General features: G+C 46.4%; 7 protein-coding genes and 2 pseudogenes across 8 annotated transcripts; 3 read left to right on the top strand and 6 right to left on the bottom strand.

The window, feature by feature from the left end:
- Positions 1–5,577: 5,577 nt before the first annotated feature.
- LOC121270493 (gastrula zinc finger protein XlCGF57.1-like) lies at positions 5,578–8,087 on the bottom strand. Its single transcript, XM_041175821.1, has 2 exons — positions 7,920–8,087; positions 5,578–7,642 (listed from the first exon to the last, which is right to left on the bottom strand). The coding sequence occupies exon 2, from the start codon at positions 7,515–7,517 to the stop codon at positions 5,751–5,753; it is 1,767 nt and encodes a 588-aa protein (XP_041031755.1). The 5' UTR covers positions 7,518–7,642; positions 7,920–8,087; the 3' UTR covers positions 5,578–5,750.
- A 15,110-nt stretch (positions 8,088–23,197) lies between these two features.
- On the bottom strand, positions 23,198–25,367 carry LOC121270513 (annotated as a pseudogene).
- A 5,289-nt stretch (positions 25,368–30,656) lies between these two features.
- On the bottom strand, positions 30,657–51,926 carry LOC121270498 (gastrula zinc finger protein XlCGF8.2DB-like). Its single transcript, XM_041175827.1, has 2 exons — positions 51,868–51,926; positions 30,657–32,368 (listed from the first exon to the last, which is right to left on the bottom strand). The coding sequence occupies exon 2, from the start codon at positions 31,990–31,992 to the stop codon at positions 30,826–30,828; it is 1,167 nt and encodes a 388-aa protein (XP_041031761.1). The 5' UTR covers positions 31,993–32,368; positions 51,868–51,926; the 3' UTR covers positions 30,657–30,825.
- On the bottom strand, positions 39,601–66,545 carry LOC121270346 (gastrula zinc finger protein XlCGF26.1-like). The gene is made up of 4 exons (XM_041175639.1): positions 66,174–66,545; positions 63,876–65,253; positions 62,387–62,500; positions 39,601–41,517 (listed from the first exon to the last, which is right to left on the bottom strand). The coding sequence occupies exons 2-4, from the start codon at positions 64,931–64,933 to the stop codon at positions 40,971–40,973; spliced, it is 1,719 nt and encodes a 572-aa protein (XP_041031573.1). The 5' UTR covers positions 64,934–65,253; positions 66,174–66,545; the 3' UTR covers positions 39,601–40,970.
- A 202-nt stretch (positions 66,546–66,747) lies between these two features.
- On the top strand, positions 66,748–69,359 carry LOC121270517 (zinc finger protein 239-like). Its single transcript, XM_041175878.1, has 2 exons — positions 66,748–66,836; positions 67,674–69,359. The coding sequence occupies exon 2, from the start codon at positions 68,025–68,027 to the stop codon at positions 68,865–68,867; it is 843 nt and encodes a 280-aa protein (XP_041031812.1). The 5' UTR covers positions 66,748–66,836; positions 67,674–68,024; the 3' UTR covers positions 68,868–69,359.
- A 3,466-nt stretch (positions 69,360–72,825) lies between these two features.
- Positions 72,826–104,384, bottom strand: LOC121270535 (annotated as a pseudogene).
- LOC121270509 (zinc finger protein 239-like) lies at positions 78,245–81,654 on the top strand. Of its 2 annotated transcripts, none has more exons than XM_041175854.1 (2): positions 78,245–78,320; positions 79,576–81,654. In XM_041175854.1, exon 2 carries the CDS (start codon positions 79,909–79,911, stop codon positions 80,944–80,946), a length of 1,038 nt encoding a protein of 345 aa, XP_041031788.1. In that variant the 5' UTR covers positions 78,245–78,320; positions 79,576–79,908; the 3' UTR covers positions 80,947–81,654. The 2 variants fall into 2 exon arrangements, with proteins under 2 accessions (XP_041031788.1, XP_041031787.1); XM_041175853.1 differs by lacking the exon at positions 78,245–78,320 and adding an exon at positions 78,331–78,640.
- A 306-nt stretch (positions 104,385–104,690) lies between the features above and the next one.
- Positions 104,691–142,592, top strand: LOC121270345 (zinc finger protein 271-like). Its single transcript, XM_041175637.1, has 6 exons — positions 104,691–104,972; positions 105,774–106,706; positions 107,986–108,061; positions 133,808–134,105; positions 135,683–135,890; positions 141,171–142,592. Exons 2-6 carry the CDS (start codon positions 106,134–106,136, stop codon positions 142,590–142,592), a joined length of 2,577 nt encoding a protein of 858 aa, XP_041031571.1. The 5' UTR covers positions 104,691–104,972; positions 105,774–106,133.
- LOC121270528 (gastrula zinc finger protein XlCGF7.1-like) lies at positions 125,648–128,507 on the bottom strand. Its single transcript, XM_041175895.1, has 2 exons — positions 128,413–128,507; positions 125,648–127,618 (listed from the first exon to the last, which is right to left on the bottom strand). The coding sequence occupies exon 2, from the start codon at positions 127,307–127,309 to the stop codon at positions 126,653–126,655; it is 657 nt and encodes a 218-aa protein (XP_041031829.1). The 5' UTR covers positions 127,310–127,618; positions 128,413–128,507; the 3' UTR covers positions 125,648–126,652.
- Positions 142,593–143,057: the final 465 nt, after the last annotated feature.

Below are 143,057 nucleotides of genomic sequence, written 5' to 3'. Positions count from 1 at the left end.
AATGTCTCTGTGAAGCATGTCGAAATGCTGCTTTGCATTAAAAGTGCGATACAAATACAAATTGCTGTTGCTGACTTGGACCTATGTCACTGTCCCCTTCGTCAATGCTGGCCGAATAACCTGTAACTCCTAGTCTAACAGCATCGCGGGAGCACCTTCACCACACAGACTGCAGCGGTTCAAGAAGGTCAGACGTCTTCTTCTCCACAGGTAACTGGGGACGGGAAATATCTGCTGCTGGTCTTGTTCGTGAAAGGGCAGGGGAGCGGGACTAGCTGATTTGCTCCGGCAGAGAGCCAGCACGGGCAGGACAGGCTGAATGGTCTCCGTCGGTATTGTGACCATTCTATAACTCATTGACTCCATGAGAAAAGACCTGCACTGGAGGCCAGGGGCGAATTTCTGTCGCCAATGCCCACCCTGCTACAAACCGGCTCTCAATTGGACCGTCTTGGTGTTTCCGGACTCGGTTCCACGATCGACGCCCGCAATGAAACAAAAGCAAAACGCTGCAGCTGCTGCAAGTTCGAAATAAAAAGAGGAAATGCTGGAAACACTCAGCGGGTCAGGCGCTATCTGTGGAGAGAGAAACAGGGTTCACGTTTCAGGGCGTGCAGAATGAATAACGGGGAATAAAAACGGAGCAGGATTTCATGGTCAATATAAACTCAGAAGCGGGAGAGAAATGGGCCGCAGCGCAGGAAAATCAATTCCTGGCTCTGAAAGGTTCTGCGGGAAGATAAAGCTGGGAAACCAGGAGCACAAGGGGAAGGGCAGCGGTGGGAATCTCATTTCGACCCGGTCAGCAGAAGTAACAGTAAAACCCTGGAGAGGGTCCAGAGAAGGTTCACGAGAACGATCCCAGGAATGAAAGGCTTGACACACGAGGAACGTTTGAGGACTCTGGGTCTATACTCAATGCAGTTTAGAAGGATGAGGGGGGATCTGATTGAAACTTACAGAATACTGAAAGGCCTGGATAGAGTGGACGTGGGGAAGATGTTTCCATTAGTAGGAGAGATGAGGACCCAAGGGCACAGCCTCAGAGTAAAGGGAAGACCTTTTAGAACAGAGATGAGGAGAAACTTCTTTAGCCAGAGAGTGGTGAATCTATGGAACTCATTGCCACAGAAGGCTGTGGAGACCAGGTCATTGAGTGTATTTAAGAGCGAGATAGATAGGTTCTTGATTGGTAAGGGGATCAAAGGTTACAGGGAGAAGGCGGGAGAATGGGGTTGAGAAACTTATCAGCCGTGATTGAATGGCGGAGCAGACTCGATGGGCCGAATGGCCTAATTTCTGCTCCTGTGTCTTATGGTCTTAAAACACTAAACACAGCTAAAACGCACCCATTCTTAGAGACAGAAGATGTTAGACAATGAACGGCAGAAAGGTGATCGGCGGGGGGCAGAGGTGAAACAGAGCAATGGGTGGACGTGGATTCAGATCCACAGTAAAGGAGCCGCAACAGGCATGGAACCAGAGCACAGTTAACAGAGAATGGGGGTAAAAGCTCCAAAATAAACGGTCACAAATATTCACCTCTGAAACAATTCCACCCTCTCCAAATGAAAGCCTCCTGCTAGAGTTAGAACGAGTGAATAAAGAGAAACTGTTCCCAATGTGAAAGATCAATAGCCAGAGAGCACGGAGCCAAAGGCAGTACAAGAAAAAACATTTTCACACATCTCGTGGTAAGAACGCACTGCCTGATGGACTGGTGGATAAACACTCGAATGGAAAAAAACCTTGCCGAGCCCACTGCAGAATTTGGTTCGCTTCAGTGAGTGGGCGAAAATTTGGCAGATGGAAGTATAACGTGGGAAAGCGTGAACTTGTCCACTTTGGCTGGAAGGGTTGAAAAGTAGAATGTGATTTAAAAGCAGAGGGGCTGCAGAACTCTTGATGTGCGGAGGGATCTGATGGCCTGGGCGCACAAATCGCAAAAGGTCACTGTGCCGGGACAGCAAGTGATTGGGGAGGCAAATGTAACGTTGGCGTTTGTTCCAAGGGGAATGGAATATACAAGCAGGGAAGTGTTGCTGCAGCTGCACAGGGCCTTGGTGGGACCGCATCCGGAGTATCGCGTACAGGTCTGGTCTCCTCACTTAAGAAAGGACAGAGTTGCAGAACAGTTCAGAGGAGGCTCACCTGACTGATTCCTGAGGTGGAGGGGATAATCTTAGGAGGAAAGGTTGAGCACGGGAATTTAGAAGAATGAGAGATGATCTTATTGAAATGTGTAAGGTTCTGAGGGGAGTTGGCAGGGTGGATGCTGCGAGGATGTTTCCCCATGTGTGACGGAGTCCAGGACTAGGGGGCACATTTTAAAAGTTAGGGCTTTCCCCTTCAAGACTGAGATAAGGGGAGTTTTTTTTTAACATCTCCGAGGGTCTTAAAGTCTGTGGGATTCTCTTCCCTGGAGAGCGGTTAGAGGGCGGATCACTGAATATATACGAGGCTGAGTTAGGCGGATTTTTTGTCAACAAATGAGTCAAGGGTGATGGGGCGGGGGGGGAGGCAGGAAGGAAGGTGGAGTTAAGGCCATAATCGTGATCTTACTGAAAGGCAAGCAGGCTCGAGGGGCCGAATGGCCTGCTCCTACTTGCAATTTTTGCGTTCTTGTGGTTAGGTAGAAAAAGGGGCGGAGCGGAACAAACTGGATTGCTCCTGCAAAGAGCTGGCACCGATCTGATGGGCCGAGTGGCTTCCTCCTGTGCTGTCCAGTTCTATGACTCAACGATTCTTTCCAGACATTCCCTACTCATCGGTACTTCCCCTTTTCCTCTTTTAAGCGCTCCACGTTCGGTTGCATCATTTTGCTTCATTTGCACTCATTTCCTGACAATCGCCATTTTTAGAGACGCTCCTTGACTTTTATCATTTTCCCTGCATTTACAGACACTCCCTGAATGAGTTGACACTGCGCATGCGCATCACCGCCACCACGCCCCCCCTGCCAAAGACCCGAGCGACACGGAAGAAACTGGAAAGTCGGGGATAACGTTCTCGGTTCTCTAGTCGCGTCTTAGGGAGAAGATGTTGCCGCTTTTATTTTGGGCTCTGAATCCGCACTCGATCTTCATAAAACCTCCATTTTAAACCCGCTCGCTCGAGCTCTCTTACCGTCCGTCGTCAGGGACTGCGCATGCTCAGCTCGCAATGCCCCCCCCCCCCCACCCAGGGGGGCGTGGGGTTGGGGAGTTATTGACGGCAGCTCCGGACCAATAGGAAGAGAGGGCGGGACCGGAGGACCGAGATGGAGCAGCTGGTCCTCCAACCAATCGGAGTGAATGAGGGGGGCGGTGCTGAGCCCGGATCTCCCTCATTGGCTGAAACTCTGAATCATTTTTGGAAGCTGATTTGTCTCAAACTCCAGGAGAAAATTGGACCTTTCTGTTTGTGGCTTTAAATAGATGAAACCCTGTGGGTGTGGAGCAAACATTTCAACGTTTGTCACTGAAATGGATTCATTCAGGACAGACAGCAGGGATTATTTCAGGAAGTTACAGTGTAGTGATTGTTTCTCTTTGAACTCATCCCTTGGAGAACAGTGTGAATTAGTGGAAGAATTCACAGGCTGTTTAACGCTTCTTCTATGTCTGGGACTATTTAATTCCAGCCGATCATTTGGTCCAGCTTCAACCTGGAGGGTTTGAAGAGCTCCCACAACTCACACAATGGGAGTGGACAGCCAGACCCACCGGACACACCTATCCTGCCTGACATCAATCCAGAACGAGCCGGAGATGAAAACAGAAAATGCGGGAAAAACTCGGCAGGTGTGACGGTGTCTGTGGAGAGAGAAATAGAGAAACAGAAACACAAGTAGAGGTTAATGGGAATGATATTTATAGCCATTATGGAGACGTGGTTACAAGGAGGTCAAAGCTAGGAACTAAATATTCAGGGTTTTTTTTTTTCGAAAGGACAGGCAGGATGGAAAGGGTGGTGGGGTAGCTTTGTTAGTACAAGATGGAATAAGTCCGATAGCAAGAAATGATCTTGGCTCGGAAGATGTAGAATCCATATGGGTGGAGGTAAGAAATAACAATGGGAAGGAGACACTGGTGGGAGTAGTCTATAGGCCTCTCTGACAGTAGCTATACTGTAGGACAGAGAATAAATCAGGAGATAATGAGGGCATGTAAGAAAGGCAGTACATTAATCATGGGTGACTTTAATCTTCGTGTTGATTCTGAAAATCAAATTGGCAGATGTTGACACGAGCAAGAATTCATTGAGTGTATGCGGGACAGTTTCCTGGAACAATTTGTTGTAGATCCAACCAGGGATCAGGCTATTTTAGATCTGGTAATGTGTAATGAGGCAGGTTTAATAAATGATCTGAGAGTAAAGGATCCCCTAGGAAACAGTGACCATAACATGGTAGAATTTAGCATTCAGTTTGAGAGTGAGAAACTTGGGTCGGAAACAACTGTGCTAAACTTAAATAAGGGTAATTACAATGGGATGAGGGCAGAGCTGGCTGGAGTGGACTAGGAAAGCAGTTTGGTAAAAAAGATGGTTGATGAACAATGGCAGACATTTAAGAAAATAGTTCATGACTCTCAACAAAGATATATCCCAGTGAGGAAGAAGGATTCAAAGAAGGGGATAAACCAACCATAGTTAACCAAGGGAGTTAAGGATCGTATCAGATTGAAAGAAAAAACGTACAGCGTGGCAAAGATTAGTGGTAAACCAAAGGATTGGGAAAGTTTTAAAAACCAACAAAAGACAGCCAGAAAAATAACTGAGGGAGAACATAAACTTTGAGGGTAAATTAGCAAGTAATATAAAAATGGACAGGAAGAGCTACTTTAAATATATAAAAGAGAGGCCAAAGTGAACACAGGCCCCTTACAGAATGAGGCTGGGAAAATAATAATGGGGAACCAGGAAATGGCAGAGGAGTTGAATAAATACTTTGCTTCAGTCTTCATGGTAGAAGACACTAATAGCATTCCAAAAGTACTAAATAATCAAGAGGTAAAAGGGGGTGGGGGGGAGGAAATAAATACAATAACTATCACTAGAGAAAAAGTACTAGGGAAACTAATGGAGCTAAAGGCCAATAAGTCCCTGGTCCTGATGGGTTGTATCCTAAGATATTAAAGGAAGTAGCTACAGAGATAGTGGATGCACCGGTAGTAATCTTTCAAGAATCCTTAGATTCTGAAACAGTCCCAGAGTTTTGGAGAACGGCCAATGTAACACCCTTATTCAAAAAGCTGGGGATCGATAGATTCTTGTTAAATAAAAAGTTATCAAAGAAAGTGGATCAAGGATGGGGAAAATGGAGTTGAAGCTAGAGGTCAGCCAAGATCTCATTGAATGGTGGAGCAGGCACATAGGGCTGAATGGCCTCCTCTTGTTCCTATGCGCTGGCTGCTGTTCCTCCAGCCAGCGGTAACCCCAGAAACAGGTCAGTTTGTGATCTCGCCGTGGGGTGCCGTGTGCTCAGAACTGGCCTCCACCACCCAGCTCGGACCCCTCATGTCTGTGCCCCCTATTTCATACTGTAATCCAAACACAATGTCCAGCTGCGAACGCCACATTTATTTTTCAATCATTTTACAGGGATTCGTGGTCGTTTACCTTACTGGAAGGAAGCCTTTTAAAAAGGGTCCCCCTCCTGCTTTACTTTCCATGACGCGTATATTAAAATATACTTGAATATTAACCCCAGTCCAGTCATATGGTTACTGATATCAGCAGCAGCAACAAACTGTCAGAGTAAACGTGGTTCAATCCTGGATGTGATTGACAGCAGCAGCAACAAGGGCAGAATCCAACCCGCGCTGTCGCTTGTGAACTCGCTGGTGGTTCAGCAGGGTGGATGAACGAGTGAACCCCTTCCCGCACATGGAGCATGTGAAAGGCCTCTCCCCAGTGTGAATACGCTGGTGCTTCAGCAGACTGGATGAGTCAATGAATCCCATCCCACAAGCAGCGCAGGTGAACGGCCTCTCCCCAGTGTGGGTGCGCCGGTGCCTCAGCAGCTCCCTTTTGCATTTGAAGCTCTTGTCACAGTCGGAACACTTAAAGGGTCTCTTATCGGTGTGAACGAGTTGGTGCGAAAGGAGGTTGTTTGAGCGGACGAACCCCTTCCCGCACACGGAGCAGGTGAACGGCCTCTCCCCGGTGTGAACTCGCCGGTGTTCCGAGAGGTGCGACGAGTTAATGAAGCCCTTCCCGCACTCGGAACAGGTGAACGGTCTCTCCCTGGTGTGCACCCACTGGTGTTCAGAGAGGTGGTGTAAATTAATGAATCGCTTCCCGCACTCGGAGCAGCTGAACGGCCTCTCCCCGGTGTGGATGCGCTGGTGCGTCAGCAGGTTCCCGGTGCTTTTGAAGCTCTTCCCGCAGTCAGAGCATTTGAATGGCCTCGCAGTCGTGTGAACAAGCCGATGTTTATTGAGCTGGGATGACTGGGTGAACCCCTTCCCGCACACGGAGCAGACCAAGGGCCACTCCCCAGTGTGAGCGCACCAGTGTTTCAGCAGGTCGCAGGAGTCAATGAATCCCGTCCCACAAGCAGAGCAGGTGAACGGCCTCTTCCTAGTGTGGGTGCGCCGGTGCCTCAGCAGCTCCCTCTTGCATTTGAAGCTCTTGGCACAGTCGGAACACTTGAAGGGTCTCTCGTCGGTGTGAACGAGTTGGTGCGAGAGGAGGTTGCTTGCCCGGATGAATCCCTTCCCGCACACGGAGCAGGTGAATGGCCTCTCCCCGGTGTGAAGCCGCCGGTGTTCAGAGAGGTGGGATAGATTAATGAAGCCCTTCCCGCACTCGGAGCAGGTGAACGGCCTCTCCCCAGTGTGCACCCACTGGTGTTCAGAGAGGTGGGATAAATTAACGAATCGCTTCGCACACACTGAGCAGCTGAACGGCCTCTCCCCGGTGTGGATGCGCTGGTGTGTCAGCAGGTTACTCGTGCTTTTAAAGCTCTTCCCGCAGTCAGAGCATTTGAACGGTCTCTTACTGGTGTGAACAAGCTGATGTTTATTGAGCTGGGACGACTGACTGAACCCCTTCCCGCACACGGGGCAGACGAACGGCCTCTCCCCAGTGTGGGTGCGCTGGTGTTTCAGCAGGTTGGATGAGTCAGCGAACCCCTTCCCGCACTCGGAGCAGGTGAATGGCCTCTCCCCAGTGTGGGTGCGCTGGTGCCTCAGCAGTTCCCTTTTGCATTTGAAGCTCTTCTCGCAGTCAGCGCATTTAAACGGTCTCTTATCAGTGTGAGCCAGTTGGTGTGAAATGAGGCTGTTTGACCGGACAAATCCCTTCCCGCATACAGAGCAGTTGAATGGCCTCACCCCAGTGTGAATGCGCCGATGGATGTCCAAGTCCGAGGGGTAATTAAATCCCCTTCCGCAGTCCCCGCACTTCCAAGGCTTCTCCCCAGTGTGACTGTGCATGTGTTTCGAAAGGTCAGGCGTTTGGCTAAAGCCTCGTCCACACTCAGAACAAGTGAACCGTTTCTCCTCGCCTTGAACAGGGCTCTTTGCTTCCATGTTCAAAGGACGATGATGGTGTTCGGGTCCCGATGGATCGAGCGGCACCGTCCGATGTCGATATGGTGCTTGGTTTGAGTTTCCCGTCTGCAAATCCTTCCAATGTAATATCCTGTAAAAAAGGACTGTACAAAAGCAATCGCTGTCAGTCCGGACAGAACTGAAAAAGAGACAAAATTTCTCTTGGTCTGAGTTTGTTGTGTGTAAATCCTCCCCTTCTAACCCCCTGTAAAAGGAGTTTCCAAAATCCCATCCCTGTCAGTCCAGGATAGAAATGCACAACATTCTCTCCTCCTGCTGACAGGGAGAGGGATGACCGCGCATGCGCACCGCTGCATATTGACCCGCTCAAGATGGCGGCCGTGAGCCCTGGCCTGTGGCGGGCCGAAGCCGAAACTTTACCGCTTTCTGCAAACACGGTACCGGTACTTTCCCCGTCCGAGTCCTGAGGTCTACACGAGCTGTGTTTAAAGCCTCCCGTCCACCAGACCGATTCCCCTGCTGCTTTTGTGTTGTTGCACGTCCGGTGCCGATCCGCCACTATTTCCTGGGTCCATCTACAGTATCCGAGTGCGCATGCTCCAGCCACTGCCCCGCCCATTCGCTCCAATTGGTTGGAGGAACCAGCACGCAGCTCCCGCTCGGTCCTCCAGCCCCGCCACCCGCCCCTCTCCCCCAACTCCTCCTATTGTTCCGGAGCTGCCGTCAATCAGCCGGGCATTGTGAGCTGTCAGGTGAGAGGTCACTGTCGGGGAGGGCGGGCTGAGCTTTGGAGCCTCCGAGCACGCGCGATCCTCCTGGCCGACCCGCAGGAGATCGAGCACTTTGTGAAGGGCAGAATCAGGGATTGATGACAGCACAAGGTGGGGGGGGGGGGGGCATTCGGCCCATCGTGTCTGCACTGGCTCTCAGCAATGAGCTCCTCACCTCGGGTACCATTCCCCTGCCTTCTCCCTGTAACCCTGCCCCTTCCTTTTCGGACAACTGTCTGATTCCCCGCCCTCCCCCCCCCCATGGAACCCGCCTCGGCCACACCCTCGGGCAGCGCTTTCCAAACCCGAACCGTTCGCTGCATCGAAACGCTCTTCCTCCTGGGGCTTTTGCTTCTCTAACCAACAACTTTGAGCCTGTGCCCTCCCTCTCCATCCTCGATCCTTTCACGAGGCCAAGGGAACATCTACGGGGGATATCCCTTCGGGACCTAAGTGGCAATTTGTGCGTGGAGCCGGGAGAACGTAGGTGAGGTTTTTAAATGACTACTTTTCACCCGTGTTCACTCTGGAGAAGGCCGACGTAGGTGTAGAAATCAGGGGACGGGGCTACGATGCACTTGGAACAAATTGAGCACGAAAAGGCAGGAGGCATTAGCAGTTTTAACGGGTTTAAAAGTGGATAAATCCCCAGGCCCAGATGAGATGTATCCCAGGCTGCTATGTGAGGCAAGGGAGGAGATTGCAGGGGCTCTGATGCTAATTTTCAAACCCTCTCTGGCCACAGGAGAGGTGCCAGAGGACCGGAGGACAGCAAATGTGGTACCATTATTCAAGTGTAGTCGGGATAAACTAGGTAATTGCAGGCCAGTGAGCCTAACATCAATGGTAGGGAAACAGCTGGAAAAAATTCTGAGGGACAGGATTAATCTCCACTTGGAGAGGCAGGGATTAATCAGGGACAGTCAGCATGGTTTTGTCAGGGGGAGATCATGTCTAATAAATTTGGCTGAATTTTTCAAGGTGGTGACGAGTTGTGTAGATGAGGGTAGTGCAGCTGATGTAGTCCACATGGACTTCAGTAAGGCTTTTGACAAGGTCCTGCATGGGAGAATAGTCAAGGAGGTAAGAAAGAGCCCATGTGATCCAGGGCAATTTGACAAATTGGTTCCTAAATTGGATTCATGGCAGGAGGCAGACGGTGATGGTCGAAGGTTGTTTTTGCGATTGGAAGCCTGTGGCGAGTGGTGTACCGCAGGGATCGGTGCTGGGTCTCTTGCTGTTTGTAGTGTACGTTAATGAATTAGGCATGAATATAGGATCAGTAAGTTCGCAGATGACACAAAAATTGGTGGTGTTGTAAATGAGGAGGAAAGCCTTAGATTACAGGACGATATAGATGGGCTGGTAAAATGGACAGAGCAGTGGCAAATGGAATTTAATCCTGAGAAGTGTGAAGTGATGCATTTTGGGAGAACTAACACGTCAAGGGAATACACAATGAATAGTCGGATCCTAAGAAGTACAGAGGATCATAGGGACATTGGTGTACTTGTCTGTAGATCCCTGAAGGCAGCAGCATAAGTAGATAAGGTCGTTAAAAAGGCATATGGGATACTTGCCTTTATTAGCCAAAGCATAGAATATAAGAGCAGGGAGGTTATGTTGGAGCTGTATAAAATGCTAGTTAGGCCACAGCTGGAGTGCTGTGTGCAGTTCTGGTCACCACACTATAGGAAGGATGTGATTGCATTGGAGAGGGTGCTGAGGAGATTCACCAGGATGTTGCCTGGGATGAAACATTGCGGCTATGAAGAAAGACTGGCTAGGCTGGGGTTGTTTTCCTTAGAGCAGAGAAGGCTGAGGGTGTACAAAATTATGAGGGGCATAGATAGGAAGAAACTTTTCCTTTTAGCAGAGGTTTCAATAACCAGGGGGCATAGATTTAAGGTAAGGGGCAGGAGGTTTGGAAGGGATTTGAGAGAAAAATTTTTTCACCCAGAAGGGGTGGTAGAAGCAGGAACCCTCACAACATTTAAGAAGTAATTAGATGAGCACTTGAAACACCATAAGATACAGGGCTGTAGGCCAAGGGCTGGAAAATGGGATTAGAATAGATAGGTGCTTGATGGATGGCACGGACACGATGGGCCGAAGGGCCTGTTTCTGTGCTGTATAACTCTATGACTCTGTCCCTATCTACTCCATACAGATCCCTCATGATTTTCAATATCCTTATCAAATCTCCTCCCAACCTTCCTTTCTCTAAGGAAAACAGTCCCGACTTCTCCAGGATATTTGCCTAGGCCTCAGGACTTGTCCAGTGACATGACCAGTCCGCTACCAACTCCCCTTGGACAATAACCTTGTCAAGTCTTTTCTGGTCGATCTTGTACAGAAGATCTGGAGAAGATAGAATGACTCAGTCTGCAAGCTACAATCTGTATGAGTGTGATTGCAATATTCTTGTATCATAGTCTAGGTAAGACCAAGTCACTAACTGAATAATGAATATGTATAAACGGAATGCAGATAGACACAGCTTGTGTCATGGTTCAGTGAGATCTGATTATTTGACCAGCAGCGCCAAACATACTAGAAAATTGAGGTGTCAACCTGGTGAAGCTACAACACAGGACTACATGTGTGCCAAACAGCATAAGCAGCAAGTGACAGACAGAGCCAAGCAATCGCACAACCAATAGATCAGATCCAAGCTCTGCAGTCCTTCCATATCCAGTCATGAATAGGAGTGGACAATTAAACAACTCACTGGAGGAGCAGCCTCCACAAATATCCCCATCCTCAACGATGTGGGAACCCAGCACATCAGTGCAAAAGATAAGACTGAAGCATTTGCAACGATCTTCAGCTAGAAGTGCTGAGTGGATGATCCATCTCGGCCTCCTCCGGAGGTCCCCAACATCACAGATACCAGTCTTCAGCCAATTTGATTCACTCCACGTGATATCAAGAAACAGCTGAAGGCACTGGATACTGCAAAAGGCTGTGGGCACTGACAACATTCTGGCAACAGTACTGAGGACTTGTGCTCCAGAACTTTCTGCACCTCTAACCAAGCCGCAACACTGGCATCCACCCGGCTATGTGGAAAATTGCCCAGATATGTCCTGTACACAAAAAGCAGGACAAATCCAACCTGGCCAATTACTGCCCCATCAATCTGCTCTCCATCATCAGTGAAGTAATGGAGGGGGTCATCGACAGTGCTATCAAGCGGCATTTGCTTGGCAATTACCTGCTCATTGATGCCTCGTTTGGGTTCCTGCAGGGCCACTCAGCTCCTGACCTCATTGCAGCCTTGGCTCAAACATGGACAAAAGAGCTGAACTCCTGAGGCAACTGAGAGTGACTGCCCTTGACATCAAGGCAGCATTTAAACTAAACAAGAGGGGTGAGGAATCAAGCTTGGGTAGAGGTAGCAATTCAAGGTGTAAAGTCAAGACAAGAGAAGCAAAATGGTAATATGAGAAATGAGGGGCAGAGAATGGCAGGAAGAGACAGAGAGAAAAAAACCTAAATACATAAACAGTCAAGACTAGATGTTACAAAGGTAACAAAAAAACAAAACTCAAGGCTCTCTATCTGAATGTGCGTAACATTCATAACAATGTAAATGAATTGATGGCCCACATTGAAGTAAATAAATATGATCTGATAGCAATTACAGAGACGTGGCTGCAGGACAACAGCGATTGCATCCTTAATATTGAAAGGACATTCAAGAAGAATAGGAAGCTAAGTGAAGGTGGAGGGGTAGCACTGTTAATCAAAGAAGGCATTGGTGCAATAGTTAGAGATGATCTTCGTTCAGGAGATCAGGATGTAGAATCAGTTTGGGTGGAGGTGAGGAATAGTAGGGGGAAAAAGTCATTATTCGGGAATAGTCTCCAGCCCCATGACAGTAGCCACAGTGTAGGATAAAGAATTCAAGAGAAAATATTGCGTGCTTGTGATAAAGGGATGGCAATAAACATGGGTGATTTTAATCGACATATAAACTGGAAAAAAGCAGATTGGCAGTAGTAGCCTGGATGAGGATTTCTTATAATGCTTTTGAGATAGTTTCTTACAGCAGCACATTCTGAAACGAACCAGAGAGCAGGTTATATTAGACTTGGTATTGTGTAATGTGGCAGGATTAATTAATGACCTCAGAGTAAAGGCGCCCCTAGGTAGCAGTGACCACAATATGATTGAATTTTACATCCAGTTTGAAAGGAGAAGAGTGGGTCTAAGACTAGTATCTTAAACTTAAATAAGGGCAACTATGTGGAGCTGAAAGCTGAGCTATAACATAAGAACATAAGATATAGGAGCAGGAGTAGGCCATTTGGTACCTCAAGCCTGCCCTGCCATTCAATAAGATCATGATTGATCTGCCCAGGCCTCAACTCCTCTTTCGTGCCAGCTCCTCATAGCCCTCAACTCCCCGATATTTCAAAAATCTAGCTACCTCCTCTTTAAATACTTTCAATGATCTAGCCTTCACGACTCTCTGGGGAAGACAACTCCAAACCCTCACTACCCTCTGACATAAGAAATTCCTTTGCTTCTCAGTTTTAAATGAGTGTCCCCCTATTCTGTAACTATGTCTCCCTAGTTCGAGATTCCCCCACTAATGGAAACATCTTCTCAAGATCCACCCTGTCAAGCCCCCTCAGAATCTTGTCCATTTCAATAAGATCACCCCTCATTCTTCTAAACTCTAATTAATAAAGGCCTAACCTGTTTAGCCGTTCTTGATAAGTCAACCAACAGGAGAGAATCCAACCATTGCCGCTTGACGTTCAATGGGCATGACCATCACTGAATCCCCCACTATCAACATCCTGGGGGTTACCATTGACCAGAAACTGAACTGGACCAGCCATATAAATACTGTGGCTACAAGAGCAGGTCAGAGGCTGGGAATCATGTGATGAGTCACTCACCTCCTGACTCCCCCAATGCCTGTCCACCATCGACAAGGCACAAGTCAGAAGTGTGATGGAATACTCTGCACTTGCCTGGATGAGTGCAGCTCCCACAACACTCAAGAAGCTGGACATGGTCCAGGACATAGCAATTCGCTTAATCGGCACCCCATCCACAAACATTCACTCCCTCCACCACCGACGCACAGTGGCAGCAGTGTGTGTACCATCTACAAGATGCACTGCAGAGATTCACCAAGGCACTTTAGACAGCACCTTCCAAACCCATGACCACTACCATCTAGAAGGACAAGGTCAGCAGACACATGGGGGAACTTCCACCTGGAAGTTCCGCTCTGAACCACTCACCTGACTTGGAAATATATCGGCCGATCCTTCACTTATCACTGGGTCAAAATCCTGGAACTCCCTTCCTAACAGCACTGTGGGTATACCTACACTGCATGGACTGCAGCGGTTCAAGAAGGCAGCTCACCACCACCTTCTCAAAGGCAACTAGGAATGGGCAATAAATGCTGGCCCAGCCAACAAAGCCCACATCCCGTGAATGAATTTTTTAAAAAAAACCCTTCATCCCAGGAACCAGCCTAGTGAATCTGCCTCCAATGCCAACATATCGTTTCTTAAATATGGGGACCAAGGCTGTACACAGTACTCCAGATACGGCCTCACCAACACCCTATACAGTTGTAACAAGACCTCCCTATTTTTAAACTCCAATCCCCTAATTCCATTTGCCTTCTTCCCTACATTAAACTTCATCTGCCAAGTTTTTTGCCCACTCACTCAACCTATATACATCCCCTTGCAGATTCCTAATGTCCTCATCACAACATGCCTTCCCACCTATTTCTGTATTGTTAGCAAATTTGGATACATTACCATTCTTCTTCAATATAGATAGTAAATAATTGAGGTTCAAGGACTGATCCATCTGGCAGTCCACCATTAAGTCTTTCCTAGCTGAATAGAATCGATTAATCCCGACTCTCTGTCTTGTGTGTGTTAACCGACACTCAATCTATGCTAACATTACTGCCAATACCGTGAGCTCCTATTTTGTGCAATAAACTTTTCTGTGGCACCTTATCGAAAGCCTTCTGGAAATCCTAATACACCACATCTACCAGTTCCCCTTTATCAACTCTGCTTGTTATGTCCTCTAAGAACTCCAGCAAATTTGTCAAACAGGATTTCCCTTTCACAAAACCATGTTGACTCTGTTTGATTGCGTTAAGCTTTTCTAAATGTCCTGCTCTTTCTTCCTTAATAATGGACTCTAGCATTTTCCCAACGACAGGCTGACTAGCCCATAACTTCCTGCTTTTTGTCTCCCTCCCTCCCTTCTCGAACATTAGCGGTTTTCCAAACCGCTGGGACCCTCCTGGAATCCAGTGAATTCTGGAATATTTCGACCAAAGCCTCCACTGTCTCTGCAGCCGCTGCCATTAAAACCCTTGGATGCAGGCCATTAGGTTCTGGTGACTTGTCTGCCTTTAGTCCCATTAGTTTGTCAAATACTTTGTCCCTCGTGATAGAGACTGTTACAAGATCTTTCCTCCCATTAGCTCCTTGCTTATCTGATATCTTTGGGATGTTTATAGTGTCCTCCATTTTAAATTATCTATTTCCCTGTTCCCCATTATCAGTTCTCCAGTCGCATCCTCCAAGGGTCCCAGGCTCACTTTAGCTACTCTCTTTCTTTTTATATACCCATAGAAGCTCTTGCTGTTTGTTTTTATATTTCTTGCCAATTTACTTTCATCATCAATTTTCTCCCTCTTTCTTAGCTTTTTAGTCATCACTGCTGGTTCCTAAAAAATTCCCAATCCTCTGGCCTACCACTAGTTTTTGCCGCTTTGTTTGCTTTAGTTTTTGATTGGATAGTCCCCTTGACCACCTTTGTTAACCACGGGTGGTTCATCCTCCTCATCAAGTCCTTCTTTTTGACCAGGATAAATTTTTGCTGAGCGTTATGAAATATCTGCTTAAATGTCTGCCAATTCTCATCCACTGACATTCCCCTTGGTCTATTTTCCCAGCCCGTTTTGGACAACTCTTTTCTGGTAGCTCTGTAATTGCCCTTATTTAAGTTGAGGACACTGGTTTGAGACCCATGTGGCTCACTCTCACACTGAATTTGAAATTCTACCATGTTGTGATCCTCTACTCCCCAGAGGATCCTTAACTACGATATCTCTTATCAATCCCACCTTATTACACATTACTAGATCTAAAATAGCCTGTTCCCGGGTAGGTTCTGCAACGTATTGCTCTAAGAAACAATCCCTGATATACTCTACAAATTCAACTTCTGTGTTACCCCTGCCAATCTGAATTTTCCAGTCAATATGCAGATTAAAATCACCCATAACAATTGTAGCGCCCTTCTTACACACCTCCATTATTTCCTGATTTATACTTTGTCCTACAGTGAGGCAACCCTTCGGGGCCCTATAGACAACTCCCATCCATGACTTCTTGCCCTTGCTATTCCTTATTTCCACCCAAACTGATTCCACATCACAATCTATTGCACCTATATCCCTACTCCCACCACCACACTGATACCTTCCTTTATTAACCAAGCTACCCCATCTCCTTTTCCTTTTTGCCTATTTTTCTGGAGCATCGAATACCCTTGAATATTGAGTTCCCGGTCTTGGTCACCCTGTAACCACATCTCTGTAATAGCTATCAAGTCATATTCATTTATTTCTATTTGTGCTGTCAACTTATCTACCTTGTTAGAAATGCCGCGTGCATTCAGATAAAGAGCCTTAAGCTTTGACTTTTTACCATTATTACTCATTCTGGTTCTGATTTCTGCTGCACTCTTCTGCTTATATTTTCTACCCCTTCCTGTCACACTTTGATTATCGTTCACTTCTTCACTACCCTGCACCTCTGCTCTCTCGCTTCTTTTTGATTTTTTTAAACTTCCCTTCAATTGAACCCTCTCCACCCCCCTTCCACCCACTCATTAGTTTAAAATCCTATCTACAACCCTAGTCTTATGATTCGCCAGGGCCCTGGTCCCAGCATGGTTCAAATGGAGCCCGTCCCAATGGAACAGCTCTCTCCTTCCCCAGTACTGGTGCCAGTGCCCCATGAATCAGAATCACAGAATTACAGAGTCACACGGTGCAGAAGAGGCCCTTGAGCCCATCGAGTCTGCACCGACACGTGAGAAACACCTGACCTACCTACCTAATCCCATTTACCAGCACTCGGCCCCATAGCCTTGAATGTTATGACGTGCCAAGTGCTCATCCAGGTACTTTTTAAAGGATGTGAGGCAACCTGCCTCCACCACCCTCCCAGGCAGCGCATTCCAGACTGTCACCACCCTCTGGGTAAAAAGGTTTTTCCTCACATTCCCCCGAAACCTCCTGCCCCTCACCTTGAACTTGTGTCCCCTCGTGACTGACCCTTCAACCAAGGGGAGCAGCTGCTCCCTGTCCACCCTGTCCATGCCCCTCATAATCTTGTACACCTCGATCAAGTCGCCCCTCAGCCTTCTCTGCGCCAACGAAAACAACCCAAGTCTATCCAACCTCTCTTCATAACTTAAATGTTTCATCCCAGGCAACATCCTGGTGAATCTCCTCTGCACCCCCTCCAGTGCAATCACATTCTTCATCCATGGTTCTTTGTGCTTGTTACTCCTTCCTATCACCCTAGAGGAAACATGTTGAGCCTGTACCCTCCCCATTTCCTTTTTGAATGCCCCCCACTGCTCCTCTGTAGATTTACCCACAAGTAGCTGCTCCCAGTCTACCTTGGCCTTATTTTACTAAAATCCGTTCTCCCCCAATCCAAAACGTTTTTTTGCAACCTGTCTATTTCTTTGTCCATAACAAGCTTAAATTGTACCATGTTGTGGTCACTATCACTAAAATGCTCCCCCACCACCACCTCAGCCACCTGTCTGGGGGAATCTACAGAGTGGGGGGCGTTCAAAAAGGAAATGGGGAGGGTACAGGCTCAACACGTTCCCTCTAGGGTGATAGGAAGGAGTAACAAGCCCAGAGAACCATGGATGACCAGAGATATTCAGAATACAATGAGAAGAAAAAAAGAGACTTTTAGCAGGTACAAGGGGAGCAAATCAGCGGAGGCATTAATGGAGTACAGAAAGTGCAGGGTGGAGCTTAAGGAAGCAAATAGGAGAGCAAAGAGGGGATATGAGAAAGCTCTGGCTGGTAAAAGTAGGGAAAATCCCAAGATATTCTATAAGTATATCAGTGAGAAGAGGATAACCAGGGAAAGAGTAGGGTCTATAAGGGACCAAGGCGGAACCAGAGGACATCGGTGGAGTGTTGAATGAATACTTGACATCCATCTTCACCCAAGAGAATGAGGATGAAGGTATGGAACTTGGGGAGAGGGGCTGCGAGGTTCTTGACCAAATTGATATAGGGAGTGACAAGGTATTGGAGGTGTTGGCAGGCTTAAAAGTGGACAAATCTCCAGGTCCAGATGATTTATGTCCCAGACTGCTGAGGGAGACAAGGGAGGAGATTGCAGGCGCTCTGACCCAAATTTTTCATTCCTCTCTGGCCATGGGGGTGGTGCCAGAGGACTGGAGAACAACTTATGTGGTTCCACTATTTAAGAAGGGTTGTAGAGATAAGCCAGGGAACTATAGACCTGTGAGTCTCATGTTAGTGGTATGGAAACTATTGGAGAAAACTCTGAAAGAGGGAATCTATCTCCACTTGGAGAGGCAAGGTTTGATCAGGGATAGTCAGCATGGCTTTGTCAGAGGGAGTCGTGCTTAACAAATTTGATTGAATTTTTTGAGGAGGTGACCAGGTGTGTAGATGAGGGTAGTGCAGTTGATGTAGTTTATATGGATTTCAGCAAAGCCTTTGACAAGGTCCCACATGGGAGACTTTTAAAGGAGGCAAATGCACATGGGATACAGGGTAATTTGATAAGGTGGATTCAAAATTGACTTTGTTGTAGGAGACAGAAGGTGATGACAGAAGGCTGCTTTAGTGACTGGAAGCCACTGTCCAGTGGCGTACCACAGGGATCTGTGCTGGGTCCCCTATTATTCATCATTTATATAAATAACATAGATGACTATGTGGGGGGTAGGATTAATAAGTTTGCGGATGACATAAAGATTGACTGGGTGGTTAACAGTGAGGTTGAATGTCTTGGGCTACAAGAAGATATAGACAGGATGGTCAAATGGGCAGATAAGTGGCAGATGGAATTTAACCCTGAAAAATGTGAGGTGATACACTTTGGAAGGAGTAATTTGACAAGGAAGTATTCAATGAATGGCATGACACTAGGAAGTTCTGAGGAACAAATGGACCTTGGCGTGTGTCCATAGATCTCTGAAGGCAGAGGGGCATGTTTGTGGGGTGGTGAAAAAGGCGTAAGGGACACTTGTCTTTATCAATCGAAGTATAGATTACAGAAGTAGGGAGATCATGTTGGAGTTGTATAGAACCTTGGTGAGGCAGTTCTGGTCACCACATTATAGGAAGGATGTGATTGCACTGGAGGGGGTGCAGAGGAGATTTACCAGGATGTTGCCTGGGATGAAACATTTAAGTAATGAAGAGAGGTTGGATAGACTTGGGTTGTTTTCGTTGGAGCAGAGAAGACTGAGGGGTGACCTGAGCTGAGGTGTACAAGATTATGAGGGGCACGGACAGGGTGGATAGGGAGCAGCTGTTCCCCTTAGTTGAAGAGTCAGTCACGGGAGTACACAACTTCAAGGTGAGGGGCAGGAGGTTTAGTGGGGATGTGAGGAAAAACTTTTTCACCCAGAGGGTGGTGACGGTCTGGAATGCGCTGCCTGGGAGGGTGATGGAGGCGGGTTGCCTCACATCCTTTAAAAAGTACCTGGATGAGCACTGGGCACATCATAACATTCAAGACTATGGGCCAAATGCTGGTAAATGGGATTAGGTAGGTATGTAGGTCAGGTGTTTCTCACGTGTTGGTGCAGACTCAATGGGCCGAAGGGCCTCTTCTGCGCTGTGTGATTCTGTCCAGCTTCATTCCCCAGAATTAGGTCCAGCTCTGCGCCGTCCCTTGTTGGACCCTCTACATATTGACCAAAAAAGTTCTCCTGTACACATTTCAAGGAATCTACTTCATCCAAGCCCTTAACACTATGCCCATCCCAAGTAATGTTGGGAAAGTTGAAATCACCTCATATAATTACCTTATTTTTATTGTTTTTACACACCTCCGCAAATTGTGCACGTATTTGCTTCACAATTTCCCGCTGACTATCTGGGGGTCTATAATAAACATCTAACAATGTGGCTGTCCCTTTTTTATTCCTAAGCTCGACCAACATCATTCGATGCCCCCTCCAAGATGTCATCTCTCCTTACTGCAGTAACTGACTCCTTAACTAATAATGCAATGCCCCCTCCTCTTTTACCCCTCCCCATCTGGCCTGAAGATTCTATATCCCAGAATGTTGAGCTGCCAATCCTGCCCTTCCCTCAACCACATCTCAGTGATGGCTGCTACATCACAATTCCACGTGTCAATCCTCACCCTTAACTCATCCGTTTTACCTGTAATACTCCTGGCATTAAAGTAGAGGCCATCAGCCTTGCCTTAGTCCCTTGAAACTTAATATAGCTGTACTCCCTCTGACTTGATTTCACTGTATTATGATGCATCCCTATTCTGCTAACATTCTGTGTCACCTGCCCCTGCTGAATTAGTATAAACTCCTCCCAACATCACTAGCAAACCCACCCGCAAGCATGTTAGTCTTCTGGCTCAGATGTAGACTGTCCCGCTTGTACAGGTCCCACCTTCCCCAGAAACGGTCCCAGTGATCCAGGAATCTAAAACCCTCCCTCCTCCACCAACTCTTAAGCCATGTATTCATCTGCGCTATTCTCCTATTTCTGTGCACACTAGCACATGGCACTGGGAGTAATCCAGAGATTACAACCCAAGTGGTCCTGCTTTTCAGTCCACCGCCTAACTCCCTGAATTCTTGATGCAAGACCTCATCCCTCTTTCTACATATGTCATTGGTGCCAAAATGTATCATGACCTCTGCCTTATCACCCTCCCCCTTCAGGATGCCCTGCAGCTGTTCAGTGACATCTGGGACCCTGGCACCAGGGAGGCAACATACCATCCTGGAGTCATGTTGACGGCCACAGTAGTGCCTATCTGTTCCCCTACTATAGAATCCCCTATTACTATTGCTCTACCTCTCTTCCTCCCCTCCTGTACAAACAGGCTGCTTGTGGTGCCAGAAGCTTGGCTCTGTCTGCACTCCCTGGAGGAACCAGCGTCCTCATCAGCCTCCAAAATGGAATACTGATTAGCGAGCGGGACACCAGGGGTCTCCTGAACTACCTGCCTGTTTCTCTTGGGCTGCCTGGTGGTCACCCATTCCCTTCCTTCCTCAAGTCCCTTCAGCTGTGGTGTGAACATCTCTCTAAACATGCTATCCATGAAGTTCTCAGACTCGCGGATGCTCCACAGTGTCCCCAGCCGCCAGTGTTCTAGCTCTGAAACCCAAGCTTCCAGGAGCTGCAGCTGGACACACTTCCTGCACACATGCTGGTCCCAGGCACTGGAAATGTTCCCAGCTTCCCACATGGAGCACACCACAGCTTTGAGCTCTCCTGCCATGATTTATCCCTTCAAATTAAATCTTTTAAATCAATTACTCTAGGGCCCTTCTTTCCTGATCCTCGGTATTAGAGAATATACAAACTATAAACCACAAAAAGACCTGCTTACCCGACCTTACCCACTACTTACCAGTCATTCCTTTCCCTTGTAGCCTCTACTGCTGCAGCAGGGCAAGGCCACTCTCTGATGATTTAAGAAGTTGGATAGCAAAGAAAAAATGCAAAGAGCATCTCTTCCCCTCTGCACCGAATTCCCACTGTGCACCAAATTGCCAATACCCACACTCACTCTGGCTGTGTCTCACTCAGGATGAGGTCTCTCCCCTGCTCGTGCTTCTAATAGTCCCTTTGTTAAATAGAGCTGAGGTGAGCTGAGATGACTCATAATAGTTAAGCTTCAATTCATAATCAATTGACAGTTAACTGTCACACAGTCAGCTCCCTTACCAACCTTTTGACTAGACTACTGAACTTACAAAAATTAAAGAGAAAGACTTACCAGTTCAATTTCCGCTGTGCAGCAAATTGCCAAGACCCGCATTCACTCTGGCTGTGTCTCACTCAGAATGAGCTCTCTCCCCTACTCATGGAATCAGAACTCATTTCTCCCACATCAATCTTCGAGCCACACATACACCTCTCTAATCTTACCTACCCTATACCAATTTGCACATGGCTCAGGTAGTAATTCAGAGATTATTACTTTTGTGGTTCTGCTTTTTAATTTAGCCCCGAGCTGCTCGTAGTCCCTCAGCAGAGCCTGTTTCCTAGTCCTACCTGCTGTTGGCACCTACGTGGACCACGACAACTGGATCCTGCCCCTCCCACTCTTAAGTCCCTCTCCAGCCCAAAGGAAATGTCCTTAACCTTGGTACCAGGTAGGCAACACAGCCTTCAGGGTTCTCTGTCTTTGCTGCAGAGAACAGTATCTATTCCTCCAACTATGCTATCCCTTACGTCTAAATTTTTCTTTCCCCCCCCCCCCACCGCTTAAATGGCGCTCTGTACCACGGTGCTGTGGCCAGTTCGCTCATCCTCCCTGCAGTCTGTGCCCTTGTCCACACTGGGAGCAAGAACCTCGTACCTATTGGACAAGGGCACTGGCTGAGGCTCCTCCAAAGCTAAGTTTTGGATCCCCATACCTGCCTCACTTGCAGTCACACCCTCCTGTCCCTGTCCATGATCCAAATTCAACGTAATTAATCTAAGGGGTGCGACTGTCTCCTGAAACTCAGCGTCCAGGTAACTCTCCCCCTCCCTGATGTGTCGCAGTGTCCGCAGCTCGGACTCCAGCTCATCAACTCTGAGCCGAAGTTCCTCGAGCAGCCAACACTTGCTGCAGACATGGTCACCGTGGATCGTACCGGTGTCCACCAGCTCCCACATACTGCAGCTGCAACAGATCACCTGCCCAGCCATCTCTATTCTATTTAATTAATTAATTTGGATGTTAACTATTTTAAAAGTGAATTTCTTAACTATACTGTTCAGCTGTAATAACATCTCCTGATTTAAACCACCTGGCCAATCAAGAGACACAGAAGAGATATCCACCAATCACCTGTTTTCAGTTGATGTCACACCGGCTCTGACAGATAGAAACAGGTCCTCCTCTCGAACTCTCCTCTAGATGCTGCTGACTGCCTATCCCAGGGTCCTCCTCTCACACTCTCCTCTAGGTGCTGCTGACTGCCTGTACCAGGGTCCTCCTCTCGCACTCTCCTCTAGGTGCTGCTGACTGCCTGTCCCAGGGTCCTCCTCTCGCACTCTCCTCTAGGTGCTGCTGACTGCCTGTCCCAGGGTCCTCCTCTCGCACTCTCCTCTAGGTGCTGCTGACTGCCTGTCCCAGGGTCCGCCTCTCGAACTCTCCTCTAGGTGCTGATGACTGCTTGTCCCAGAGTCCTCCTCTCGCACCCACCTCTAGGTGCTACTGACTGCCTGTCCCAGAGTCCTCCTCTCGCACTCTCCTCTAGGTGCTGCTGACTGCTTGTCCCAGGGTCCTCCTCTCGCACTCTCCTCTAGGTGCTGCTGACTGCCTGTCCCAGAGTCCTCCTCTCGCACTCTCCTCTAGGTGCTGCTGACTGCCTGTCCCAGGGTCCTCCTCTCGCACTCTCCTCAAGCTAACTGAAGTGAACTGGGAAACTAGGCTGGAGGATTTCCTTTGGTTAGGAAGTGACAATGCCAAGGCCGTACCTTGTTTCCTCCTGGGCAGGGACATAACCCGTGTCCACATCTCCACTTTGTTCTTCCACTGGTCGTGTGGCTCAGACTCCGAGAACATTGACGGGTAATCAGACCCTGACGCTTCCCACTTTCTTTCAGCCATTTCTCATAAAAGCTACTCAGGTATTAAGCTTCTGTCTGACAATTTATTTTCCCATAGTTTCCAAACTTCACCCTTAAGTAAGCATTCTCTGTTACCATGTTATATTCCTGACAGCCTTATGGTGAAGGGAGAAACTGGAGCCAATCTTTAGATTTATTCACATAGTGAAACTTTAGTTATATACCTCCTAACCCTAATCCACACTGTGTCAGTAAGCGTCTCTTTATGCACTCAAGTAATCATCCAATCGATGCCCTCCTTCTGTACATTCCTAAACTCAATTGGTACAATGAACACTCACAGTCAGAGCATCCAAAAGGTCTCTAATCGGTGTGAACTCGCTGTTGTGTCTGTAGGTTGGATGACTGATTGTAACCTTTCCCACATTCAGAGCAGGTGAACGACTTCTCCCCAGTATGAACTCGCCGGTGTCTCAGCAAGTTGGATGAATCGGCGAATCCCTTCCCACACTCAGAGCAGGTGAACGGCCTCTCTCCAGTGTGAACCCGCTGGTGGGTCAGCAGGTGGGATAACTGAGCGAATCTTTTCCCACATTCAGAGCAGATGAACGGCCTCTCCCCAGTGTGAGCACGTCGTTGTTTCAGCAGACTGGATGACTCAGTGAATCCTTTCCCACACACGGAGCAGGTGAACGGCCTCTCTCCAGTGTGAACCCGCTGGTGTGCCAGTAGGGTTGATAATTGAATGAATCCCTTCCCACACTCAGAGCAGGTAAATGGCCTCTCCCCACTGTGGGCTCGGTGATGGGTCAGCAGGTTAGATAACTGAGTGAATCTCTTCCCACATTCAGAGCAGGTGAATGGTCTCTCCCCAGTGTGAACTCGCTGGTGTGCCAGGAGGTGTGATGACTGAGTGAATCCCTTCCCACATTCAGAGCAGGTGAACGGTCTCTCCCCAGTGTGAACTCGCTGGTGTGTCAGCAGGGTAGATGAATCTTTGAATCCCTTCCCACACTCAGAGCAAGAGAATGGCCTCTCCGTGCTGTGGCTGCGCCGATGGGTCAGCAGACTTGAAGTGTCAGCGAATCCTTTCCCACACGCGGAGCAGGTGAACGGCCTCTCCCCGGTGTGAACCCGCTGGTGCGTCAGGTGGGATGACTGAGTGAATCCCTTCCCACACTCAAAGCAGGTGAATGGGCCTCTCCCTGGTGTGGCTGCGTCGGTGAATCTCCAGCTCAGATGGGGCTTTGAATCCCTTCCCGCAGTCCCCGCACTTCCAGTTTTTCTGCATGGTGGTGCGGGCGTCCTTGTGTTCCTCCAGGTTGGGGACGATCAGTTGAAGCCTCGTCCTCACCCAGGACACGTGTACAGTCCCTCCGCGCCGTGAATGGTGCGTTGTTTTGTTCAGGCTGTGTAACTGGTTAAGGTTCTTTCCACAGTCCGTGCACTGAAACACTCTCACTCGGGTGTGTGTGTGTGAGTCTCGGTGCTTTTCCAGTCACGCTGATGTTTAGAGCCTTTTGAAGCAGACAGAACAGACACACAGCTCTCTCCCTACATTCAAAAGCCGATGATGTTCGGGTCCCATTGAATCGAGCGGCGCTGTCCGATTTCGATATGGTGCTTGGTTTGTGTTCCCCGTCTGCAAATCCTTCCAGTGTAATATCCTGTCAAAAGCAGTGTACAAAAGCAATCGCTGTCAGGCCAGATAGAACTTAAAAAGAGACAAACACCTCTCTTGGTTTGAGTTTGCTGTGTGGAAATCCCCTCCCTCCTCCTCCTCTTCTCCTCCCGCTAACCCCCCTGTAAAAGGAGTTTCCAAAATCCCATCCTGTCAGACACGGATAGAACTTCACAATATTCTCTCTTCCTGCTGACAGGGACAGGGATGTCCGCGCAAGCGCACCGCTGCACATTGACACCCCCCCCCCCCCCCCGGCTCAAGATGGCGGCCGTGACCCCGGGCCTGTGGCGGGCCGAAGCCGAACCCTGACGGGCCGCTTCCTGCAAACACGGGACCGGTACCTTCACCCCCCCTCCCCTCCGAGCCTTGAGGCCGACACGAGCTGCGCTCAAAGCCTCCCGTCCACCGGACCGATTCCTCTGCTGCTCCTGTCCTGTTGCACGTCCGCTGCCGACTCGCCACCATTTTCCTGGGTCCACCTACGGGATCCGAGTGCGCATGCTCCATCCGCTGCCAGCTTCCCCGCCCCTCCACCGATGGCACCAGCACAGCTGCCGCTCGGTCCTCCAGCCCTGCCCACGCGTCTCCCCGCCGCCCCCGTACGCTCCGATTTGTTGGAGGACCAGCCCCGCCCCCCCTCCCGTCCCGCTTATTCTGATTGGTTGGAGGAACCAGCACAGCTCCTGCTCGGTCCTCCAGCCCTGCTCTCGCCCCGCCCCCCCATTCACTCCGATTGGTTGGAGGAACCAGCACAGCTCCCACTCGGTCCTCCAGCCCTGCACTCGCCCTGCCCCCCATTCACTCCGATTGGCTGGAGGACCAGCCCTGCCCCGCCCATCCATTCACTCAGATTGGTTGGAGGACCAACACAGCTCTCTTCCCACAGTTCCCTTGCCGCACTCCATTCTCTCAAGTCCAACCCTGACTTTATCAAAGCAGCTGACAAGGGTGGTGCTGTTGTTGTTGTTGTCTGGCGCACTGACCGCTACCTAGCACAGCGCCAACTCTCAAGACACTTCCTCCTGTCTCCCCCTGGGCCATGACCCCCACCACCGAACATCAAGCCACTGTGTCCAGGACTGTCACTGACCTCATCTCCTCTGGAGATCTTCTGTCCTCCGTTTCCAACCTCATAGTCTCCCACCCCTGGACTTCCCAAAGTCCACAAACAGGACTGTCCCGGCAGACCGATCGTGTCAGCCTGTTGCTGCCCCACGGAACTCATATCTTCCTGTCTTGGCTCCGTTTTCTCTCCCCCTTTTGCCCAGTCTCTTCCCACGTACATCCGCGATTCCTCCAATGCCCTGCGTCATTATCCACAATTTCCAGTTCCCTGGCCCAAACCACCTCCTCTTCAATACAGATGTCCCATCCAATCCCTCTGCACCTCCATCCCCCACCAGGGTGGGTCTGAGTGCTCTCCACTTCTTCCTTGAACAGAGGCCCGAACAATCCCCATCCACCACTACTCTCCTCTGTCTGGCTGAACTTGTCCTCTCACTGAACAATTTCTCCTTTAACTTTTTTGACATCTTTTGATTATCTGCTCCTATCACTGCTTGCTTGTCTCTACAACCAAACCACCACCCCCCCTTCTCTTCCCCCAGCCCCCTCCCCCCACCCCCACCTTAAACCAGCTTATAATTCACCCCTTTCCTAAGATTCACTCAGTTCTGTTGAAGGGTCATGAGGTCTCAAAACGTCAACTCTTTTCTTCTCCGCCGATGCTGCTTTACCTGCTGAGTTTTTCCAGGTAATTCTGTTTTTGTTTTAGATTTCCAGCATCCGCAGTTTTTTGTTTTTATATTTTTTCTCCTTTAACTTGTCACACATCCTCCAAATAAGAGGTACCCGCATGGGCCCCAGCTATGCCTGTCTCTTTATGGTGTATGTGGGACATTCCTTGTTCCAGTCCTACTCCGGCCCCCTTCCACAACTCTTTCTCCAGTACATCGATGATTACTTCGGTGCTGCTTCATGCTCTCGTCTGGACCTGGAAAAAATTATCAATTTTGTTTCCAATTTCCACCCCTCCATCATTTTTACATGGTCCATCTCTGACACTTCCCTTCTCTTCCATGACCTCTCTGTCTCAATTTCTGGTGATGGTCTGTCCACTAATATTCATTACAAGCCCACCGACTCCCACAGCTACCTCGACTACAGCTCCTCACACCCTGCTTCCTGTAAGGACTCCATCCCATTCTCTCGATTCCTTCGCCTCCATCGCAGCTGTTCCAATTATGCCACTTTCCAAAACGGCACTTCTGACATGTCTTCCTTCTTCCTTAACTGAGGTTTTGCACCCACTGTTGTTGACAGGGCCCTCAACTGTGTCCGACCCATCTCCCGCGCCTCTGCTCGCACACCTTCCTCTCCCTCTCAGAACCATGATAGGGTCCCCCTTGTCCTCACTTTTCACCCCACCAGCCACCGCATTCAAAGGATCATCCTCCGCCATTTCCGCCAACTCCAGTATGATGCCACCACCAAACACATCTTCCCTCCACCAGCCACCCCCCCCCCACCCCCGGCGGCATTCCGCAAGGATCGTTCCCTCTAGGACACCCTGGTCCATGCTTCCATTAACCCCAACACCTCATCTCCCTCCCACAGTACCTTCCCATGCAACCACAGAAGGTACAACACCTGCCCCTTTACCTCCTCCATCCTCACCGTCCAAGGGCCTCCTTTCAGGTGAAGCAGCGCTTCACTTGCACTTCCCTCAATTTGGTCTACTGCATTTGCTGCTCCCAATGCTGTCTCCTCGACATTGGAGAGACCAAACGCAGACTAGGTGACCGCTTTGTGGAACACCTTCGGTCTGTCTGCAAGCATGACCCACTTAGTTTAATTTTATTCATTGTTTTATCCCCACCTTTTATCCTATTTTCAATCTTTTGTCGCACCACCATCCCTCCCCCACCCCACCCCCACAAGGACCATCTGTCACATGTTCATGTTGTTCTTTCCAGAGAGCTTATCCTTGAGCTGCCATTATCGCATTCTGCTTTCTGATCTTAATGCCAGCATCAGCACTTCCTTTAGCCAGTATCACTATCATTAACACCCCTTTGTCCTTTTGTCCATGACATCTCTGGCAATCTCTCCTCTGCCTCCACCTATCACTCGCTTTCTATTCACAGAATCATTGATTGATGACAGCGCAGGAAGCCCATTCGGCCCATCGCATTTCCACCGGCTCTCTGCAATGAGCACCTCACCTAGGGTACCATTCCCCTGCCTTCTCCCCGTAACCCTGCCCCTTCTTCCTTTTCAGACAACTGTCTAATTCCCTGTGGAACCTGCCTCCGCCACACTCTCGGGCAGCGCTTTCCAAACCTGAACCACTCACTGTGTTGAAACCCTTTTCCTTGTGGCGCTTTTGCTTCTTTAACCAACAACTTTAAATCTGTGCCCTCCCATTCTTGATCCTTTCAGAAGTGGGAACTCTTTCTCCCTGTCTACTCCATACAGACCCCACGTGATCTTCAATACCCCTGTCAAACCTCCTCCCAACCTTCCTTTCCCTAAGGAAAACAGTCCCGACTTCTCCAAATTATTTTCACGACTAAAGTTCCTCATCCCAGAAACCATTCCCATGAATCCTTCTTGCACCCTGTCTAATGCCTTCACGTCCTTCCTAAGGTGCGGCGCCCAGAACTGGACACAATGCTCCAGCTGAGGCCGAACTAGTGTTTTATACAAAGTGCAACATAACCTCCTCGCTCTCGTCCTCTGTGTCCCGATTAATAAATCCTCGGAAACTGACGGGACACTGGGATTGTGGATCATTCCACCACCATTCGGGCCCAAGTCCCGGTTTATCTTCGAATCTGGGGAAGTGAGTTGAGACTCTGCTAACGTTGAGACTGCAAAATACGATTGATCAAGTTTCAACTCCTATCATCTGCATCATGTGATAATTGTTAGTTCAACCTGACAATTCTCAGTTTGTCACAGATCAATAATACGATTCAGCAGATGCGTGTAGCCCCTGCGAGCTTGCTTTTTTAAATTCTTTCATGCTGGCAAGGCCAGCATTTATCGCCCACCCCTAATTGCACTTTAAACCGAGAGGCTCACTAGACCAATTCAGAGGGCAGTTAGAAACATAGAAACTAGGAGCAGAAGTAGGCCATTCGGCCCTTCGAGCCTGCTCCACCATTCAGTGTGATCATGGCTGATCATCCAACTCAATAGCCTGCTCCTGCTTTCTCCCCATACCCTTTGATCCCTTTTGCCCCAACAGCTATATCTAACTTCTTGAAAACATACAATGTTTTGGTCTCAACTACTTTCTGTGGTGGTGAATTTCACAAGCTCACCATTCTCTAGGTGAAGAAATTGCTCCTCATCTCAGTCCTAAATGATCTACCCCATGTCCTCAGACTGTGACCCCCTGGTTCTGGACTCCCCTACCATTGGGAACATGCTTCCTGCATCTACCCTATCTCGTCCTCTTAGAATTTTATAGGTTTGTTAGAATTTAATAGGTTTTATAGTTAAGAATCAATCACATTGCTGTGGGCCTGGAGTCATTTGCAGGCCAGACCAGGTAAGGAGGCAGATTTCCTTCCCTAAAGGACATCAGTGTTGGGCTTTTACACCAATTGATGATAGCTTCATGTGCACCAATACTGAGATTAGCTTTCAATTCCAGAGTTTGTTAATTGAATTTAAATTCCATCAGCTTTCGCGGTGCCCAGCATATTTGCCTGGGCCTCAGGACTAATCCAGTGACATGACCACTTCACTACCGACTCCCCTTGGACAATAACCTTGTCAAGTCTTTTCTGTCAATCTTGTGCAGAAGATCTAGTGCAGATAGAAGGACTTGGTCTGCAAGCTAGAACCCATAGGAAAGAGATTGGAATATTTTTGTGTCACAGGACGACAAAGGTTGCATCCTTAATATTGAAGGGTACATGACATTCAAGAAGAATCGGGAGCTAGGTGAAGGTGGAGGTGTAGCACTGTTAATCAAAGAGGGCATTGGTGCAATAGTTAGAGATGACCTTGGTTCAGGAGATCAGGATGTAGAATCGGTCTGGGTGGAGATGAGGAATAGTAGGGGGAAATAGTCATTGGTGGGAGTGGTCAACAGGCCCCCTAACAGTAGCCACAGAGTAAGACAAAGTATTCTAGAGCAAATATTGTGTGTTTGTGATAAAGGGATGGCAATAAACATGGGTGATTTTAATCTACATATTAACTAAGAAAATTAGATTGGCAGGACTAGTCTGGATGAGTTCTTTCTTACAGCAGCATGTTCTGCCACCAACCAGAGAGCAGGTTATATTAGACTTGGTATTGTGTAATGTGACAGGATTAATTAATGACCTCCAAGTAAAGGCACCCCTAGGTAGCAGCGACCACAATATAATTGAATTTTACATCCAGTTTGAAAGCAAGAAGAATGGGTCTAAGACTAGTATCTTAAACTTAAATAAGGACAACTATGTGGGGATGAAAGCCAAGCTAGCTGAAGTGAACTGGGAACCTAGGCTAGAGGATTTATTTTTGTTAGAAAGTGACAATGCCAAGGCCGTACCTTGTTTCTTCCTTGGTAGGGACGTAACCCGTGTCCACATATCCACTTCATTCTTCCACTGGTTGTATGGCTCAAGCTCCGAGAACATTGACGGGTAATCAGACCCTGATGTTTCCCAATTTCTTCCAGCCATTTCTCACAAAAGCTACTCAGGTTGTAAGTTGCTGTCTGAAATTTTATATTCCTTTAGTTTTCAACTTCACCATGAAGCAAGCGTTTTCTGTTACCATGTTATATTCTTGACAGCCTTATGGTGAAGGGAGAAACTGGAGCCAATCTTTACTTGGTATAGATTTATTCACATAGTGAAACTTTGCAGGTATATACCTCCTAACCCTATCCACATAATATCAGTAAGCTTCTCTTTGTACACTCAAGTAATCATCCAATCAATGCCCTCCATCTGTATATGCATAAATTCAATTGGTACAATGAACACCCACAGTGAGAGCGTCTAAAAGGTCAGTATGAACTCACTGGTGTGTCTGTAGGTTAGATGACTGATTGAAACCTTTCCCACATTCAGAGCTGGTGAATGGCCTCGCCTCAGTGTGAACTCGCCGGTGTCTCAGCAGGTTGGATGAATCGGCAAATCCCTTCCCACACACGGGGCAGGTGAACGGCCTCTCCCCAGTGTGAACTCGCTGGTGTGTCAGCAAGTGGGATAACTGAGCGAATCCTTTCCCACACTCAGAGCAGGCGAACGGCCTCTCCCCAGTGTGACTGCGTCGGTGTGTCAGCAGACCTGATGTGTCACTGAATCCCTTCCCGCATTCGGGGCAGGTGAACGGACTCTCTCCAGTGTGAACCCGCTGGTGTCTCAGCAGGTGGTATAACTGAGCGAATCTTTTCCCACACTCAGAGCAGGCGAACGGCCTCTCCCCAGTGTGAGCACGTCGGTGTTTCAGCAGACTGGATGAGTCAGTGAATCCTTTCCCACACACGGAGCAGGTGAACGGCCTCTCTCCGGTGTGAGCTCGCTGGTGGGCCAGCAGGGTGGATAAATGCATGAACCCCTTCCCACACTCAGAGCAGGTAAACGATCTCTCTCCAGTGTGAAATCGCTGATGTGTCAGCAGGTTAGACAACTGAGTGAATCTCTTCCCACACGTGGAGCAGGTGAACGGCCTCTCCCCAGTGTGAACTCGCTGGTGTCTCAGCAGGTGGGATGACTGAGTGAATCCCTTCCCGCACTCGGAGCAGGTGAACGGCCTCTCCCCAGTGTGAGTGCGTCTGTGTCTCAGCAGACCGGATGACTCAGTGAATCCCTTCCCGCACACGGAGCAGGTGAATGGCCTCTCCCCGGTGTGAACCCGCTGGTGCGCCAGCAGGTTGGATGACTGGGTGAATCCCTTCCCACATTCAGAGCAGGTGAACGGCCTCTCCCCGGTGTGAGCGCATTGGTGTCTCAGCAGACTGGATGACTCGGTGAATCCCTTCCCACACGCAGAGCAGGTGAACGGCCTCTCCCCGGTGTGAACCCGCTGGTGTGTCAGCAGCGTGGATGAATCTTTGAATCCCTTCCCGCACTCAAAGCAGGCGAACGGCCTCTCCCCGGTGTGGCTGCGTCGGTGAATCTCCAGCTCAGATGGGGCTTTGAATCCCTTCCCGCAGTCCCCGCACTTCCAGTTTTTCTGCATGGTGGTGCGGGCGTCCTTGTGTTCCTCCAGGTTGGGGACGATCAGTTGAAGCCTCGTCCTCGCACAGGACACGTGTACGGTCCCTCCCCGCCGTGAAGGGTGCGTTGTTTTGTTCAGGCTGTGTAACTGGTTAAGGTTCTTTCCACAGTCCGTGCACTGAAACACTCTCACTCGGGTGTGTGTGTGTGAGTCTCGGTGCTTTTCCAGTCACGCTGATGTTTAGAGCCTTTTGAAGCAGACAGAACAGACACACAGCTCTCTCCCTACATTCAAAGGCCGATGATGTTCGGGTCCCGATGAATCGAGCGGCGCTGTCCGATTTCGATATGGTGCTTGGTTTGTGTTTCCTGTCTGCAAATCCTTCCAGTGTAATATCCTGTCAAAAGGATTGTACGAAAGCAATCACTGTCAGGCCAGATGGAACTTAAAAAGAGACCAACACCTCTCCTGGTTTGAGTTTGCTATGTGGAAATCCACCCCCCCCTCCCCACCCCACCTTCTAACCCCCTGTAAAAGAAGTTTCCAAAACCCACCCGTCAGTCCAGGACAGAAATTCACAACATTCTCTCCTCCTGCTGACAAGGACAGGGATAACCGCGCATGCGCTCTGATGCACTTTGACCCCACTCAAGATGGCGGCCGTTAGCCCGGGCCTGTCACTGGATGAAGCCGAACCGTCACAGCTGAAGGCCCGCTTTGTGCACACACAGGAGCCGGTGCCTTCCCCGTTCCGAGTCTTGAGGCCTACACAAGCTGTGATTGAAGCCTCCCATCCACCGGCCACCTGGAAGTTCCCCTCCCAGCCACTCATCATCCTGACTTGGAAATATATCGGCCGTTCCTTCACTGTCGCTGGGGCAAAATCCTGGGAACTCCCTCCCTAACAGCGCGGTGGGTGCACCTACACCACAGGGACTGCAACGGTTCAAGAAGGCAGCTCATCACCACCTTCTCTAGGGATTGTCAATAAATGCCGGCCCATACAGTGAAGGTCACATACCGTGAATTAATTAAATAAAACTTACTGAGTGAATGTGTATCAATGTAACACAGATAGACACAGCTGGTGTCATAGTTCAGTGAGATCTGATCACTTACTGAGTGAGTGAGTCTGTATCATTGTAACTCAGATAGACAAGGCTTGTGTCAAAGTTCAGTGAGATCTGATCACTTACTGAGTGAGTGAGTCTGTATCATTGTAACTCAGATAGACAAGGCTTGTGTCAAAGTTCAGTGAGATCTGATCACTGAAATGGAAAATAATGAAATTTTTGAAACTTTTTTTTCCAAAAATGAAATTCCATACATCACTGACATCACCATACATATCGGAGCCACACATTTATTGATCTGTGATCACAGAATCATACCTTACAGATAATGTCCCAGACAGCACCATCACCATCCCTGGGTGTGTCCTGTCCCACCGGCAGGACATGCCCAGCAGACGTGGTGGCACAGTGGTCTACAGTCGGGAGGGAGATGCCCTGGGAGTCCTCAACATCAACTCTGGACCCCATGAGGTCTCATGGCATCGGGTCAAACCATGGGCAAGCAAACCTCCTGCTGGTTACCTCGTACCGCCCTCCCTCAGCTGATGAATCAGTGCTCCTCCATGTTCAACACCACTTGGAGGAAGCACTGAAGGTGGCAAGGGCGCAGAATGTGCTCTGGGTAGGGGACTTCAATGAGCATCACCGAGAGTGGCTCGGCGGCACCACCACTGACCAAGCTGGCCGAATCCTAAAGGACGTAGCTGCTGGACTGGGTCTACGGCAGGTAGTGAGGGAACCAACAAGGGGGGAAAAACCATACTTGACCTCGTCCTCACTGACCTGCCTGCCGCAGATGCATCTGTCCAAGGCATTATCGGTAGGAGTGACCACTGCACAGTCGTTGTGGCAATGCGGGATGGGCTATAGATGCTGGCCCAGCCAGCGAAGCCCACATCCCATGAAAGAATATTTTAAAAAAAAGCTCACAGCACAGAAGGAGACTATTAGGCCCATCGTGCCTGTGCTAGCTTTTTGAATGAGCTACTTCATTAGTCCCGCTGTCCTGCCCTGTCCCCGCGAGTCCTGCAAACTAATCCCCTTCCAGTATTTCCCCAGTTCCCTTTGTTGAATCTGCTTCCACCAGCCTTTCAGGCAGTGCATTCCGGATCACAACACCTCACTGTGTAAAGATTTCTCTTCCTGATTTCCCCTCTGGCATTTATGTCAATCACTTTCGATCTGTGTCCTCTGGTTAACAACCCCATCGTCAATGGAAACAGTTCCTCTTCATTTCCTCGATGTAAACTGCTCATGATCTTGTCTAGGCTCAGGTGAAGGAAAGATCCTGAACAGTCCCATTGTTCTGCTCTGTGGAACCATGTACGGAAATGCTTAAATCCAATAAAATTAACCCGGTAACAACAATGACCAGCTGCCTAATGACAACAGGCCTGATTCGAAATGAGATCATGCTCATTCGAGGGTTAGAAGTGGGTTTCAAGAACCACCCTGCACTTGCAAGTCGGCCTCTACTTGAGTAGAGGAGGTACTGAGTGATCCCTGGGGCAGGATTTTGCAAAATCTCTTGTCGATTCAGGAACCTGAGCAAGATTCACACTTCTACCTGGGATAGACGCCCAACTTAGGTGGTGAAAGTCACTGGTGTATTTCGTAAGTTTTTCTTTTAAGTAAACATTGATGCTATTTGCCATTTCAGAATCCTGTCTTGCCTGATGGTTAAGTCTCTTTCGAACAAAAGCATTTTCGGGGATAATTTGGAACTAAGTGATTAGCCGCGTGCAACCAAATTAAACTGAGTCTAAATTTTAATTATCACAGAATCACACAGTGCAGAAGAGGCCCTTCGGCCCATCGAGTCTGCACCGACACGTGAGAAACACTTGACCTACCTACCTAACCCCATTTACCAGCACTCGGCCCGTAGCCTTGAATGTTATGACGTGCCGAGTGCTCATCCAGGTGCTTTTTAAAGGATGTGAGGCAACCCACCTCCACCACCCTCCCAGGCAGCGCATTCCAGACCGTCACCACCCTCTGCGTAAAAACATATTTCCTCACATCCTCCCTAAACCTTCTGCCCCTCACCTTGAACTTGTGTCCCCTTTGTGACTGACCCCTCAACGAAGGGGAACAGCTGCTCCCTATCCACCCTATCCATGCCCCTCATAATCTTGTACACCTCGATCAGGTCGCCCCTCAGTCTTCTCTGCTCCAATGAAAACAACCCAAGTCTATCCAACCTGTCTTCATAACTTAAATGTTTCATCCCAGGCAACATCCTGGTGAATCTCCTCTGCACCCTCTCCAGTGCAATCACATCCTTCCTATAATGTGGCGACCAGAACTGCACACAGTACTCCAGCTGTGGCCTCACCAAGGTTCAATACAGCTCCAACATGACCTCCCTACTTTTGTAATCTATGCCTCGATTGATAAAAGCGAGTGTCCCATATGTCTTTTTCACCAACCCACGAACATGCCCCTCTGCCTTCAGAGATCTATGGACACACACACCAAGGTCCCTTTGTTCCTCAGAACTTCCTAGTGTCATGCCGTTCATTGAATACTCCCTTGTCAAATTACTCCTTCCAAAGTGTATCACCTCACTTTTCAGGATTAAATTCCATCTGCCACTTATCTGCCCATTTGACCAACCTGCCTATATCTTCCTGTAGCCTACGACACTCAACCTCACTGTTAACCACCCGGCCAATCTTTGTGTCATCCGCAAACTTACTAACTCTACCTCCCACATAGTCATCTATGTTGTTTATATAAATGACAAATAATAGGGGACCAAGCACAGGTCCCTGTGGTATGCCCTTGGACACTGGCTTCCAGTGATGTGTGTGTATATCTATATATATATATATATATATATATAGTTGCTTATATAGATAGTACACACTTGAGAATTGCTGAAAAAAGACATCTTGTCAAAGTTTTTCATCTTGCACTCATCAGAACAATTGCAAGAATACCAATATCAGGGGAAGCAACAACTTTATACTGTATGACAAGAGAGTACTGATTAGTTGGCAAGTGGACCCTGATTGGTAAAGACGTTGCCATGGAGAATGCACGAGTTAATGGTGACTGGCAGTTAACTGCCGAGCATTGTTTGAAATTCAAACCAGGCAGCATGACTTTGATTGGTCAAGAGGAGTGAACCAGCGAATGGCTATCACTTATTTTGTTTAGCTGAAGCAGGCGCAATGTGTGTACATGTTCTTTCTATCTGCAAAGAACAGGGCCCCGTGTATTAATATATGTAGCCTCCAGTACACAGAAATGTGCCACACTGTACGCCTGACAACCTTAAACTGGTTGTCAGCGAAATTTCTAGCATGCCGAGGATCATTTAGCAAATGTTGTCCAATCGCGGAATCGCATCTAATGTTGGACAATTATGTTTTGAGTTTTGCAACGTAGGACCTTGAAGGCGCAAGAAAGATGGTACCAGAACTGAGCGTCTTAAAGCGAAAAGAGAGATTGAACAGGCTGAGGATACTTTCTCCAGAAAAGCCAAGACTGAGGGCTGACCTGATAGAGGACTCTAGGATTACGAATGGGTGGTACAGCCGGTACAGGATAGAAATTCGGACAACTCTAGTTGCCATCTAGTTGCCTCTTCCTCTCAAACTATAAATCTCTGACCCCTACGCACTCCCCCTCCCTATTGATTGTCACACTCATTTATCCTGCTCTCCTCCTCCTCCAGTTTTCCCCCAATTCTCCTCCCCTGAAGGTGCTGACTCTCAGGTTCAGTTTCACACTCAACTCTTTCCCTCCCCAATATGTCGCCCAGATGTCTAAGTCTTTACACTCGAAGTTGACAAAGTGTTTCGCCAAGGGGGAGGTGCGGGGGTGGGGGGGGGTTCACTATTGAACCCTTGATGGTCAATAAAGCTAAGCAGCTTTTGAGAATGCTGAGGTTAGGGCACAAGTACAGAAAAGGCCGACTGCCCACTGCTTTGTAACCAAGAAAACGAGGTCGGCACACTGTTCCCCACCCCTAAACACACACATACTCTCTCTGAGAGAGAGAGAGAGAGAGAGAGAGAGAGAGACAGAGAGAGGCCTTCAGGCCAAGGGTGCACGACAGTCTTAAAGGGAGCTCTCGCCAGTCATTGCCTACAGGGAGTCTGGGGTTACTGGGGGAGAGAGAGAGAGAGCGAGAAAAAAAAGCTTGTCCAGGACAGGCCCGAGCTGGACGTTGACAGTGGACAGTGCTCCAGACCGGGAACTCTGCTCACTCGAGCTCAGAGACGCTGAACCCCAGCTGACATCGTAGAGTTGAGTCGACTCCATAGGGTGAGGCTGAGATTCTTCTGATTGTCAGAATCGGCTCAGAGAAATGCTGGGCCATTGAGGTTTTATTTACTGGAGCACTGCTTTAAGATTCTTGAACGGACTTGTTAATCCAAACTGAAATGTTTTGGGCTTTGGAAGAGGAGAATCTTCCGAATAACATTTTAATTGAAGAGTCAAAGAAGCAGAAAAAACAGTTTTATGGTTAAGTTATGGTGTGTTATTGTTGAATACGTCATTAAAGATATGTTAGGGGGAAATTAGAAATACTAAAAGAGAATACAGTAAGAATTTACTGAAAAACCCCTAAAATCTCCAGGCAGACATGGTTGCTAAGCATATTAAGAGCTTAAGATTACCAGATGAGCATTGCACCGTCTTGAGAGTCAGACTGGAGATAAAAGTATGACATAAATTAGATTAAATGTACTCCCCTCTCACAGGGAAGGGGCAGATGGTTTTAGCTTAGATGTGGGAAGATGAACAATGGGAAAAGAAGGGGCTTTGATGAATCACAGAATCACACCGTGCAGAAGAGGCCCTTCGGCCCATCGAGTCTGCACCGACACGTGAGAAACACCTGACCTACCTACCTAATCCCACTTACCAGCACTCGGCCCATAGCCTTGAATGTTATGACCTGCCAAGTGCTCATCCAGGTACTTTTTAAAAGGATGCGAGGCAACCTGCCTTCATCACCCTCCCAGGCAGTGCATTCCAGACCATCACCACCCTCTGGGTAAAAAGGTTTTTCCTCACATCCCCCTAAACCTCCTGCCCCTCACCTTGAACTTATGTGCCCTCGTGACTGACCCTTCAACTAAGGGGAGCGGCTGCTCCCTATCCACCCTGTCCATGCCCCTCATAATCTTGTACACCTCGATCAGGTCGCCCCTCAGTCTTCTCTGCTCCAATGAAAACAACCCAAGTCTATCCAACCTCTATTCATAAATTAAATGTTTCATCCCAGGCAACATCCTGGTGAATCTCCTCTGCACCCCCTCCAGTGTAATCACATCCTTCCTATAATGTGGCGAACAGAACTGCACACAGTGCTCCAGCTGTGGCCTCACCAAGGTTCTATACAACTCCAACATGACCTCCCTACTTTTGTAATCTATGCCTCGACTGATAAAGGCAAGTGTCCCATATGCCTTTTTCACCACCCCACTAACATGCCCCTCCGCCTTCAGAGATCTATGGACACACATGCCAAGGACACTTTGTTCCTCAGACATTCCTAGTGTCATGCCGTTCATTGAATACTTCCTTGTCAAATTACTCCTTCAATGAAATAGTCTTGAGTGGTAAGAACCAAGGGCTTTGTTGTACGTGTTTTAATTTTGATTGGATAATATAATTATGTATACAACCTTTAGAATAATTGGTTAGCAAAATCACATGTTTATATATTCAATAGGATAGAGTTAGTATGGGACCGGTGTGTCGGTTACCGATTGGATGTATTCAAGTGTACTCAAATGTATTATGATAAGAAAAAGTACAAAAGTAATGAAATGTAATCAATCTAGGAGCTGGGTCTTCATTCTTAGGAATGATTGCAGCTCCCTTGCATATGCTTGAATAAAACCGGTTATCAGGAAGCCTGAGTCTCTGTGGTCGTTGCGGGATCGGAGAGCGTAACATCTCCTCTTCAGATATCTTAATGGCCTGAATTTTTCGGGCGGTGGGCAGGCTCGGCGGGAGCAGTCGCGGAGCTGATCACCGCCCTCAATCGGCTCCGTGCCGCCATTTTACGCAGGATGGTACTCAGGGGTCCCACGTGGATAGGCACTTAGCAGGTCATAACATTCAAGGCTATGGGCCGAGCGCTGGTCAATGGGATTAGGTAGGTAGGTAGGTCAGGTGTTTCTCACCTGTTGGTGCAGACTCGATGGGCCGAAGGGCCTCTTCTGCACCCTGTGATTCTGTGAAGGCCCACCCAGTGTAATATGCGAGCAGTAGCGCTCAGTGCGACCTGTGCTGGTGGGAGACAGGGGATGGGGGGGGTGTGTGGAGGAGAGAGAGTCGGGGCCAGCGTGAAAGAGCACTTCAATCTCCCTGAGGCATGGGAGATTGAATCGAAAGTGAAATAATTAAATAAATGGTGTTAACAATTTATTTAAACATGTCCCCTCATGCAGCTGTGTCTCGTGAGAGGGGACATGTTTTGATATTTAGGAAACCTCGTCCCGCTCGTGGATGAAGTTTCCTAAAAAAAAAACACCAAGTCCTTCAGGTTGGACGGGCAGCGTTAACGATGACTTTGATTGCTTTCTTAACGGCCTCAATAGGCTGTTGACATATCCGCAGGCACCCGCCAAACAAAATATCGCGGGATTGGCGCGATAACGTGGGGATGCAGGCCCGACATCGTCGCGCGTGATTTCCTCCCAGTCCGCAGCCAGGCTCGGGGATGTCCCGCCCGCCTTCACATGCCACATTCGATTCCCTCCCTCCTGACCCGGCAGCTTGCGGCCCAGCACCGCGTTTTGACACACAACAGGCTATACATCGCGCGGTTTAAAAACCGCGATTACATTTCGAACCCACCTCCGAGGAGGCAAAGTTCAGGGGTTGTGGGGGGGGGTAAATTAAAAGGGCGGGATTCCATCATCCTAAAGTCGGAGTTCTGCCAAACGCCGGGAATTTCTCGTCCCTGCATTGTACTAGTGCCTGCGTCGCAGTGTCTGGAGCATCTTGGGACGCAGCAATCACAGGATCCTCTGTTCTTTGCGATGCTGCGGAATGTCCCATTCGTCCCACCGAGGCTGCCGGAAGTGGCTGCTTCCCGGGAACTTTACTGAAGGCAGCGCACGTCTCACATCTCCAAGAAGTGAATAGCAGTTAGAGCCAAAAGCCTAGACACGTGTGACCCCTGATACCATCCAGGGATCTGAGATGCTAACGCCGAGCCAGGGGTGTGTAAATTGAATTCCTTCAATCTTTGGTGCAATCTGTTAAAGTCCGCAACCTGTTCTTCCATGGAACGACCATTTCAAAATCTATCAAACTCCGACCTTCAAGGGCATCCAATCGATCATCCTCCCTGTAAATCTCATCGACGAACCCGAACAGAAGACCCAGACCTTCATCAGTATCCAACTGACAGGCATCCAGCTCACAAAATATTTTGCTTCTGATTTTGCTCTGGTGAGGAAGTGACAACACCAAGGCCATACCTTGTTTCCTCCTTGGGGTAGGCACGTGACCCGTGTCCACATCTCCACTTCGTTCTTCCACTGGTCGTGCGGCTCAGGTTCTGAGAACATCGGCGAGTAATCAGACCCTGACACATCCCAATTTCTTTCAGCCATTTCTCATAAAAGCTACTCAGGTTGCAAGCTTCTGTCCGAAATTTTATTTTCCTCTCATTTCCACACTTCACCATTCGGCAGGCGTTCTGTGTTAGCCTGTTATATTCCTGACAGCCCTCTGGTGAAGGGAGAAACTGGAACCAATCTTTACTTGGTATAGATTTATTCACAGAGTGAAACCTTACAGGCATATACCTCCTAACCCTGCTCCACATAATGTCAGTAAGCATCTCTTTATGCACTCAAGTAATCATCCAATCAATGCCCTCCATCTGTACATGCCTAAACTCAGTTGGTACAATGAACACCCACAGTGAGAGCGTCTAAAAGGTCTCTAATCGGTGTGAACTCGTTGGTGTGTCTGTAGGTTGGACGACTGACTGAAACCTTTCCCACATTCAGAGCAGGTGAACGGCCTCGCCCCTGTGTGAACTCGCCGGTGTCTCAGCAGGTTGGATGAATCGGCGAATCCCTTCCCACACACGGGGCAGATGAACGGCCTCTCTCCAGTGTGAACGCGCTGGTGTGTTCGCAAGTGGGATAACTGAGCGAATCCTTTCCCACACTCAGAGCAGGGGAACGGCCTCTCCCCAGTGTGACTCCGCCAGTGTATCAGCAGAGTTGAAGTGTCAGTGAATCCCTTCCCACACTCGGGGCAAGCGAACGGCCTCTCCCCGGCGTGAGCTCGCTGGTGTGTCAGCAGGTGGGACGACTGAGTGAATCCCTTCCCGCACTCAAAGCAGGTGAACGGCCTCTCCCCGGTGTGATTGCGTCGATGAACCTCCAGCGCAGATGGGACTTTGAAGCCCTTCCCGCAGTCCCCGCATTTCCAGGGTTTCTCCATTGTGCGGGCGTGCTTGTGTTCCTCCAGGTTGGACGATCAGTTGAAGCCTCGTCCTCACGTGTACGGTCTCTCCCTGCCGTGAATGGTGCGATGTTTTTTTCAGGCTGTGTAACTGGGTTCAGGTTCTTTCCACAGTCCGTGCACTGAAACACTCTCACTCGGGGGTGTATGTGTGTGTGTGTGAGTGTGTGTAAGTGTAAGTCGGTGCTTTTCCAGTCACGCTGATGTTTAAAACCTTTTGAAGCAGACAGAACAGACACGCATTTCTCTTTCTAGATTCAAAGGCTGATGATATTCAGGTCCCAGTGAATCGAGAGACTCTGTCAGATCTTGATGTGATGTTTGGTTTGAACTTTCTGTCTGCAAGTCCTCCCCTTCTAATATCCTGTAAAAGGAGTTTACAAAAGTCATCACTGTCGGCACAGGATAGAAATTCAGAACAGACAATTCTAGTTTCGATGGAACGTCCTTTCCTCTCTTGTTCTGCAAAAGCTGTAAATATCTGTCCCACAGACTCTCCCTCCATTCTCACTCTTCTGTACCTGATGTACACCCTCCCAATTCTCCTGAAGGTGCCGATTCCTGCTGGTTGACAGACCCATGCTCATCTCTTACTGTCCAGGACACAAGGACCTGAAAGCCTTGATGCAGGCTGCTGGACCAAATGCATACACCTATGCATAGATACTGGAGGAAAAAATGTGTTTCATGTACAGTGCTGGATTACTTGATCAAAGATTCATGAGCCATGTCAGTAAGAACATTATTCAGGTACTGAGCGGTCATGAACACGGACTCTCTGTCCACGAGAGTGCTGGAAATGGAGATGGGCAATTATTTCAAGATGAAATTGGATGGGTACTTGAAGGGAATAAACCTGCAGGGGAAGGGGGATATAGAGAGGGAATTGGGCTGACTGGAATGTTCTAGAAAGTCGGCATGGACTCGAGTTGCCGAATGGACTTCTTCTATGCTGTAATGACCCTATGACTGGAAATATACAACGTAGCGACAGTACTATGTTATAAGCCTAGAAATGATAAATTAAATTTATTACAGAACCATAAATAATATATCTAATATAGAACCATGAAACAACGTGAGTCACATCTCTGTCCTGTATAAATTTACTGTTCCCTTAAATGTCACCCATCTCCTGGGGAAACCACCACTTTAATTGTAAACATTAGGAAAGAGACCATCCTTTTAGCCAGACAAATAACTGTGTCAAACTGAGAGAGCTTAAGAAAGAGAGAGAAAGAGAGAAAGAGAGTGAGAGAAAGACCTGGGTGAACCTTTCCAGAGTTTGCACCCTCCCTGGATTCACTTCCTTTCCCTTCAGTTCCTGCAAGCCAACAATTTAAACCCAGAATGGGAAAAGAAATGGAAAGGGGGAGAAAATAAAGTGTTTTACTCACAGATGTTGGACACAGGAGGAAGTTTTATGTGTGTGAAGCTAAATCTTCGTTGACATTAAACCTGCGCTCTGATTGGCTGGAGCACCAGGGTCCTTCCGGTCCTCAGACTCTTCCCATTGGTTAACACTTTAGCACATGCGCAGCTTCCCCTTCCCCTTGGACATGCACAGTGAGGGGGCTTATGGGAGCTGTGGCCACCATCACACATCCGGAGCCCCGTCTCCAAACTCTTGGGGCTGGGATGAAAATTGGAGATGGATTGGGGGAGGGAAGGGGGGGGTGGCGGTGCAGGTGGTGCACAGAGACCCCATCCTGACACAAAATACCATGTGGGTAGTCACGGGGTTTGTGATGCCCCCTTAGCCAAACAATTTGTTAACTTCAGGCGTAAAGGTTTAGACGCCTGGGTGACATATCGGGGTGGGCAATAGGTGAGTGTCAAACTGAACCCGAGAGTCAGCACCTTCAAGGGAGGAGAATTGTAAAATGAATTGGGGCTCCCTCTAGGGAGGAGGGAGTGTGTGGGGGGATACAGATTTAAACTTTGAGAGGGAGAAGAATATTTTATGACATCTAGAATTGCCAGTTCTGAATTTCTATCCTGTAGAAGTGGGTGGGACAGGAGAACTTGATAGGGGGCCAGTGATAGGTGGAGGCCAAGAAGAGATTGCCAAAGATGTCATAGACAAAAGGACAAAGGGTTGTTGACGGTGGTGATATTATCTAAGGAATTTGCTAATGGTGACATTAAGGGAAGCAAGCAAGACAAGCTAGTGGCAGATGGCCCTAGTGGGGATGGGGTGGGGAAAAGGGATCGAAATGGGCTAAAAGGTGGAGATGAAACAATGGATCGAAATAAATTTAAAAATAGGAGGGAAAAGAAAAAAATATAGTGTAAAAAAAATTATAAATTATTGGGAAAAGGGGGATCGGAAAAGGGGGTGGAGGTGGAGGAAAGAGTTCATGATCTGAAATTGTTGAACTCAATATTCAGTCCAGAAGGCTGTAAAGTGCCTAGTCGGAAGATGAGGTGCTGTTCCTCCAGTTTGCGTTGAGCTTCACTGGAACAAAGCAGCAAGCCAAGGACGGACATGTGGGCATGAGAGCAGGGTGGGGTGTTGGAATGGCAAGCGACAGGGAGGTCTGGATCACGCTTGCGGAATGTTACGCTGCCCGTCCAACCTAACGGTTGGGGGGGGGGAGAAAAGGCCAAGCGGCCTTTACGTTTTTTAGAAAACCTCATTCCACGAGCGGGTCGATGTTTCCTAAAGCTTTTGCGAATTAAATAAAAACTTTTTCTGGAAAAATAAAAACATGTCCCATCTCACGTGACACAAGTCACATGAGGTGGGATATGTTTCATTACATTTTATTGTATTTATTTATTTTTTTTAAAAAAAGCGCTTCAATCATCTCTGAGGCACAGAGCCGCCTCAGGGAGATTGATGCGCTCTTTCGTGCGCATGTGCGAACTGTGCGCTAGGCCTGACTCCCCCTCCTCCCCACCTGCACAGGTGGCCACCGCTCGCGTATTACACTGGGCAGGCCTTAACTGGCCTGCCTGTGCAAAATGGCGGCGTTCAGCTCCGCGACTGCCCCCACCCACTCCCGCCGAGCCCGGCCGATGCGGGAAAAATTCAGGCCGAGACTGGGAACTGAATGTTCAAGGAAGTTCGGCATTTGGGAAGGACAAGCAGAAAGGAAAAGGAGGTGGCCTGGCGCTGATGTTAAGGGGTGGGATCAGCGCATTAGCAAGAGAGGGTTTCAGATCGTAAGAACAAAAGGTGGAATCTGTTCGGACGGAGCTAAGGAACAGCAAGGGACTGCAAACATAGGTATGGGTTGTTTACAGGCCACCAAACAGCGGAGGTGGTGCTGGGCATGGTATTAATCAGGAAGTTAGAGAAGCGTGTAGCAGGGCTGATACAGTAATCACGGGTGACTTCGATCTGCATGCAGACCGGGTAAGCCTAATGCTGTGGAAGACAAGTTTCTGGAGTGCGTTGGGGATGGTTTTCTGGAGCAATATGTTGAGGAACCAATGGGGGAATAGGCTATTTTAGATCTAGTATTACATAACAAAAAAAAAAGGGCTAATTAATAAACTTGTTATAAAATAACCTTTAGGGATGAGTGACCATAACGTGATAGAATTTTACATTATGTTGGAAAGTGAGGTTGTTCAATCTGAAGCAAGGGTGTTAAAGTTGAACAAAGGAAATTATGAAGGTACGAGGGCAAATTGGATGAAGCAGATTGGGAAAATATATTAAAAGGTATGACAATGGACAGTCTTTAAAGAATTATTACATAGCTTACAGCAATCATAACATTCCTTTGAGGCACAAAAACCCAAAGTCAGTCAACAGTGGCGAACAAAGGAAGTGAAGGATTGTATAAGATTAAACGAAAAGGCCTATAAAGTTGCCAGGAATAGTAGTAAACCTGAGGATTGGGAGGATTTTAGAATACAGCAAAGGAGGACCAGGATAAAAGCAAAATACTGCAGATGCTAGAAATCTGAAATAAAACAGAAAACGCTGAAAAAACTCTGCAGGTCTGACAGCATCTGTGGAGAGAGAGACAGAGTTAACGTTTCCAGTCTGTAGGACCCTTCTTCAGAGCTGTTATTAAAGGAGGACCAAGAAATTGACACAGAAAGGGAGAATAGAATATGAACATAAACTAGCAAAAAATATGAAAATGGATTGTAAAAGCTCCTTTAGGTATGTAAAAAGGAAATATTTGGCTAAGACAAATGTAGGTCTATTACAGGCAGAGTCAGGAGAATTCACAATGGGGAACAGGGAAACTGCAGAGAAGCTAAATGATTACTTTGTGTTGTCTTCACTGAGGAAGATACAAGAAATCTCCCAGAATTAGAGATCCAAAGGATGAAGGAGAATGAGGAATTGAAGGAAATTTGCATTAGTAACAAGATTGTATTGGAGAAATTAATGGAACTGAAGGTTGATAAGTCCCGGGGGCCTGATGATCTACATCCCAGAGTGGTTAAAGCGGTAGCTATGGAGATAATGGATGTATTGATGATCCTCTTCTAAACTTCTATAGATTCTGGAATGGTTCCTACACATTGGAAGGTAGAAAATGTCACTCCACTACAGACCTGTTAGCCTTATGCCAGTAGTAGGGAAAATGCTAGAAACTAATATAAAGGATGCACACTTGGATAATAATGATCTGATTCGGCACAGTCAACATGGATTTATGAATGGGAAATCACGTTTGACAAACTTGTTGGAGTTTTTGAAGATGTCACTAACAGGATTGATAAAGGTGAACGGTGGATGTAGTATACATGGATTTTCAGAAGGCTTTTGATAAAGTTCCCCACAGGAGGTTAATTAGCAAAATCAAAGCACATGGAACAGGCAGAAAACAGAGAGTAGGAATAAACAGGTCGTTCTCACGTGGCAGGCTGTGTCTAGTGCGGTACCACAGGGATCAGTACTCGGTCCCCAGCTGTTCAAAATTGTCAGGAAGGTATGATAATTTTCATAATGTTATTAGAATTTATTGTAAAGTAGAGTAATAGTGGGGTCTGTGTCTATGGGCCTGTGTGTGTGTGTGTGTGTGTGTGTGTGTGTGTGTGTGGGACTTAAGTGAATTAAAGGCAGCTGGTCTGAAGGCTTTGATGTATCAGAAGATAAGCTAGGTTTCAAACTAAGTAGGTAAACGTGGATGAAGTTTTACAATGTGAGGTGTAATGGGAACATTTGCATTTTTAAATAAACCAGACTAGCTTGAATTGAAAAGAGGGGATGGAATGTTTCACTTAGCTAGGAGAAGTTAAGAAAGTGTGTTTATTTTTCCCAAAGATTACTGGTAAAATTGGTACTACAATAGATTTTTATTATTAGAGAGGTAAAGTCCAAAAACATAGTGAAACAATGGGAATTTGCATCCAAAGGGGAAAACCTGTATAATGGAGAGAAGGCTGTGTGTAAAGGCAAACATTCTAAGATTTAACAAGTGTGAAAAGCCTCCAGCCTCTGTGCCCAAACCGCTGTCTGCAAGAACTGAAGTTAAGAAAACTCACTTTGAATTCGACTATTTAGGGTATCTATTACTTTGCCCAGGTCTTTTAAAATACATGTGTTTTTATTGTTGCCTTAATGAAGGTGTAACTGGGAGTTAGATTAATCAGGGGGGCTAGAATTTATTACAGTAGTAATTTGTAAGCCTATTTATGTGCTTAAAATCATTTTTAAAAAATTTAATAAAGGTTTGATTTATTTTGTTAAGAAACCTATAAGACTTGGTGGCCTTATTTTTACTGAACTCAAAGCCTGCATCTCAAAATAAATAAAAATTGCAAATAGTTGTAGCAGCTGCTTCAAGTTTCCCTCTGGGATTTGGGCAGCTTGGCATTTACCATCCGCCTGCCATAACAAAATTGGGGGCTCTTTGCGGGACGTATTTGAAATTCCTTGATTGGTTTGGAGTTGGTGAATCTTAAGGTTACAAGTATGAGAAGTACTTTGAATTCAGGTGTGAGGATTTTTTTTGAAATGGTGAGACTGCAATGTGGCTTTGGCAGTTGCCAAGACTTGTCTAGAAACTAATGTTGTAACTTTGGCTGGTTTACAGAAGGTAATTAAAGTTAGATTAATGGAATTGGCAGATAAGTTACAATTGGGATTACCTACATGATTAAGGAAATCAGACATAATTGAAGGTATAGTACAACATTTGAAATTGGAAAGGATACCTGAGAGACCGAGTTCTCCAATGGGTGCTTCATTGGAATGGGCTCAAATTCAGTTGCAAATGAAAAAATTGGAATTAGAGGCAATGGGAAAAGAAAGGGCACTTCAAAGGGAGCAAGCAGAAAGACAGGAGAAAGAAAGAAAGCTGGAACTGGAATTCCAGGCAAGACAGAAGGATATAGGAAGAGAGGCAAGGGAAAGAGAGAAGGAACGAGAAAGGGAATACCAGCTTAAAAGGCTGGAAGTTAAAAAAGAGATTCTTAGATCCTGAGGAAAGTTCTGATGATGAAAAATCCTTTAACTTAAAACCCAGTGGAGAGATGTTTAAAGTTGTACAAGCTCTTCCAAAGTTTGAGGAAAGAGATGTTGAAGAATTCTTTATTTCATTTGAGAAGATAGCTAAACAGATGAAATGGTCACAGGAAAACTGGACATTGTCGTTACAATACAGGTTGGTGGGTAGAGCACATGAGGTTTATGCTTCACTGTCAGGAGAAGTGTCAGTGAACTACAATGTGGTAAAAAAAGTGCTATTTTGAGTGCATAACAGTTGGTTCCTGGGGGATACAGGCAGAAATTTAGGAATATGAGAAAACAGCCTGGGCAAACTTATATTGAGTTTGAGAGAGTAAAACAAAGTAATTTTGATCGGTGAATATGGGCATTAAAGATAGGGACAACATATGCAGCTCTTAGAGCGGTAATTCTTTTGGAAGAGTTTGAAGATTCAATTCCTTCGCAAGTGAGAACTCATGTGGAGGAACAGAGGGTTGGAACGGTAAGACAAGCAGCAGAGACAGCAGATAATTATGAGTTAGTTCATAGAGCTAAACATTTTTGTTTTTCATGTGTCGGTGAAGGCTTGATGGGCCGAAGGGCCTCTTCTGCACTGTGAGATTCTGTGATTTTCTCATCACCCTTTTAAATCAGAAAAGGATAGAAAGTGGAAAGGTGACAGGAAGGTGGGTAGTCAGGGAAGAGGAGTAGGTGGAAATTCCCAGGAAGTTTGTTCTCAGAATATAAAGGAAGGTGCTGAGGGTAGAGGTGACATTGAAATTTAAGTTGTTTTTATTGCAATAAAGTTGGACACATGAAGTCAGTGTGCTGGAAATTGCAAGGAAAATCAGGGGTGCAGTACTTTTTACTGGAAGTAAAAGTACTGTGGGTTCTGAGAGGTTCAGGCACAGGAAAAAACAGTGGTTTATGTACAGGTAAAACAGGCAGAATCAGTGATAGGTAAAACAATGGGAATGTGTTCACAGTTACCCAAGATAGTTCTGAGGAGCAGGTTGCAGAAATGTTTAAAAGATTTTGTATGTGAAGGGGAAGTCTTTCCATGTGCACATGGTGGAGTAGGTAAAGATGTTAAAATTTTAAGTGACACATGGGGCTAGTCAATCTTTAATGTTATGGGATATTTGTTGTTCAGAGGGAGTGTTGCAGGAACAAGTGGGGTTCGCGGAGATTCTAAACCTATTCCATTGTGGAAGGTAAATTTAAAGAGTAAATGGAAAACAGGTGAGTTGATTACTGAAGTAGTGGAAAAGTTGCCCATTGCAGGGGTTCAATTTATTTTGGGTAATGATACAGCTGGGTCCCAGATGTGAGCGATGCCCATGGTAGTTGAGCAGCCTAGAAGTGTTTTCAACAGAAGTGTTGCAGAGAGAGCATCCCGGATTTTTTCCAGATTGTGTGATAACGAGATCACAGGCTCATAGGTTGAAACAAGAAGGACAAGAAGTTAAAAGGCAGGGAGAAGGTGTGGAAGTTCAATTAGCTGACAGTATGTTTGATGACATTGTTCAGGAAGAAAGTCTGGAAGACAATGCAGCTTTAACTCAAGGCAGTTAGTGGAGTTACAGAAAAAGGATTTGCAAATAAGACAGTTATATTAAACAGCTTACTCAGAAGCAGAGGCAAAATGTGTTCCAGAATGTTATTACCTTCAGGTAATGTTCTTATGGGAAAACGGAGGCCTAGTCATGCTTCAGCAAATGAAAGCTGGGGAGAGGTGCATCAGATTACAACACCATTTGGATGTAGAAATGAAATTCTGAGAATTGCCCGTGAAATTCCAATGGGGGAACACCTAGGAATTAGAAAGACACAGGCAAAAATACAAAAGCATTTTACTGGCCTGGATTGCAAAATGATGCAGTCAAATTCTGTAGAACATGTCACACATGTCAGGTGATAAGGAAACCACAAGCAGTGATTAAACCGGCACCTTTAATTCCAATTCCAGCCTTTGAAGAGCCTTTTACTAGGGTCATGGTTGATTGTGTAGGACCCTGCCCTTCTACTAAAAGTAGAAATCAACAACAATGGATGTGTCTACCAGGCTTCCTGAAGCAATGCTTTTGAGAAATATTACAGCAAAGAAAATTGTGGAAGAATTGACTAATTGTTTTACAAGATATGGTTTACCTAAGGAAATATAATTAGATCAGGGTTCAAATTTCATGTCACAGCTGTTTAAGGAAGTAATGAACAGTTTGGGGATAAAACAATTTAAGTCAACAGCTTACCACCCTGAGTCACAAGGGGCTTTGGAAAGATGGCATCATATTCTAAAAACTGTGATGAGGGTGTATAGTCAGGATTATCCACAGGATTGGGTTGGGAAATTCCATTCCTGTTATTTGCTTTTAGGGATTTTTAAATTATCATTCATTCACGGGATGAGGGCTTGGCTGGCTGGGCCAGCATTTATTGCCCATCCCTAGTTGTCCTTGAGAAGGTGGTTGTGAGCTGCCTTCTTGAACCGCTGTAGTCTGCATGTGATGTAGGTACACCCACAGTGCTGTCAGGAAGGGAGTTCCAGGATTTTGACCCAGCGACAGTGAAGGAACGGCGATATATTTCCAAGTCAGGATGATGATTGTCTTGGAGGGGAACTTCCAGGCGGTGCCCATCTATTCATCTATCTGCTGCTCTCGTCCTTCTAGGTGGTAGTGGTCATGGGTTTGGAAGGTGCTCTTAATGCATTGACTGGTTTTAGTCTTTTAGAACTAGTTTATGGTCATGAGTTGAGAGTACCACTGAAATTGATTCATGAGAAATTGGTGGGTCAAGATTCAGAAACTGCTCTCCTGGATTATGTATCAACTTTCAGAGACAGATTGGACAGAGCATGTGAGTTGGCTACAGAACATTCAAAGATATCACAGCAAGTGATGAAAGTGAAGGAAGACAGGAAAGCTACAGCTCGTAGTTTTGTTGCTGGGGAGAAAGTGTTAGTTCTGTTACCAGTACTGGGTGACTCGTTAAAAGCAAGGCTTAGTGGGCTTTACAGGATTGAAAAGAAACTGAGTGAAGTAAATTATTTAATAAATACGCCAGATAGAAGAAAGAAGCAGAGGGTGTGTCATGTAAATGTGCTTAAAAAGTACTTTGACAGAGGAGAGGACCAAAAGGAGGTGTTCGTGGTGGTAGATGATGGGAAAGATGTTAAAATGCAGAATTCTGAGACTGATTTTTCTCTAATCAAATTGGATAATGAGGGGGTACTTAAAACTTTAAATGTAATACCTTCCAGACAAGTGTCAAAGCGATTTGGAGAAGCTATTGCAGTCACACAAAGCTATTTGTGGAAATAAGTTGGAGAGGCCAAACTTAGCTGTACATGATGTGTCTGTAGAAGTTTCATCTTTGATAAGGCAACATCCTTATAGATTAAATCCGGTATAGTTATCACAAGAACAGAAAGAAATTGAATTCATGCTTCAAAATGATATAACTGAGTCTAGTTGCAGTAAATGGAGTTCACCTATTGTGCTGGTACTGAAGCCAGATGGAACAGAAAGACTGTGTGGACTATCCACTGGTGAATGCAGTGACCCAAGCGGATTCATATCGTATACCACGGCTGGGAGATTGCATTGAGAAAGTGGGACAATCAAAATTTATCACAAAGATTGACTCGCTAAAAGGATATTGGCAAGTACCGTTATCGGAGAGCGCAAAGGAGATATCAGCTTTTGTGATGCCAGATGCACTTTATCAGATTAATGTCATGCCGTTTGGAATGAAAAATGCACCTGCAACATCTCAAAGACTAACACACAAAGTAATTGCGGGTTTGACTAATTGTGCTGTTGATATTGATGACTGGATAGTTTTCAGTCAGATGTAGGAGGGGCATTTCACTACCTGGAAGAATTATTTGCTCGATTACAAGAAGCTAATTTGGTGATGAACTTGGCTAAAAGTGAATTGGCAAAAGTGCAGGTTACATACCTAGGCCATACCACTGGACATGGTAAGGTGGCTCTGAGAGATGTGAAAGTCAAGGCTATCGTAGATTTCCCCGTGCCTACAACAAAACGAGAGGTTTTGAGATTTCTGGGCAGGAGTGGGTTTTACTGGAAATTTATACTAAATTTTAGCAGTGTGGTTGCTCCGTTGACTGAACTATGAAAAAAGAACAAGAAGTTTTGATGGACACAGGAGTGTCAGAAGGCATTTGACAATTTGAAAACTGTAATAATTATGACACCAGTTTTGGCAGTACCCAATTACGCCAATCAAGTTGTCCATTGGCATAAGCGATATAGGCACTGGGGCTGTACTGTTACAAGAAGATGACACTGGAACTGAAAAACCGATAGCGTATTTATCACAAAAGTTCAGAAAATAAAGCTGTCTTTTTAAATGATGAAGTTTTTTTTTAATAAGGAGGGGTGTGTCAGGAAGATATAATAATGTTCATAATATAATTGGAATTTATTGTAAAGTAGTAGTGGGGTCTGTGTCTATGGGTCTGTGTGTGTGTGTGTTGGGGGGGAGACTTAATTGAATTAAAGGCAGCTGGTCTGAAGACTTTGATGAATCAGAAAATAAGCTAGGTTTCAAATGTTAAGTGGATAAACATGGGTGAAGTTTTACAATGTGAGGTGTAAAGGGAACATTTGCATTTTAAAATAAACCAGACTAGCTTGAATTGAAAAGGGGGGGGAAATGTTTCACTTAGCCAGGAGAAGTTAAGAAACAGTGTGTTTATTTTTCCCAAAGATTACTGGTAAAATTGGCACTATGATAGATTTTTATTATTAGAGAGGTAAAGTCCAAAGTCCAAAAACAATCGCAATTTGCATTCAAAGGGAAAAATATGGATAAAGGAGAGAAGGCTCTGTGTAAAGGCAGGCATACTAAGATCTAACAACTGTGAAAAGCCTCCAGCCTATGTGTCCAAATCGCTATCTACAAGAACTGAAGTTAAGAAAACTCACTTTGAATTTGACTGTTTAGGGTATCTATTACTTTGCTTGGGTCTTTTAAAATACGTGTTTTTATTGTTGTCTTAACGGAGGTGTAATTGTGAGTTAGATTAATCAGGGAAGCTAGAAGTTATTATAGTAGCGATTTGTAAACCTTTTTAACTGCTTAAAATCATTTTTTTTAAGTAATAAAGGGTTAATTTAGTCTTTTAAGAAACCTATAAGACTTGGTGGTGTTCTTTTTACTGAATTCAAAGCCCGCACCTCGAAATAAATACAAATTGCAAATAGTTGTGGCAGCTGCTTCAAGTTTCCTTCTGGGATTTGGGCAGCTTGGCATTTACCACCTGCCTGCCATAACACAATATATATCAATGAGTTGGATGTGGGGGCCAAATGTAATATTTCCAAATTCGCGGACGATAGAAAGCTAGGTGGGAATGTGTGTTGTGAGGAAGCTGTAAAATGGCTTCAGTAGGATTTGGACAGACTTAAGTAAGTGGGGCAAGAACATGACAGGTGGAACATAATGTGGAAAAATGTGAGGTTATCCACTTTGGTAGAAGGAACAGATGTGCAGAGTATTTCTTAAATAGTAAGAGATTAGAAAGTGTAGATGTACAAAGAAACTTAGGTGTCCTTGTCCATAAGTCATTGAAAGCTAACATGCAGATGCAGCAGGCAATTAGGAAGGCTAATGGTATATTAGCCTTTATCACCAGAGGATTTGAGTACAGGAGTAGTGAAGTCTTGCTTCAATTGTATAGAACCTTGGTTAGATCACACCTCGAGTCCTGTGTGCAGTTCTGGTCCCCTTACATTAGGAAAGGTATTATTGCCATAGAGGGAGTGCAACGAAGGTTCACCAGATTTGTTCCTGGGGATCCTATGTCCTCTGTCTTGTGAAGAGAGATTGGGGGAAACTGGGCCCGTATTCTTTAGAGGTTCGCAGAATGAGAAGTGATCTCATTGAAACCTACAAAATATTTAAAGGGACAGACAGGGGTAGGTGCAGGTAGGATGCTCCCCTGGTTGAAGAGCCTAGGACCCAGGAACACAATTTCAAATTAAGGACTGAGGTGAGGAGAAACTTTTTTTACTCAGGGAGTTGTGAATCTTTGGAATTCTCTAACCTAGAGGGCTGTCGAAGCTCAGTCATTGAGTATGTTTAAAGTAGAGATTGACATATTTCTAAATGCCAATGACGCAAAGCCAATGGGGATAGCGTGGCGGGGGGGGGGGGCGGGGGGTGGTGTCATTGAAGTGGATGATCAGCCACGAAAGTATTGAATGGCAGAGCAGGCTCAATGGGCTGAGTAGCCTACTCCTGCTCCTATGTTCCTAAAATGTGAACGTCCATTTTGGAAAGAAGAATAGAATGGAGAGAGGCTGCAGGACTCTGAGGTACCAAGTGATCTGGATACGTGAACCATACAAAGTTGATGTGCTGATGCTGGTACAGGAAGTGTTGTGCAGGAAGGCTACTGTAGGGTATAAAATGGAGTGTTGCTCCAGCAACAGGGTTCATCTGGAGTATTGTGTACAGTTTTGCTCTCATTTAAAAAAAGGATATAATTGCAGAACAGAGGGGGTTCACTCAACTGACTCCTGGGGAATATACTTATTGAGCCTATACTTACTTAGAAGGGTGAGAGATGATTTTTTTTTTATTCATTCATGAAATGTGGGCATCGTTGGCTAGGCCAGCATTTATTGCCCATCCTATTTGCTCTTGTTTAGAGAGAATTTAAGAGTCAACCACATTGCTGTGGGTCTGGAGTCACACATAGGCCAGACCCAGACGGGTAAGGATGGCAGATTTCCTTCCCTAAAGGGCATTGGTGAACCAGATGGGTTTTTACAACAATCGACAATGGTCATCATGAGACTTTTAATTCCAGATCTTCATTGAATTCAAATTCCACCATCTGCCGTGGTGGGATTCAAACCCGGGTCCCCAGAGCATTACCCTGGGTCTCAGGATTACTAGTCCAGTGACAATATCACTACGCCATCCCTTCCCCATCTAAGATTCTGAGGGGAGTTGACAGGGTACATGCTGGGTGTTTCCCCTTGTGGCAGACCACGGGACACATTTTTTAAAATTAGGGGTTTGCCATTTAAGCCTGAGATAAGGAGAATTTTTTTTTTCCTCTCTGAGGGTCTTTAGTCTGTGAAATTCTCTTCCCCAGAGAGAGGTGGAAGATGGGTCATTGAATATTAAGAAGGCTGAATTAGACAGAGTTTTGATCAAGAAGGGAGTCAAGGGTTTTGGGGTGGCAGAAAAGAAGGTGGAGTTAAGGCTATAATCATGTCAGCCGTGATATTATTGAATGGTGAGCAGATTTGGGTAGGAGGGGTGCTGAATGGCCTACTCCTACTCCCAATTCTTGTGGTTACGGAAAAAGAGCAGGGGAGTGGAACAAACTGGATCTTGCAAAGGGCTAGCATAGACTTAATGGGGCAAATTGCCTCCTCCTGTACTGTGCTATTCTATCGCACAATCACACAATTGTTACATTGCAGAAGGAGGCCGTTCAGCCCATCAAATCTGCATCAGCTCTCCAAATGAGCGTTATGACTCAGTGCCATTCTCCTGCCTTTTCCCCATACCCCTGCACATTCTAATGCCTTCTTGAATGCCCCGATTGAACATGCCTCCGCCACACTTCCAGGCAAGTGCATTCCGGACCCCAACCACTTGCTATGTGAAAACGCTTTTTTCTCACATCACATTTGCTTCTTTTGCAAATCACTTTAAATCTGTGCCCTCTCATTCTCAATCCTTTTACAAGCGGGAAAAGTTTCTCCCTCTCTACTCTGTCCAGCTCCCTCAAGACTTTGAGCACTTCTATCAAATCTTCTCTCCAAGAACAGTCCCAACTTCTCCAATCTATCTACATAACTGAAGTTTCTCAGCCCTGCAACCATTCTTGTAAACCTCTTCTGCACTCTCTCCAATGCGTTCTCATCCTTCCAAAAGTGTGGCTCTCAGAACTGTGCACAATTCCCCAGTTGAGATCTAACTAGTGCCTTATATAAAATCAGTATAACCTCCTTGGTCTTGTATTCTCTGCCCCTATGAATAAAGCACAAGATACTGTATGCTTTATTAACTGCTCTCTCCACCTGTCCTGCCACTTAAATGACTTATGCATATATACACCCAGGTCTCTCTGCTCCTGCACACCCTTTAGAGTTGTACCCCTTATTTCATATTGTCTCTACATGTTCTTCCTGCCAAAATGAAATCACTTCACTGTATTGAACTTCAACTGCCATCGATCTGCCCACTCCAACAACTTGTCTATGTCCTTTTGAAGGTCGGCACAATCGCCTTCACAGTTTACAGTGCTTCCAAGTTTTGTAATATCCGCAAATTTTGAAATTGTCCCATGCATACCAAGATCTAGATTGCTAAACAAAAACAGAATTACCTGGAAAAACTCAGCAGGTCTGGCAGCATCGGCGGAGAAGCAGAGTTGACGTTTCGAGTCCTCCTGACCCTTCAACAGAACTGTTCCGTTGAAGGGTCATGAGGACTCGAAACATCAACTCTTTTCTTCTCCGCCGATGCTGCCAGACCTGCTGAGTTTTTCCAGATAATTCTGTTTTTGTTTTGGATTTCCAGCATCCACAGCTTTTTTTTATTTCTAGATTGCTAATATATATCAGGAAAAGCAAGGGTCCCTGGGGAACTCCACTGGAGTTGACTCAATGATTCTTTCCAGACATTCCCTACTCATCAGTATTCCTTTGAAAGCACTCCATGCTCAGTCATCACTTTTCCACTGAAGAAGTCATACGGAATCGAAATGTTGACTGTTGTTCACTCCACAGAAGCTGTTAGACCTGCTGAGTTTTTTCAGCATTTTCTGTTTTTGTATCATTTTTCCTTCATTTGCTGACTTTTCCTGACAATCATCATTTTTAGAGACGCTCCCTAACCTGCATCATTTTCCCTCTGTTTACAGACCCTCCCTGAATGAGCCGACACTGCGCATGCGCCAGGGCCTCGCCGGCCTCTCCAACCCCCCCCGAAGAGTCGGACCTGAGCGAGGGAGAGACCGGGGAGTTGGGGATAATGTTCACGGTTCTCTAGTCGCATCTTAGGGAGAAGATGTTGCCGGTTTTATTTTGGGCTCTGACTCCACACTCGGTCTTTTTAAAACCTCCATTTTAAACCCGCTCGCTCGAGCTCTCTTACCGTCTATCGTCAGGGCCTGCGCATGCTCAGATTACAATGCCCGGGAAGGAAGGGGAATGATCGACGGCGCTCCGGACCTATTAGAAGATGGGGCGGGGCTGGAGGACCAAACGAGAGCGGCCGGTCCTCCAGCCAATCGGTGTGAATGAGGGGCGGGGCTGAGCCCGGATCTCTCTCATTAGCTGAAAGTCTGCATCATTTTGACAGCTGATTTGTCTCAAACTTCAGGAGAAAACTGGACCTTTCTGTTTGTGGCTTTAAACAGATGAAACCCTGTGGGTGAGGAGCAAACATTTCAACATTTGTTAGTGAAATGGATTCATTCACAAGAAATGAAGTAAATGTACTTAATCAGAGGACCGTGAATAATATGTATCATATAACAACACCACACATATCTCTGTTCTTTATTAATTTATTGTCTCCATGAATGCCAGCCACCTCCTGGGGTAACCACCCCTTTAACTGTGAACCACCCCTTTAAATGTGAGCATTAGGAAAGAGGCCATCCTTTTAGACAAATAAATGTGTCAAGCTGATGGAACTTAAGAGAGAGAGACCCAGAACAACCTTCCCAGAGTCTGCACCCTCCCTGATTCATTTCCTTTCCCTTCAGTTCCTGCAAGTCAACAATTTAAACCCAGAATTAGGAGAACGATTTGCTCACAGATGTTGGGCACAGGTGAAAGTTTTAACGTGTGTGAAGCTAAACCTTCATTCCGAGAGAGAGGAGCACCAGCAGCGGCTTTGCCGGGCAGTAATGAGCAGGTGAACAAGCTGATTGTCCAACGCCCACCTCATCAGACAATGAGGGAATCTCTGTGAAGCCATTGGCACAAAGCCCATGCTCTGATTCGCTGGAGGATCAGCGCCCTCCAGATCTTGCCATTGGACAAACCCGGTTCGACCACAGTGAAGGGGCAGAACCCCAACCCGTGTGGCTGGGGGGGGGGGGGAGAAACTTTGACTGCCAAACGTGCTGAGCTGTCATCCAATCTGCAGTATTTTCCTTTTGGAACTAATGGGACACAGTGTGTGCTGGGAACGCCCCTCTCAGTCATTGTGATGTCTTCATCCTTTCCCGCACTGAGAGCAGGTGAACAGCTTCTCCCCAGTGTGAAGTTGCCAGTGTGTCAGCAGGGTGGATGACTGACTGAATCCCTTCCCATAATTGTTTTATTCATTCATGGGATGTGGGCACCATTGGCTAGGCCAGCATTTATTGCCCACCCCTAATTGCCCTTGTCCAGAGGCTATTTAAGAGTCAAACACATTGCTGTGGGTCTGGAGTCACACGTAGGACATACCAGGTAGGGATGGCAGATTTCCTTCCCTAACAGGGACATTAGTGAAACAGATGGATTTTTACGACAATCGGCAATCGTTTCATAAAAACAAAAATACTGCGGATGCTGGAAATCCAAAACAAAAACAGAATTACCTGGAAAAACTCAGCAGGTCTGGCAGCATCGGCGGAGAAGAAAAGAGTTGACGTTTCAAGTCCTCATGACCCTTCGACAGAACTTGAGTTCGAGTCCAAGAAAGAGTTGAAATGTAAGCTGGTTTAAGGTGTGTGGGGGGGGCGGAGAGAGAGAAAGAAGTGGAGGGGGGGTGTGGTTGTAAGTAGGTGGGAAAAGAAAAATCTATATAATTTATTGGAAAAAAAAGGAAGGGGGAAACAGAAAGGGGGTGGGGATGGGGGAGGGAGCTCACGACCTAAAGTTGTTGAATTCAATATTCAGTCCGGAAGGCTGTAAAGTGCCTAGTCGGAAGATGAGGTGTTGTTCCTCCAGTTTGCGTTGGGCTTCACTGAAACAATGCAGCAAGCCAAGGACAGACATGTGGGCAAGAGAGCAGGGTGGAGTGTTAAAATGGCAAGCGACAGGGAGGTTTGGGTCATTCTTGCGGACAGACCGCAGGTGTTCTGCAAAGCGGTCGCCCAGTTTACGTTTGGTCTCTCCAATGTAGAGAGCACATTGGGAGCAACGAATGCAGTAGACTAAGTTGGGGGAAATGCAAGTGAAATGCTGCTTCACTTGAAAGGAGTGTTTGGGCCCTTGGACGGTGAGGAGAGAGGAAGTGAAGGGGCAGGTGTTGCATCTTTTGCGTGGGCATGGGGTGGTGCCATAGGAGGGGGTTGAGGAGTAGGGGGTGATGGAGGAGTGGACCAGGGTGTCACGGAGGGAGCGATCCCTACAGAATACCGATAGGGGGGGTGAAGGGAAGATGTGTTTGGTGGTGGCATCATGCTGGAGTTGGCGGAAATGGCGGAGGATGATCCTTTGAATGCGGAGGCTGGTGGGGTGATAAGTGAGGATAAGGGGGACCCTATCATGTTTCTGGGAGGGAGGAGAAGGCGTGAGGGCGGATGCGCGGGAGATGGACCGGACACGGTTGAGGGCCCTGTCAACCACCGTGGGTGGAAAACCTCAGTTAAGGAAGAAGGAGGACATGTCCGAGGAACTGTTTTTGAAGGTAGCATCATCGGAACAGATGCGACGGAGGCGAAGGAACTGAGAGAATGGGATGGAGTCCTTACAGGAAGCGGGGTGTGAGGAGCTGTAGTCGAGGTAGCTGTGGGAGTCGGTGGGTTTGTAATGGATATTGGTGGACAGTCTATCACCAGAGATTGAGACAGAGAGGGCAAGGAAGGGAAGGGAAGTGTCAGAGATGGACCACGTGAAAATGATGGAGGGGTGGAGATTGGAAGCAAAATTAATAAATTTTTCCAAGTCCTGACGAGAGCATGAAGCGGCACTGAAGTAATCATCGATGTACTGGAGAAAGAGTTGTGGAAGGGGGCCGGAGTAGGACTGGAACAAGGAATGTTCCACATACCCCATAAAGAGACAGGCATAGCTGGGGCCCATGCGGGTACCCATAGCCACACCTTTTATTTGGAGGAAGTGAGAGGAGTTGAAGGAGAAATTGTTCAGCGTGAGAACAAGTTCAGCCAAACGGAGGAGGGTAGTGGTGGATGGGGATTGTTCGGGCCTCTGTTTGACCGCTTTGCAGAACACCTGCGGTCTGTCCACAAGAATGACCCAAACCTCCCTGTCGCTTGCCATTTTAACACTCCACCCTGCTCTCTTGCCCACATGTCTGTCCTTGGCGTGCTGCATTGTTCCAGTGAAGCCCAACGCAAACTGGAGGAACAACACCTCATCTTCCAACTAGGCACTTTACAGCCTTCCGGACTGAATATTAAATTCAACAACTTTAGGTCGTGAGCTCCCTCCCCCATCCCCACCCCCTTTCTGTTTCCCCATTCCTTTTTTTTCCAATAAATTATATAGATTTTTCTTTTCCCACCTATTTACAACCACACACCCCCCTCCACTTCTCTCTCTCTCTCTGTCTCCGCACCCCCCCCCCCACACACCTTAAACCAGCTTATATTTCAACTCTTTCTTGGACTCAAACTCAAGTTCTGTCGAAGGGTCATGAGGACTCGAAACGTCAACTCTTTTCTTCTCCGCCAATGCTGCCAGACCTGCTGAGTTTTTACAGGTAATTCTGTTTTTGGCAATGGTTTCATGGTCATCGTTGGACTTTTAATTCCAGATTTTTTATTGGATTCAAATTTCACCATCTGCCGTGGTGGGGTTCGAACCTGGGTCCCCAGAGGATTATCCTGGGTCTCTGGAATACTAGTTAGGTGACAAAACCACTATGCCACCGCTTCCCACACTCGGAGCAAGTGAACAGCCTCTCCTCAGTGTGACTGCGTTGTTGAATCTCGGCTTAGACGGGGATCTGAATCCTTTCCCATAGTTGAAGCAGGTGCACGGCCTTTCCACAGTGTGAATTCACTGTTGCTCCTGGAGGTTGGATATATCACCGAATCCCTTCCCACACTCGGAGCAGGTGAACGGCCTCTCCCCCGGTGTGACTGCGTTGATAAGTTTCCAGCTCAGACGGGGACCAGAATCCCTTCTCACAGTCCCCACATTTCCACTGGTTTCTCAATGGTGCATGGTTGTCCCATGTCTCTCCAGATTCGATGATCAGTTCAAACATCATCTACACACAGTTCACATAAATAGAAAAATACATAGAAACTAGGAGCAGAAGTAGGCCATTCGGCCCCTCGAGCCTGCTCTACCATTCATTATGATCATGGCTGATCATCCAACTCAATACCCTGCTCCCGCTTTCTTCCCTTACCCTTTGATCCCTTTCGCCCAAAGAACTATATCCAACTCCTTCTTGAAAACATACAATGTTATGGCCTCAACTACTTTCTGTGGTAACGAATTCCACAGGCTCACCGCTCTCTGGGTGAAGAAATTTCTCCTCATCTCAGTCCTAAATGGTCCCCGTATCCTCAGACTGTGACCCCTGGTTCTGCACTCCCTCACCATTGGGAAATTCCTTCCTGCATCTACCCTTTCTCGTCCTATTAGAATTTTACAGGTTTCTATGAGATCCCCCCCTCATTCTTCTGAACTCCAGCGACTATAATCCTAACCGACTCAATCTTTCCTCATGTCAGTCCTGCCATCCCAGGAATCATTCTGGTAAACTTTCGCTGCACTCCCTCTATAGCAAAAACATCCATCCTCAGATAAGGAGACCAAAACTGCACACAATATTCCAGGCCCTGCACAATTGCAGCAAGACATCCCTGCTCCTGCACTCAAATCCTCTGGATATGAAGGCCAACATACCAGTTGCCTTCTTTACCACCTGCTGCATCTGCATGCTTACCTTCAGCGACTGGTATACAAGGACACCCAGGTCTCGATGCATATTTCCCTCTCTCTCTCTCTGCCTTCCTGTTTTTGCTACCAAAGTGGATAGCCTCAAATTTATCCACAAAATACTGCATCTGCCATGCATTTGCCCACTCGCTCAGCTAGTCCAAATCACACTGACATGATGCACTGACCGTATATGTGTACGGTCTCTACCTGCTGTGAATGGTGCATTGATTTTTCAGGCTGTGTACCTGAATAAAGCTCTTCCACAGTCTACTGGAACACTCATTAGCATGTCTCAATGCTTGTACAGTCGAAGCAATGTTTAAAATCATTTTAAGCAGATGGAACAGACAAGCATTTCTCCTTCGAGATCCAAGGACTGATTATCTTCAGCTCCCATGAATTGAGCGACTGTCTACCTTCGCATGAATTTTGCCTCATGATTTGTGTCTGCAAATGATCCCTTACTCATATCTGTAAAAGGGAGTTTACGAAAGCCATCACATCAGTACAGGATGGACTTGTCAGATCAGACAATTCTAGGTTCTGCGGAACATCCTTTCCTCACTCATTCCCCGGAAATCGTCCCAGACGCACGCACACTCCATTCCCACTCTGCTGTGCCTAACATGCCCTCCTCCAAATTCTCCATGAGGTACCAGTTCATGGTGATCGGCATATCCGTGATCACCTCTTCCTGTCCAGGATGCAGAGACCTGAAAATGTCCATGCAGGCTGCAGGCCTAAATGCATATAGATTTATGTATATTTATTGAACTAAAGTTGAGCGTGTAATATACACAGTATTAACAGAATAGAGATACAGGGGTTCGGCGGGGGGGGGGGGGGGGGGGGGGGGGGGTTGGTGGCGGATGTGAGGAAGAACTTTATTTCAGCGGTGAGTGGCCATGACCCGGAACTCACAGCCCATGAGGGTAGTGGAAGTGGAGATGATTAACAATTACAAACTGAAATTTGCATGGTGTACTTGAAACAAAATAAACTTGCAGGGTTACGGGAATATGGAGGGGGAGTGGGACTGACTGGAATGCTCCACGGAGAGTCAGCGAGGACTTGAGTTTCCAAATGGATTCCTACTGCACTGTAATGACTCTATGATAGGAAACACATAACATAGCTACAGTAATATACTGCAAGACTACAAATGATAACAAATGAACTTTATTACAGAACCATAAATAACATACCATTGACCAGAAACTGAACCGGACCAGCCATATAAATACTGCGGCTCCAAGAGCAGGTCAGAGGCTGGGAATCCTGTGACGAGTAACTCACCTCCTGACTCCCCAAAGCCTGTCCACCATCTACAAGACACAGGTCAGGAGTGCAATGGAATATTCCCCATATGCCTGGATGAGTGCGGCTCCCAAAACACTCAAGAAGCTCAACATCGCCCAGGACAAAGCAGCCCCCACTCGATCGGCACCCCATCCACAAAAATTCACTCCCTCCACCACCAAAGTACAGTGGCAGCAGTGTGTGTACCATCTACAAGATGCACTGCAGCAACTCACCAAGGCTCCTTCGACAGCACCTTCCAAATCTACGGTCACTACCATCTAGAAGGACAAGGGCAGCAGATACATGGGAACACCACCACCTGGAAGTTCCCCTCCAAGCCACTCACCATCCTGACTTGGAAATATATCGGTCGTTCCTTCACTATCGCTGGGTAAAAACCCTGGAACTCCCTTCCTAACAGCACGGTGGGCGTAGCTACACCACATGGACGGCAGTAGTTCAATGCGGCGGCTCACCCACCACCTTCTTAAGGGGCAATTAGGGATGGGGAATAAATGCTGGCCTTGCCAGTGATGCCCACATCCCATAAATGAATAAAAAATATATCTAATAAGTACCTTATAAGACACTAGATACATCTCTGTCCTATATTAATTTACTGTCCCCTTAAATGTCAGCCATCTCCTGGGGAAACCACCCCTTTAATTGTGATCACTAGGAAAGAGGCCATCGTTTCAGCCAGACAAATAAACGTGTCAATCTGAGGGAGCAAAGGATGTCAGAACGAACATGGTTCAGTCCTGAATGTGATTTCCAGCAGCAATAACAGCAGAACACAACTCATGCAGTCACTTGTGAACTCGCTGGTGTCTCAGCAGGTGCGACGAATTGATGAATCCCTTCCCACACACGGAGCAGGTGAACGGCCTCTCTCCAGTGTGAACTCGCTGGTGCGTCAACAAGTTGAATGAATTAGTGAATCCCTTTCCACACACGGAGCAGATGAACGGCCTCTCCCCGGTGTGAACTCGCTGGTGTGTCAGCAGGGTGGATGAATCAATGAATCCCTTCCCACACGCAGAGCAGGTGAACGGCCTCTCCCCGGTGTGAATACGTTGGTGTGTCCGAAGGCTGGATGACGTTCTAAAGCTCTTTGCGCAACGAGAGCAGCTGAACGGTCTCTCCTCAGTGTGGATGCGCTGGTGGACCCTCAGTTCCGCAGCACTTTTGAAGCCACTCTCACAGTCAGAGCATTTAAAGGGTCTCTCGTTGGTGTGAGTAACATGGTGTTTTAGCAGGATGGATGACTGAGTGAATTGCTTCCCACACATCATACAGGTGAAAGGCCTCTCCCCAGTGTGAACTCGCTGGTGTCTCTGCAGGCTGGATAATCGAGTGAATCCCTTCCCACACTTGGAGCAGGTGAAAGGCCTCACTCCAGTGTGAACGCGCTGGTGCAGCAGCAGGTTGGATGACTGAGTGAAACCCTTCCCACACTCCGAGCAGCTGAACGGCCTCTCCACAGTGTGAATTCGCAGATGCGTCTGCAGGGTGGATAACTGAGTGAATCCCTTCCCACATTCAGAGCAGGTGAACGGTCTCTCCCCGGTGTGAACTCGCTGGTGTCTCAGCAGGTTGGATGAATCACTGAATCCCTTTCCACACACAGAGCAGGGAAACGGCCTCTCCAAAGTGTGGACTCGCTGGTGTGCACGCAGCTGCCATGAACCACTGAATCCCTTCCCACACATTGAGCAGGTGAATGGCCTCTCCCCAGTGTGAACGCGTTGATGAGTTTCCAGCTCAGACGGGAATCGAAATCCCTTCCCGCAGTCCCCACATTTCCATCGTTTCTCCATGGCGTAGGGTCCTTGTGTCTCTCCAGGTTTGACAATCAGTTGAAGCCTCATCCACACACATAACAGATATATAGTTTCTCCCTGCTCTGAATGATGTTTTGTCAGGCTGTGTAACTGGTTAAAGCTCTTTCCACAGTCAATTCCCTGGAACACACTCACTCAGGTGTGTGTGTGTGTGTGTGTGTGTCTCGGTGCTTTTCCAGCCACACTGATGTTTAAAATATTTTGAAGCAGACAGAGAGATAAACATTTCTCCTTCTCGATTCAAAGGCCACTGATATTCATGTCCCGACGAATTGAGTGACTCTCCCAGATCTTGATGTGATGTTTGGATAGAAATTTCTGTCTGCAAATCCTCCCCTTCTAACATCCTGTAAAAGGAGTGTACAAAAGTCATCACTGTCAGCACAGGACAGAAATTCAGAACAGACAATTCTAGTTTCTTTGGATCATTCTTTCCTCTCTCATTCCCCAAAAGCTGTAAATCTCCATCCCACAAACTTTCCCTCCATTCTGAGCACTGAAGAAGTCACATGAAAAGTCCTATGCTGCCAGATCTGCTGAGATTTTCCAGCATTTTACTGTTTTTACTCTCTCCATTCTCATTCCGCTGTACCTAATATACACCCTCCCAATTCTTCTGAAGGTGCCAATTCATGTTGATCAAAAGATCCATGCTTAGAGCTTATTTTATATATATATATTTATATATTTTTATATATATATAAAATATATGAAGGTAATAAATTTGCAGGGGAATGGGGCTGACTGACTTGCTTGCTCAACAGAGAATTGGCATGGACTTGAGTTGCCGAACAGACTCCTTCTGTGTCGTAATGACTCTACGATTGGAACTATATAACGTAGCTACAGCACCATGTTAAAAGACTGGAAATAATAAGTGAACTTTATTTCAGAACCGTGAATAACGTACCTAATATGTACCACTAGACATATCTCTGCTGTTTCAATCCCCATGAAGACCGATAACCTCAAATTCCCAGACAACCCCAAATAAACCGAAGGACAAGGTTCCACTTTTTTTTTAAAAAAAACCTCTTACTGTAAAAATCAAACTAAAATCAACATCAGTGAAGCCTACATTAACAGACAAACAGTATTTGAATAGACAGGATAAATTTGACTTGAAACAGTTTGTACAATAAAAACAGGCTCCACAAAATCACCAGCAGTTCCCCCTCCCCCCAGCACATTTGGCACTAATTCCAGTCACAGGGTCCCACAATTCTCTGTATTTCCCAGGGGGAGGGAAAGAAAGTGTTTTACTCACAGATGTTGGACAGAGGAGGAAGTTTTAGTGTCTGTGTGAAGCTAAAAGCAAATGCTGGGCTGTTTAAAATCAAACTGTGTGGCTTGGAGGAAAATGGGGAAGGGAAGACATTTTATCAAGTCTCTTCCCCTCCCCCCAGGCTGGCAGTCCAGTGCGCAGGCGCAGAAAGTGCTGCTGACACCCGCCCCCCCCACCCCGAGATGACCCCGGAGCAGGCGCAGTGGCGGCTGCCGCCAGCTGTCGCTCTCGATCTATGTTTTGGAACAGCCAGCCGCCCGAGAGAGAGAGAGAGAGAGAGGGGGGGGGGAGGGGCAGAGTTCGCCGAGCGGGGCTTCTCGCGCTGGCCGGAGCCGCTTGCCTGGAAACCCTGGCTCGAGGAGGTAGAGGGGAGGGGAGAGGAGGGAGGGGAGATGGGGGGGGTGGGTGTGGAACAATGGGTGGGGGCGGGGGCTCCCGTGTCCGCGCGCCTGGCCTGCAGACTGGAACCCGAGGACGTCACCGCGGAGCAGTGTGATTCCTATTGGCTGATTCAGGCAGGGTCCTTTGTGAACGTCACAATGCGGAAGTTGGACAATGAGCTTCGGAGTGAAACTTCCTCCTCTGGGCAACATCTGTGAGGAAATCAATGTTGCCCCCCTTTCCATTTCTTGTCTCATTCTGGGGGTAAATTGTTGACTTGCTGGAACTTAAGGGAGAGGAAGTGAATCCAGGGAGGTTACAGACTCTGGAAAGGTTGGCCCAGGTCTCTCTCTCTCCCTTAAAGACATTGACATCCTTTGCTCCCTCAGATTGACACTTTTATTTGTCTAAAAGGATGGTCTCTTTCCTAATGTTCACAATTAAAGGGTTGGTTTCCCCAGGAGATGGGTGGCATTTAAGGGGACAGTAAATTAATATGTTAGATATATTATTTATGGGCCTGCAATAAAGTACATTTATTATTATTTCTCATCTGATAATATAGTATTTATTGGTGCTATGTTATATATTTCTGGTCAAAAGTTTTGGCAGCAGAGAAGCAGCCCATTCAGCAACTTGAGTCCATGCCAACCCTTCGTACACCTATCCAGTCAGTCCCATTCTCCCCGTTTATCCGCGTACTCCTGCAAGTTTATTTCCTTCAAGTGCCCATCCAATTTCATTTTGAAACCATTGGGTCACCTCTGCTTCCACCATCCTTGTAGGCCGCAAGTTCCATGACATGACCACTCACTGGCTTATTAATAATCCTACTCCATACATCGCCCAGGTACCACTGATTGCAGAGAGTTTTAGTCCAGTGAGCTTGGATCTGTGATCAGTGTGAATTATCACCTTCTGCAGAACTGGGAGGGTGTATATTAGGTACAGCGTTGTGAGAATGGAGGGAGCCTGTATGGGACAGAGATTTGGAGATTTTGGGTAACAAGGGGGAAAGAATGTTGTGTAGAAACTAGAATCGTCTGGTTTGAATTGCATTCCTGTGCTGAGAGTGTTGACTTTTGTAAATTCCTTTTACAGGATGTTAGGAGGGGAGGATTTGTAGACAGAAATCTCAAACTAAACGTCACTTCTAGATCTGATAGTCATTGATTCAACGGGACCTGAATATCATCATTCCTTGAATCTACAAGCAGAAATGTCGGTTGGTCTGTTCTGTCTGATTCGAAGGTTTTAAACATGAGGATGACAGGAAAAGCACCGAGACGCACACACCTGAGTGAGAGTCTTCGAGTACACTGACTGTGGAGAGAGCTTTACCCAGTTACACAACCTGAAGAAACATCATATCATTCGCAGCAGAGAGAGACGTTGTGTGGACGAAGTTACAACTGATCCTCGACCCTGGAGACACACCTGGATTCCCACACCATGGAGAAACCATGGAAATGTGGGGACTGTGAGAAGGGATTCCGTTCCCCGTCTGTGCTGGAAACTCATCGACGCATTCACACTGGGGAGAGGCCATTCACTTGCCCTGAGTGTGGGAAGGGATTCATTCGGTTAGCCACCCTGCAGACACACCAACGGGTTCACACTGGGGAGAGACCATTCACCTGTTCTGAGTGTGGGAAGGGGTTCACGCAATTATCCCACCTGCTGATACACCAGCGAGTTCACACCGGGGAGAGACCGTTCACCTGCTCCCATTGTGGGAAAGGATTCTGCGATTCATCCACCCTGCTGACACACGAGAGAGTTCACAGTGGGGAGAAACCATTCACCTGCTCCGTGTGTGGGAAAGGATTCGCTCAGTCGTCTAACCTGCTTTCACACCAGCGAGTTCATACTGGGGAGAGGCCATTTAACTGCTCTGTGTGTGGGAAGGGATTCACTCACTCATCCAACCTGGTGACGCACCAGCAAGTTCACTCTGAGGTGAGGCCGTTCACTTGCTCCGTTTGTGGGAAGGGATTCAGTCACTCATCCAACCTGCTGAGACACCAGCAAGTTCACTCTGGGGAGAGGCCGTTCACCTGCTCGGAGTGCGGGAAGGGATTCAGTGATTCATTCACCCTGCTGACACATCAGCGCGTTCACACTGGAGAAAGGCCGTTTACCTGCTCCGTGTGTGGGAAGGGATTCACTCAGTCATCCAACCTGCTGACACACCAGCGACTTCACACTGGGGAGAGACCGTTCACCTGCTCCGTGTGTGGGAAGGGATTCGCCCGGTTATCCAACCTGTTGAGACACCAGCGAGTTCATAAGTGACCACAGGGGTTGGATTCTTCTGTTATTGTTGCTGTTAGTCACATCCAGGACTAAACCATGTTCATTCTGACACTTGGTGAAGTGGGAAGGTCGGAAGGTTTCCTTCTGATGGACTGGCCGGTCTCACAACTTTGCTTCCAGTGGACTCTTTGAGCCTGGGAGTGCACATTTCCACTGAAATGATCCACAAAAGCTGTTGAACTACATTTATTTTATACTGGATAGTAAATAATGCTTTTCCTACCACTATAGGTAGATTTGAGATAAATACGTGTCTCTGTTCCATTGAGTCTACAGCACGGGGCTAGGCCAGTCGGCTCAGTTGGTCTCTGTCTGTACTTTTGCTCCACATGAGCCACCACCGACCCCTCTTCCTCTCACTCCATCAGCATATCCTTCTATTCCTGTCTCCCTCATGTATGTATCTAGCTTCTCCTTAAATGTATTCATGCTATTCGCCTCAACCACTCGCTGTGGTAGTGAGTTCCACATTCTCACCACTCGCTGGGTAAAGAGGTTTCTCATGAAATCCCTATTGGATTATTGAACCCCTTCATCATCTTAAAGACTTCCATCAGGTCACCCTTCAGTCTGCTCTTTTTTGGAGAAAAGCAGCCCCAGCCTTTCCTGAGAGTTAAATGCTCTCAGTTCTGGTATTATTCTTGTGAATCTTTGTTGCCTCTTCTCCAGTGCCTCTATTTCCTTTTTCTAAATGGAGATCATTAATGTTGACAGTCCTCCCAGTGTAGTCTAACCATGGTTCGAAACAAGTTGAACATAACCTCCCTGCTTTTCAATTCTATCCCTCCAGAATGGAACCCTATATCTGGGCCCCACACTTTAGGAAAGATGTGAAGTGCTCAGAGAGGATGCAGAGATTTACGAGAACGGCACCAGGGATGAGGGTCTTCAGTTAGTTGGAGAGACTGGAGCAGCTGAAATTGTTCTCTTTAGATCATGGAGTCAGTAGGGCAGAGAAAAGGGCTATTCGGCCCATCAAGCTCATGCTGGCTCTCTTTGGAGCACAGCCAGTCTGTCCCATTGCTCCGTTCTTTCCCTGTAGCCCTGTAAGTTGATTTCCCCCAGCTGCCCATCCAATTTCATTTTGAGATTGTTCATTGTCTCTTCCACCACCCTCACAGGCAGTGAGTTATCATTCCCACTCATCATGTAAAAATATTCCTCCTCACTTGCCCCACCGTATCTCTTGTCCAAATTGGAAAGCTCTGTCCCCGGCCCCCCTCTTCCTGGCACCATCAGCTGATGGGAACAGCTTTTCTCTAAACCTGTCAGAATCTTCTACACCTCTATCAAATCTCCCCTCCACCTCCTTTCCTCCAAGGAGAACAACCCCAGTTTCTCCAACCTGACCCTTGCGGTTAAAATCCCTCATCCCCGGAACCATTCTGGTAAATCTCCTCCCCGCCCTCTCAGGGACCCTCACACCCTTCCTAAAGTGTGGTGACCAGATCTGGATACAATACTGTATTTGGTTCTATCCGGAACTTTAAAAAGGTTCAGCGTAACTTCCCTTTTTTTGTACTCTGTGCCTCTATTTCTGAAGCCCAAGATTCTATCAATCCGCAAATCCTCCCAGCAATGCCTATGGCATTGCGGTAAGAGTGGGAGCGACTCCTGCTCAGACAGGAGTGGCTTGATGTGGATTGGTGCCCCTCAAGCGATACCCTCCGGCTTCAGGCTAGTGACCTGTTCAGGGAAAGAAACAATCTAGGAGAAGCAGCCGGAAGCAGGTGCTTTGCCTGCCACGTGTGTATCCTGACACGGGAATGCTTCAAAGTCGCAGATCCCGCTTGCTTTGCTAATTCCTCTCTCAGTCGCCCCACCACCTTCGATGATCTCTGCGCATGAACCCCCAGGGACCCTCTGTCCCTGCTCACTCTTTGGAACATTGCCAGTCAGTCTATGTTGCCTCTCCCTATCCCTTCCGCCAAACCACATCACCTCGCGCTTCTCTGTATTAAATTCCATCTGCCACTTCAGAGAATGTTAAGGGGAGATTTAAGTGTTAAACGTAGAGCAGAGGAGACACCGCTTTCTTTAATCGGTCACCCACAATTGAAGATAAGCCTCCCCCCCCCCCCCCTTTAAATGCACACGAGGATGGTGGAGCACAGAAGGAAGCCATTCGGCCCATCGTGCTCGTGCCAGCTCTTTGAAACAGCGACCTAATTAATCCCATAGCTCTGCAATTTTCTTATCCTTTACCTGTTTACAGGTCCCACCATTTGCCTCCAGTGCCAAAATCTGCTAATAAAAAAAACCACAGTATGAATAAATGCACTGGACTGACAAATGTTGAAGTGTTGGTTTAGAGCCACAAGTTTCAAATTCTCATCTGAGTCTCCGGCACCTTTCTGTCTCTATTGCTCGTGTCACTGACTGCCAGGCGATGGAGTTGAGGGCTGAATTGATCAAAACTTGATATAACTTCCCTGCTTTTGTTCTCAAGCTCTCCATTTCTGAAGCCAAAGATCCCATGGGTTTTGCTAATTCCTCTCTCACTCTGTCCTGCAGCCTTCAATGATCTCTGCCCCAGCTCCCTCTGTCCCCCGCTCACTCTTCAGAACTGTGCCATTAAGGCTACACTGCCTCTCCCTATCCCTTCTGCCACTCACATCAGCTCATGCTTCTCTGTATTAAATTCCATCTGCCACCTCAGAAAATGTCAAGGGAGATTTAAATATTAAACTAAACATACAAAGGAGAGGAGACTGCTTTTTTTTAATATGCCACCCACAACTGAAGATGATCCCCCTCCTTTTCAATGCACACAATGTTCATCGAGCACAGAAGGAGTCCTTTCGGCCCATCATCGGCTGTTGCGAGTGTTTAGTTTCACAATTCATATGTTTTGGAAAATAACTTTCAGTTTTGAGATTGGAATTCTTTTAAATGTAGATAGGTGGAAACACTTGGTTGAGAAACGGCCTTGACAAGGTGGACATCGAAAGGATGTTTCCTCTTGTGGGGGAGTCCAGAACTAGGGGGGGCACTGTTTTAAAATTAGGGGGTCACCCTTTTAGGACAGAGATGAGGAGAAATTTTTTTCCCTCAGAGGGTTGTGCAACATTGGAGCTCTCTGCTTCAGAAGGCAGTGGAGGCGGGGTCACTGAATATTTTTAAAGCGGAGGTAGATAGATTCTTGTTAGGCAAGGGAATTGAGGGTTATCGGGGTTAGATGGGAATGTGGAAATCGAAACACAGAGGATCTTATTGAATGGTGGAGCAGGCTCGAGGGGCCAAGTGGTCTACTCCTCCTATTTCTTATGTTCTAAACTGGTAAACACAACTCTGACGTAAATGCACGTGAAACAAGCCTGTGTTAATTACAGTTAAAAGATGACGTGTTGATTCAATAAAGGTCAGAGCTGATCATGTGAAAACTTAAAAAATGAGTGACCCGTTGTGACTTTTGTTTGGTCACAGAAGGCAGTTTCTGTCATGAGCCTGCAGGCAGCTTGGTCAGTCAGCAGGAAGTGTGAACCAGCTGTGGGACTAGAAGCCTAGAGGGCCATGAGGAACCAGGAGTGTTCCTAATGTTGAAATCCCTCAGCAAGAAGGCATTGAAGCCCACGCTTGGACTGAGGTCTTAAAGGAAAGTTCGATGGTTGCTGAGCCAAAAGCCAATGGAAGGACCCCCATAAAACCTTGGAGGTTGGAGAGTAGCTGGAATACTCAAGAGAATTAAAGTGAATTCTGGAGATACTTTTAGGATGGTCCCAGGAACAGAAGTGAATGAACCTTTAAGATATCGTTAAGTATAAAGGAACCTTTAGGGGGAAGTTAAAAAGTAGAATTGGGTTTATAGCTTAAGTCTTTATAAATTATCGTGTTAAGTTCGTAGTGCTGGTTTTTAATTTTCTTTTGCTTGATATATGCAGTAAAGTTTGTTTTTGTTTAAAAACGTGGAATCTTGTGGCACAATTCTTTCAGTTTATTACTGGGTGTTCGAATTTCTCTTTAATCATTAACGGTCCCAACCGGGATCATGACAATACATACAAAACAATATTTCAAAACAAATCAAAGAGGAAAAAAATGATTTTCCTTATTTTGTACAAAGCATTACTACATTGTAAGACATCTCTCTTTTAGTATCCCCAATAATTTCTTAGCTCGAGCGCTTCTTTTTGTGAAACATTCCAATAATTGATGACTAAAATTGGAACTAATTGTAGTCCCTTCTAAAGCAGGAGGGCTATCGCCCAGCACAGAGGGTTAATTTGGAATTTCTCCCATAGACCAATTGATGGGGACTATACCCTCCAATCATCTGAAGTGAATTCTTTACATGAATCGTTCATGCCAGTGCAGTTGTCAACTTTTTTTGACTGATCAGCTAAGATTTTCTGCATCATTTCATCGATCACAGCTTGATTACTTTCACAGAGTTCATTGCTGAAAGGACTTTCAGCTGCAGTGTTCATGACCATAATGTTTATGCTTTCACACGCATCCCTAAACGCGTCATTTGCAAACTCCTCTCCCTTATCAGAAGTCAGAAACTTAGCTGGTGCCCCAGGTCCAGTCCCCATCCATTTCCCATGACTTGGTCTATAATCACCCTTTTGTCCTTGCCATGTACTATTGGATTAAGACTAAATTGGGTTACCATGTCTATAAAGTGTAGAATGAAAATATTTCTGTCATTGTCCCATACCTTTAGATCCATGGCAATGACCTCATTAAAGTCACGTGCCAAGGGAAGGTTTACAATAGAATGTGATGGTGTCCTCCGATACTTTTCACACTTTGCACTAATCTCTTCTATGAGCCACGTATACTCTTCATCAACCACCCCTACACCTTTTAGCTGGATTTTTAATCTTCGACAAGAAAGATGAGCAAATTGTGTAGCATTCAGATCTTGCCACCTGCTGCTGTGAACCTTTCTCACTCTGCTTGGAAACACCAGGTATTGTTAAGGGGATACAATAATGTCCTGATTGAGTAAACTGCAGATCCGCTAACGTTAAATTGCCTTATCGTGCTCTGTGTCCAGTTTCGTTTGTGCCTTACTCATAGAAGGTTTACTCAACAGTCAGGGTATTCTCACTACAGACTACACCAGTGCTGATGAAGTGCCTGACTCCAGCTATTTTGCATGGAATCAACACTCTTTTTCGTCAAGTAGAACTGTCATACTCCTTAACCATAGGCAATCCTCCCTACAAGGTCACTCCTGCTGGCTCCATTGCACTCTGTGTCAGAAAGACTCGAATATTCCATGTTATTTGACCTTTATACCTTCACAAGTGAACCAGATGGGTTTTTACAACAATTGACAATGCTTTGTGGTTTCAATTCCAGGTTTATTCATTGAATTTAAATTCCACAGCTGCTGTGGTGGGATTTTGAACCTGTGTCCCCCAAAGCATTAACCTGGGCCTCTGGATTACCAGTCCAGCCACGACACCACTATGCCACTGCCTCCCCTAGTCAGTCTCTCTTTACTTGTACTCAAGTAACCATCCAATCAATGCCCACCAACTATACATGCTTAACCTTAATTGATACAATTGGCAACCTAATTCAGAACATCTGAAAGGTGTTTAATCGGTGTGAACTTGCTGGTGTCTCAGCAGGTTGGAGGACTGATTGAATCTCTTGCCACATATGGAGCAGGTGAATGGCCTCTCCCCAGTGTGAACTCGCCGGTGTTTCCGCAGGGTGGCTGAATCAGCGAATCCCTTCCCACACACAGTGCAGGTGAACGGCCTCTCCCCAGTGTGAATTCCCTGGTGTGTCAACAGGGTCGATGAATCACTGAATTTTTTCCCACACTCGGAGCAGGTGAATGGCCTCTCCCCGGTGTGAACCCGCTGGTGTCTCATCAGGTTGGACGCCTGAGTGAACCCCTTTCCACACATGGAGCAGCTGAACGGCCTCTCCCCCGTGTGGACAGCGCGGTGGTTCCGCAGGGTGGATGACTTGTTGAATCCCTTCCCGCACTCAGAGCAGGTGAACGGCCTCTCGCCGGTGTGAATGTGTCGGTGCGCCAGCAGACAGGTCGAGGTGGTGAATCCCTTGCTGCACACCGAGCAAGTGAATGGCCTCTCTCCGGTGTGAGCCATCTGATGTCGTACCAGGCTCGTTCGCTGAGTGAACCCCTTCCCACACGCGGAGCAAGCGAACGGCCTCTCCCCGGTGTGGCTGCGTCGATGGGTTTCCAGCCGGGATGGGGATCTGAATCCTTTCCCACAGTCCTCACATTTCCACGGTTTCTCCATGGTGTGGGTGCCCTTGTGTCTTTCCAGGTTGGATGATCAGTTGAAGCCTCGTGCAAAGGAAGAACACGTGTACAGTCTCTCCCTGCTGTGAACGCTGTGATTATTTTTCAACTGTGTAACTGGTTAAAGCTCTTTCCACAGTCAGTGCACTGGGGCGCTCTCACTCAGACCTGATTGAGGTGTACAAAATTATGAAGGGCATAGATAGGGTCGATAGAAATAAACTTTTCCCCTAAGAGGGGTCAATTACCAGGGGGCATAAATTTAAGTTAAGGGGCAGGAGGTTTAGAGGGGATTTGAGGAAAAGATTTTTCACTCAGAGGGTGAGTGGGGAGGGGAGCGGGGGAGTATCTGGAACCCACTGCCTGAAAGGGTGGTAGAGGCAGGAACACTCAACAGTTAAGATTTAGATGAACACTTGAAGCACCATAGCATACAAGGCTATGGACCAAGTGCTGGAAAATGGGATTAAATGGGATCAGGGGCCTGATGACCGTCACGGACACAATAGGCTGAAGGGCCTCTTTCCGTACTGTAAAACTCTATGACTCAGGTGTGCGCACCTCTGTGCTTTTCCAGTCACACCAATGTTTAAGCCTTTGAACGTGGACAGAACAGACAAACGCGTCTCCTTCTAGTTTCGAAGGCCGATGATATTCAGGTCCTGATGAATTGAGTGAATTTGTCAGATCTTGAAGTGATGTTTGTTTTTTGAGATTTCTGACTGTAAATCCTCTCCTACTAATATCCTGTAAAAGGAGTTTACAAACAGCATCACAGTCAGTACAAGATAGACATTCAGAACAGACAATTCTAGTTTCTAAAGAAAATTCTTTCCCCCTGTCGATCCCCCAAAGCTGTAAATCTCTGTCTTACACAATCTCCCTCCATTCTCACTCTGCTGTTCCTAATATACTGTCACTCAAGGTGAGAGTGACCGCCCTTGACATCAAGGCAGCATTTGACCGAGTCATCAAGGAGCCCCAGCAAAACTGGAGTCAATGGGAATCAGGGAGGAAAACTCTCCGCCGGTTGGAGTCATACCTAGCACACAGGAAGATGGCTATGGTTGTTGATGGTCAGTCATCTCAGTTCCAGGAGCATCAGTGCAGGAGTTCCTCAGGATAGTGTCCTTGGCCCAACCATCTTCAGCTGCTTCATCAATGACCTTCCTTCCATCATATGGTCAGACGTGGGGATGTTTGCTGCTGATTGCACAATATTCAGCACCATTCGCGACTCCTCAGATACTGAAGCAGTCCATATCCAAATGCAGCAAGACCTGGACAATATCCAGGCTTGGGCTGACAAGTGGCAAGTAACATTAGTGCCACACAAGTGTCAGGCAATGACCATCTTCAACAAGAGAGAATCTAACCATCGCCCTTTGACCTTCAATAGCTTTACCATTGCTGAATTCCCCATTATCAACATCTTGGGGGTTACCATTGACCAGAAACTGAACCGGACCAGCCATATAAATACTGTGGCTACAAGAGCAGGTAAGAGGCTGGGAATCATGCAGTGAGTAAATTCACCTCCTGATTCCCCAGAGCCTGTCCACCATCTACAAGGCACAAGTCTTTGATAAAGTGGATTCAAAATTGGCTTGGTTGTAAGAGACAGAGGGTGATGACAGAAGGATGCTTCAGTGACTGGAAGCTAGTGTCCAGTGGCGTACCACAGGGATCTGTGCTCAGTCCCCTATTATTTGTCATTTATATAAACGACATAGATGACTATGTGGGAGGTAAGATTAGTAAGTTTGTGGATGACACAGAGATTGGCCAGGTGGTTAACAGTGAGGTTGAGTGTCTTGGGCTACAGGAAGATATAGACAGGATGGTCAAATGGGCAGATAAGTGGCAGATGGACTTTAACCCTGAAAAGTGTGAGGTGATACACTTTGGAAGGAGTAATTTGACAAGGGAGTATTCAATGAATGGCATGACACTAGGAAGTTCTGAGGAACAAAGGGACCTTGGCGTGTGTGTCCATAGATCTCTGAAGATGGAGGGGCATGTGAGTTGGGTGGTAAAAAAGGCATATGGGACGCTTGCCTTTATCAAGCGATGCATAGATTACAAAAGTAGGGAGGTCATGTTGGAGTTGTATTGAACCTTGTTGAGGCCACAGCTGGAGTACTGCGTGCAGTTCTGGTCACCACATTATGGGAAGGATGTGATTGCACTGGAGGGGGTATAGAGGAGATTCACCAGGATGTTGCCGGGGATGAAACATTTAAGTTGTGAAGAGAGGTCGGATAGACTTGGGTTGTTTTTGTTGGAGCAGAGAAGACCGAGGGGCGACCTGATCACTGTGTACAAGATTATGAGGGGCATGGACAGGGTGGATAGGGAGCAGCTGCTCCCCTTAGTTGAAGGGTCAGTTATGAGGGGACATAAGTTCAAGGTGAGGGGCAGGAGGTATCGGGGGGTGGGGGGGTGGGATGTGAGGAAAAACCTTTTTACCCAGAGGGTGGTGATGCTCTGGAATGCGCTGCCTGGGAGGGTGGTGGAGGCAGGTTGCCTCACATCCTTTAAAAAGTACCTGGATGATCACTTGGCAGGTCATAACATTCAAAGGCTATGGGCCAAGTGCTGGTAAATGGGATTAGGTAGGTAGGTCATGTGTTGGTGCAGACTTGATGGGCAGAAGGGCCTCTTCTGCACTGTGTGACTCTGTGAAGTCAGGAGTGTGATGGGATACTCCCCACTTGCCTGGATGAGTGCAGCTCCCACAACACTCAAGAAGCTCGACACCGTCCAGGGCAAAGCAGCCCCCCCCCCCAATCACAAACATTCACTCCCTCCACCCCTGGAAATGTTTTACTCACAGATGTTGGGCGCAGGAGCAAGTTTTAGTCTGTGTGAAGCTCAATCTTCACTCACACAAAGCCCGCGCTCTGATTGGCTGGAGGACCAAGGTCCTTCCGGTCCTCCAGCCCTCCCTATTGACCGGAGTAGTCAGCCGGTTGCCTGTACCCTTGGCTCCAAGAGGTGGAAGGGAGTGGGGGGGCGGGGCTCTCCCAATTCCAATCCTCGCGCACGTCTGGCCTGCTGGCTGGAACCCGAGGACGTCACCGCCGACCAGAGCGATTCCTATTGGCTGACTGAGGCAGTGTGCCTTTTGTGAACGTCACGAAGAATCGGGGGTGGGGTTCCTAGAATTGGACAACCGCTCAGCGCGCGCGCGTTTGGAGGTGAAAAGTGACTTTACCCCCCACGTGGGCTCGGGTGACGCACCCGCAGTCCGGCCGTACCGCAAATTGACCAATGGAAAGAGCTGGAGGATCGGAAGAGATTCTGGTCCTCCAACCAATCCGAGCGCGGGTTTTGTCCCAATGGCTGCGCGGAGCTTTCCCCATTGTCTGAACGCGGATGTTGGACAATGAGCTTGTGAATCTGCTCATTACTGCCCAGCAAAACTGCTGCTCCTCCTCTCTCTCCCCCTCCCCCTCTCCCCCTCTGAATACAGACTTAGCTTCACACGCACTCAAACCTCCTCCTGTGTCCAACATCTGTGAGTAAAGCACTTTCTTTTCTCCTCCTTTCCATTTCTTTTCTCATTCTGGAGTAAATTGTTAACTTGCAGGAACTGAAGGGGAAGGAAGTGAATCCAGGGAGGGTGCAGACTCTGGAAAGGTTGGCCTGGGTCATTAAAGACACTGACATCCTTTGCTACCTCTCAGCTTGACACATTTATTTGTCTGGCTAAAATTAAAGGGGTGGTTCACAATGAAAGGGGTGGTTTCCCCCAGGAGATGGCTGACATTTAAGGGGACTGTAAATTAATAAAGCACAGAGATTTGTGTAGTATTGTTATATCATACAACTTCCATATAAATTATTTATGGTTCTGTAATAAAGCGCATTTATTATTATTTCTAGTTTTTAAAATGTGGTAATGCATATATTTTCAGTCATAGAGTCATTACGGCACAGAAGGAGACCATATTCATTAACTCAAGTCCATGTCAAGTCTCTGTGGAGCAATCTAGCCAGTCTCATTCCCTCTCTACATTCCTGCGTACGGTTATGTCCTTTGAATGCCCATTCACTTTCATTTTTAAATCATCCGTCCCTACTTCCACCATCCTCATAGATAGTGAGTTTCAGATTAAGACCGCTCGCTGCATAAATAAAATTCTTCCTCACATCTCTCTCCCACTGTATCTCTAATTAAGAAATACACTACTGCATACCACATATTCTTCATCCAGTTTCATGCATACATATCAAATATATTGCGTCCTGGACAAGACGCAGTGCCCTTGGATCTGTCAATTGGCATGAATCACTCCTTCAGGAGATTTGGGAGGGTGAATCTAAGGGACGGCAGAGTGAGAATGGATGGAGTCTGTCTCGGATGACTTTCAGGAAATATAAACTTAAATTGTCTGTTCTCAATTTCAATCCTGTACTGACAGTGATGACTTTTGTAAACTCCTTTTACAGGATATTAGGAGGGGAGGATTTGCCGAGAGAAATCGCAAGCCAAACGTCACGTTGAGACCTGACAGGGTCACTCAATTCATTGGGATCTTAATACCATTGGTCTATGAACTTAGAAGGGGAAACGTTTGTCTGTCCTGTCTGCTTCAAACAGTTTTAAACGTCAGTGTGACTGGAAAAGCAGCACGAGACAGTCACACCTGAGTGAGATTGTTCCAGTGCACCGACTGTGCTTTAATCAGTCAGACGGCCTGAAAAAAACACCGTACCATTTACAGCGAGGCGAGATCGCATGTGCATTTTATGTGTAGATGAGGCTTCAACTGATTGTCAAACATGGAGGGTCACAAGGACACCCGCACTGTGGAGAAACCATGGAAATGCGGGGACTGTGGGAAGGAATCCCGCTCTCCGTCGGAGCTGGAGATTCACCGCCGCAGCCACACCGGGGAGAGGCCGTTCACTTGCTATCAGTGCGGAAAGGAATTCAGTAATTCATCCAACTTATTTACACACCAGAGAGTTCACATTGAGGAGAGGCCGTTCGCCTGCTCTGAGTGCGGGAAGGGATTCAGATCTGCAACTAAGCTGGAGATTCATCGATGCAGTCACACCGGGGAGAGACCGTTCACCTGCTCTGCGTGTGGGAAGGGGTTCACGCATTCATCTGCTCTGCTGACACACCAGCGAGTTCACACCGGGGAGAGGCCGTTCACCTGCTCTGTGTGTGGAAAGGGGTTCAGTGATTCATCCACCCTGCGGAACCACCAGCGAGTTCACACCGGGGAGCGGCCGTTCACTTGCTCCAAGTGTGGGAAGGGATTCACTCGGTCGTCCAACCTGCTGGCACACCAGCGTGTTCACACCGGGGAGAAGCCGTTCACCTGCACCGTGTGTGGGAAGCAATTCGCTCAGTCATCCCATCTGCTGAGACACCATGTCACTCACACCAACGAGAGACCCTTTAAATGCTCCGACTGTGGGAGTGGCTTCAAAAGTGCAGTGGATCTGAGGGTCCACCAGCGCATCCACACTGAGGAGAGACCGTTCAGCTGCTCTCGCTGCGCAAAGAGCTTTAGAACGTCATCCAGCCTTCGGACACACCAACGTATTCACACCGGGGAGAGGCCGTTCACCTGCTCTGTGTGTGGGAAGGGATTCAGTGATTCGTCCGCCTTGTGGTCACACCAGCGAGTTCACACCGGGGAGAGACCGTTCACCTGCTCCGACTGTGGGAAGGGATTCAGTAATTCATTCAACTTGCTGACACACCAGCGAGTTCACACCGGGGAGAGACCATTCATCTGCTCTGAGTGTGGGAAGGGATTCATTCAGTCATCCAACCTGCTGAGACACCAGCGAGTTCACAAGTGATTACAGGGGTTAGTTGCTGCTGTTAAGCACATTCAGAAATGAGCCATGTTCATCCTGACAGCTGGTGAAGTGGGAGGGTCGGGGAGCTTCTTTCTGCTGGACTGGCCGGTCTCACGACTTTGCTTCCAGTGGCTGATGCACTTTGAGCCTGGGACCGCCTGTTTCTACTGAAATGGTCCACAAAAGCTGATGAAGGACATTTATTTTATCTTGAATAGTAAATAGTGTTTTTCCTATACTACAGGTAAACCTAAAATAAATACATTTGTCTCTGTTCCAGCACAGGGCCAGGCCAGTCAGCTCAATTGCCCTATTTATGCTCCACATGAGCCTCCACCCACCCCTCTTCATCTCCCCCCATTCCATCAGCATATCCTTCTATTCCTTTCTCCCTCGTGTGTGTATCATTTCCCCTTAAATGTATTCATGCTATTCACCTCAACCACTCGCTGTGTAAAGAGGTTTCTCAAGAAATCCTTATTGGATTATTGAACCCCTTCATCATCTTAAAAGACGTCCATCAGGTCACCCTTCAGTCTTTTCTAGAGAAAAGCAGCCCCAGCCTTTCCTGAGGGTTAAATGCCCTCAGTTCTGTTATTGTGAATCATAGAGTCATAGAGGTCTCCAGCACAGAAAAAGGCCCTTCGGCCCATCGAGTCTGTGCCGGTCAAACAAGTATCTAACCATTCTAATCCCATTTTCCAGCACTAGGCCCATAGCCTTGTATGCCATGGCATCGCAAGTGCACATCCAAATACTTCTTCAATGTTATGAGGGTTTCTGCCTCTACCACCCTTTCAGGTGAGTTCCAGATCTCCACCTCCCTCTGGGTGAAAAAATTCTTCCTCACATCCCCTCTAAACCTCCTGTCCCTTACCCTTAAATCTATGCCCCCTGGTTATTGATCCCTCCACCAAGGGGAAAATTTCCTTCCTGTCTACCCTATCTATGCCCCTCATAATTTTATATGCCTCAATCATGTCCCCCCTCAATCCCCTCTGCTCCAGGGAAAATAACCCCAGTCTATCCAATCTCTCCTCATAACTAAAGCTCTCCAGCCCAGGCAACAGCCTGGTAAATCTCCTCTGCACTCTCTCTAATGCAATCACACCCTTCCTATAATGTGGATTTCAGAACTGCTATGACCTAACCAGCATTTTATACAGTCCCAGTATAACCTCCCTGCTCTTATATCGTTGAATGAGAGTCCCATTGCCCTGTCCTGTCCCCGTGTCCCTGCAGGTTTACTTCCCTTAACAGCCCGTCTAATTTCCTTTCGAACTCATTCCAACATCTTTACTTCTACCGCCTGATAGGAAACGGGTTCCAGATCATTACCTCTTTGCTTTAAACGTACATGAGACTGATCGAGTACAGAGGGAGGGCAATCGGCCCACTGTGCTCAGGCTGGCTCTTTGGAAAATAAACTACCCAATTAATTCCATTGACCTGCAATGTTCTTTTCCTTTCAAGAATCTGTTTAGTTTCTTTTTGAAAAACACAGAGTCAAAGCTGCTTCTCGCATTGTTTCCAGGCAGTGCCTTCCAAAACACAACAGCTCACTATATTTTAATTCAGAACAGTGTGTTTGGATTCTCACAGAATATCCAAAACTGTGTCAAAGACATGGTTATTACACAAAATTAAGACTCAATCTTCATTAATGTTGTTGACGAGGAGACCGACTGTAATATATCCAAATTTGTGGACAATTGGAGAAAAATTGCATTTCTATAGCACCTCACATGACCTCAGGAGCTATCAAAGCATTTTACAGTCAATGAAGGACTGTTGAAATGTAGTCACTGCTGTCGACCTGGGTAATCAAATTTAGTTTTAAAAATCAATCGCTTTCATACCATATTCACTTGTTACAAGTGACAAGGTCAAGGAAGTCATTTTAAACTCTTAACATGTGGCTGGATGTGCATCTTAAGAATTAACACTGTATAAACTGAATTGTTTGCAGAAACTGCAGAGCTAGCAGAAATTGTTTAAACAAATGAATTATTTTCTAATTTTAATAAGCCACAGGGCATTATATTCTGCCAAAGTCCAGCTCACAAATAAGTCTCATTGTTCAATCTGATCAAGATTAATAAGAAAGCTATTATCTTCCACAAGCTGTCATTTTGAACCAGTGTATCCTGTATGAACCAAATGTATTAATTAAAGATTACTGTATTAATTAACGACCCGTCAGTAACAGAGGATTGAATAAGTAGTGAGCCTGAATTGAGTTGCAATTAATAAATCAGTCATTATAGTAAAAGACTGAGTTTTATTTGCTGTAAAAATGTAAAACCTTAATTGCTGTGTATGTAAAGAATATGCAATAAAGAGAAATGTACTGGCAAAGGAGACCTTCAAGCTCTGATTTGCTTCAAAGTTGAAACAGGACAAATAAGGGATTGTATAGAATCAGATAAAGGGAAAGTATTAAACAGTTCTATTGTATTCCTGCCTAAGATAATAGAGACTCAGGCTGAATGTAGAAGGACCAGAGGGGAAGTAAAGAAACTAATAAAAAAAAGCAAGGAGAGAGCATAAAATGAGCCTGGCAGCAAACATAAAAGGGAATCCTAAGGTCCTCTATAATGTAAATAATAAAAGGGTGATAAAAGAAAGAGTAGGACTGATTAGGGACAGAAAAGAGGACTTGCGTGTTGAGGCTGGAGAAATAGCAGAGGTGTTGAATGAGTACTTTGCATTTGTCTTTACAAAGGAAGAACTTGCTACCCAGGCTGAGGTGAGAGAGGAGATAACTGGTACACCAGAAGAACTTACAATCGAGAGGAAGGTGGTGTTGGAAAGGCTATCTTTACTTAAAATAGATAAGGTACCAGGACTAGATGAGATGCACCTAAGATGACTGAGGGAAGTGAGAGTGAAAATTGCAACGGCGCTAGTGATAATCTTCCAGTCTTCCTTAGACGCAAGGGAGGTGCCAGAGGACTGGAGAACTATTACACCCTTGTTCAAAAAGGGGTACAAGGATAAAGCTGGCAACTACAGGCCAGTCAATTTGACCTCAGTGGTAGGGAAACTTCTGGAAACTATGGTACGGGATAAAATCAATAATCACTTAGACAAATGCAGGATAATTAAGGAAAGCCAGCATAGATTTGTTGAGGGAAAATCATGTTTAACTAACTTGCTAGTGTTTTTTGAGGAGGTAACAAAGAAGGCTGATAAGGGAAATGCTGTTGATGTGAGGTATATGGATTTTCAAAAGACATTTGATACAGTGCCACACAACAGACTTGTGAGCAAAATTCTAGGCCATGGAATAAAAGGAAAAGTAAGCACTTGGATAAGAAATTGGCTGAGTGACAGGAAACAAGAGAGTAGTGATAAATGGCTGTTTTTCAGATTGGAGGAAGGTTTGTAGGGGAGTTCCTCAGGGATCAGTGTTGGGACTCTTGCTCTTCCTGTTATATATTAATGAGCTAGACTGTGGTGTGCATGTCATGAAGCTATTGGAAAATATTTTTCTTTTTAAAAGGAGGTTTAGTCTGTGGGTGTGTCTTAATTGGATTAAAGCCAGCTGGTCTGGGTGCTTTGATGTGTACTAGTTTTGAGATGGAAGAGAGGTAGAGCGCATTTGCATTTTTTTGAATAGAGCATTCAAGTAGTGGGGTGAAATCTGGCACCCAGCTAGCAGAGACCAAGCAACATGTTTATATTACTAATAAAATTTGTGCTATGAAAGGGGTTTTATTGTTAGAAGAGGTGGAGTTCAAAGGGGCTGGTGATAGAAGGGGAATTTACATTCAATGAGATGTGCTGGATATGACCGATAGCAGCTTTCGTGTGTGCAGTGCAGAGGCAATGTAAGATCAAAGCAGCTGTAAGCCTACAACTGTCTCCACAGGAACCAAAGTGAAAGGAACCTCATTTTGAATTTGTAGGATGAAAATACTTTGCCTGGTGTCTGCTTAAAAATCTATGGGTTGCCGTTGCCTTAATGAAAATTAGTTTGGGGATTTGTTAAAAGTTATGATAGTAGTAATTTGTAGCCATGTGTATATATTTAACTTGTGTAAATTAATAGAATGTTTCATTTAGTTTAATATAAAACCTCTCAAGAACTGGTGGTCTGATTCCTAAATTTAGAGTTGCACCTCAAATATACCATTTAAAATATAAGTTATGACAGTTGTTTAAAGTTCATCTCTGGGATTTTTAAATAACTCAGCTTTACCAAACTGCTGTCTCGTAACAGTGCAGGGCATGATTTCAAAATTTGCAGATGATACGAAGATTGGAAATGTTGTCAACTGTGATGGGGATAGCCTTGAACTTCAAAAGGACATAGACATCTTGGTGGATTGGGCAGATTGGGGAGGCGATGGTGTAGTGATATAATCGCTGTTCTGTGACCCAGGTTCGAATCCCGCCATGGCAGAGGTGGAATTTGAATTCAATAAAACCTGGAATTAAAAGTCTAATGATGACCATGAAACCATCGCAACTGTAAAAACCCATTTGTCTCACTAATGTCCTTGAGGGAAGGAAATCAATCATCCTTACCTGGTCTGGCCTACCTGTAACTCCAGACCCACAGCAATGTAGTTGACTCTTAAATGCCCTACGAAATGGCCTAACAAACTACTCAGTTGTGTCATACCGCTTCAAAAGTCTCAAAAAAGGAATGAAACCGGACGGACCACCCAGCATCAACTAGGCACTGGAAACAACTACCGCAAACTCAGCCCTGTCGACCCTGCAAAGTCGTCCTCACTAACATCTGGGGGCGAGTGCCAAAATTGGGAGAGCTGTCTCACAGACTTGTCAAGCCACAGCCTGACATAGTCATCCTCATGGAATCATACCTTACAGAAAATGTCCCAGACACCACCATCACCATCCCTGGATGTGTCCTGTCCCACCGGCAGGACAGACCCAGCAGATGTGGTGGCACAGTGGTCTACAGTTGGGAGGGAGATGCCCTGGGAGTCCTCAACATCGACTCCGGACCCCATGAAGTCTCATGGCATCAGGTCAAACATGGGCAAGGAAACCTCCTGCTGATTACCACTTATGGCCCTCCCTCAGCTGATGAATCAATGCTCCTCCATGTTGAACACCACTTGGAGGAAGCACTAAGGGTGGCAAGGAGGCAGAATATACTCTGGGTGAGGGACTTCAATGTCCATCACCAAGAGTGGCTCGCTAGCACCACTGTTGACCAAGCTGGCCGAGTCCTAAAGGACATAGATGCCAGGTTGGGTCTGCGGCAGGTGGTGAGGGAACCAACAAGAGGGGAAAACATACTCGACCTCGTCCTCACCAACCTGCCTGCCTCAGATGCATCTGTCCATGACAGTATCGGTAGGAGTGACCACCGCACAGTCATTGTGGGGACGAAGTCCCACCTTTACAATGAGGATCTCCTCCATTGTGTTGTGTGGCACTACAAATGTGCTAAATGGGATAGATTTTGAACAGATCCAGCAACTCAAGACTGGGCATCCATGAGGCACTGTGGGCCATCAGCAGCAGCAGAATTGCACTCAGCCACAATCTGTAACCTCATGGCCCGGCATATCCCCCAGTCTACCATTACAATCAAACCAGGGGATCAACTTTGCTTCAATGAGAGTGTAAGAGGGCATGCCAGGAGCAGCACCAGGCATACCTAAAAATGAGGTGTCAATTTGATGAAGCTATAACACAGGACTACTTGCCTGCCAAACAGCATAAGCAGCAAGTGATAGACAGCTAAGCGATCACACAACCAAGGGATCAGATCTAAGCACTGCAGTCCTGCCACATCCAGTCGTGAATGTTGGTGGACAATTAAACAAATCACTGGAGGAGGCAGCTCCTCAATGATGGGGACACCCAGCACATCAGTGCAAAAGGTAAAGCTACAATCTTCAGCCAGAAGTGCCAAGTGGATGATCAATCTCGGCCTCCTCCGGAGGTCCCCAGCATCACAGATGCCAGTCTTCAGCCAATTCGATTCACTCCATGTGATATCAAGATATCAACGGCGGAAGGCACTGGATACTGCAAAGGCTATGGGCCCTGACAATATTCCAGCAATAGTACTGAGGATTTGTGCTCCAGAACTTGCCGCACCCCTAGCCAAGCTGTTCCAGTACAGCAACAACACTGGCACCTACCCGGCTATGTGGAAAATTGTGCAGGTATGTCCTGTGCACAAAAAGCAGGACAAATCCAACCCAGCCAATTACCGCCCCATCAGTCTACTCTTGATCATCAGTAAAGTAATGGAAGGGGTCATCAACAGTGCTATCAAGCAGCACTTGCTTAGCAATAACCTGCTCACAGACGCTCAGTTTGGGTTCTGCCAGGCCACTGAACTCATTAGAGTCTTGTGTTCAAACATGGACATAAGAGCTGAACTCCTGAGGAGAGGTGGGAGTGACTGCCCTTGACATCAAGGCAGCATTTGACCAAGTGTGGCATCAAGGAGCCCTAGCAAAATGGAAGTCAATGGGAATCAGAGGGAAAACTCTCCACTAGTTGGAGTCATACCTAGCTCAAAGGAAGATGGTTGCTGTTCTTGGAGGACAATCATCTCAGCTCCAGGACATCACCACAGGATAGTGTCCTCAGCCCAATCATCTTCAGCTGCTTCATCAATGACCTTCCTTCCATCATAAGGTCAGATATGGGGATGTTTGCTGATGATTGCACAATGTTCAGCACCATTCGCAACTCCTCAGATACTGAAGCAGTCCATGTCCAAATGCGGCAAGACCTAGACAATATCCAGGCTTGGGCTGACAAGTGGCAAGTAACATTCGCACCATGCAAGTGTCAGGCAATGACCATATCCAACAAGAGAGAATCTAACCATCGCCCCTTGATGTTCAATGGCATTACCATCACTGAGTCCCCCACTATCAACATCCTGGGGGGTTACCCTTGACCAGAATCTGAACTGAACCAGCCATATCATTACTGTGGCTACAAGAACAGGCTGAGAATCGTGTGATGGGTAACTCACCTCCTGACTCCCCAAAGCCTGTCCACCATCTACAAGGCACAAATCAAGATTGTGTTAGAATACTCCCCAGTTGCCTGAATGAATGCAGCTCCCACAACACTCAAGAAGCTTGACACCATCCAGGACAAAGTAGCCCGCTTGATTGGCACCACATCCACAAACAGATAGTGCTTGATGGCTAGCACAGACATGATGGGCTGAAGTGCCTGTTTCTGTGCTGTATGACTCTATGACTATGATTCACTCCCTCCACCACCGATGCACAGTAGCAGCAGTGTGTACCATCTACAAGACGCACTGCAGGAATTCACCTAGGCTCCTTAGACAGCACCTTCCAAACCCACGACTCCTACCATCTAGAAAGACAAAGGCAGCAGATAGATGGGAACATCATCACCTGGAAGTTCTCCTCCAAGTCACTCACACCCTGACTTGGAAACATTCCTTCATTGTCACTGGGTCAAAATCCTGGGACTCCCTTCCTAACAGCACTTGTGGGTGTACCTACACCACATGGGTTGCAGCGGTTCAATAAGGCAGCTCACCACCTTCTCAAGAGCAACTAGGGATGGGCAATAAATGCCGGCCCAGCCAGCAAAGCCCACATCCCGTGAATGAATAAAAAAAGAGAAGACAAGTGGCAGGTGAAGTTCAATGCAGAGAAGTGTGAACTGCTTCAGTTTGGCAGGAAAGACATGGTGAGACAATATAAAATAAGGGGAGAGCCTGTAAAGGAGGTGCAGGAACAGAGGGACCTCAGTGTATGTGTACATATGTCATTGAAGATGGCAGGGCATGTTGAGGGAGCAGTTAATAAAGCATACAGCATATTAGGCCTTATTAATAGAAGCAGTGAGTACAAGAGTAAGGAGGTCATGTTGAACTTGTAAAAGACATTAGTTAGGTCTCATCTGGAGTACTGCACCCAGTTCTGGGCACCATACTTGAGGAAGGATGTGAAGGCATTGGAGAGAGTACAGAGGAGATTCATAAAAATGATTCCTGGGATCAAGAACTGCAGCGATGAAGATGGATTGGAGAGGTTGGGACTGTTTTCCTTGGAGAAAAGGAGGCTGAGAGGAGACTTGATAGAGGTATTCAAGATCCTGAGGGGCATGGACAGGGTAGATGGCGAGAAACTGTTCCCACTCAAGTGAACATCAAGAACCAGAGGGCACAGATACAAAATAATTGGCAAAAGGAGTAAATGTGATCTGAGGAAAAAAATCTTTCACCCAGAGGGTGGTTGGAGCCTGGAAAAAACTTCTTGAGAGGGTGGTGAAGGCAGGTTTGATTGAAGGATTCAAAAGGGAATTGGATTGCTATCTGAAGTGAGAGGTTACGGGGATAAGGCAGGGGAGTGGGCCTAGGTGGAAAGCTCTTTCAGTGAGCCACTGTAGACCTGATGGGCCGAATGGCCTCGTATGCACTGTAAAGATACTGTGTTACTGTGTAAGTAATCGGGGATCCAATTAAATTAACCTAGTAACCAATCTGACCAATCGTTATGTCACAACAGAACCCACTCTGACGTAATAGTCACTCTGGGGATAAAGTCGAGGTTCGGAAGGTCTTACTTGTTACCCAAGTACTGAAGATTCCCGAGGCTGAGTTCCAAGGAAATTACTGTCAAAGAAGGAGACAGACTCCCGAGGCCAAATTCCACAAGAATTAGTGTCAAAGAAAAAGCCACAGAGAGCTGGCTAAAGTGGATTGGCAAATTAGGTTAAGGGATAGGTCAATAGAGATGCAGTGGCTAACATTTATGGGGATATTTCAGAATGCACAGAATAGATACATTCCAATGAATAAGAAAAAGCCCAAGGGACGGACACATCATCTGTGGTTAACTAGAAAGGTTAAACATAATGTCAAACTTAGAGAAAAAGTATATAATTGTGCAAAGATAGGTGGAAGGCCAGAAGATTGGACAGAATAGACTAAAAGATTAATAAGGAGGGAAAAATTATAATACTAGCCAGAAATATAAAACCAGACAGTAAGAGTTTAAATATTTAAAAATATTTTAAATATTTAAACGAGTTAACAAAGTGAGTCTTGGTCCTACAGAAAGTGAGTTTGGAGAATTGATAATGGAAAACAAGGAAATGGTATATGTATTTAACAGGAATTTTGCATCAGTCTTCACTATAGAAGATACAAGTAACATCCTAGAAGCAGCTATAAATCAGGATATGGAAGGGAAGGAGGAGCTCAGGAAAATTACAGTCACTAGAGAAGTGGTACTGAGTAAATTGTTGGAGCTCTGGGCTGACAAGTGCTTGGGTCCTGGTGGACTTCATCCTCGGATCTTTAAAAAAATGACTAGTGAGATAGTTGATGCATTGGTTTTAATTTTCCAAAACTCCCCAGATATGGGAAAGGTCCCATGAGATTGGAATATAGCAAATGTAACTCCATTATTCAAAAAGGGAGACAGAGAGTGGGATACTACAGGCCAGTTAGCTTAACATCTGTCATAGGGAAAATGTTAGAAGCTATTCTTAATGAAGCTATAGCAGGGCACTTGGATAAGTTGAAGGTAATCAGGCAGAGTCAACATGGTTTCATGAAAGGGGAATCATGTGTAACCAACATAATGGAGTTATTTGAGAAAGTAACATGTGCTGTGGATAAAAGGGAACCGGTGGATGTACTTAGATTTCCAAAAGACATTTGATAAAGTGCCACATCAAAGGTTACTGTGGAAAATAAAGGCTCATAGTATAGGGGGTAACATATTGGCATGGATAGAAGATTTTCTGGCTAACAGGAAGTAGAGAGTAGGCATAAATGGGTCTTTTTCAGGTTGGCAAAATGTAACAAGTGGTGTGCCACAGGGATCAGTGCTGGGACCTCAACTGTTTACAATTTATATAAATGACTTGGATGAAGGGATGGATAGGATGATTGCCAAATTTTCTGATGACATAAAGATAGGTAGCAAAGTAAGTTGTGAATAGGACATAAGGAGGCTAAGAAAAATATAGATAGGTAAAATGAGTGGACAAAGAACTGGCAAATGGAGTATAATGTAGGAAAATGTGGAATTGTCCATTTAGACAGGAAGAATAAAAGAGAAGCTTATTATCTAAAAGATGAGAGATTGCAGAGCTCTGAGATGCAGAGGGATCTGGGTGTCATCGTGCATAAATCTGTTAGGAAACAGAGATAGTTTAAGTAAGTTATATTGGTATTTGTGGGTGTTAGGAATGAGTTTTAGCTTTAATGTTTAAGTTTGATTTGTATTTCTGTATCTGTGTTAAGAAAAGGTCGAGTTGAGTTTTAGTTTCACTTTAAAAGTTGCCTGCATTTCTAATGAGAGTCTTACGACTGTTGCAGCTAAGTTAAACAAACTAGAGTAGAGAAACTGGGCTGTTGCCTGGCAACAGGTGTCCAAAGAGGCAGCTCCCTCTCACAGACACACACACAAGAATCTAGAAACAGTTGTTTGAATTTGGAAGCTGAGTTCAGTTGGCTTTGAAGACAGCTGCCAGGAGAGACTGGAGCAAAGGGGACAGATAGCCAGTCCCAAGCTAAAGAAAAATACATCAAAATCCAGGGGAGTGGAACAGGAGAAAGTCCCAAGCAGACCTTCTGTCAAAGGAAGGACTGGGACCTGGAAAAGGCCCTGTTCAGTGAAGTTAAGCATGAGGGGCAGAAAGGAAGGCTCCAAACTTCAGATTTAAAGAGACAAAAGCTGCAGAAAGCAGATTTAAATCAAGAATAGCTTGCAAGAGGCCAGAAGGTCCAGCTGATGTTCTGTAACTCTTTGCTGTGGGCATATGAAGCAGTGGTGTACTTTTGACAGCTAAGTTGATGAGAGAGAGAGTGTATGTGGAAGAAAGCTTGAATGCATGTGGTGATCCAGGGAAGAGGAACATTGGAAGGACAGTTCAAAACCCTGGAGGTGAATCCTTGTCTGCAAGGAAGTGTCAGTTTGGGAGAATATTCCAAAGAGAGTCCTTAGAAAGTGGAGATTGGAAACCCTCATGTGAAAGACGGTGTTCAGTGAGACTGATTGGCTCATGGTGTGACAAGCGTCTGGGGGAAGTTGAGGAGAGATCCATAGCATCTGGTTGAGGTGACATCTGTTACTTGGTTTCAGAGTGTGGTGTGCCTGACTACAGGTCGCAAATTAGTTTGCATGGACTGTTTACTTACTGTGAACATTCAAGTATAAGTTAGCTTTTGTAGCTTGTGTTATCCTTAATAATCTGTATATATCTGTAAAGGTATAGTTGTGAGTGGACTATTGTAATATAGTTCATCTTTTCTTGTTAAATAAATGTTTTATTCTTTTCTTAAAAGTTCATCAGCTAACTCCAGTGACTCTGTTCAGTAGCCTCTCTCTTTGTACCTGAACAAATAAAAGTTAGGATCTATTAGGCTGGGTTCCAGCCCAGGATCAGGCTGCTCCAGTGGTAACGTCAGCTGGGGATCATAACAGCTAGTGTACAGGTGCAACACGTAATTAGGAAAGCTAACAGAATGTTTCTCACTGTTTCTCTGTGTTCAGGATAGATAGGAAAGAAAGAAAGGAGGAGGGTGGTATTGATTAAGGACAGTTGCAGTACTGGAGAGGGTTCAAGGACAGAATCTATTTGGCTAGAGTTAAGGAACATAAAGACTGCAATTACATTGCTCGGTGTATGTAGACTGCTAGCTAGTGAGAAGGACATTGAAGAACACATCTGCAGTGAAATTACAGGGAGATGCAAGCATTATAGAGTAGTTATAATGGGTAACTTTAATTACCTGAATGTAGACTGCGACAGTGGTAGTGTAAAGGGTGGAGAGGGGAAAAAGTTCCTAGATTGTGTTCAGGAAAATTTTCTACAGCAGTAAGTGTCCAATCCAACAAGAAAAGATGCATTGATGGACCTGGTTCTTGGAAATGAGGTGGCCAAGTAGATCAAGTATCAGTGGGGGAACATTTAGGAGACAGTGATCATTGTATTGTATGTTTTAGGATGATGATAGAAAAAGACGATCCAGAGTAAGAATAATTAACTGGACGAGAGACGACTTCGATGGGGCAAGAACAGAGCTGGACCAGATAGACTGGAATGAAAGATTGGTGGGAAAAACTGTAGCTGAACAAGGGGCTACCTTAAAAAAAGAATTGGTTCAGACACAGTCAAAGTATATTCCATCGAAAGGGAAAGGTAGGGCAAACAAATCCAGAGCTCCTTGGATGAAAAAGGAGATAGAAATTAAGATGAAAAAGAAAAAGAGTGCTTATGACAGGTTTCAGGTAGAAAATACAATTGAGAGCCAAGAGGAATACAGAAGATTCAGAGGGGAGGTGAAAATGCATATTAGAGAAGGGAAGAGGGATTATGAGAAAAGACTGGCAGCCAACATAAAGGAGGATCCCAAAGTCTAGTATAGGCATACACATAGAAAAAGGGTGGTAAAAGGAGGAGTAAGGCCAATTAGGGACCTAAAAGGGAATTTATACATGGACGAAGGGGCCATGGTTGAGGTATTAAATGAATATTCTGCATCCATCTTTACCAAGGAAGTAGGTGCTACGAGGAAACTCTGTCACTAGAATGGTTCAAAATTGATAAGGAGGAAGTGTTGAATAGACTGTCGGTAGTTAAAGTTGACAAAGCACCGGGACCAGACAAGATGCATCCAAGGATATTGAGGGAAGTGAGAGTAGAAATTGCTGGGGCACTGGCCATAATTTTTCAGTCTTCCAGACTCAGAGGTGGTGCCAGAGAACTGGAGAATTGCAAACATTACACCCTTGTTCAAAAAAGGTTGGAAGGATCAGCCCAGCAATTACAGACCAGTTAGTTCAACTTCAGTGGTGGGCAGGATTCTGGAAACAATTACTCGGGATAGAATTAGTAGTCACGTGGAAAAATATGGGTTGATAAGGAAGAGCCGGCATGGATTCCTAAAGCGGAAATTGTGTTTAACCAACTTGCTGGAGTTTTTTGAAGAGTTAACAGAAAAGGTCATTGAGGGTAATGCTGTTGATGTGGTGTACATGGACTTTCAAAAGGCATTTGATACAGTGCCACATAACAGACTTGTGAGAAAAGTTATTGCTCTTGGAATAAAAGGGACAGTAGCAATGTGGATACAAAATTGGCTGAAAAATAGGAAGCAGAAAGTAACGGTCAATGGATATTTTTCCAGTTGGAAGAAGGCTTGTAGTGCAGTTCCCCAGGAGTTGGTATTGGGACCCTTGCTTTTCCTGATATATATTAAAGATCTAGATCTTGGTGGGCAGGGAACAATTTCATAGTTTGCCGATGATATGAAGCTTGGGAATATGCAAACTGTGAGAAGGATAGTGTAGAACTTCAAAAGGGCATAGACAGGTTGGTGGAGAGGGCAGATTGGTGGCAGATGAAGTTCAAAGCAGAGAAGTGTGAAGTGATGCACTTTGGTAGGAAGAACATGGGCAGATAATATAAAATAAGGGGTGAAATTTTAAAGGGGGTGCAGGAGCAAAAAGACCTGGGTGTATATGTGCATAGATCATTGAAGGTGGCAGGACAGGTGGAGAGATCAGTTAATAAAGCATATAGTATCCTGGGCTTTACTAATATAGAAACATAGAAATTAGGGGCAGGAGTACACCATTCAGCCCATCGAGCCTGCTCTGCCATTCAATATGATCATGGCTGATCATCTATATCAACGCCAAATTCCTGTTTTCTCTCCATACCCCTTGATGCCCCTAACATCCAAAAATTTATCAATTTCTTTCTTGAACATGCTCAGTGACCCGGCCTCCACAGCCTTCTGTGGTAAAGAATTCCACAGGTTGACCACCCTCTATGTGAAGAAATGTTTCCTTCTCTCAGTCCTAAATGGCCTGCCCCGTATCCTGAGGCTGTGGGGTTCTAGACACCCCAACCAGGGGAAGCATCCTCCCTGCATCTAGCCTGTCTAGCACTGTTAGAATTTTATATGCTTCAATCCAATCCCCTCTCATTCTTCTAAACTCTAGTGAATACAGGCCCAGTCGAACCAAACTCTCCTCATACAACAGTCCTACCATCCCTGGTATCAGCCTAGTGAACCTTTGCTGCACTCCCTCTATGGCAAGTATATCCTTTCTTAGGTAGGGAGACCAAAACTGCACGCGATACTCCAGGTGTGGTCTCACCAAGGCCCTGTATAACTGCAGTAAGATATCCCTACCTCTGAACTCAAATCCTCTTACAATGAAGGCCAACATACCATTTGCCTTCCTAATTGCTTGCTGCACCTGCCTGTTTACTTTCATTGACTGGTGTACAAGGACACCCAGAGCCCTTTGTACATCCCTTGTACATCCACATTTCCCAGTGTATCACCATTTAAATAATACTCTGCCTTTCTGTTTTTCACACCGAAGCATATAATTTTACATTTATCCATGTTATACTGCACTTGCCATGTGTTTGCCCACACACATAACTTATGATTTAGCCCTGAAGCCTCCTTGCAGAGTCTGCACCGACACGTGAGAAATACCTGACCTAGCTACCTAATCCCATTTACCAGCACTCAGCCCATAGCCTTGAATGTTAGGACATGTCAAGTGCTCATCCAGGTACTTTTTAAAGGATGTGAGGCAACCCGCCTCCATCACCCTCCCAGGCTGCGCATTCCAGACTGACACCACTCTCGGGGTAAAAAAGTTTTTCCTCATATCCCCCCCTAAACCTTCTGCCCCTCACCTTGAACTTGTGTCCCCTCATGACTGACCCTTCAACTAAGTGGAACAGCTGCTCCCTATCCACCCTGTCCATGCCCCTCATAATCTTGTACACCTCGATCAGGTCGCCCCTCAGTCTTCTCTGCTCCAGCAAAAACAGCCCAAGTCTATCCGGCCTCTCTTCATAACTTAAATGTTTCATCACAGGCAACATCCTGGTGAATCTCCTCTGCACCCCCTCCAATGCAATCACATCCTTCCCATAATGTGGTGACCAGAACTGCACACAGTACTCCAGCTGTGGCCTCACCAAGGTTCTATACAACTCCAACATGACCTCCCTACTTTTGTAATCAATGCCTCAACTGATAAAGGTAAGTGTCCCATACGCCTTTTTCACCACTCCATTAACATGCCCCTCTGTCTTCAGAGATCAATGGACACACACGCCAAGGTCCCTTTGTTCCTCAGAACTTCCTGGTGTCATGCCATTCATTAAATACTTTCTTAGCAAATTACTCCTTCCAAAGTGTATCACCTCACATTTTTCAGGGTTAAATTCCTTCTGCCACTTTTCGGCCCATTTGACCATCCCGTCTATATCTTCTTGTAGCCCAAGACACTCAACCTCACTGTTAACCACCCGGCCAATCCTTGTGTCATCCGCAAACTTACTAATCCTATCCCCGACATAGTCATCTACGTCGTTTATATAAATGATGAATAATAGGGGACCCAGCACAGATCCCTGTGGTGTGCCACTGGACACTGGCTTCCAGTCACTAAAGCATCCTTCTGTCATCACTCTCTGCCTCCTACAATTAAGCCAATTTTGAATCCACCTTATCAAATTACCCTGTATTCCATGTGCATTTGCCTTCTTTATAAGTCTCCCATGTGGGACCTTGACAAAGGCTTTACTGAAACCCATATAAACTACATCAACTGCACTACCCTCAGCTACACACCTGGTCACCTCCTCAAAAAATTCAATCAAATTGGTTAGGCGTGACCTCACTCTGACAAAGCCACGCTGACTATCCCTGATAGTCTTTTGATTAATTAGTAGAAAAAGTAGTAGAAATACTCACCTGATCCTACTTACCAATCAGCCACCTCCCCTGCGTCACGTCACTTTTTGAATTGTGAAGTCACTTCGAACTCCATTGCCTGTAGGTCCTGAGGGTACACTTCTCCTCTCCAGCCTCTGGCACCCTCGCACCCTTTTATACCGCTCTCACCGGCCTCTCCTCTCTGGTCTAAAACTCACCTTCTTCTAAACCTAACAGCAACTTTTAGTTAATTGCTAAATTAAAGAAAGACTAGGCTTTAAATAGAATTTCACCCTTAATTTAACCCTTAAACTCCCTCAGTCACCAAACTCCAACTGAAGCTCTCAACTGTAGCCAAACAAAGCACTCCACTCCAGACAAAGTCAGCACCATAACATAAACTACTTTTATACTCTCTGAACCGTGCCTCTAAAAACCTGATTAAGCCAGTTATCTCATTAACTAGTTAGAATTGCAAGCAGAGCCTGTTTGAGGCCTGTTTTAAGGCTGGACTAAGACTCACCTTCTTCCAAACCTAACAGCAACTTTTAGTTAATTGCTAAATTAAAGAACAACTAGATTTTAGATAGAATTTAATCCTTAAGCTCCCTCAGTCATCAGTCTCCAACTGAAGCTCTCTACTGCAGCGAAACACAGCATTCCTGTTCAGACCATAGGTAATAGGGGCTTCGAGTACAAGAGCAAGGAGGTTATGCTGAATTTATATAAGACACTTGTTAGACCTCAGCGAGAGTATTGTGTACAGTTCTGGGCGTCACGTTATAGGAAGGATGTGAACACATTGGAAAGAGTGCAGAAGAGGTATACAAGAATGGTTCCAGATTTGAGAAACTTCAGTTACGGAGATTGAAGCGGTTGGGACTGTTCTCCTTGGAAAGGAGGAGGATAAGAGGGGCTTTGATGGAGATGTTCAAAATCATGAGGGAGCTGGACAGAGTAGTTAGGGAGATCTGAAGATTTAAAGATCACAGATTTAAAGTGATTTGCAAAAAGAGCAAATGTGATGTGAGAAAAAAACTTTTTCACACAATGAGTGGTTCAGGTCTGGGATGCATTGCCTGGAAGTGTAGTGGAGACAGGTTCAATCGAGGCATTCAAGAGGACATTAGATAATTATTTGAATAGAAACAATATGCAAGGGTGTGGGGAAAAGGCAGGGCAATGGCACTAGGTCATGATACTTATTTGGAGAGCCCGGGTGCAGACATGATGGGCTGAATGGCCTCCTCCTGTGCCTTTAAAATTCTGTGATTCTGTGAATATTAACAGTTATTGTGAGGAAATTGAATATAAAAATAGGGAGGTTATGCTTCAGTTGTACAGAGCACTAGGATTGCGTACAGTATTGGTCACCTTATTTAAGGAAGGAGGTAAATGTGTTGGAAGCAGTTCAGAGGTTTACCAGACTAATACCTGGAATGGGCAGGTTGTCTAATGAGGAAAGGTTGGACAGGCCAGGCTTGTATCCACTGGAATTTAGAAGAGTAAGAGGCGACTTGATTGAAACTTATAAGATGCTGAGGGGTCTTGACAGGGTGGATGTGGAGAGGATGTTTCCTCTTGTGAGAGAATCTAGAACTCGTGGTTACTGTTTAAAATTAAGGGGTCGCCCATTTAAAATGGAGATGAGGCAAAACTTTTTCTCTGAGGGTTCTGAGACTTTGGAACTCTCTTCCTGAAAAACCAGGGGAAGCAGAGCCTTGAATATTTTTAAGGCAGAGGCCGATAGATTCTTGGTAAGCAAGGGGGCGATAGGTTATCGGGGATAGGCAGGACGCAGAGTTCAGGTTACTATGAGGTCAGCCATGATCCCATTAAATGGCAGAGCAGGCTCAAGGGGCCGAATGGCCTACTCCTGCTCCTTGTTTGCATGTTCCTTTTACACCTTTCAGATCAATAAAACATTTGGTCCATGAAGACCCAAATCATGATTTCCTATTCTGTCACCTGTCAACCATCCTTACCCAGAGCGTAATCACAACAGGGATAGAAACAGGAGAAGTGTAACAACCAAATTAAAAATAAATGCACAGCCAGTCATAGAACGCAATGTTTGCTAATTAGCAAGAAAACCTGAAGGAGGGGGACCCCCAGGATTCTTACAGTCCACACCTTGAGAGGGAGGAGTATTGTCTCTCCAACCCACCACTCAATTCCGCTGTTATTTTCCAGTTCTATTCAGACCCCGCCTAGGGTAACATCTACTCGATCTTTTATTCTCCTGAAGGAGCGCTGTGAGTTCTAAGTTACTCATGCATAAGGACAAATGCTTCAAGCAACAGATCACGCCTGGGTGTACAAGATTCTCCAGCTCTCTCTCTTTACCCTTATCCAACTTGTGAACAGTTCCTATTGGGTATTGAAACATATAAGATGCTTAGGGGGCTTGACAGGGTAGATGCTGAGAGGTTGTTTCCCCATGTAGTAGAGTCACAATCTCAGAGTAAGGAGTTGCAACCATTTAAAACAGAGATGAGGAGTAATTTCTTCTCTCAGTGGGTAGTGAATCTGTGAAATTCTTTACTGCAGAGGGCTGTAGAGGCTGGATCATTAAATATATTCAAGGCTGAGACAGACAGATTTTGAATCAGTAAGGGAATCAAGAGTTATGGGGGAAAGGCAGGTAAGTGGAGTTGAGGATTATCTGATCAGCCATGATCTCGTTGAATGGTGGAGCAGATTCAATGGGTCAAATGGCCTGCTTCTGCTCCTACGTCATATGGTCTTATTATTTCTCCCAAGCCTTTAACTGTCCCAACCCAAACTTTAATCCATTTTACTGACTTTTTGACCATGACCAGTGTGTTTAATTCTCATAGTCACAGTCATAGAGGTCTACAGCACAGAAAAAGGTCCTTCAGCCCATCGAGTCTGCACCAGTCAAACAAGTAAAGCCTTGTGTGCCATGGCACCGCAAGTGCACATCCAAAAACTTCTTCAATGTTATGAGGGTTTCTGCCTCTACCACCCTTCCAGGCAGTGAGTTCCAGATTCCCACCATCCTCTGGGTGAAAAAATTCTTCCTCTCATCCCCTCTAAACCTCCTGCCCCTTACCTTACATCTATGCCCCTTGGTTATTGATCCCTCCAACAAGGGGAAAAGTTCCTTCCTGTCTACTCTACCTATGCCCCTCATAATTTTACACACCTCAATTTTGCACCCACCCACCCCCCCCCCCCCCCCCCCCCCCTCCCCCCTCAATCTCCTCTGCTCCAGAGAAAATAACCCCAGTCTATCCAATCTCTCCAGCCCAGGCAACATCCTGGTAAATCTCCTTTGCACTTTCTCCAGTGCAAACACATCCTTCCTATAATACGGATTCCAGAATTGCACACAATACTCTCGCTGTGGCCTAACCAGCATTTTATACAGTTCCAGCATAACCTCCCTGCTCTTATATTCTATGCCTCAGCTAATGAAAGCAAGTATCCCATATGTCTTCTTAACCACCTTATTCACCTGTCCTGCTACCTTAAGGGACCGGTGGACATGCACACCAAGGTCCCTCTGATCCTCCGTACTTCCCAGGGTCCTACCATTCATCGTGTATTCCCGTGCCTTGTTTGTCCTGCCCAAGTGTATCACCTCACACTTATCCGGATTAAATTCTATTTGCCGCTGATCAGCCCATCCGACCAGATTATCCTCCTATAATCTAAGTCTATCCTCCTCACTATTTACCACCCCACCAATTAAAAATAACCCCAGTCTATCCAATCTCTCTTCATAACTAAAACTCTCCAGCCCAGGCAACATCTTGGTAAATCTCCTCTCCACTCTCTCTAGTACAATCACATCCTTCCTATAACGCAGATTCCAGAGCTGCAATTCTCTCTTGATTGTTTTAAAGTCAGTTTCTCCTTGGGGTGTGTGTCAGTGCCTTGGTGACATCAAAATGTTGTCTCATTGCCCAGGCCCCACATGAACCATTTCATGTCTTGCTGGGTGGCAAGGAGCTGCGCATGTCTGGGACCCGTTCTTCAGTGCAGGTTCATTGTGCATTTCCCTGCGTTCATTGCTCCACATGCAACAAATCACAGCTGCACATTCACTCCGGCGTCCCAAAATCACGCCACACGTTCTTCACTTTCAGGTGATTTCATCAAAACATCAGAGTGGGTGAGAGTCTCGACACCTTCGCTGATCTGCCCCAGTATGGTCCTGATACTTCACACAGCGAGTGGTTCGGGTCTGGAATGCTTTGCCTGGAAGTGTGGTGGAGGCAGGTTCAATTGAGGCATTCAAGAGGACATGAGATGATTATTTGAGTAGAAACAACGTGCAAGGGTATGGGGGAAAAGGCAGGGCAATGGCACTAAGTCATAATACTCATTTGGAGAGCCAGGGTGCAGATACGCTTTCGAATGTGTTTTTCTATATATATAAAAAAAGCAAAGGATACAGAACTTTCCAATTGAAATCTATCAACTGATTCATCTCTGCACTTTCCTGACTCCACCACAATGTAAATGGGTACCAGATTGAGAAATTCCATTGAACTACACTCTCGTTGAGCTATTCCAGTTCCTTTACTGTCAAGTACAATATTTTTATCATAACTTTGGAACAGAAAACAAGCATCCCCAGTTGACTTCAGGTATTGACATTTTTTGTTTGTTCTTTATTTCAGATGTCAGGTTGAGTTGCTCTACGAGGAGCGAAGGAGGTTGCGAGAAGATTTGATAGAGGCGTACAAGGTTATGACAGGTTTAGATAAGGTGGACAGAGAAAAACTGTTCCCATTCGATGATGATACAAGGGCGAGGAGGCACAGGTTTAAGGTTCTGGACAGGAAATGTAGGGATGATGTGAGGAAGAACATTTTTACACAATGAGTAGCAATGACCTGGAACTCGCTGCCTTAGAGGGCGGTGGAAGCAGAGATGATGAACGATTTCAAAAGGAAATTAGCTGAACATTTGAGGGTTGAGGGAAATATACTTGCAGGGTAACAGGGATAGAATAGGACTGACCGGTATGCTCTATAGACAGTTGGCATGTATTCGATGGGCCAAATGGCCTCCTTCTCTACCCTAATACTCTGTGATCAAAAGAAAGCAATTTCAGCTAATCCAGTCTCTCCAACTAACTGAAGTCCCTCATACCTGGTGCCGTTCTTGTAAATCTCCTCTGCATCCTCTCTGAGCACTTCACATCTTTCCTAAAGTGTGGGGCCCAGATATAGGGTTCCATTCTGGAGGGATAGAATTGAAAAGCAGGGAGGTTATGTTCAACTTGTTTCGAACCATGGTTAGACTACACTGGGAGGACTGTCAATATTTGTGATCTCCATTTAGGAAAAGGAAATAGAGGAATTGGAGAAGGGGCAACAAAGATTCACAAAAATAATACCAGAGCTGAGAGCATTTAACACTCAGGAAAGGCTGGGGCTGCTTTACTCTAGAAAAGAGCAGACTGAAGGGTGACCTGATGGAAGTCTTTAAGATGATAAAAGGGTTCAATAATCCAATAAGGATTTCATGAGAAACCTCTTTACCCAGCGAGTGGTGAGAATGTGGAACTCACTACCACAGCGAGTGGTTGAGGTGAATAGCATGAATACATTTAAGGAGAAGCTAGATACATACATGAGGGATATAGAAATAGAAGGATATGCTGATGGGGGAGATGAAGGGGGGGTGGGTGGAGGATCATGTGGACCATAAATACTGACATAGACCAATTGAGCCGACTGGACTGGCCCTGTGTTGTAGACTCAATGGAACAGAGACAAATATATTTATTTTAGGTTCACCTGTAGTGGCAGGAAAAGCACTATTTACTATTCAGGATAAAATAAATGTCTTTCATCAGCTTTTGTGGAAATGTGCACTCCCAGGCTCAAAGAGCATCAGCCACTGGAAGCAAAGTCGTGAGACCGGCCAGTCCAGCAGAAAGAAACCCTCCGACCCTCCCACTTCACCAACTGTCCGAATGAACATGGTTTAGTCCTGGAGGTGATTAATAGCAATAACAACTGCAGAATCCAACCCCTGTAATCACTTATGAACTCGTTGGTGTCTCAGCAGGTTGGACACCTGAGTGAACCTCTTCCCACACACGGAGCAGGTGAACGGTCTCTCCCCGGTGTGCACTCGCAGGTGTGTCAGTAGAGAGCTTGAATCACTGAAACCCTTCCCACACTCAGAGCAGTTGAATGGCTTCTCCCCGGTGTGAACTCGCTGGTGCCTCAGCAAATGTGATGACTGAGTGAATCCCATCCCACACACGGAGCAGGTGAATGACCTCTCCCCAGTGTGAACCTGCTGGTGTGTCACCAAGTGAGATGACTGAATGAATCCCTTCCCACACTCAGAGCAGGTGTACGGCCTCTCCCCGGTGTGAACTCGCTGGTGCTTCCGCAGGGTAGATGAATCACTGAATCCCTTCCCACAGTCAGGGCAGGTGAACGGCCTCTCCCCGCTGTGAATCCGCTTGTGTGTCAGCAGGTGGGATGAATTATTGAATCCCTTCCCACACTCAGAGCAGGTGAACGGCCTCTCCCCAGTGTGAACTCGCTGGTGTGTCAGCAGGTGGGACGACTGACTGAATCCCTTCCCACACACAGAGCAGGGGAACGGCCTCTCCCCAGTGTGAACGCGTCGGTGAGGTTCCAGTGCAGATGGAGATGGGAATCCCTTCCCACAGTCCTCACACTTCCACGGTTTCTCCATGGTGCGGACGCCCTGGTGTCTCTCCAGGTTGGACAATCAGTTGAAGCCTTGTCTCCACACAGGACACGTGTACGGTTTCTCTCCACTGTGAATGGTGCGATGTTTTTTTCAGGCTGTGTGACTGGTTAAAGCTCTTTCCCCTCAGTCAGTCCACTGGAACAATCTAACCCGGGGGTGTGTATGTGTGTGCATGTGTCTCGGTGCTTTTCCAGTCACACTGATTTTTAAGACTTTTGAAGCAGGCAGAACAGACCAACGTTTCTCCTCCTAGATGCAAAGGCTGATGAAATTCCGGTCCTGATGAATCGAGTGACTCTGTCGGATCTGGTCATGGTGTTACCTCGGAGATTTCTGACTGCCAATCGCCCTCTTCCAATACCCTGCAAAAGGAGTTGACATGAGTCATCACGGTCAGTACAGGAGAGAAATTCAGGACAGGCAATTCTAGTTTTTAACGAAAAAAGCAAAAAAAAAAATGCAGAAGTTGGAAATCCCAAACAGAAACAAAAACACCTGGAAAACAACTCAGCGGGCCTGGCAGCATCGGCGGAGAGGGACACGGTTAACGGTTCGAGTCCGTATGACCCTTCAACGGAACGGTTCTGTTGAAGGGTCATGAGGACTCGAACCGTTAACCGTGTCCCTCTCCGCCGATGCTACCAGGCCTGCTGTGTTTTTCCAGGTAATTCTAGTTTTTATGAAAGACGATATCCTCTCTCGTTCCACCTGCCCAACACCCCCCCCTCACAAAAGCTGTAAACCTCCACCCCACGCTCTCTGCCTCCATTCTTACTCTGCTGTCCCCAATATTCACCCTCCCCATTCCACTGAAGCTGATTGATCCATGCTGACTGCCTTCTGCACTGGGCACACAGACCTGAAAATCTCCATGCTGGCCTCTATGTAGATCTATATTACTGGGCAAAAGACTGAGTACTACAGAGGATTGCATCCCTTGATTAGAGATACAGGGAGGGGGGTTGTGAGGAAGACTTGGGAGGAAAATAGGGAAAGGAAGACATTTTGTTAAGTCTCTTCCCCCCCCCCCCCCCCCCAAAAGCTGGCAGGCCAGCGCGCAGGCGCAGAAAACGCTGCTGACCCCCCCCGCCCCCCTCCGAGCCGTCCGGAGCAGGCGCACTGGCGGCTGCCGCCAGCTGTCGCGCTCGATTTATTTTTGGCCAATAGAGAGAGAGATAGAGAGAGAGGTGGGTGGTGGTAGGGGGAGGGGGGGAGCGGCTTCTCGCTCTGGCCGGAGCAGTCGGCCGGTTGCCTGGAAACCTTGGCTCGAGGAGGTGGAAGAGGGAGGGGGAACAATGGGCGGGGGCGGGGGGCGGGCCCCCGTGCGCGCTTGGCCTTGCAGCCTGGGACCCGAGGACGTCACCGCGGAACAGTGTGATTCCGATTGGCTGATTCAGGAAGGGGTTCCGCTGTGGACGTCACAATGCGGAAGTTGGACAGTGAGCCTCAGTCTGAAACTTCCTCCTCTGGGCTATATCTGTGAGGGAATTAATGTTTCCCCCCTTTCCATTTCTTGTCTCAATTTTTGGGGTAAATTGTTGACTTGCAGGAACTGGAAGGAGAGGAAGTGAATCCAGGGAGGGTGCAGACTCTGGAAAGGTTGGCTCAGGTATCTCTCTCTCTTAAAGACATTGACATCCTTTGCTCCCTCAGCTTGACACGTTTATTTGTCTGTCTAAAAGGATAGTCTCTTTCCTAATGTTCACAATTGAAGGGGTGGTTTCCCCAGGAGATGGGTGGCATTTCAGGGGACAATAAATTAATATAGGTTGTAGATATGTCTAGTGTATATGGTGCATATTATTTATATTCTCTAATTAAGTACACTTATTTAATTTCTAGACTAATAATATTGTACCACATATATTTCTAAACATAGAGATGTTAAGACACAGAAGGAGTCCATTTTGGCAATTTGAGTCCAAGCTGAGTCTCTGTAGAGCTTTCCAGTCAGTCCAGTTCTCCTTCTAAATCCCCATAGCCCTGGAAGTTTATTTTCTTCGAGTGCCCACCCAATTTTATGTTAACATGATTGATCATTTCTGCCTCGACCATCTTCATAGGCAGCGATTTCCAGGACATGACCATATTCTGCCTAAATAAAGTTCTTCCTCGCATCTCCCATGTACCACGTAATACAGATTATATTACATGAATTTTTGGTCATATATATCAAAAAGAGACAGAAGTGCTGTAAATGGATCTGTTAATCCGCATGAGTTAGCAACTACAGAAGAGTACAGAGAGAATTTGGTACAACAGAGTGAGGATGGAGGGAGACTGTATAGGTCAGAGATTTGTAATTTCAAGGGAACGAGAGCGGAAGGAATGTTCCATAGAAACTAGAATTGCCTGTTCTGAGTTTCTGTCCTGAACTGACAGTGATGACTTTTGTAAACTCCTTTTACAGAATTACCAGAAGGTAAAGGTTTCGCAGACAAAATTCTCAAAACATCACATCAGGATCTGACGGAGTCACTCAATTCATGGGAGTCGAATATCATCGGCCTTTGAATGGAGAAGGAGAAATATTTGTCTTTTCTGTTTTCTTCAAAAGATTTTAAACATCAGTGTGACTGGAAAAGCACCGAGACACACATACTGAGTGAAAGTGTTCCAACGCAATGACTGTGGAAGGAACTTTAACCAGTTACACAGCCTGAAAAAAGAACGTACCATTCACAGTAGGGAGAAATACTACATGTGTTCTGTGTATGGGTGAGGCTTCAATTGATTGCCAAACCTACAGATATACAAGAACACCTGCACCATGGAGAGACCATGGATATGTGAGGATTGTGGGAAGGGATACCGGTCCCCATCGGAGCTGCAAACCCATCGACACATTCACACCGGGGAGAGGCCATTCACCTGCTCCGTGTGTGGGAAGGGATTCACTCAGTCAATCAACCTGCTGACACACCAGCGAGTTCACACCGGGGAGAGACCATTCACCTGCTCCGTGTGTGGGAAGGGATTCACTCAGTCCTGCAGCCTGCAGAGGCACCAGCGGGTTCACACTGGGGAGAGGCCGTTCACCTGCTCCGTGTGTGGGAAGGGATTCAATCAGTCATGCAGCCTGCAGAGACACCAGCGAGTTCACACTGGGGAGAGGCCATTCACCTGCTCTGAGTGTGGGAAGGGATTCACTACTTTCTCTCAACTGCTGAGACACCAGCGAGTTAACACTGGGGAGAGGTCATTCACCTGCACTGAGTGTGGGAAGGGATTCACTACTTCCTCTCACCTGCTGAGACACCAGCAAGTTCACACTGGAGAGAGGCCATTCACCTGCTCAGTGTGTGGAAAGGGATTCACTCGGTCAGCCCACCTGCTGAGACACCAGCGAGTTCACAAGTGATTACAGGGGTTGGATTCTGCTGTTATTGCTGTTGCTAGTCATCCAGGTTTGAACCAAACTTGCCTAAAGCCTGAAATCTATGTCTCTGAGTCCTGGTACCCTCAGTCAGTAGGAACAGCTGAATTTTGTCCGCTTTATCTAAACCTGTCATAATCCTGTACACCTCTATCAGATCTCCCCGCAATCTCCTTTTCCCCAAGGAGAGTAAGCCCAGCCTGACATCGAACTATATGAACAAACAAAATATGTTAACACCTGAAATCAAATGGGAATGTTTGATTTCTGTTATAAAGATATTATGAAAACATTGTATTGGACAGTAAAGGAATTAGAATAATGCACCTTGGGTGTAGTTCAATGGAATATATCAACCTGGTCTGTATTCTAGTGAAAGTTTGGAATGTGTAGACAAGATGAATAAATTGACTGCTTTCTCTCGGAGATATTTGCACCCTTGCCTATGAACTTCGTTTTAAAGAAAACCACCTTTGATAGCCTGGCCACTACCTGAAATATCAGGACGGGAACAGACAGACGGAAACAAAGACAGGCTTCAATCTTTTGATAAGCAAACCTGATAGTTAAGAATATGTGTCATGACATTGGAATACCGGTGCAAGTGCGCAGATGCGATTTTTCACGTGTGAAGCAAATAGCGTGTAAATGCACGATGAAATTGTACTGAAGACCAGGTCCCAAACATGTGCAGCTAATCGACAAACAGCGTGACATGAGATAGTTTACACGGCCGGGGAAATGAAACAATGTTTTGATATCGTGAAAGCCATTGGCGCATACTCCATAGCAAAACCGACTTTAAAACAATCAGGATAGAATTAAGCACACGGGTCGTGGTCAAAAACTTAAAGTAACATGGGAAATAATACTCGGTAAGAACTGTCCACAAGTTAGATAAGGGCGAAGAGAGAGCTGGAGAATCTATTACATCCATGCTTGATTTGTTGCTTGAAGCATGTGTCCTTATGTACTAGTAACCTAGAACTCACGGCGCTCCTTCAGGAGAAGAAAAGATCGAGTAGACGTTACCCCAGGTGGGGTCAAAACAGAATGAGAAAATAACAGCGGAATTGAGTGAGGAATCGGTGAGAGAGTACTCTCCCCCCCACCGCCCCGCTCAAGGTGTGAACTGTAAGAATCCTGGGGGAACCCCCTATTTGGGGTTTTATTGCTAATTAGCGAACATTAAATTAAATTCCGTGACTGGTTGTGCGTTTGTTTTTAATTTGATTGTTTAACGTAGTTTGGGCAGGTGCAGATGGTTCAACTTTTCCAAAATATAAAAGTCTTTTATGTCTTCCTAATGCCTCCGCTTTCAGGTAAATAAAATGTAATACCCTTCCCTTGTTTACTTATGAAAGCTTTGTAAGTTGTGCAAGTCCCTTAAACTCATTTTGAAGTTTGACAGCTGAAAAGTCAAGTCCTTACCTATTACCTCATGCAAATTTTAAAACCCAACTTATTTACTCATAATTCCAACTTCACCATAGCCTCTCCTGACCAATGCATGCATTTAGCACCTTTACCTTTCATCTCTCAGTTCCCACAGACAAGCTCTCTTTACTAACCTCCCCCAGCTCCCCGGTTTAATTACCCTTGGACACACACACACACCCTGTTGTGACACGGCAGATGATATGTGCCAGGCAGACCAAATCCACGAGGGAAATTTGGGCGCGCTATCACAACGGTTTTGCAATTTGTATTTATTTTGAGGTGCATGCTCTGAATTCGGAAGTAATCAGGCCACCAAGCCTTTTAGACATTTAAAAAAATGAAATTAAAATATTTATTAACAAAATAAGAGATGTCAAGCACATACATAAGACTACAACTACTACTGTAATTCCTAGAATCCCTAATTAACCTGACTCCCAGTTACACCCCCTTTAAGGCCACAGTCCAAAAATACATTTTAGATTTTAAACAGATCCAACAAATTAACACAATACTTTGGACAGTGGAATTCCAAATGGCTTTTCTCCAGCTTCAGTTTCAGTAGACAGCAGACTTATGCACAAATGTGGGAAGCTTCATTAAGACTATTTCACATACCTCTGTTTGATCTCATAGACTCTTCTCCTGACACATAGCCTCATTCTCCTTTGTATATGTTTCTCTCTTTTAATACGTAAATTTTATTGTTTCATATGTCTTTGAAACTGTATCTTCCTCACAATATATAAACTTCCATGTTGCTGTTATTTATTGTCAGTAAACTTTGGGAAAAATGAACACATTCCTTAGCCTTGCTTATCTGGCTGGTTGTAAACAGACTAAAATCCCTTTGAAATCAAAATCTCCCGTCATCTATATATCTATAAATACAAATTCCTTTCACACCTTACATGCTAAGCCAGCATCTATGTTTACTCATTAGCATATCAAGCACTTAGTTTCTTTTGATGAGTAAAAGCTTGCAGTCTTGACTCCAAATGTAATTAACTCACAGACAGACAGACCTAACTATACTTACCCCCATAAACCTACTTCACAATAAACCAGAAAAATATTATGAAAATGACAATGTTTTCATGACACCTCCCTCCTCATGAGAAAATGAACCATCATAATTTAAAACAATGGCTTCATTTTCTTAACCCATCTTACACTACCTACTTTACTTATCTATATACTCGCATTATTACATTACAGAATCACACAGTGCAGAAGAGGTCCTTTGGCCCATGGAGTCTGCACTGACATGTGAGAAACACCTGACCTACCTACCTAATCCCATTTACCAGCACTTGGCCCATAGCCTTGAATGTTAGGACGTGCCAAGTGCTCATTCAGATACTTTTTAAAGGATGTGAGGCAACCCGCCTCCACCACCCTCCCAGGCAGTGCATTCCAGACCCTCACCACCCTCTGGGTAAAAAAGTTTTTCCTCACATCCTCCCGAAACCTCCTGCCCCTCACATTGAACTTGTGTCCCCCTTGTGACTGACCCTTCAACTAAGGGGAGCAGCTGCTCCCTATCCACCCTGTCCATGCCCCTCATAATCTTGTACGCTTCGATCAGGTCACCCCTCAGTCTTCTCTGCTCCAACAAAAACAGCCCAAGTCTATCCAACCTCACTTCATAACTTAAATGTTTAATCCCAGGCAACACCTGGTGAATCTACTCTGCACCCCCTCCAGTGCAATCACATGCTTCCTATAATGTGGCGAACAGAACTGCACACAGTACTCCAGCTGTGGCCTCACCAAGGTTCTATACAACTCCAACATGACCTCCCTATTTTTGTAATCTATGCCTCGATTGATAAAGGCAAGTTTCCCATTTGCCTTTTTCACCACCCCACTAACATGCCCCTCTGCCTTCAGAGATCTATGGACACACACGCCAAGGTCCCTTTGTTCCTCAGAACTTCATAGTGTCATGCCATTCATTGAATACTTCCTTGTCAAATTACTCCTTCCAAAGTGTATCACCTCACACTTTTCAGGGTTAAATTCCATCTGCCACTTATCTGCCCATTTGATCAACCCGTCTATATCTTCTTGTAGCCCAAGACAACCTCAGTTAACCACCCGGCCTATCTTTGTGTCATCCACAAACTTACTAATCCTACCCCCACATAGTCATCTATGTTGTTTATATAAATGACGAGTAATAGGGGACCCAGCACAGATTCCTGTGGTACGCCAGATGCGTGCATTATATAAGGAACTTTTTAAAAAAATTTCTTGGACTGTGACTTTAAGATTGGACAGTAGCTTCAATAACCTACAGGGGCTGCAATTTTAAAAAAACATGTTCCCTGAAGCAAGAAGAGTAAATCTACAATGTTGCTACTTCTTGGAATAGCGTGTGCCAGTTTGGACGATAGTGCCAGAAAGGATATGGTTTAAGGGAGAACTGCCTTGCAATGGTGTTTGATTGGCTGCTGACCAGATGACCAGGCTTTTGTGATAGCAGTAGCCAGCAGAAGTATCCTAAGCTGCCAAGAGGAAAGATCTAAAAACCTCTCCTGTGTTTTCTTTTTGGGTAAAACTCCAACAATTCTGCCACAGTAATTAACTGGCTATTCCTCCCCAGCTTATTCCCTCAAATAGCTTTGTGTGACTGCAATAGCTTCTCCAAATCACTTTGACACTTGTCTTGGAAGGTAGCTCAATATTACATTTAATTTGTGAAGTACCCCTCATCATTCCAATTTGATTAGAGGAAAATCAATTTCAGAATCCCCCATTTCTTCCTCTTTCTCCTTGTCTAGCACCTCTTTTTGGTCCTTTCCCTTTTTAAGCACATTTACATTACCTCTGCTTCCTTCTTCTATCTGGGGTATTTATTAAATAATTTATTTCACTCAGGTACTTTTCAATCCTGTAAGGCGCACTAAACCCTGCCTTTAATGAGTCGCCCAGTAGTGGTAACAAAACTAACCTTTCCCCCAGAAGCAAACTATGAGCTGTGGCTCTCCTAACTGCCCTCACTTTCATCACTTGTTGTGCTATCTTTAAATTACCCCTCGCTAACTCAAATGCTCTGTCCAATCTTTCTTTGAAGTTTGATACATAATCCAGGAGAGTTGTTTCCGAATTTTGAACCATTAATTTCTCACAAATTAAATTTAGTGGTCCCCCTTACCTCATGACCATGTACTAATTCAAAAGGACTAAATCCAGTCAATGCATTCGGAACATCCCTAATAGCAAATAACAAGAAAGGAATTCCCCTATCCCAAACCTGTGGATCATCCTGACTATATGCCCTCATATTGTTTTTTAAAGTTTGAAGCCATTATTCCAAAACCCCTTGTGACTCAGGATGGTAAGCTGTTGACTTAAACCATTTATCACCAAACTGTTCATTACTTTGTTAAACAGCTGTGACATGAAATTTTAACCCTGATCTGATTGTATTTCTTATGATAAACCATATCTCGTAAAAAATGTAGTCAACTCATCCACAATGCTCTTTGTTGTAATGTTTCTCAAAGGTATTGCTTCAGGAAGCCTTGTAGACACATCCATTATTGTCAGCAAGTACTGATTTCCACTTTTAGTCTTAGAGAGCGATCCTACATAATCAATCATGACCCTAGCAAAAAGTTCCTTAAATGCTTGAATTGGAATTAAAGGTGCTGGCTGAATCACTGCTTGTGGTTTCCCTATTACCTGATATGTGTGACATGTTCTACAGCATTTGACTACATCTCTATGCAATCCAGGCCAATAAAAATGTTTTTGTATTTTCATCTGTGCCTTTCTAATTCCTAGATGTCACCCTATTGGAATTTCATGAGCTATTCTCAGTATCTCATTTTTATATCCAGATGGTATAACAATCTGATGCACTTCCATCTATTTTTCATCTGCTGAAACTTGATACAATTGCCGCTTTTAAAAATTCGTTCACGGGATGTGGGCTTCGTTGGCTGTGCCAGCTTTTATTGCCCATCCCTAGTTGCCTTTCAGAATGTGGGGGTGAGCTGCCTTATTGAACTGCTGCAGCCCATGTGGTGTAGGTACACCTACAGTGCTGTTAGGAAGGAGCTCCATGATTTTGACCCAGCAACAGTGAAGGAACAGTGATATATTTCCAAGTCAGGATGGGAATGACTTGGAGGGGAATTTCCAGGTGGTGGTGTTCCCATCTATCTGCTGCCCTTGTCCTTCTAAGTGGTAGTGGTCATGGGTTTGGAAGGTGCTGTCTCAGGAGCCTTGGTGAATTCCTGCAGCGCATCCTGTAGATGGTACACACTACTGCTACTGTGCATCAGTGATGGAGGGAGTGAATGTTTGTGGATGTGGTTCCAATCAAGTGGACTGGACTGCTCTGTCTTGGGTGATGTCCAGCTTCTTGAGTGTTGTGGGAGCTGCACTCATCCAGGCAAGTGGGGAGTATTCCATCACACTCCTGACTTGTGCCTTGTAGATGGCAGACAGGCTTTGGGGAGTCAGGAAGTGTGTTACCCATTGCATGATTCCTAGCGTCTGACCTGCTCTTGCCACAGGACTTATATGGCTAGTCCAATTCAGATTCTGGTCAATGGTAACCCCCAGGATGTTGATAATGGGGGATTCAGTGATGGTAATGCCATTGAACATCAAAGGGCAACGGTTGGATTCTCTCTTGTTGGAGATGGTCATTGCCTGATACTTGTATGACGTGAATGTTACTTGCCACTTGTCAGCCCAAACCTGGATATTGTCCAGGTCTTGTTGCATTTGGGCATGGAGTGCTTCATCAGTCCATTAACACATTATCCTTAAGGTAATAACATTCTGGAATGCATTTTGCCCCTGTTTCTGAGGAAGTTGTCTGATATAACTTTTATTCGTGGATCCATTTGCTTTAACTCTATCAATTGCCTTGAGCTAAATGCTTCACCCATATTCTCGTCCATTCTTTCTTCCTGGTTAATCTTATCAAAGATTGTATCAGCCAATTGAGCTTCAACACATTTTCCCTGCCTTTTAACTTCCTCTTTTTCCTGTTTCAACCTGTGAGCTTGTGATCTCATTACCACACAATCTGGAAAAAATCTAGGATGCTCTTTCTTCATCACTTCTGTTGAAATCACCTCTACAGGCTGCTCAACTACTGTAGGCATCACCCATATTTGTGACCCAGCTTTATCATTACCTAAAATAAATTGAACCCCTGCAATGGGCAATTTTTCCATTACTCCAGCAATCACATCACCTGTTTTCCACTTACTCTTTAAATTTACCTTCCATAATGGAATAGGTGCGGTGTCTCCATGAACCCCACTTATCTGTTCCTGCAATAGTCCCTCTGAACAACAAATATCACTATCCCATAACATTAAGGATTGACTAGCCCCTGTGTCTCTTCAAATTTTAATAAATTTACCTGCTCCACCCCGTACACATGGAAATACTTCCCCTTCTCATACGAAATCTTTAAACATTTCTGCAACCTGCTCCTCAGAACTCCCATGGATAAATTATGAACACATTCCCGTTCCTTTATCTATCACTGATTCTTCCTGCTTTGCCTGTCCACAAACCAATGCTTTCTCTGTGCCTGGCCCTCAGAACCCACAGTACTTTTACTCCCAGAACTTTTCTGCATTCCAATAATTGCAACCGATTTTCCCTGTAATTTCCAACACATTGACTTTGTGTGCCCAACTTTATTACAATGAAAACACTTCAATTTTTGAGTGTCACTTCTACCTTCAGCACTTTTCTTTTTAGTCTGAGAAAAAAACTTCCTGGGAATTTCCACCTACTCCCTCTCTTCCCTGACTACCTACCTTCCTTTCACCTTCCCACTTTATATCCTCCTCGGATTTAAAAGGGTGTCAAAAAGAAGGTTTAGATCTATGAACTAACTCATTATCATCAGCTATCTCTGCTTGTTGACTTACCATCTTAACCCTCTGTTCCTCCACATGAGTTCTCATTACTAAAGGAATTGAATATTTAAATTATTCCAAAAGAATTGCTTCTCTAAGAACTGCATATGTTGTTTCTACTTTTAATGGCCGTATCCACTGATCAAAATTACTTTGTTTTACTCTCTCAAACTCAGTATAAGTTTGCCCAGGCTGTTTCCTTATATTCCTAAACTTCTGTCTGTATGCCTCAGCAACCAGTCATATGCACTCAAAATAGCCTTTTTTTTACCACATCATAATCCACTGACACTTATTCTGACAGTGAAGCATAAACCTCATGAGCTCTAACCACTAACCTAGACCGTAAAAGCAATGTCCAGTTTCCTTGTGGCCACTTCATCTGATTAGCTACCTTCTCAAATGAAATAAAGAACACCTCCACATCCCTTTATTTGAACTTCAGAAAAGCTTGCACAAAGTTAAACATCTCCCTGCTGGGTTTTAGGTTAAAGGTTTTTTCATCATTGTAAACCTTCCTCCGCATGTGAGGCCTCTTTTTTTAGAGTCCAGCTTTTTAAGCTGGTATGATCTTTCTCGTTCCTTCTCCCTCTCCTCCATTGCTAACTTTCCTCCCTGGAGGTCAGGTTTTTGCATTTCCATTTCTCTTTGAAATACTCTGTTTTCCCCTTTCTTTCTCTTTCTCTGCCCTTTCTTTTTCTGTTGCCTCTAATTCAAGGTGTTTTTATTCATTTCCATTGCTTATTTAAATTCAAGCTTCTTCATTTGTAACTGAAGCCTCACTAACTCCAGCTGTGACTCACTAGTGTCAGGTATCACTTCCAACTTCAAATGCCGTGCCATCACTTCAACTTTGTCTGCTTTCTTTGCCCCTCGAGGTAACCTCAATCGCAACTTACCTGCCAATTCTGTTAACTTACCCTTGGATACTTTTTGTAACCCAACCAGAGTTATGCCATCTAATTTCAAAAAAATTAGCCATCAATACAGCCATTTTATCTCACCACTTTACAAATCCCTCTCACCAAGTCCTGAATTAAAAGTGTTTCTCATACTCATAACATTAAGATTCACCAACTCCAAACCAAGCAAAGAATTTCAAACAGCCCGCAAAGAGCCCCCAATTTGTAATGACACGCCAGATGATGTGTGCCTGGCAGACCAAATCCACGAGGGAAACTTGGTCGCGTTATCACAACAATTTTGCAATTTGTATTTATTTCAAGATGTGTGCTCTGAATTCAGAAGTAATCAGCCCTTTAGACATTTGAAAAATTAAATTAAGATATTTATTAACAAAATAAGAGATGTCAAGCACATACATGAGACTACAACTACTACAGTAATTCCTAAAATCCCTAATTAACCTGACTCCCAGTTACATCCCCTTTAAGGCCACAGTCCAAAAATACATTTTAGATATTAAACAGATCCAACAAATTAACACAATACTCTGGACAATGGAATTCCAAATGGATTTTCTCCAGCTTCAGTTTCAGTAGACAGCAAGCTTATGCACAAATGTGGGAGGCTTCATTAAGACTATTTCACACACTTCTGTTAGTTCTCACATGGCCTCATTCTCCCTTATATATGTTTCTCTCTTTTAGTATGTAAATTCTATTGTTTCATGTCTTTGAAACTGTATCTTCCTCACAATATTCTTTCATGTTGCCACTATTTATTGTCAATAACCTTTGGGAAAAATAAACACATTCCTTAGCCCTGCTTATCTGGCTAGTTGTAAACAGACTAAAATCCCTTTAAAATCAAAATCTCCCGTAATCTGTCTAAAAATGCAAATTCTCTTCACGTCTGACATGCCAAGATAGTATCCATGTTCACCCATTAGCATGTCAGGTGATGAGTTAAAGCTTGCAGTCCACTTGACTCCAAATGTAACTAAATCACAGGTAGACAGACCCAACTATACTTACCCCCATAAACCTACTTCACAATAAACCAGAAAAATATTATGAAAATGAATGAATCATTATATTTTCATGACACGCACACTCACAGCCTTTTTTTAAAACAAAATACCACCATATTCCCAAAAATATTTAAAAACATAACAAAACTGAATATCCACTGTCATTGTCAGAGTTATCATCTTGAATAACTTCCGAGTTTGGGAAAAGGGTTAATTGACTCCCCACATGCCATTTTCTAATGTCTCTACATCAAAAAAAAATCATGTTGTCCAGTTGGCTGCTTTGCCAATTACCTTAGAGTATAAGAGCATATGAAATAGGAGCAGGAGTAGGCTATTCAGCCCCTCAAGCCTGCCTCACCATTAAATAACATCATGGTTGATCTGCCCCAGGCCTCAACTCCTCTTTCATGCCAGCTCCTCATAACCCTCAACTCTCCGATATTTCACAGATCTATTTACATCCTCTTGAAATACTTTCAGTGATCCCTAGGGTAGAGAATTCCAGACATTCACTATCCTCTGAGAGAAGAAATTCCTTCGCCTCTCAGTTTTAAATGAGCATCCCCTTATTCTGTAACTGTGTTCCCCTCGTTCGAATTTCCCCCACTAGTGGAAACATCTTCTCAACATCTGCCCTGTCAAGCCCACCCAGAACCTTGTACATTTCAATAAGATCACCCCTCATTCTTCTAAACTCTAATGAATAAAGGCCTAACCTGTTTAGCCGTTCTTGATAAGTCAACCCCTGCATCCCAGAAATCAGCCTAGTGAATCTCTATTGGATTGTCTCCAATGCCAGTATATCCTTTCTTAAATACGGGGACCAAATCTGTACACAGTACTCCAGGTGCGGCCTCGCCAATGCCCTGTACATCCTGTAACAAGACTTCCCTATTTTTAAACTCCAACCTCCTAGCAATATAGGCCAAAATTCCATTTCTTAATTATTTGCTGCACCTGCTGCTAAATTTTTGTGTTTCATGCACAAGAACACCCAGATCCCTCTGTGCTGCATTTTTTTGGAGTCTCTCTCCATTTAAATAATAATCTGCCTTTTGATTCTTCCTACCAAAGTACATGACCTCACACTTTCCTACATTAAACTCCATCTGCCAAACTTTTGCCACTCACTCAACCTGTCTATATCCCCTTGCAGATTCCTTATGTCCTCATCACAACTTGCCCTCCCACCTATTTTTGTATTGTTAACAAATCTGGATACATTACACTCTGCCCCCTCCTCCAAGACATTAATATAGTTAGCAAATAATTGAGGCCCTAGGACTGATCCTTGTGGCATCCCACGAGTTGCGTCTTTCTAACCTGAGAAAGACCCATTAATCCCAACTCTCTGTCTTCAGTGTGTTAACCAATCCTCAACCTATGGTAATGCATTACCCGCAATACCGTGAGTTCCGATCTTGTGCAATAACCTTTTATGTGGCACCTTATCGAATGTTTTCTGGAAATCCAAATACACTACATCTACTGGTTCCCCTTTATCAACTCTGCTTGTTATATCCTCAAAGAACTCTAGAAAATTTGTCAAACATGATTTCCCTTTCACAAAACCACGTTGACTCTGATTGCTTTAAACTGTTCTAAATGTCCTGCTCTTTCTTCCTTAATAATGAATTCTTTCCAATAACATCTGCCCAATGACAGGTATTAGGCTGACTGGCCTATACTTTCCTGCTTTTTGTCTCCCTCCCTTCTTGAACAGGAGCATCACATTAGCAGTTTTCCAATCTGCTGGGACCCTCCTGGAATTCAATCAGTTCTGGAATATTTTGACCAATGCCTCCACTACCTCTGAAGCCACTTCCTTTAAAGGTCCTGGCAACCTGTTTGCTTTTAGTCCCATTAGTTTGTCAAAATACTTTGTTCCTCGTGACGGAGAATGTTACAAGATCTTTCCTGCCATTAGCTCCTTGCTTATCTGATATCTTTGGAATTTTTATATCATGAAGACCAATGCAAAATATTGGTTTAAATGATCTGCCATTTCCTTGTTCCCCTTTATCAATTCTCCAGTCGCATCTGTTAAGGGTCCCATGCTCACTTTAGCCACTCTCTCTTTTTATATATACCTGTAGAAGCTCTTGTTGTTTGTTTCTATATTTCTTGCCAATTTACTTTCATAATCAATTTTCTCCCCCTTTATTGGCTTTTTAGTCATCCACTGCTGGTCCCTAAAAATTCCTACCACTAGTTTTTGCCACTTCGTATGCTTTAGTTTTTGATTGGATACGCTTCTTGGCCACTTTTGTTAACCACGGGTGATTCATCCTTCTCATCGAGTCCTTCCTTTTGACTGGGATAAGTTTTTGCTGAGCATTAGGAAATATCTGCTTCAATGTCTGCCACTGCTCATCCACTGACATTCCCCCTGGTCTATTTTCCCCAGCCCACCTTAGACAACCTCTTTCTTCATAGCTCTGTGATTGCCCTTATTTAAGTTGAGGACACTGGTTTGAGACCCGAGTTGCTCGCCCTCAAACTGAATTTGAAGTTCTACCATATTGTGATCGCAACCCCCTACAGGATCCTTAACTATGAGACCTCTTATTAGTCCCACCTCATTACACATTACTAGATCTAAAATAGCCTGTTCCAGGGTAGGTTCTGCAATGTAATGCTCGAAGAAACAATCCCTGACGCACACAACAAATTCGTCTTCCATGTTACCCCTGCCAATCTGATTTATCCAGTCAATATGCAGATTAAAATCACCCATGACAATTATAGCACTCTTCTTACATGCCTCAATTATTTCCTGATTTAGAGGGACTCACTTTCTGTGGAAGAGCTTGCCAGCCCCTCTCACTTGTTTTCTCTGAAAGTGCGTAAATTTGCTCATGAAAATCCCAGCCAAATCAAATATTATTACTGAAAAAAGTTTATTCATGGTCAGAAACACAGAAAATTATTTCAGGGTCAAAGACAGTCAGAGTAAAAGGATGTACCACAATGTTCTGGATCTGAATGGTTTCTGTTTGGCTTCTCTGTGCCCTGTTTCCACGACTCTCTGCTTTGGTCACAGGGACACTGACCCCCGGGGATCCCCATCTTGCCCCAGCTGGTTGGAGGCCCATTTCCCAGTCAGTCCTCCGGCACCTCCCTGTCTCTCTATCAGTGCGACGCCCATGGCAGTTTCCCACCTGGGGCGCAGACCCTGATATTCTCTGATCAGTTCAGCCCTCAACTCCATCGCCTGGCAGTCAGTGACACAAGCAATAGAGACAGAAAGGTGCCAGATGCTCAAATGAAAATTTAACCTTGTGGCTCTAAACCAACACTTCAACATTTGTCAGTCCAGTGCATTTATTTATACCGTGGTTTTTTTTATTAGCAGATTTTGGCACTGGAGGCAAATGGTGGGACCTGTAAACAGGTAAAGGATAAGAAAATTGCAGAGCTATGGGATTAATTGGGTCGCTGTTTCAAAGAGCTGGCATGAGCACGATGGGCCGAATGGCCTCCTTCTGTGCTCCACCATCCTCATGTGTTTAAAGGGGGGGAGGCTCATCTTCAATTGAGGGTGACCGATTAAAGAAAGCGGTGTCTCCTCTGCTCTACGTTTAACACTTAAATCTCCCCTTAACATTCTCTGAAGTGGCAGATGGAATTTAATACAGAGAAGCGCGAGGTGATGTGGTTTGGCGGAAGGGATAGGGAGAGGCAACATAGACTGACTGGCAATGTTCCAAAGAGTGAGCAGGGACAGAGGGTCCCTGGGGGTTCATGCGCAGAGATCATCGAAGGTGGTGGGGCGACTGAGAGAGGAATTAGCAAAGCAAGCGGGATCTGCGACTTTGAAGCATTCCCGTGTCAGGATACACACGTGGCAGGCAAAGCACCTGCTTCCGGCTGCTTCTCCTAGATTGTTTCTTTCCCTGAACAGGTCACTAGCCTGAAGCCGGAGGGTATCGCTTGAGGGGCACCAATCCACATCAAGCCTGTCTGAGCAGGAGTCGCTCCCACTCTTACCGCAATGCCATAGGCATTGCTGGGAGGATTTGCGGATTGATAGAATCTTGGGCTTCAGAAATAGAGGTACAGAGTACAAAAAGAGGGAAGTTACGCTGAACCTTTTTAAAGTTCCGGATAGAACCAAATACAGTATTGTATCCAGATCTGGTCACCACACTTTAGGAAGGGTGTGAGGGTCCCTGAGAGGGCGGGGAGGAGATTTACCAGACTGGTTCCAGGGATGAGGGATTTTAACCGCAAGGGTCAGGTTGGAGAAGCTGGTGTTGTTCTCCTTGGAGGAAAGGAAGTGGAGGGGAGATTTGATAGAGGTGTAGAAGATTCTGACAGGTTTAGATAAGGCAGACAGAGAAATGCTGTTCCCATCAGCTGATGGTGCCAGGATTAGGGGGACAGATTTAGAGATTTGGCCAGGAGATATAGGGGGGATAGAGGGATAAACATTTTTATTCAATGAACGGTAATGACCTGGAACTCTCTGTCTACGAGGTTGGTGGAAGTGGAGATGATGAACAATCTCGAAAGGAAATTGGATGGGCATGAGGGACATAAATTTGCCAGTCTTTGGGAATAGAACGGGCCATTAGGACTCCAAGTTCTGTCGAAGGGTCATGAGGACTCGAAACGTCAACTCTTTTCTTCTCCACCGATGCTGTCAGACCTGCTGAGTTTTTCTAGGTAATTTTGTTTTTGTTTTGGATTTCCAGCATCCGCAGTTTTTTTTGTTTTTATTAGGACTGATTGCTTTGTTCTACCGAGTCAGCTTTGACTCGATGGGCCGAATGGCCTGCTTTACTGCCCCAGTAAATGTGTGATCCAAAGAGAACAATTTCAGCTGCTCCAGTCCCTCCAGCTAACTGGAGTACCTCATCCCTGGTGCCATTCTCGTAAATCTCCTCTGCACCCTCTCTGAGCACTTCACATCTTCCCTAAAGTCTGGGGTCCAGATATAGGGTTCCATTCTGGAGGGATAGAATTGAAAAGCAGGGAGGTTATGTTCATCTTGTTTCGAACCATGGTTAGACTACACTGGGAGGACTGTCAACATCTGCGATCTCCATTTAGAAAGAGGAAATAGAGGCACTGGAGAATGGAGAAACAAAGATTCACCAGAACTGAGAGCGTTTAACCTTCAGGAAAGGCTGGGGCTGCTTTTCTCCAGAAAAGAGCAGACTGAAGGGTGACCTGATGGAAGTCTTTAAGATGATGAAGGGGTTCAATAATCCAATAGGGATTTCATGAGAAACCTCTTTACCCAGCGAGTGATGAGAATGTGGAACTCACTACCACAGCGAGTGGTTGAGGTGAACAGCATGAATACATTTAAGGGGAAGCTGAATACAAAAATGAGGGAGTCAGGAATAGAAGGATGTGGAGCATAAATACTGACAGAGACCAATTGTGCTGACTGGCCTGGCCCTATGCTGTAGACTCAATGGAACAGAGACAAATGTATTTATTTTAGATCTACCTGTAGTGGTAGGAAAAACACTATTTAATATCCAGGATGAAATAAATGTCCTCCATCAGCTTTTGTGGATCATTTCAGTGGAAATGTGCACTCCCAGGCTCAAAGAGCATCAGCAAAGTTGAATGACCGGCCAGTCCAGCAGAAAGAAACCCTCCGACCCTCCCACTTCACCAATTGTCAGAATTAACATGGTTCAGTCCTGGATGTGATTAACAGCAGCAACCAATCCCTGTAATCACTTGTGAGCTCACCAGTGTCTCTGCAGGGTGGGTTTCTGAGCGAATCCCCTCCCGCACACCGAGCAGATGAACGGCCTCTCCCTGGTGTGAACTCGCTGGTGTCTGCTCAGGCTGGATGACGTTCTAAACCACTTTGTGCAGCGAGAGCAGTTGAACGGTCTCTCCTCAGTGTGAATGCGCTGGTGAACCATTAGTTCCTCAGAGTTCTTAAAGTCACCCCCCCCCGGTCAAAGCATTGGAGAGGTCTCTCATTGGTGTGGCTGCCAAGGTGTGTCAGCAGGCTGGATAACTGAGTGAATCCCTTCCCACACACAGAGCAGGTGAATGGACGCTCCCCAGTGTGAACGTGATTGTGTGTCTGCAGGCTGGATAACAGTGAATCCCTTCCCACACACAGATCAGGTGAATGGACGCTCCCCAGTGTGAACGTGATTGTGTGTCTGCAGGCTGGATAACTGAGTGAATCCCTTCCCACACACAGAGCAGGTGAACGGATGCTCCACAGTGTGAACGTGATTGTGTGTCTGCAGGCTGGATAACTGAGTGAATCCCTTCCCACACACAGAGCAGGTGAATGGACACTCCTCAGTGTGAACGTGATTGTGTGTCTGCAGGCTGGATGAATGACGGAATCCCTTCCCACACACAGAGCAGGTGAATGGACACTCCCCAGTGTGAACGTGATTGTGTGTCTGCAGGCTGGATAACTGAGTGAATCCCTTCCCACACACAGAGCAGGTGAATCGACGCTCCCCAGTGTGAACGTGATTGTGTGTCCGCAGGCTGGATAACTGAGTGAATCCCTTCCCACACACAGAGCAGGTGAATGGATGCTCCCCAGTGTGAACGTGATTGTGTGTCTGCAGGCTGGATAACTGAGAGAAGCCCATCCCACACACAGAGCAGGTGAATCGACACTCCCCAGTGTGAACGTGATTGTGTGTCTGCAGGCTGGATGAATGACGGAATCCCTTCCCACACACAGAGCAGGTGAATCGACACTCCCCAGTGTGAACGTGATTGTGTGTCTGCAGGCTGGATGAATGACGGAATCCCTTCCCACACACAGAGCAGGTGAATCAACACTCCCCAGTGTGAATGTGATTGTGTGTCTGCAGGCTGGATAACTGAGTGAATCCCTTCCCACACACAGTGCAGGAGAATGGACACTCCCCAGTGTGAACGTGATTGTGTGTCTGCAGGCTGGATAACTGAGTGAATCCCTTCCCACACACAGTGCAGGAGAATGGACACTCCCCAGTGTGAACGTGATTGTGTGTCTGCAGGCTGGATGAATGACGGAATCCCTTCCCACACACAGAGCAGGTGAAAGGCCCCTCCCCAGTGTGAACACGCTGATGAGCTTCCAGCACTTTTTCCTCCTCCATGGTGCGCGTATCCTTCTGTCTCTCCTGTTTCAATGGTCAGTTCAAGCTTCGTCCACACATGGAACAGTTCTGGTCTGGTCTCTCCCTGTCTGAATGGTGCAATGTATTTTCAGCCTGTAAAATTTCTGAGTGAACTGGGTCACTCTCACTTGAAGGTGTGTGTGTGTGTGTCTCGGTGCTTTTCCAGTCACACTGATGTTTAAAACCTTTTGAAGCAGACAGAACAGACACGCACTTCTCCTCCCAGAATCAATGGTCAGTGAAATTCAGGTCCCGATGAATCTTGAGTGGCTCTGTCGGATCATGATGTGATGTTTGGCTTGAGGTTTCTGCCTGTAGATCCTCCCCTTTCTGATATCCTGAGAAAGGGAGTTACAAAAGTCAGCGCTGAACAGGCAATTCTGGCTTCGATGGAACATTCTTTCATCTCTCGTTCCCCTGAGGCTGTAAATCTCCAGCCACACACACACACACACACACACACACACACACACACACACACACACACACACACACACACACTCCCTCCATTCTCACTCTGTTGTATCGAATATACACCCTCCCAATTCACCGCTTTCTGTCCTGGACACAAAGATAAGAAAATCTTCATGCAGGCTGTTCACCATGTGTATATGTTTCATATATGGATAACACCGGACTAAAAATGTGTGCGATATACAGTACTACATTGATTTGATTAGAAATGCAGGAGAGAATGTGAGGAAGAGCTTTATTTAAGCAGCGAGAGGCCGTGTCCTGGAGCTTGCTGCCCATGAGCCTGGTGGATGCCAAGACGAACGGTTTCAAAATGAAATCGGACGGGCACTCGAAGGAAGTAAACTTGCCGGGGAATGGGGTTATAGAGGGGGGAATGGGACTGACTGGATTGCTCCACAGAGAGTCGGCGTGGGCCACGAGTGGCCGAATGGGCACCTTCTGTGCCACGACGGCTCTCCGACCGGAAATGTATGCCGTAGCCACAGTACCATACAACAAGGCTAGAAATAATGTGTACTTTATGGTCGAAGCACAAATAGCTTATCTAATATGTACCGTGTGACGGACACGGGACACATCAATGCTGTTGCAATCCCCACGGGGACCGATGGCTTTAAAAGAAACCAATTCTCAGGCAAACACCGAGGGAATAAACTGAGGAGCAAGATTACAAACTTTACTGTAACGACCAAACTAAAAATCGGCACAAACAAACCAACAACCAGCAAAGAAATGGAAAGATGGAAAGGGGGGAGGAAAGAGCCCACGTTTCAGATTGGACTCTTTCTGTGCCGTAATGACTCCACGAATGGAAATGTATAAGGCAGCTACAGTCATGTATTACAAGGCTAGAAATACTAATCAATATGCTTTATTACAGTATGTACATAAATGATATATCTCATGTGTACCATGTAACAATACCAGACATATCGATGTTGCCACGGTCTCCAAGGAGACTGGTCACTTTTAAGATAAACCGTTCTCAGACAACTCCAAGGGCATGAACCAGGGGGCAAGGTTTCGCTTGAGAAAAGCTTTTACTGTAACAAACTAAAATCAACAATAAATAAACCGAGAATCGGAAACTAAATGGAAAGGGGAGGGAAGAAAGTGCTTTACACGCAGATGTTGGACCCGCGAGGAAGTATTTGTTGGGGGGTGAAGCTCCATCTTCATGAGCGCAAAGCTCGCACTCTGATTGGCTGGAGGACCAGCGTCCTTCTGGTCCTCCAGCTCTTCCCATTGGTCAATCTCCCCAGACAAGAACGGGCGGAGCCTGACCCCATGTGGGGGGGACTTCGGTCGCGCTGAGCTATTGGCCAATGGGAACAGCTGGAGGAACGGAAGGGCTCTGGGGCTTCCAATCAGAGCATGGGTTTTGTTCTGGTCTCCACCTCTCTCCACACATGCCCAGCCTACCTTTCTGGTCATTCATGCGCAACCTTTACACCTCCACACTTGTGACTTGCCACTCATCAGCCCTAGCCTGAATGTTGTCCAGGTCTTGCTGCATCTGGGCATGGGCTGCTTCAGTATCTGAGGCATCGCGGACGGTGCTGAACATTGAGTGATCATCAGCAAACACCCCTGCCTCTGACCTTACAATGGAAGCAGCTGGAGATGGTTGGGCCGAGGACACTACCCTGAGGAACTCCTGAAGTGATGTCCTGGAGCTGAGGTGATTGACCTCCAACAAACACAACCATCTTTCTTTGTGCTAGGTATGACTCCAACTAGTGGAGAGTTTCTCCACCCCTCCTCCCACCGATTCCAATTGACTTCAATTTTGCGAGGGCTCCTTGATGCCACACTTGGTCAAATGCTGCCTTGCTGTCAAGGGCAGTCATTCTCACCTCACCTCGGGAGTTCCCTTGACCATGTTTGAACCAAGGCTGTGATGAGATCAGGAACTGAGTGACACTGGCGGAACCCAAACTGAGCATCAGTGAGCAGGTTATTACTGAGTAAGTGCCGCTTACTAGCACTGCTGTCGATGACTCCTTCCATTACTTTACTGATGATCAAGAGTAGACTGATGGGGCGGTAATTGGCCGGATTGGATTTGTCCTGCTTTTGTGTACAGGAAATATTTAGGCAATTTTCCACATAGCTGGGTAGATGCCAGTGCTGTAGCTATACTGGAACAACCTGTCTAGGGGTGCGGTGAGCTCGGGAGCATAAGTCTTTAAGTACTGTTGTGGAATATTGTCAAGGCCCATAGCCTTTGCAGTAGCCAGTGCCTTCAGCCGTTCCTTAATATCACGTGGAGTCGAATTGGCTGAAGACTGGCATCTGTGATGCTGGGGATCATCCACTCAGCAAATCTAGCTGAAGGTGGTTGCAAATGCTCCAGCCTCATCTTTTGCACTGATGTGTTGGGTTCTCCCATCGTGGAGGACAGTGTTATTTGTGGAGCCTCCTCTTCCTCTTCCCCTCTGGAGCCTCCTCCAGCCCATGACCCTCCGAGCTCCCTGCTCTCCTCCAATGCATCCCCTACCTCCATCACGACAGCATCGGTAGCCGTGCTTTCAGCTACCGGGTCCCTGAGCTCTGGAATTCCCTCCCTAAACCTCTCTCTCCCCCTTTAAGATACTTCTTGAAATCTACCTCTTCGGCCAAGCTTTTGGCCATCTGTGAAACGCCTTGGGATGTTTTACGAAGTTGAAGGTTCTATACAAATGCAACTTCTTGTTGTTATTGGCCTACGTTTGTAGAATCAGAAATGTCACAGAAACATTTTAAATCCCCTTGCCACATTTATCAATCGTTTCCAGACTGGAAACTTAAACCTGCCGTTTCGCTCCCAGTCAGGAACAGATCACAGTTTTACACCAATCTCTGATTGGACAGCACGTTTCCAGCATTCACCGTTGTTCTTCCTGACTCTAAACCCAGTTGTAAAGGAGCCTTCCGTTCTGTGTCTGGAAGCTCTGAACCATTGGAAGAGAGCGGCTCTGACACATTTCTTACACACCTCAGGATTCACCCAAACGTGAAGCTGGCCTGGATGTGATTAACAGCAGAAACTGCGGATTCCAACCCCTCAAGTCAGTCGTGATCTACCTGGTGTCTCAGGAGATGAGACGACCGAGTGTACCCCTTCCCACACACAGGGCAGGTGAACGGCCTCTCGCCAGTGTGAACTCGCTGGTGTGACAGCAGGGTGAACGAACGGGTGAATCCCTTCCCGCACTCGGAGCAGGTGAACGGCCTCTCTGCCGTGTGAACTTGCTGGTGCTGCAGCAGGGTGAAGGACCCGGTGAATCCCTTCCCGCACACAGAGCAGATGAACGGCCTCTCCCCAGTGTGAGTGCGCCGGTGCTTCAGCAGGTTGGATGAACACGTGAATCCCTTCCCACACACGGAGCAGGCAAATGGCCTCTCTCCGGTGTGAGTGCGCTGGTGCTTCTGCAGGTCACTGCTGCTTTTAAAGCTCTTCTCACAGTCGGAGCATTTAAAGATTCTGACGTCAGAGTGAATACGCTGGTGTCTCTGCAGGTTGGACAAACGAGAAAATCCCGTCCCACATGCAGTGCAGGTGAACGGCCTCTCCCCGGTGTGAGTGCGTCGATGAATTTCCAACTCAGACGGGTAGCTGAATCCTTTCCCACAGTCCCCACATTTCCACGGTTTCTCCGTAGTGTTGGTGTCCTTGTGTCTCTCCAGGTTGGGATGATCACTTGAAGCCTCGTCCACAACACACATGTATATTGCTTCTCTCCGCTAAGAACGGTGTGATTTTTTTTTCAGGCTGTGTAAAGCTCTTTCCACAGTCAATTCACTGGAACACTCTCACTCGGGTGTGTGTGTGTGTGTGTGTGTGTGTGTGTGTCTCGATGCTTTTCCAGTCACACTTGACGTCTGAAATCTTTTTCCCACGGACAGATCAGAGAAACATTCCTTCCACAGTCAAAGGCCAATGATATTCAGGTCCTGATGAATTGAGTGAATCGGTCAGATCTCGATGTGATGTTCGATTTGAGTTTCCTATCGGTCCATCCAATCCTTGTAACACTGTAAAACCAGTTTAGACAGGTTAGTCCGGGCTACAAGTTCAGAACAGATAATTCTAGTTCCTAGTGGATATCTTTTACTCTCTTGTTTCCCAAAGCTGTAAATCCCAGTCCCTCACAATTTCCCATTCCCACAAAGTCACGGCAATGGTTTCACGGTCACCATTACGAAGGCTAGCTTTTAAATTCCAGGTAATTAATTGAATTTAAATTCCACCAGCTGGTTGGGTTTGAACCCTTGTCCTCTGGACATTAGCCTGGGCCTCTCGATTACTAGTCCCGGAACGTAACCACTGTCTCCCCCATGGAAAGCGGTGATGACCTGGGAGACAATGTTTACACTCAAAGGTTGATAACAAACAGGTTCTGATTAATTGAGTGACTCTGTCAGAGCTTAACGTGATCTTTGCTTTGGGTTTGCTGTGTGTAAATCCTCCCCCTCTAACCCCCTGTAAAAGGAGTTTCCAAAATCCATCCCTGTCAGTCCAGGTTAGAAATTCACAACATTCTCTCCTCCTGCTGATTTGGGAGGGGGGAGGAGGAGAAAGGGGGCAGGAATGACCGCAAATGCGCACCGCTGCACATTTACCCCGCACGATGGAAGCTGCGCATGCGCCCTTCTGCACATCGCCCCCAATAAAGATGGCGGCCGTTTACTCGGACCTGTGACCAAGAAAGGCCCTGCGGAAAAAAAATTCCTCCCGGCTCGATGCAAACTCGGGACCAGTAACTTCTTGTTTCGCCTTCGGGGCCTATACTGGGTGTTTATAAAGCCTTTCCGCCCACCCAACTCACCTCACGCTTCCTTCGCCGAAGGTCCTTCCCGCCTGAAGGTGAGACAAACAGGCGTCTTAGCCATGGGCATGACCCGCACTGCGCATGCTCCAGATCACTATGGGGAGTGATGGACGGCAGCTCCGGACCAATAGGAGTAGGGGGGCGGGTACTGGAGGACCGAGCGGGAGCGACTGGTCCTCCAACCAATCCGAGTGAATGAGGGGCGGGGCTGAGCCCAGATCTCCCTCATTGGCTGAAACTCTGCATCATTTTGGATTTGTCTCAAACTTCAGGAAACTGGACCTTTCTGTTTGTGGCTTGAAACAGATGAAACCCTGTGGGTGTGGAGCAAACATTTCAACATTTGTTAGTGAAATGTGGAAACATGATGAAACAATGCACAAACAATTCAAGGTGTAGGAATTCAGGAATAACTGGTGTGGTGAATGTTGCTTTAAGGCAAACCTTGGTGGTCAGAGCGATCCTTTATCCCCTTCACTGTCAGGGCTGATGGCCTGAAGGTGCTGGGGATATGGTTCGGAGGGACCGGGGCATGCGTTAGAAACTGGAAGGAGCGACTGTCTATGGTGCAAAGAAAACTGGGCATGTGGGAGCAACGCACCTTCTCCATTGCGGGTAAGAACCTGGTCATCAGGTGTGAGGCACTCTCGCTGTACGTGGTGCAGGTCTGGTCTATTCCAAACTCCTGCATGATGGCGATCACCCGAGCCATCTTCCGCTTTATCTGGAGGTCGAAACTGGATCGTGTCCGCAGGGACACGATGTACAAGCCTCTTGATAAAGGGGGAAAAAACGTGCCCAACATCGCCCTCATACTGATGGCCACCTTTGTGTGCGGCTGCATCAAGCTGTGCGTAGACCCTCAGTATGCAAACACCAAGTGTCACTATGTGCTGATGTTCTACCTGTCCCCAGTGTTGCGAAGGATGGGTCTGGCCATGCTGCCGCGGAACGCTCCAAGTAGTTGGACCGTACCGTACCACCTGTCTCTGGTGGAAAAATTTATGCAGAGAAACACCTTTGACCACAAGTCCATCAGGCAATGGTCGGCACGTAACGTCTTAAAGGCCCTGCGGGAAAAGGAGAGGGTGGACCCGGTGGGATGGTTCCCCGAGCAGACTGTCACAGTCATTTGGCAGAATGCCTCATCACCAGAACTTTCCAACAAGCACCAAGACGTAGCTTGTCTGGTGGTGAGAAAGGCCCTCCCCGTCAGATCCTTCCTACACGCCAGGAGTCTCACCCCCTCGGCACGTTGCCCTCGAGGTGGCTATGGTGGGGAAGAGACTGTTGTTTGCCTCCTTGTAGATTGTGCCTTTGCAAAGAAGGTCTGGAGAGAGATGCAGTGGTTTCTCTTGAGGTTCATCCCGAGCATTTCTGTGACACAGGACTCTGTGCTCTACGAGCTGTTCCCAGGGACACACACCGAGACAAACATCAACTGCAGCTGGAGGATCATCAACTCAGTGAAAGACGCTCTTTGGTCTGCCCGAAACTTGTTGGTCTTCCAGCGCAAAGAGTTATCCCTGACCGAGTGTTGCAGACTGGCACATTCCAAAGTCCAGGACTATGTGCTGAAGGACGCACTAAAGCTTGGGGCAGCCGCCACAAAAGCGCAATGGGGAAGGGTCGCTGCTAAGACCTTTCTGCCATAGTGCACCGAGGGGCTGGGAACTGTAAAGAGCCCCTCGGGCTGTACAGCTCAAAATGAATGTATACATTGAAAACTAGTTGTTATAATTGTATTGAAGCACCTCAGAGTGCAACATGATGTATGTTAATAACTCCAATACTATTGTCTGATTGTCTGCATTGACCATATTGAAATGATTGTAATATTCATTGATTGTATTGATGCACCTTGTGATCCATGTGTAAAAGTTGAATCTGATTGTACTTATGTCTTGGTGATTTTGAAATGGTTTGGAATGTTCTTCCAGATATTTTATAAATAAAGTATATTTTTCAAAAAAAGCCTTGGTGGTCAGAGCAGCCAATCAACACCAAGTGGAGGGAAGTTTATAAGGGGCAGAGTTTTCCTAGTCCGCAAAGTGGGAAACGTTTCCCAATCACGCAGAAATCAAAAAAACTTACCGGCGGCAATCAGACAGCGACCCTGAAGTTGAATTGTTACTGACGTGGGGGTAACCGCACTTCTGAAACATGTAGATTGAAGGAGGCCGAGGGCTACTACTGTTGCAAAAGAGGGCATTTGATAAAGCATGGCAGAGCCAAGTCCAGATTGCCAAGTAAACAGCCAGCAAAGAAGTTCATAATGTGGAAGAGGCTGAAATGACTGACTCTGACGTTCACTCTCTTTTTAATCTTAAAGAAGTCAAGGCAGACACTATCACTGTCACACTCCACATAAACGGGAAGCCTCTAGTTATGGAGGTGGATACAGGGGTATCAGCCACAGCCTCCTGACACTCCTGTGCCCACTGAAACTTCTCGTTCTTTTTTAATAGCTCAGTCAATGCAGCAACCACGCGGCTAAAATTTGGTACAAATTTCTGATAAAATCCACTCATCCCCAGAAATCTCAAAACTTCTTTTGTTGTCGGCACCGGGAAATTCACAATGGCTTTTATTTTCACATCTCTCGGAGCTACCATACCATGTCCAATGGCATGGCCTTGATATGTGACTTGCACTTTTGCAAGTTCACTCTTTAGCCAAGTTCACCACCAAATTAGCTTCTCGAAGTCGATCAAATAGTTCTTTCAGATGTTGTAAATGCCCCTCTCACATTTGACTGAAAACTATCAAGTCGTCAATATAAACAGCACAATTGCTCAGTCCTGCAATTCCTTTGTTTATCAGTCTTTGAAATGTTGCTGGTGCATTTTTCATACCAACTTTAAATTGATATGGTCCATCTGGTGTCACAAAAGCCAGTATCTCCTTTTGCTCTCTCCGATAATAGCACTTGCCAATAATCTCTCAGCAAGTCAATCTTTGTGATAAACTTTGATTATCCCACTTTGTCAATACAATCTTCCAACCATGGAATAGGATATGAATCCACTTTTGTCACTGCATTTACTTTTCAATAATCCACACATAACCTTTGTGTTCCATCTGGTTTCAGCACCAGCACAATAGGCGAACTCCAGTTACTGCAACCAGACTCTATGATATCATTTTGAAGCATAAATTTGAATTCTTTCCGTACTTGTGATAATTTTGCTGGACTTAATCTATAAGGGTGTTTCCTTATTGAAACTGCATCGCCCATATTTACATCATGCACAACTAAATTTGCCCTCCCTAGCTTATTCCCACAAATAACTTTGTGTAACTGCAACAGCTTCTCTAAATCAATTGGATACTTGCCTAGAAGGTAACTCAATGTTACATTTAATTTTTAAGTATCCCCTCATTATCCAATTTAAAGGAAAGTCAATTTCGGAATCTTTGTCTTATCTACCACCACTAATACCTCCATTTGGTCATCTTCCCTGTCAAAGTACTTTTTAAGCATGGAAAAACTCAGCAGGTCTGACAGCATCTGTGGAGAGGAACACAGTTAATGTTTTGAGTCCTTATGACTCTTCAACAGAACTAAAGAAAAATAGAAAAGAGGTGAAATATAAGCTGGTTTAAGGGGGGGTGGGGTGGGGTGGGACAGGTAGAGCTGGATAGAGGGCCAGTGATAGGTGGAGATAACCAAAAGAGGTCATAGACAAAAGGACAAAGAGGTGTTGAAGGTGGTGATATTATCTAAGGAATGTGATAATAGGTGACATTAAGGGTAGAAAGCAGGACGAGCACGGTACAGATAGGGGGTGGGATAGAGTGGGGGTGGGGTGGGGGGAAAGGATCAAAATAGGCTAAAAGGTAGGGATAAAACAATGGGTGGAAATACATTTAAAAGTAATGGAAATAGGTGGGAAAAGAAAAATCTATATAAATTATCGGAAAAAGAGGGGATCAGAAAGGGGGTGGGGATGGAGGAGAGAGTTCATGATCTAAAATTGTTGAACTCAATATTCAGTCCAGAAGTCTGTAAAGTGCTTAGTCGGAAGATGAGGTGCTGTTCCTCCAGTTCGCATTGAGCTTCACTGGAACAATGCCACAGGCCAAGGATGGACATGTGGGCATGAGAGCAGGGTGGAGTGTTGAAATGGCAAGCGACAGGGAGGTCTGGGTCATGCTTGCGGACAGACCCGAAGGTGTTCCACAAAGTGGTCACCCTGTCTGCGTTTGGTCTCTCCAATGTAGAGGAAACCACATTGGGAGCAGCGAATGCAGTAGACTAAATTGAGGGAAGTGCAAGTGAAATGCTGCTTCACTTGAAAGGAGTGTTTGGGCCCTTGGACAGTGGGGAGAGGGGAAGTAAAGGGGCAGGTGTTGCACCTTCTACGGTTGCATGGGAAGGTGCCGTGGGAGGGGGTTGAGGTGTAGGGGGTGATGGAGGAGTGGACCAGGGTGTCCCAGAGGGAACTATTCTTGTGGAATGTCGCCAGGGGGGGTGAAGGGAAGATGTGTTTGGTGGTGGCATCATGCTGGAGTTGGTGGAAATGGTGGAGGATGATCCTTTGAATGTGGAGGCTGGTGGGGTGATAAGTGAGGACAAGGGGGACCCTATCATGGTTCTGGGAGGGAGAGAAAGGTGTGAGGACGGATGCGTGGGAGATGGGCCGGACTCGGTTGAGGGCCCTGTCAACCACCGTGGGTGGAAAATGTTTCCTCAGTTAAAGAAGAAGGAAGACATGTCAGAGAAACTGTCTGCATCATCAGAACAGATGCAATGGAGGCAAAGGAACTGAGAGAATGGGATGGAGTCCTTACAGGAAGCGGGGTGTGAGGAGCTGTAGTCGAGGTAGCTGTGGGAGTCGGTAGGCTTGTAATGAATACTGGTGGACAGTCTATCACCAGAAATTGAGACAGAGAGGTCATGGAAGGGAAGGGAAGTGTCAGAGATGGACCATGTGAAAATGATGGAGGGGTGGAAATTGGAAGCAAAATTAATACATTTTTCCAGGTCCAGACAAGACCTTAAGATTCACCAAATCCAACCCAATCAAGGGATTTCAAATACCACATGAATAAGACTTGAGTTGTCGGGATGGCATTGTAGTCTAGGGAGCAAGAGTTAGCCGTCCCTGTACCAGGCAGGCAACTCTCCCTAGCCGAATTACACAGCACTTGTCTGCGTATTTCTAAATTGAAAACGCTCACCGGGAGTTACATGCGGTTGCCCGGCGTGGATGCGGATATCGAGAAATTAGTCGAACACCGTCAACGGTGCCAACTGCAACAAAAATGGCCAGCCGCAGCCCCCCCACTACACCCTTGGGAATGGCCTGGCCGCCGACCATGGGGCGCGGATCCATGTGGGTGACCTGGTTCCGTCCCTGGGCTTAATGTTTTTGCTCGTAATCAACAGGGACTCAAAATGGATGGAGATTTTTTGAGGTGAGATCACCAACGTCGCACTCCACCATCGAAAGGTTACGCCAATGCGTTCCGACTCACAGATCGCCCGAAGCCATTGTATCAGACAACGGAGCTGTATTTACAAGCGCTGAATTTCAGAACTTCGCCCTTCTAAACAACGTTAAACACGTCCGAACTGTGCCTTACCGTCCAGCGTCAAACGGACCAGCCGAGAAAGCCGTCCAAACTTTCACAGAATCACACAGTTGCAGAAGAGGCCCTTCAGTCCATCAACTCTCCACCGACATGTGAGAAACACCTGACCTACCTAATCCCATTTACCAGCACTTGGCCCATAGCCTTGAATGTTATGACATGCCGAGTGCTCATCCAGGTACTTTTTAAAGGATGTGAGGCAACCCGCCTCCACCACCCTCCCAGGCAGCACATTCCAGACCGTCACCACTCTCTGGGTAAAAAAGTTTTTCCTCACATCCCCCCTAAACCTCCTGCCCCTCACCTTGAACTTGTGTCCCTCTCGTGACTGACCCTTCAACTAAGGGGAACAGCTGCTCCCTATCCACCCTGTCCATGCCCCTCATAATCTTGTACACCTCGATCAGGTCGCCCCTCAGTCTTCTCTGCTCCAACGAAAACAACCCAAGTTTATCCGACCTCTCTTCATAACTTAAATGTTTCATCCCAGGCAACATCCTGGTGAATCTCCTCTGGACTAACCTCAGAAATCAAAATCTCACCCTTCCTTCTTTGCTCCCACACGGCTCCATGTGCAGCAACGGGAGTTCCACCAGCAGAACCACTTATGAAGCATCGTCGAAAAGAAATGAGACTGAGTCTCGTATTTCCAAATTTGCCGGGGAGGGAAGAGAAGGACCAAGGTAATCAAAAAACAAGCCACGATTTGCATAATAGAGCCTGGACGTTTATAATAGATGAAGCCATGTATGTAAGAAACTTTGGTCGCGTTCCAAGTGGGATCCCAGGAATTATTGTAACATAAAAGCAAAATACTACAGATGCTGGAAATCTGAAACAGGATCGTATAGACTCAGAATGTTAACTCTGTCTCTCTCTCTCGCTCTCTCTCTCTCGCTCTCTCTCATGCTCTCTCTCACTCGCTCTCTCTCGCTCTCTCTCACTCGCTCTCTCTCACTCACTCTATCTCACTCTCACTCTCTCTCTCTCATGCTCTCTCTCTCACTCGCTCTCTCTCGCTCTCTCTCTCTCATGCTCTCTCTCTCACTCGCTCTCTCTCGCTCTCTCTCTCTCATGCTCTCTCTCACTCTCACTCTCTCTCTCTCATGCTCTCTCTCACTCGCTCTCTCTCGCTCGCTCTCTCTCGCTCTCTCTCATGCTCTCTCTGACTCGCTCTCTCTCGCTCTCACTCTCTCTCTCTCACGCTCTCTCTCACTCGCTCTCTCACTCTCTCTCTCTCATGCTCTGTCTCACTCGCTCTCTCTCGCTCTCACTCTCTCGCGCTTTCTATCGTGCTCATTCTCTCTTGCTCTCTCATGCTCTCTCTCTCTCGCTCTCTCTCACACTCTCTCACTCACTCTCTCACGCTCTCTCTCACTCTCTCTCACGCTTTCTCTCGCGCTCATTCTCTCTTGCTTTCTCAATCTCTCTCTCTCTCTTTCGCGCGCGCTTTCTCTCGCGCTCTCTCTCTCGCTCTCTCTTTCTCACTCTCTCTCTCGCTCTCTCTCTCTCACGCTATCTCTTGCGCTCTCTCTCTCTCATGCTCTCTCTTGCTCTCTCTAGCTCTCTCTCTCTCTCTCTCTCTCTCTCCATAGATGCAGGGCTAGACCTGGGTGGTGTTTCCAGCATTTTTTGTCTTTGACCCAGGAATTACTGTCTGTGAGACCAGACCCCTTTCATACCAAGTAGACATGGTGGGCTGGATCGTTCGTATACGCGTGGATCACCTGAGGAGCAGGGAAGTGCTTCCACAGTCAGTGTTGCCACCAAGGAATGTTATTGAACCCGCAAGCACTGAAGTACCTGATCGACCTGTTATAGACATAACTGATGCCCCCATTGAATCGAATAACAGTGAACTGAGTGTGCCAAAAGAGGTACCTGATATTGCAGTTCCTGTCAGTGTTGATCCTGTAGGAGAGCCTCAATCCATAGAATTACGATGCTCTACCCAAAGCAGAAAACCCCCTCAATTACTTGATTTATAATTACTGGACCTACGTCAATAAGTGTACAATCTGCAAACATGGCAAAGTGCCAGTGTGATTATTTCTAAGATTTTTGATATCGTTTCTATTCACCTGAATACAGTAATTTGTGTAAATAAGGAACGTAATACAAGGACTGTCTCACGAAGACAGATTGTGTAAACTGGGCCTGTGTTCTCTGGAGTTTCGAAGAATGAGAGGTGATCTCGTTGAAACCCTCAAAACACTTAAAGGAATAGACAGGGTAGATGCTGGTCAGATGTTTGCCCTGGCTGGGGAGCCTAGAACCAGGGGACACAATTTCAAAATAAGGGGGAAGCCACTTAGGACCGGGATGAGGAGAAATTTCTTTACTCGGAGGGTCGTGAATTCTCTACCCCAGAGGGCAGTGGAAGCTCAGTCATTGATAATGTTAAAGGTAGAGATTGATAGATTTCTGATTAACAATAACGTAAAGGTTTATGGGAATAGTGTGGGTAAAAAACATTGAAGTGTTCGATCAGCCATGATCATATTGAATGGCGGAGCAGGCTCAACAGGCTGGATGGCCCTCTCCTGTTCCTATGTCCTAAGGAATTAAAGGGGGAGGGATGTGGTGATTGTTGCTTTAAGACCAGCCTTACTGAGTAAGGGTCACATGGTCAGAACAGCCAATCAACACCGAATGCAGGGAAGTTTATAAGGAGCAATGTTTTCCTAGTCTAGGGAATTTATTGTAGCCTTGCTAGAGGCTTGCAGCTAATCCAGCAGGTCTGTAAATAAAGTTTGTTTTTCAAATAAAGAAGACTCTTGGGAGTACTTCTCTACATCTGGGCAGTCAGGGAATGTCATCATTAGAACAAGGAGAGTCCTTTGTTACCATGTCCCAGCTCCTGTAAATACTGATAGTAAAAGGGGTGAGCTCTTAGGAGACTCCACACTGCTTGCCACTTGTGTGTAAGTGATATCCTATCAGAGTAATGTAATATTTATTTATTCATTCACAGGATGTGGGCATCGCTGGCTGGGCCAGCATTTGTTGCCCATCCCTAATTGCCCTTGAGAAGGTGGCGGTGAGCTGCCTTCTTGAACCGCTGCAGTCCATGTGGTGTAGGTACACCCACCGTGCTGTTAGGAAGGGAGTTCCAAGGATTTTGACCCAGTGACAGTGAAGGAACAGCGATATATTTCCAAATCAGGACGGTGAGTGACTTGGAGGGGAATTTCCAGGTGATGGTGTTCCCAACTATCCACTGCCCTTGCCCTTCTAGGTGGTAGTGATCATGGGTTCGGAAGGTGCAGTCGAAGGAGCCTTGGTGAGTTGCTGCAGTGCATCTTGTAGATGGTACACACACTGCTGCTACTGTGCATTGGTGGTGGAGGGAGTGAATGTTTGTGGAATTTGTGCCAATCAAGTGGGCTGCTTTGTCCTGGATGATGTCAAGCTTCTTGAGTGTTGTGGGAGCAGCACTCATCGAGGCAAGTGTGGAGTATTCCATTACACTCCTGACTTGTGCCTTGTAGATGGTGGACAGGCTTTGGGGAGTCATGAGGTGGGTTACTTGTTGCATGATTCCTAGCCTCTGACCTACTCATGTAGCCACAATATTATATGGCCATTCCAGTTCAGTTTCTGGTCAATGGTAACCCCCAGAATGTTGATAGTACAGGATTCAGTGATGGTAATGCTATTGAACATCAAGGGGCGACAATTGGATTCTCTCTTGTTGGAGATGGTTATTGCCTGATACTTGTATGGCATGAATGTTACTTGCCACTTGTCAGCTCAAGCCTGGATATTGTCCAGGACTTGCTGCATTTGGACATGGGCTGCTTCGGTATCTGAGGAGTTGCAGATGGTGCAGAACATCATACAGTCATCAGCCAACATCCCTGCTTCTGACCTTATGGAAGGAAGGTCATTGATGAAGCAGCTGAAGATGGTTGGACTGAGAACAGTACCCTGAGGAACTCCTATGGTGATGTCCTGGAGCTGAAATGACTGACCTCCAACAACCATCTTCCTTTGTGCTAGGTATGACTCCAACCAGCGGAGAGTTTTCGCCCTGATTCTTATTGACTCCAGTTTTGCTCCTTGATGCCACACTCTGTCAAATGCTGCCTTGATGTCAAGGGAAGTCACTCTCACCTCGTCTCTGGAGTTCAGCTCTTTTGTCCATGTTTGAACCAGGGCTGTAATGAGGTCAGGAGCTGAGTTGCCCTGGCGGAACCCAAACTGGGTGTCAGTGAGCAGGTTATTGCTAAGCAAGTGCCACTTGATAGTACTGTTGATGACCCTTTCCATTACTTTACTGATGATAGAGAGAAAACTGAAGGTGGTAATTGGTCTGGTTGGATTTGTTCTGCTTTTTGTGTACAGGACATCCCAGGGCAATTTTCCACATAACTGGGTAGATGCCAGTGCTGTAGCTGTACTGGAACAGCTTGGCTAAGGGTGCGGCAAGTTCTGGAGCACAAGTCTTCAGTACTATTGCCGGAATATTTTCAGGGCCCATAGTCTTTGCAGTATCCAGTGCTTTCAGCCATTTCTTGATATTACGTGGAGTGAATCGAATTGGCTGAAGACTGGCATTGGTGATGCTGGGGACCTCTGGAAGAGGCTGAGATGGATCATCTAATCGGCAATTCTGGCTGAAGATTGTAGTAAATGCTTCAGCCTTATCTTTTGCATGGATGTGCTGGGCTCTTCCATCATTGAGGATAGGGGTATTTGTGCAGCCTCCTCCACAAGTTGTTTAATTGTCCACCATTATTCAAGACTGGATGCGGCAGGACTGCAGAGCTGAGATCCGATCGCTGATTGTGGGATTGCTTAGCTCTATCAATTGCTGCTTATGCTGTTTGACATGCAAGTAGTCCTGCGTTATAGCTTCACCAAGTTGCCATCTCATTTTTAGGAATGTCTGGTGCTGCTCCTGGCATACCCTCCTGCACTCTCATTGAACCAGTGTTGATCCCTGGCTTAATGGTAATTGTAGAGTGGGGGATATGCTGGGCCATGAGTTTATTGTTTGTGTTTGAGTACAATTCTGCTGCTGCTGATGGCCCACAGAGCCTCATGTATGCCCAGTCTTGAGTTACTAGATCTGTTTGAAATCTATCCCATTTAGCACGTTAGTAGTGCCACACAACACAATGGAGGATATCCTCAATGTGAAGCGGGACTTCTTATTGGTAGGAGTGACCACAGCACATGGACAGATGCATCTGCATCAAGCAGGTTAGTGAGGATGAGATCAAGTATGCTTTTCCCTCTTGTTGGTTTCCTCACCACCTGACGCAGACCCAGTCTAGCAGCTAAGTCATTTAGGACTCAGCCAGCTTGGTCAGTAGTGGTGCTATCAAGCCACTTGGGGACATTGAAGTCCCCCACCCAGAGTACATTCTGCCTTTCCACCTTCAGTGCTTCCACCAAGGGGTGCTCAACATGGAGGAGCACTGATCAGCTAAGGGAGAGCAGTACGTGGTAAGCAACAGCAGGTTTCTTGCCCATGTTTGACCCGATGCCTTGAGACTTCAGGTATTCCGGAATCGATGTTGAGGACTCCCAGGGCAACTCCCTCTTGACTGTATACCGCTGTGCCACCACCTCTGCTGGGCCTGTCTTGCCAGTGAGATAGGACATATGCAGGGATGGTGTTGGTGGTGCCTGGGACAATATCTATAAGGTATTAATCCATGAGGATGACTATGTCAAGCTCATGCTTGACTAGTTTGAGACAGCTTTCCCAATTTTGGCACTAGCCCCCAGATGTAGGTAAGGTGAACTTTGCAAGGTCGACAGGACTGAGATTGCCATTGTCTTTTCCTAGGTCAATGCCAGTTGAATTTCGGTTGCATTTCTCTTTATTTTGTGACTTTGTAGCAGTTTGATAGGACAGCAGATTTCCTTCCCTACAGGGGATTAGTGAACCAGATGGGTTTTTACAACAATCGACAATGGTTTCATAGCCATCTTTTAATTGCAGATTTTTATTGAATACAAATTCCACCATCTGCCATGGTGGGATTCGACTCTGGATCTCTGTAGAATTACTCTGGGTGTCTGGAATATAGTCCGGCGACAATACCACTACATCATTGCCTCCCCCGTGTTTTATTTAATGAGGTGTCACAACCCTACATTGTGCTTGGCGTCCCGTATGCCCCTCACCAGTGAATCCTCTGTTTTGTTTACTGGCGGAAATCCTTCCAGTTCACTCATTGCGCTCTATGGCGGCTGGGTTACCCAGAACACCCCGCGCTGCAGAAAGTCCCCTATCAATGACGATAGGTGTCCAGTGCGCAGGTGCAATGTGGGTGTGCTCTCTGAGCATGCTCAGTGTCAGTCATGGTGACAGTGAGGAGGATCGGACGGTTCGGGAGGCGAGAGGAGATTGAGAGCACAGGGTAGGAACGGAAACCGCGGCTGGACTGGGAACTGGAACAACTTCTGGGGTAGGCCTGAGGCCTCGAATAAGAGGCCAGAGGCCCCGTGTTTACCCCGCGGTGAGAGGCCCGGCGGGGGGTGGCGGGAGGGGGTGGTTGCGGGGAGTGGGTTCACTGGCCGCCATCTTGCGAGTGGGAGTCAGGGCCGATCACGGAGGCGGGGTGGGGGGGGCGCTCATGGGCGGCCATCTTGGTGAGGGAAGAGGGAGTGGGCGGGGCTTGCTCCCCGCTGACAGGTCCCGGTCACCCGGACAACTGGCCGCTCTGTCGGGAGAGGAAGGCAGGGCTCGTGGGCGGCCATCTTGGTGAGGGAATGGGCGGGGTTTCCCTCCCCGGGGTGGAAGGCCCGGGTTACCCAGGCAACCGGCCGCCATGTTGGGCAGGGTTCAGCTCTTTCCTTTGAGAGACAGGGACTGGGGATTGACAGATTTGGGGGAAATGATATTGCACAGAAACTAGAACTGTCTGCTCTGAACTTACATCCTGTGTTTACAGTGGGGACTCTTTTCAACTCCTTTTCCAGGGGATTAGGGGCGGATTGACAGAGGAACAACCAAATCAAATCAAGCGCCAGGTCAAAATCTGACAAGAGATCCATCAGGACCTGAATATCATCGGCCTTTGAATACAGAAGAAGAAATGTTTGTCTGTTCTGCCCACGGGTAAAGATTTCAAACATCAGCGTGACTGGAAAAGCACCAAGACACACCGGTTTGTTCCAGTGCACCGACCCTGTGACAGAAGCTTGAACCAGTTACACACACAGCCTGGAAAAAAACAGCGCACCGTTCACGGCGGGGGGGAGGAGGAAACCGTACACGCGTAACTGTGTGTGGACCAGGCTTCGACCGATCGTCCAACCTGGAGAGACACAAGGGCACCCGCACCATGGAGAAACCGTGGAAATGTGAGGACTGTGGGAAGAGGTTCAATTACCCATCCCGGCTGGAGTACCACCGGCGCAGTCACACCGGGGCCGGCATCACAGAGAGACCGTGGAAATGTGAGGACTGTGGCAAAGGATTCTATTATCCGTGCCTGCTGGAAATCCATCGGCGCAGCCACACTGGGGAGAAGCCGTTCATCTGCTCCGAGTGTGGGAAGGGGTTCACCAAGTCAGCCTGCCTCATGTCACACCAGCGAATTCACGCTGAGGAGAGGCCGTTCAGCTGCACTCACTGTGGAAGGAGGTTCAGGCAGTCGTCCACCCTCACTGCGCACCAGCGAATTCACACCGGGGAGAGGCCGTTCACCTGCTCCGTGTGCGGGAAGAGATTCACTCAGTCCTCCACCCTGCTGATACACCAGCGCACTCACACCGGGGAGAAGCCATTCATCTGCTCCATATGCGGGAAAGGATTTACTCAGTCGTCCGGCCTTTGGTCCCACCAGCGAGATCACACCGGGGAGAGGCCGTTCACCTGCTCTGTTTGTGGGAAGGGATTCACTCAGTTATCGGCCCTGCTGACACACCAGCGAAATCACACAGGGGAGAGGCCGTTCAGCTGCACTTCCTGCGGAAAGAAGTTCAGGTCTTCGTCCAACCTCAATGCGCACAAGCGCGTTCACACTGGGGAGAGGCCGTTCACCTGCTCCGTGTGCGGAATGGGGTTCACTCAGTCGGCCAACCTGATGGTACACCAGCGGATTCACACTGAGGAGAAGCCATTCAGCTGCACTCACTGCAGAAAGAGCTTCAGGCAGCTATCCACCCTCACTGCGCACCAGCGAGTTCACACTGGGGAGAGGCCCTTCACCTGCTCCGTGTGCGGGAAAGGATTCACTCAGTCAGCCAGTCTCATGTTCCACCAGCGGATACACACTGAGGAGAGGCCATTCAGCTGCACTCACTGCGGAAAGAGCTTCAGGCAGTCATCGGACCTCACTGCGCACCAGCGCATCCACACTGGGGAGAGGCCATTCATCTGCTCCGTGTGTGGGAAGGGGTTCACTCAGTCATCCGGCCTTTGGTCACACCAACGGGTTCACACTGAGGAGAAGCCATTCAGCTGCACCTCCTGTGGAAAGAGGTTCAGGTCTTCATCTGATTTCACTGCACACCAGAGAGTTCACACTGGGGAGAGGCCGTTCACCTGCTCAGTGTGCGGGAAGGGATTCACTCGGTCATCCAATCTGCTGACACACCAGAGAGTTCATAAGTGACGCAAGGGTTGCATTCTGCTGCTGTTAATCACATCCAGGATTGATAGTCTGACAGTATCTGGTTTGTTTCTGCTCATGTTAACAACCCCTATTACTGGAGTTTAATGGTTCTGGAGATGTCACTAGTTTAAAAACACCATCCGTGATCTTTCCCCTTAATTCAGGAACTCTCAACAAGAGCCTGTTTACAATAAAGTTACAAACTTTTACTTGAATCCTAAATTGATCTTTGATGCAAAATCTACAATTCAGTGTCTGAAAGGTTCCCCGATTAACATCTCCAATTAGAAAGTGCTGATTAATCCTTGCTGACAATTCTGACTGACTTACACATTCTTCACAGTGACACCTCCATTATGAAATTAAATTATCAAGGAACATGAAACAAAACAGGCACATCAATAAAAGCTTCATCAGTCAACATTGATATTGATGAAGCTTGGAAGTCGCTGATTCAATCATTTC

Source organism: Carcharodon carcharias, chromosome 27 (assembly GCF_017639515.1).
Source record: "Carcharodon carcharias isolate sCarCar2 chromosome 27, sCarCar2.pri, whole genome shotgun sequence".
NCBI lineage: Eukaryota > Metazoa > Chordata > Chondrichthyes > Lamniformes > Lamnidae > Carcharodon > Carcharodon carcharias.
The sequence above is the reverse complement of the archived record's forward strand: the minus strand, read 5'-3'. Positions and strand labels throughout refer to the sequence as shown.

What these genes read in the sequence shown, in the direction of transcription:
- LOC121270517 (XM_041175878.1), top strand. Translation starts at nt 68,025, where the DNA reads ATGGAGAAACCATGGAAATGTGGGGACTGTGAGAAGGGATTCCGTTCC.
- LOC121270498 (XM_041175827.1), bottom strand. Translation starts at nt 31,992, where the DNA reads ATGCAGAAAAACTGGAAGTGCGGGGACTGCGGGAAGGGATTCAAAGCC.
- LOC121270528 (XM_041175895.1), bottom strand. Translation starts at nt 127,309, where the DNA reads ATGTGTGTTGTGGACGAGGCTTCAAGTGATCATCCCAACCTGGAGAGA.
- LOC121270345 (XM_041175637.1), top strand. Translation starts at nt 106,134, where the DNA reads ATGGAGAGACCATGGATATGTGAGGATTGTGGGAAGGGATACCGGTCC. An exon ending in CAGCCCACCTGCTGAGACAC is followed by an intron (nt 106,707 to 107,985) that starts CAGCGAGTTCAC and finishes TGTTTAACGTAG; the next exon opens with TTTGGGCAGGTGCAGATGGT. An exon ending in CATCAACTCTCCACCGACAT is followed by an intron (nt 134,106 to 135,682) that starts GTGAGAAACACC and finishes CTGTGAGACCAG; the next exon opens with ACCCCTTTCATACCAAGTAG.
- LOC121270509 (XM_041175854.1), top strand. Translation starts at nt 79,909, where the DNA reads ATGGAGGGTCACAAGGACACCCGCACTGTGGAGAAACCATGGAAATGC.
- LOC121270346 (XM_041175639.1), bottom strand. Translation starts at nt 64,933, where the DNA reads ATGAGGCTTCAACTGATTGTCAAACCTGGAGAGACACAAGGACCCTAC. An exon ending in AGACACCAGCGAGTTCACAA is followed by an intron (nt 62,501 to 63,875) that starts GTGACTGCATGA and finishes ATATGCATTTAG; the next exon opens with GCCTGCAGCCTGCATGGACA. An exon ending in GAGAATTTGGAGGAGGGCAT is followed by an intron (nt 41,518 to 62,386) that starts GTTAGGCACAGC and finishes AGGCTTCAACTG; the next exon opens with ATCGTCCAACCTGGAGGAAC.
- LOC121270493 (XM_041175821.1), bottom strand. Translation starts at nt 7,517, where the DNA reads ATGGAAGCAAAGAGCCCTGTTCAAGGCGAGGAGAAACGGTTCACTTGT.